The sequence below is a fragment of the Tachysurus fulvidraco genome, chromosome 1 (assembly GCF_022655615.1).
Source record: "Tachysurus fulvidraco isolate hzauxx_2018 chromosome 1, HZAU_PFXX_2.0, whole genome shotgun sequence".
Taxonomy (NCBI): domain Eukaryota; kingdom Metazoa; phylum Chordata; class Actinopteri; order Siluriformes; family Bagridae; genus Tachysurus; species Tachysurus fulvidraco.
The window spans coordinates 5,043,116-5,150,740 of record NC_062518.1 but is presented as its reverse complement, the minus strand read 5'-3'; the positions used below and the strand labels follow the sequence as shown (position 1 = coordinate 5,150,740).

At 36.2% G+C, this 107,625-nt stretch overlaps 3 protein-coding genes across 4 annotated transcripts; all 3 read right to left on the bottom strand.

Annotated features, from left to right (window-relative positions):
• Positions 1-1,427: 1,427 nt before the first annotated feature.
• slc6a2 (solute carrier family 6 member 2) lies at positions 1,428-23,695 on the bottom strand. Its single transcript, XM_027137201.2, has 15 exons — positions 23,556-23,695; positions 22,730-23,172; positions 20,096-20,227; positions 18,396-18,633; positions 11,454-11,592; positions 10,864-10,998; positions 10,504-10,607; positions 8,198-8,322; positions 7,760-7,872; positions 6,553-6,681; positions 5,997-6,096; positions 4,561-4,661; positions 3,155-3,322; positions 2,856-2,927; positions 1,428-2,165 (listed from the first exon to the last, which is right to left on the bottom strand). Exons 2-15 carry the CDS (start codon positions 22,995-22,997, stop codon positions 2,142-2,144), a joined length of 1,848 nt encoding a protein of 615 aa, XP_026993002.1. The 5' UTR covers positions 22,998-23,172; positions 23,556-23,695; the 3' UTR covers positions 1,428-2,141.
• Positions 23,696-32,366: 8,671 nt separating this feature from the next.
• lpcat2 (lysophosphatidylcholine acyltransferase 2) lies at positions 32,367-42,627 on the bottom strand. Of its 2 annotated transcripts, XM_027137177.2 has the most exons (14): positions 42,374-42,626; positions 41,259-41,401; positions 38,705-38,922; positions 37,730-37,842; positions 37,297-37,357; positions 36,938-36,996; positions 36,465-36,499; positions 35,969-36,023; positions 35,732-35,814; positions 35,496-35,621; positions 34,055-34,208; positions 33,714-33,812; positions 33,382-33,523; positions 32,367-32,816 (listed from the first exon to the last, which is right to left on the bottom strand). In XM_027137177.2, the coding sequence occupies exons 1-14, from the start codon at positions 42,506-42,508 to the stop codon at positions 32,632-32,634; spliced, it is 1,608 nt and encodes a 535-aa protein (XP_026992978.1). In that variant the 5' UTR covers positions 42,509-42,626; the 3' UTR covers positions 32,367-32,631. The 2 variants fall into 2 exon arrangements, with proteins under 2 accessions (XP_026992978.1, XP_047656276.1); XM_047800320.1 differs by lacking the exons at positions 35,496-35,621; positions 35,732-35,814; positions 35,969-36,023 and having other exon boundaries at positions 42,374-42,627.
• Positions 42,628-45,691: 3,064 nt separating this feature from the next.
• On the bottom strand, positions 45,692-63,904 carry mmp2 (matrix metallopeptidase 2). The gene is made up of 13 exons (XM_027137093.2): positions 63,485-63,904; positions 62,787-63,013; positions 62,084-62,232; positions 61,534-61,662; positions 61,272-61,445; positions 60,613-60,786; positions 57,907-58,080; positions 57,568-57,723; positions 56,941-57,067; positions 50,142-50,278; positions 49,507-49,666; positions 48,500-48,609; positions 45,692-46,657 (listed from the first exon to the last, which is right to left on the bottom strand). Exons 1-13 carry the CDS (start codon positions 63,638-63,640, stop codon positions 46,557-46,559), a joined length of 1,974 nt encoding a protein of 657 aa, XP_026992894.1. The 5' UTR covers positions 63,641-63,904; the 3' UTR covers positions 45,692-46,556.
• Positions 63,905-107,625: the final 43,721 nt, after the last annotated feature.

Here is a 107,625-nt window from a genome sequence, read left to right as displayed (position 1 = left end):
ACCTCTTTATTATAATAATGTGCGTATTTTAAGTTCATCATAATATATCTATCAGCTATGAACAGGACATGTGGATCTGTAAACATTGCTCAGTAACATCAGTTTTAAATTCTCGTGGAAGAACCACCCCAGTTACATAGAACATATATATATATATATATATATATATATATATATATATATATATATATATATATATATATATATATATATATATATATATTTACAGTATCACCTTTACTTACATTCAACACGTAATATTACAGTAGACATTCTACATTTAAAATACTTTACATTCACGTTTCATTATAAAGAATCTGATAAATACAAGATTAGATATATAACAAAAGAATATATTTATATATAGGAATATATTTATTAATTAATATATCTAGAGACCACAACTGTGGCTTGATCCCAACCAGTTACCATGTTTACAATGTATTGTATATATCTGAATGCATTCCCACTCAAATATAGAAAATACAAGTAGAATTTTGGCACTTCTAACAGTTTTTGTTTCTTCCAAGTAAATATAAGTAAGTAGTGTTTTTTATTTGTTGTTTTTTAAACTTAGGATGCAACACAAAGTTGACCTGAGAGAAATTCTCAAAAAAATAATTATCCCTAACACACACACACACACACACACATACACACACACACACACACACAAACACACACACACACACACACACACACACACCATCATCAGGGAGAGATTATGATATGGACATACATGTGTAACACATGATACAGAACTCTGTATACATTTACTCACATTTATCTCATTTATACGTCTAAGCAGTTAAAGGTTGCTCAAGGGTTGAGCAGTTGTAGCTTGGCAGTGCTGGGATTGACAACCTTCAGTAGTCCAATGTCTTAGCCACTACTACTTCAATGTATTCAATCTTTTCAAGCACAAAACAAAAATAATAATAAAAAAACACCAAAACTGTTTTGCCAAAAAAGTTTTTTTTTTGCCTGTCTTGAAATAATTGCTTATAATTTATTATAATTGCTTATATTTGATGGTCTATACTCTTAAATCTCGCATTCTAATCTCATAGATTTATTTAACAAAACATTTAACAGTCAGCCAAGGTTTTTTTTTAAAGAAAAACTTTAAGATGAACATAAAGAATACCAAAAAAAAAAGATGTATATAATCTACTCCATTTGGTGTATATTTGTAGATGATAAAATATTGAACATTAGCTTTAGAACAATATTGAACATGACATATTCTTTTGGCATAGTGCTAATTTAAGCATAACTATCCTTCATTATATTGTATTCAAGATTTTGTCATAAAACTCAATCTCAGGAGTGATATTAATTTTCTTAGAACTGTTGCTTTTAGGGAATCTCTGTTATCTTGTAAATCCCTCTTGTGTCTGTTAAAGTTCCTTCTAATTTTAATGTTGAGGTTATAGTAAAGACCCATTTTGGTCTTATTAAAACAGATTAAAAATATTAGTAAGTTACCAGTAAATTCTTGATAAGGCACTGACACAGTGGTGTGTGTCTACAAAGCAAAAAATATCCCAGGATACACCATGGCAAAGAAGGGTATTACTGCTACTATGGGATAGAAAAGAATATATTGGATCCTAACATTACAGCTAATAAAGCCTAACATTAGCTGGGAAATGTGCTGGCCCATAATGATTGGACAAATGGAAATAAATATTACAGTGGAAAGAACTGTGTGTCACTATTCATGCCCTCATACACACATGCTCATATATACACACACCACCCTCACAGACAAAGATTAATATAAGCGACTAGCGACTGTGACTATGTGTATTTTTATCTTGGGAAACACTAAAAGTTCTGCAGGTTGAGATGACTTATAAAGAATAATAATAATACAATTAACAAAAAACGGTCATACTTTTAAAATGAGGTTTTGTAGATGTAATGTTTTAAAAAATCATTAAATTTTTCTCCACCAATGAGAAAGAGACCAACGTGACAAAAGCAGAATTGTGCAAACGATAGGGTATATGGTTGAGATACACAGAAGTCATCGCTTCACTTTGTCCACTTCCCTGGAGGTACATTTCTCTCAGGGTTCACACATGGCACATCAGACGCCTGGGATTTTAGAAGGCATTCCAGCATCAGTGGTCACATCAGATGGCAAGCCAATGTTTGAGCTGTAAAAAAGGGGGAAAAGAATACTTAATTGAGATGATGACTAGATCTAAAGTAAACAGCACTCATGCTTCATGTGGTGGAGTTAACAAATTTAGTCTTCAGTTGTAACTATGTGCACATCTACTATCTATCGATCAGGTTACAACTGCCATTATCAGCCTCTTCTCAGACTGACACACACATGTAGCATAGGTTTATCATCAAACATTTTTTTAATTCCTAAACCAAATTTTAGCAGGTGATTCCTATACCGTTGATCTTGATGGATGTGGATGCTAAACCTTATCTCTGAACACCCTAAAACTCATTTCAGATGCACACAGTTAAAAAAATTAATACATGCCAAGGGAATGGCTATTGTATTTCCCTTAACCTTGGCACTGTTATATGCTTTGCTTGCCATTAACTCATAAATGAACACTGCTGTCTGTATTAACTGGATAGTTATATTGATGGGCCATGGTGCTGTGTTATAACAGTCCGTGTAGACTAGCCTGTAGAGAGTGGGCTATATAGAGATGTGTTGCATGGTTTTTCTTTTGTGTTGTGGATTCTTAATGAAAATTGTTTCATTTCTGTTCTTTAGTCTTTAGATGGTATTAGATCTCTCTGTCTGTTTATTGACAAATTTCCTATTTTGTGTTATTGTCAGAGATCAAAAACTTTCACCCAAAAAAAAAAGTTCCTACCTTGAACTGCCTGATGTTTCCCTCTGCCACCAGGTGATGTTCGTGCTCTGGTGTAATACAGTATGCTATCCTCTGTAATGGAAAATATAATTAATAAGCTAGAAACTATGGAAACAAAAGGAAGACTACATACATAACACAAAATAGAATATATACAATCAATAATAGAAAAGATCACAGGTTATTACATGAATTACCAAAATGCTGTTTTGTTTTTTTTAGAACGTATAGTGTAAGAATTTAGGATTTATTGTGTTAAGTATCTGGGAAGCTCGTAATATTAAAGAAGCAATGCTAACCTGCTTGAAGGTGCCTGGTAAACTTAAGAATTTGTAAATGGCATAGAGTGGTACAAACATCATAGAGGAAAGGGCAATGCCCCAGCCCACCACAGTAGCCCAGGGAGGAAAATCATAGCCTTCATATTCCATATTGTTGGAAGTGACGATGCTGGCAATCACCACAACCTAAAGACAAGGTCATGCCATAAGAGAGTATCATCCAATCATTGAGTAGGGTGTGAGTGAGAAGACACATTAATAATATTGTTATTGCTCCTATCACATTTTACTGCATCCTCCTGTGCTTATTTCAAACAAAATAGGATGTGTGTGTTGATGTGAAATATTAAACTACCCTCATTTATGGCTGGTTAGGGCTGTTCCGATTCTTCACCGCTTAACAGGTGTCATATAAGACCAATCTTACTCCTTTGTTCTTTCCTAAAGTTCACATAGTTGTTAGCAACAAAGGAAAGAATCTTGCCTTGGTCCAGGTGGAATAATGATCTACTCAGACACGGTCATATGCTTCTCATAATCCTGTTTATGGTTGCCTTTTAACATGAGCATCTGTGTTTGATAAATAGTTTTTAGCTTCAGTAAGAGACCCTGAACTTAGGGTCTGTTCAGGATTGGATGTAATATATCATCTTTTCCGGATTGTATGTGAAACATTTTTTTTTTTTTACTATGAATGAAATTGCTCAAAAAATGAATGGAGTGCAATCTAATCCCTGTCAATAAATCCATTACAAGGCACCAAGATGCTTCATGTTGATAATGTGAATAGCCTGTGATAATTGCACTAATTCAATTTAGTTTTGCTTCACAAAAGGTCAGAGCCACTTTATACAGTCCCAGGATCATGCTGCATTGAGAAAGCCAATGGAGAGGGCAGAAAATATGCAATTGAAATACGAAAAAAGAAGAAACCTTCAGAGGGAACAAAAACTCAGAAGGGGAGCATCTTTCTTTGGCAAGCACTAGGTATTTCCACAACATGATTTAGTGTGATTAAGCAAGGAAAAAGTCATAGTAGATATAAAAATTCGAATGTGTTTAATCCACATATTTTTTTACTTTCAGCATGGTTTAATATCGTATGTAATACTATGATACAAACAGCAACACAAAGTTTAAAGCAAGTGAAGATTATTTTATACAATGAGTTAGTTAAAAATGTATATAAAAGATAAACTGTAAATCAGTCCCATAGAAAAGTTCAAGTTCACAGATTTAACAAAAAAATATGGCTAACAGTAAATGTTTTGTTTTAAATGCTTTTTATTTAGAAAGCACATGGCATGATTGTAGACTCGAAGCATTTGACTTGGTTTTAGCTACCTCACCTTTACCTTTCCCAAAGTGTGTTCTTATGTTGGCATAAAAATATTAGCTTATTTTGTATCATCATCAATCCTCACCAGCAGAAAAGTAGGACTGACAAACTTCCAACAAAGTCTCCAGTAGATTCCTGGCTTGAAGCCCATCATTTGTTCAATGTCTTCACTGAATCTATCCACCCCTGAGACACACACACACACACACACACACACACACACACACACACACACACACACACACACACACACACACACACACACACACACACACACACACACCACACAGTGAGGGAATACACTGATACACCTTATCAGCTAGCATCTGCACTCTCAGCTTGACCAGAAAGCTGATCTTATAAATTATGCATTGAAACTATAATAATAGGTAAGGAAATGAGACTGTCAAGGCTGAGGAAGCAAAAATGAAAGATGAGTATTGCTGTTAAATGTCAGACAAATATAAATTAATTATCAGTAACCCTCTTACTTTGCAATATTTCTATGTAAAGTGCAAGAAATGTAGCATGACTTATTAGAGTGAAAAAAGTTTCATACAGTAGGTCCTGGCTATGGCTTGGATTCATAAATGCAAACATTGTATGACTCCATATGACATAATCCTGGGGTTTCATATATATTTCAGGAGGGTTTATTCATTACATTATATCGGAATTATAGCATATGTTTTGCATTTGTGCTGTAAAAATATTATTGTCAAGCCATTTTATGCTTAAACCTGCAATAGGAAAAACATGGGGAAATTTTCACAATATGACATAATAACATAACCAAGGACTTGAACATAATCAAGTGTGAAAATATCAGTGCTTAACAATATAAATCAAACATGTAATAACATACCAGTTGGTACTAATTGAAGTATTATCACTTTTTTCACAACTTAAAATCTTTCTTTTTCAAAAGCTTTTTTGAGAATGATTTTTTCATAAAATCATATTAGGCCTCATTTTTAAATCTGGTAAAAACCTGCTTTTCTTCAAATAATTCATGAATTACATTGGATTATGAATTATAATTATATTTTAAAAACTAATTATATGGGAGGATGGATTATTGGATAAAGAACAATTTTATTCATTTTGTGCTCCTAGATGTCTGTCCACTTTACTGTTTATGGAATTTTGTAGGTGATTGCAAAAAAAAAAAAATACATGCTTTTGTATATCTTTGTTGAAAGGTTTGGAGTATGCAAACATTTGCACACAATTTAGCATAAGATAAATGAGGCCAGTCAGCATTTATAGCATTTTTCCTATAATTTGACAAAATAATGAAAAGAATTGTAAGAGTGTATGAAAATAAAAATAAAAAAGGTGTGTGCACTTGAGGTGCTGCTCAGTCAAAAATAGATTTTTTTTGGTTTAGTTCTGGTCAGTAATATCATGCAATTTCATGTGTGTGTGCAGCCATGTATGATAGTATAAGGTATAATGTCCTGTATTGAGTAATTCTTTGTTGTATTGAAATATTTGACCTGGCTGTCCTGAATCACCTACCATAGAACCAGGAGACTCCTATGGCCTCCACAAGAACTCCAAACAGAATGGACGTCCCTGCAGCATAGTGGTCCAGTAAAGTGAAAACATAGATTCCTCCCTATAGACAATGGTATGAGAGAAAAGGAAAAAACACCAGAGATGAACTATGACATACATTTGTGTTTCAATTCATGTAGTGATTCCATTTATCATTAATATTTTTGATAAATGTTTATTCATTAAAGTCAACAATTTCCTGAAATCTCATAATGACCATTGACCACATGCACAAAAAGGCATGTGAGTTAGGATACAATAGCTCTCTGTACCTTACAGCCTTCAGGTCAAATGCTAAGATATCTTTAGAATTATGGGAAACGTCTCCGATATTTATTATCCAGCTTTTTCATAAGGTATGATATAGATAAGCAAGGAATGCATGCCAAGCATGTTTTGGAAATGTAACATTTTTTTGTTTGAGATGTATGGAATATCATACAAACTGCTCATCTACACTGCCTCAAAACATTCCCACTATCTAACTTCCACAGTTATATAATGAGATGATTCATACTTTCGTTATGCACAGTAAAGCAACCAGGAAGGTCCCAAATGCAGTGATGAAAGTGAACAATTTCCTGTTTCTCCTAAGGATCTTGAAGTCATCTGTGAGTCCAGTGATGACAGCTTCCATGCCACCCATCTGAACAAGAAGAACAGAGTACAGGGGTAAGGCGAGGGTTAAATGTTTTTTTTTTGTGTAAGAGGTTAAATGTTTTTTGTGTGAAGTGATTGCTTTGATTATCTGTTGACTGTTTTTGTTTCAGTTTTTCAGGATTTCCATGATGTGTTTCTGTCAACAAGATAATTTCCTCAGAAGTTATGCTGGTGACAAAACTACAAGGTATTTCAATGTTGCCAACATCATGTTTTGGGAATTTGTGTATAATATATTATTACAAAGGGCAAATTGTGTTTGTCCAGAAAATCTGTGGACAAACTGGTAAGTTTTTCTTTTCCATACTTTAGTCGAAATAACAATACCTACAATATTTGTTAGAGTTTAAAACTTCCCTAAAAGTCTGGGCACGTGCATATATGGACTCGAAGACTAATTTTTTAACATTATTTTATCTTTATCTTTTTGTTCTGTTAAGTCTGCCTATGTAATCGGCTCAAATGAGCTCATGTGAGCTCAAAGTGAAGATATAGAACACCAATTTGAGCATAATCTCCTGTCAGTTTAGCTATGAAATTAGCTACATAAAAATGATTAAAATATCCTCTCAGCAATCCTGCCACATTAACAGTAGCAGGATTATGTTACATTAACTATAATGTAATCCTGCTACATTAGCAGGATTATGTTAGCTTTATGCCTAGTCTTAACAATAAAGATATGGAACATATATAAGTCTTACTTCAAGCTAGCTAAGCTTAGCTAACTGGTTAGTGTTAGCATAAAAAACAAGCAATATAATTTGGGCTTATCCTCACAGAAATCATGTCATTATCCTGCTCTTGATAGCTAGATGGCTAATAAAAAAATCAATTAAAAATAAAATGCTAGGACAAACAATCCATAAAGGTTAATGACTTCCTTCTGTTTACTTCCATATATGGACATAAACCCAGACGGCCATTTCCACCATTTCCATTTTCATGTATAGGCTATCATGAAATGTAGTAAAACACTGATATGAGAAAAAAATTAATTGAGAAAAAATAATGTTTATTTATTCGAGATTAAGATTTTATTTATCCCTCAGCAGGCTACTCACAGAGCTGTCAATGCCTAGGGTTAGAAGCATGATGAAGAAGAATATGGCAAAGAAAGTGGAGCCAGGGAGAGTAGAAATGGCCTCCGGGTAAATAATGAACACAAGCCCAGGTCCTGCATTTAAACACACAATAGGTGGAGTAGTATACACTGATATAGCAAGGAATAAAACAAGCACAAAGAGAACTGAAGAAATAATTAATAATAAACAATATATTACAACTCACATAAATACTACTGTAAATAATCCACTGACTGAACTGATTTTCATTACATTTATTGATATTTGAGTATCAGAGTTTCTATTAATCTGCACATGAATATTTATGCAGAATTATAAAATGATGTTATTGAGGATCTGCAAAGTATCATTTTAGAAGATTTTTTAAGCTGATTAAAATATATGTCTAGAGCTGATAAAGAGATGTGACATACACACCATCTGTGGCCACTTCCTTAATGCTGACGCCATGCTCATGAGCCATGTAACCCAGCACAGAGAAGATGGCAAATCCTGAGAAAAAACTGGTGATGCAGTTTATGGTGCTGGTCAGGAGGGCATCCCTGCAAGAGGCAAGAGCACAATACATCACATGTTTACATCAGATAGATTTTGCATTATTGCTGTTTTAGATTGTTCCTTTTATCACATTTATAACATTGGTAAGATTTAAAACTGTATTTCTGTGTTTTTTTGGATAAATAATATTTCTTAAAGTTCGGGATCCAAGCATTGAAGGTAATTTGACACAATGATATCATCCAAAAAAAAAAAAAAAAAAGCACTCTAGTGCCCCAGATATGGCAAGGGAGCGGCAATGGACTTCTGCCTCTTTCAGGGTGTATTCCTACATTGCATCCAGAGTTCCAGTCATAAATTCCAGATCTGTTACAGAAATGATGATACTAAAGTTAAATGTTTGCAATTCTTTAGGTCAATCCAAGTCAGATGGTTATGACTGCAGATAAAGGTATTTCAAATCCATTACACATGTCACAGCTTCATTCAAATGGAAACAATACTTTTTATGTGATCCAACCATTGTGCAATGGCCAGTGGAAAAGGCTGAAGCTATTTGCTAACTTGAAAATTATGTATTTTTAAATGAAAGTAAAACTTGCAACTACTATCTATGATTGCCCAAATGGGTCAATCTGTGTTGTCACAAAAACATGGACTCTTTCACAGTGTGACTGCTAGCTCCTAAACAAAATAATAAATCTCAATTGACATTTTATTGGAACTATCTCTTGGCCCTAAGCAACTATTTTGTAATTTAATCCAAAGACAAAAGAGGCTTGGTTCCCCACTAGCATGGAGCCAAGCTATTGTTCATTGTAATGGGGGAAAATAAGGTTAATGATAAATGGGACCCTGAGATCTCATGTTTAATTACCTCATCGAGCTATCATCGGCTTGTTATCATGAGCTCAGGTTTTTAACCTAGGTCAACAATTGACTTCAGCGTGTTGTTGGAATGTGGACCATTGATTTTTAGTCTTAGTGTCAGAAACATATCCAAAATGTTGCCAGATTGTAGTCTCCATGCATAGAAGTACACTTAAAGTGTATGTGAAAAGCTTAGTATAGTCCAGGCTCAGAAGTTATTTTGATTGTTGTTGTTGTTGATTGATATTTTGATAACTGATCTGCAATTTGGATTAAACAGCTTCTGCAAAGTGACGCAACAGAACAGCATTTGCCCTAATGTGATTTGAAATCACAATGAAATCGCATTCATTCATAGCTCAGAGTCCAAGAGACCAAAATTGGCCATGCTGTCTAAAGTGGGAGAGGTGTCTTTATTCTCTACCCTGACAATCGCAGCAACAGTAACCATTTGTAGACATCTGGGAGCCCCTGTACATGGAAGAGAATAGTTAGTGCTTTCCTCTGAAAAGAAACAAAGTGATGTTACACGAGCAACAGTTTGAAAAGATGCAGTGGATTCATTACATGTCTCAGAAGAAACCATGTGCTAGTCCTAACCCTCTTTACTTGGTAGCTGTCATGAGATAGGGCAGAGCTCGGTAGGAAATGGGAATTGTCAAATGATCAAATTAGGAGAAAATGGGGTAAAATCCCCCTGCCAAAACAGCATTGGCTTTTGCATCAAGTTTAAATGAGCTCTTCTGATACTGTATATGAAACCAGTGGACTTATATATAGTGGCAATATACTTTTAAATTGTTTCTGTTGGAAAAGGTAAATTAATATAATTTTATATAAATGAAGTCAAATGAAAGGATTATATGTTTATCCTTATCCCTAAACCTACAAAAATTTTAACATGTCATGTGATTTGTTACAAACTCTTATTTTGTATTGTATGGTTTGACAAAGTTTTATGCAGGTTTATGTTTTTTTGATAATCGCAATGTTTCTCTTTATTTCAAGAAGACTTTACTAAGACACTCACCTACAGTAGCAACAACACAAAAACTCAGTAAGGCTTATCAGTAAGGCTCAACCTCTTCTATCGGACATGTCCTTCGGACACTGACACAAAGCATAAATCTCATGCTAAGAGCACAAATTTGACACTGGATGCAGCTCTTATTTAATTAAGCAACAGCTCCAAGGAGAAAGATAGAGATAACCATCAATTTCCATGGACCACTGTCTTTTTAATGACACTGAAAGATGGGAATGAAATGCACAGCGCTGCGGTGTACATGTTATAGTGCTGATGATGGAGCTGAGATAACCAATCCCAAAAGATCACATCAATCACTGTGTCCTACCTATAGCAGTTGTTGTCAAATTTATTGTAACTGGCAAAGGCGATAAGCACACCAAAACCAGCCCCCAGAGAGTAGAAAATCTGAGTGGCAGCTTCAATCCAAACCTGCAATGTACAATAGATACAGTAGCAATAGCTTCAGATGCTGAGACATAATATACATAGATAACACTGCAAATGACAATATTGATCATTGAACAGAAGAATGAAGTTAGTCCCAAGGATAGTACATAATATTAAAGAATATGCTTTATTGTTAATATATGTAAATAATATTTCAAATAACAATATAGAAATACAGTATCGATTAGTTGATAGTTAGCTATTAATGTTCAATTTCAACTGAAGATAAGAAACTTACTTGAGGATTTTTGAGTTTATTAAGGTCAATGTGGAGGTACGCACGGATTCCGTTCATAGCACCAGGTAGTGTAATGCCTCGGAAAAGCAGCACCAGAAGTACAATATAGGGCATGGTGGCAGTGATATACACCACCTACACATGATAAATAAAAATGTTCATCAAGAGTGTTCAAAAAGATAGAAAGAGTAATGTAAAATCACATTCAGGATCAAAAATACAATTACACATTATTTTCCCAAAATGTGAGAAATAGTTCCTGCCTACAAACACTTTCGTACCTACTGATCAGAACCCTCTTTAATGCATAAATTAAATATAGGATTATTAGATGCTTTCATTAATCAGAACCATGTGTAAACAGTTGCATATACTGTATGTATAGGTATGAATTTGCATATTTGTTTCACTACACTATAGCACTAATATATCAGTGGTTAAGGCTCAGGCCCTTAACCCTCACTGCTCTAGGGGTGCTGTATCATGGCCGACGTATATGTGAAGAAAGAATTTCAATGTGAAAAGGCTTCTATCCTTCTACATAACACTCTATAACTAGAATTGGGCTTTCATGATTGGCTATTTAGTACCTTCCCAGATGACTTTACGCCTTTCCACAAACTGAAGTAGAGAATAAAGAAGACCACCACAAGGCAAAGCGTCAGCTCCCAGCGAGGTTCTCCCAGGTCACTGATGCCTTGACTCTCATGAATGCGCAGTACCCCTCGTCTAAGTAAAGAACAAAATCCATGTATTTTCATAAATCCGACAAATTTAAGATTGCAATTCATGACAATCCTTAATACATATTATTAAAGCATATTTTTTTTTCAGAGTTAGCGTGAGGTTTGTGATTTAATAATAATAATAATAATAACCTTTATTTTCTATAGCGCCTTTAAAAGAACATCTCAAAGCGCTTTTCAAAAGCAAAATACCGAATTTAAACAGAATTTGATTTACTAAAATTAAAATAGTGTTCACACTGTAACTCATTTTTATCAAAGGTGGCAGAAGTCACAAAGCATAAAGGAATGTCTCATTTGCTATTCAAAGAGCTGACCATCAGAACAACACACATGTCCAGAACACACCACTCACATAAGCAACAGTGGGTTATTCGGAGGACAACAGAACTTTTCCTCCTGGCAAAGTATATTTTATCAAATTAAGTTAAAGCAAACATGCATTTCACTGCTTTCAGGAACTCCTCAAAACTGAGATCTTCTGACAGGCTTTTGGTTCTCATCAAACAAGACTGTGATGTGAGTCATATGGTTTGTGAAGTTATCATGTAAAACTAAACCTTATACTGTGATTATTTAGTTTTTTCAGAAAAAAAATTGTTGCCTGAATGCATAAAAGAAAGAAAGAAAAATAGAAAGAAATAGCAAGAAATGTTAAAATATTTTTTGTTTTGCTTCTGATTTTGTTCATTACATGTGGTAGCCTAATGATTATGCTACTGGACTACTCATTGGAAGATTGTGAGTTCAAATCCCAGGTCCAACAAGTTACCACTACTGGGCATCTGAGCAAGGCCCTTAAACCTCAACTGCTCAGTTGTATTAAATGCGATTAAATGGAAGACTCTCTGGACAAATGCATCTAGAAAATGAAATGAAATTACTTTTATTCTTGTGTTTTTGAATTTGCTTTGTGTTTCCAAATTTCTTGTTGTGTCTAAGAGTTTGCTTTTGTTTCCAAATTTGCTTGTGTTCCTGAATTTACTGTCATGTTTCTAAATTTGAACCTTCTTTCCCCAAAGTTGTGTTTTGGTAAAGTATTTTTTTTTTTTTCAAAATTTTTTGTTATGTTTTTAGTTTTCTGGTTATGTTATGTGTTATGTGTACACCCTTGTGGTGGGTTTCTGTGTCATAATAGTTTGATGTGTTGTGTGGGATAAGTTATATCGGTCAAATATATGGCCTGTTCTTTTAGCTAAACACATGCAGTACACACCCCTGTGGGACATTTCTCTTCCAACAGATCCTGTTCCTGCTCTGTGGGTTTCCAAAGGTTTCATAATTTTATGGTTGCATAAATAAGAAAAGATGAAAAGTACCACCCATATATGGGGCCTCACCTTAAAAGACATAAATATTATTCGTGCTGTACAGTATTTCTCTTTCTAGGTGTCAGAGCAACATATTAGTTCCATACATTCTGAGAAAAAGCAATTATGATCCAGATTCCCAGAAGTTCAAACGGAAAATAATTTAAGGCCATTGTTCTGAAATGCCAAACCAACCCATATAGGAACATACTGTTTTGTGCTTTTCCTTCCGAAATAAAAACTCTCATAAAGTTACTGTTTCCTGTTCATTTCATGCGTCTTCATTTGCATGCGGATAGACTGCAGTGTAAAAAAAAAGGCTAACATTTAAATTTTGCCTTTATTTGAAAGATATTTCCCTCTTCAGAAACGTTTGTAAGAATGTCGCCTTATTTTTGCTCCCATTTAATATTAATGCTGAAATAGTTGTCTATGTGAAACATGGGAAAATATGTCTTTTATATGTGTCTTTAATATGTCTTTCTTTTATGGCCAGTATAGTGGTCTGAGTCCACTGTGAAAATACAAGCATCAAGTAATACTTCTTAAATTATTCTTCCTGGTCAGAAAGTTATAGATGCAAGAAAATCGATGAATTCTAATTCTAGATTACTTACTTATTTGTATGTTTTATTGATTATTTGTTTTGTTTGGATTCTGTTTATGGTATGTTAACTGGTGCTCTTCTTTCTGAATCTTTAACAACGAAATAAAAACAAAAGTGTAGACTTGTCAAACGTAATTCATTTAGTTAAATTCTATGAAATGGGTCAGTTTATCTTGGATATAGATGCTATAAATGCTATACGATGCATATAGATGGTAAAGATACATTTAATGTATCTTTAAATTGATAAAAATTTATGACATTATTTAACATTGTAACAGTGTAAATAAGTCTGGAATATAAATTATTATTATTATTATTATTATTATTATTACTACTACTACTACTACTACTACTACTACTACTACTACTACTACTAATAATAATAATAATAATAATAATAATAATAATATAAAAAAATTATTTAAGAAGAAATTTTATACCTGTCTGGTTCTTATCAGTTTGTAAGAAATAACACTCGGCAGACAGTCTTATACCCGAGTGATTTGCCAACACGTTACTAGTTTTAACTGTTTATAGTTACCATGTAATGGTAAAAAAATTGATTCTATTATTGCTTACATTGGCAAATGGTGTGTATGCCATACAGGCCCCTTTATCCAAAAAAAAAGCAATAGTGATAATGTGAGAATTACTTGCGATATAAAAGAACTAGCAATGCTTATATGCAGTTTGGAAGGAAAATGCAGCTATTTTACCACTTGTACTTTGTTGTTTCATTTAATTTGGATGAAGCACCCTTATGCCCTAGACAAAACAGTTATTGGATTGGATTTACCCTTCATAACATCTGAACAGTTACAAAAAAGAACAAATAAAGAAGCAAACAAACAAACAGAAAACAACCCACATCAAAATTTATCCAATATCTAGCCAGGATACCGAGCCTAATATTATTTCTCCTTTAGAGTCGTTATTTAAAGAAACTCCATGTAACATCTATTCTAAAATCAGAAAATGCCTTTTTCTCATCATCAACTAAATTTAGATTTTCAATGGAGAATCCTTACTGACAAAATAATTATTTCAAAACTAGGTTTAAACTGTGTCTGGACAACTACTATTACTTCCCACCCACAAGAGACAGAGATTGACTGGTAAAACAATGGACTGGAATGAAATGTGGGTGGTAAACTGGCTGATGTAACTTCCTCTTCTTGACATTGTCACACTTTCTTTTCTGTAGAAATCATAATTGATGGCCTACTGTAGAAAGATACAGTGTTGACATGTGACATAAATAAGTCAGTGAACAACTTCCTTAATGTTGGGGTTGCCAGGCCTATCTATTGTTTTCTGTTACTTTAAGTTGTCTAAATTGTGAATTGTCTTGAAATGTGCAAACCAAGTCAGTGAAGACTTGCAAAACATCCAGTCCAAAAACAGAGCTGAAGAATCATTTTAGAATATGTGTGTGTGAATATTGCTTTCTTTCTGTGTAATTGCTGACCAGAAGTTCTCCTATGTGAGTCCATCCACTTCATAACCAGTGAGTAAGATCATGGTTCTCGAGTCCACCAGTGTTCTGTGAAGCATAGCTAGATGATTTGCATTTTAATGTTACAGTTACAAAATCTATTATCATTGCTATATTATAGGTATTCCCTGGTGGGCCAGCAGCAGGACCCGCACTCTCACTGTGGACATGGTTCAATTTCAGGGCAGGGAACCAATCCTTCCACCGAGGTATTACCTCTCAGTGCTGGTCCCAAGCCCAGATAAAATGAGAAGTTTGTGTCATGAAAGACATCTGGCATAAAACCTGTGCCAAAATCAAAATATACAGATCGATATCTGATGGATCTGCTGGAAGCACAACAACAATAACCGAATTTAGTGACTGGTCACTTGAATTGGTGTAATCCAAATTGTATTCACTCACTTTCATTAATTGCACTATCCTGGTCAGGGTCACAGTGGATCTAGAGTATGATAGAATATTAAATTCTACACCAAGTCACCCACTGGCATGTTCTTGGGAGGTAGGAGGAAACTGGAGAACCCAGAGAACACCCACATGGACACAAGAAGTATACTGTATGGATAGAAAATCCAGTAACAAAGCAGACACTACCTGCTGTGCTACTGCACCACCGTCATCCAAAGCTCATTAATTTAACAACAAGAAGTCTTGAAATCTCTTCAACATTGAAAATAATTATGATATGATGATGGTGAAAGGTTTGAAAATCACTAAAAATAATTAAAGTTACAATATATACAGTGTATATGCAAAATATGTAGCTTTATTTAATAAATGAGCATTGAATATTTTAAATCATCGGATTATGCTGATTAAATAAAATCTGTAAAAGTTCATAGAATGTGTATGAAAAGCACTGGTGTAAGACTCCAGCTGGATACTCTAATGAGACTAATCATAGAGTCCTGCGCTTGTTTATTAGACTCAATGTCAGGCTTGTGCAGGCCAATGAAAGCTGCGAAAACCATGCATCATTAAGTAAGAAACCACAAGGAGAAAGGTAGCCATGTAAGACATAAAAAGAGAACGAAAAACATAAGAGAAAAGCCAACTGTAACTAATATAATGATGAAAAGTACAGATACAAGTACAGATCTCTTGTAGCTTTCACTATCTTTTGTGTGTAGTATTAAACAGCTTTATTGTGAGACTTTTGAGTCTTTCACTTTAACAAAGACATCAAACACCATCTTTCTGTGTTTAGATAAAACTATATTTATCAAGGGGAAGACCTCTGCCCAGTGCTTTGAGATTTTCTGCTTACAATACAGTACTTCTCACACTCAGGAATGCAAGTACAAGCAGAAACTGCACATGTTTCCAACTCAGCTCCTCTGCACTTTCTGTATTTATTTCCCTCTGTGTCTGAATGGAATTCGTCTGGGATGTCTGGTTGCCTTCCACCTTACAAAGACACAGCAGTAGGTGGTAGCTATTATAAATTGCCCCAGGTGTGAACGAGTGTGCCATGTGATGGACTGGAATCCTAAACATGGTGTATGCCATGTTCCAGGATAAGCTGGATTCCCAGTGACCCTGACCAACACTTGACATTTGACCTTTTTTTTTTTGCATTCTGATGAACCAAAGATGAGTCATGCTATTCATGATATATCATACAGGGGCAAATAAAAAAAAATGCTTTTAATCCATTCTGATTGGTCAGACTGTTATTTAATTGTCCATAACTGTGACTGGATCAGAAGTACACACTGCAAGTTATATCACAAGTTTATTAATAGTTTTCAGTGAGGAGCATTTTTCAGAAAGAGTCTTCAGTGTCTTCTTTAATATGAAACCCTGTAATAGTTTTTCATTGTTAGCTGAATGATCATGCTCAAAGTCAGTAACCTAGACCCAGCTTAATTTGTGTTGCAGTGCATATGTTAAATACCTTCCCTGAAAAACACACTCATGAAAACACACTCAGTCAGACATCACTATAAATAAATAGCACTAATAACCGTCTAACCCGAATCAACTAAAAATAAAGCTCTTGGTACTAATTTTCCACAGAAAATCACAATTTCTAAAGTCAGCAAAACATAGCTCAGATTCCTATGTGTCCACTGTATGAAGAATTCAAAGTGTCTGGATTATGAGTGAACATCTTTAATATTGTTTACTGTATTCTGCAGTCTATCCTCATTTTATAATCATGAATCACTGGAAATGAAAGACTTCCAGGAACTTTCTTCTAGGGTTTGTCTTATTACAAGTGCACAAGACTCACAAGTATGCAAATCTGTATTGCCTAATAAACATAATATAAAGGTGCAAATTATACTGAGACACACTGGCAAAAAAATTCTAATACTTTACAAAATTATGTGTAGAGCCAAAAATGAAAACTAAACTATTATATGAGCAGGTGCTCAATGTCATTGCAAAACAGCTCCTAGCTCTATCAAATTAATCACAATGATAAAAATTTAGCTGAAAAAGTTAAATTACTGCAAGTGTGTTCATTCAAATTCCGATCCAGCAATCTGGTCCCAAAATGATACACCATCATATTTATAATTAGGAGGTTTATTTTAAAGAGAGCTCCTGAAACATTCTGAATGCCTCGCACATGATTCTTCCTTCTGGACAGAAAATTTTCCATTCCAAGTTTCATTCCATATACAACATGGAAGATTGTTGGAATGCAAACTGCTCTACTTTTAAACAGCCACCCAATGCTTGTACAGTATGCCCCACTGCTTTTGGCTAGACCAAATCAATTATGGCACCTTCCACGCTCTACTACTGTTAACGATTAATGCCTGAAACCATTCAACACGTCCCATCAGCAGTGTGATCCGATTTACTGCAAGGTTCTTTTATTTAATCTTTTAATCTAAGGAATCACATCTTAAGTTGCCAACAGATGCTTTACGGAAATGTTACTAACACAGAAATAGTGTGGCAAAAAGATGGAAAATAAAAAAGAGCTTATCATAGCAGCCATGAAAAGACTATTAATACACAGCCCAAGCTCATGAAAAAAGTGTAATAAATAGCAATAGTGCTACTCTTCACTGTGAACTTAACCATTCATAAATTTTCATAGTGTTGGATGAGAGCTGGCTCATATAAAAATGCAAATTGGTAGTCATGATGTACTGTACCATGCGTGTAGATTGATCTGAAGAACACATCTGAGAAACTGCATAACAATGCTAATGGAGACTTAATGGAGACAAGAGTGAATGCACTTAAACTATCCAGAGTAGAAAAATGAAGTGAAAGATGACGCTGATGTCCTCAAAAAAAACCAAAAAAAAAACATTTGGCTCGGCATCTCACTGATGCAATGCTAGGAAACATGTCCTTAGCACAAATAAAATATAAGATGTGACATTAGGAATGATTAAACTCACTCATAGAACTCAGCAGCAGGCGTTCGCTTGTACTTGGCGTAGGTTCCGTTGCCCAGGAGAAACGAGCCATTGATGAGCTTGGGGTCTTTGCACATGAGGCTGTTCCATGTGTTATTACAGTGCTGCCAGGGCAGCTGACTCGTGAATGAGGAGAACAGGTAGTACAGTGACCAAGCTATAATAACGTTGTAGTAGAAGCCTACATACAAAGCTATGATGATCACGGTATAACCAACACCTGTGGATAGAAGGAACAGATCATTTAATGCATTTAAAAATATAAATAAATAAATAACCCTGTGGGCTGTGGTTGTTGATCGAAAGGTTTGTGTGGCCAGCACTGCCAAACTGCCACTTATTGAGCAAGGCACTTAACCTTTGCTCCAGGGGCGCTGTGTCATAGGTGTCCCCGCACTCTGACCCCAACTTCTATAATGTATAGCTGGTGATAATAAAGAATTCTAATTTACACATGCTTTGAGCATTTTAGATCAAGTTCCTATATCATGTTGGAATTTCAGGGAATTACAACTCACCCAGTGCCCTAACATGTTACATACAGACATTAAAGTATATTTCTTTATTAACGAGAATTAGAAAATCTTTTCATCTTTTTTATAACACCCTTTATACCAAAACACTTATGAAAAAATCTTTTCATCTTTTTTATAACACCCTTTATACCAAAACACAATATGAAGTCAGTCAAGTTTGAGAGAGACGTACGTTTGAAAGGAATCTGAGTCATTTTTAAAAGCTTAATTACATATATTACTCATAATTACATACAGTATATTACTCATAATTACATATATTACTCATAATTACTCATAATTACATAATTACGATGACTCCATCAAACATGAACATGCAAGTATCTTTCTTCAGGGGAACATATTTTTATTTGAAAGCCTCTCTGGATGTTCTAGGATTCTACATAAAATCATAAAGGGTTCCCGTAAAAAGAAATCTCCCAAGCTGATCGCTAATAGTAGCAAATCTAATAGTTGTTAACGAACGTACTTCAGTGCCATCTGTCTTCTACTGTATATACTTCTACCACAACCAGATGTGCATCATTATTAAAGGAACACTATCATAGTAAGGTTTTGGTCCATGGTGAGACATCAGAACAGTGCATAGAATGAATGAAAATCATTTTCCCAACATCATTTTGGAGTTTTGGTTCAGAGAGCTTACACCAGAGTGATACATCTCCCATATGTGTTTAATTGAACTGTGCCAATGACTGTGAAGGCCAGAACAAGTAATATACAGTACATGTTCCGTGAGCTCTTGTGCCCTGTGGATGTTGGTGGAGTCATCTTAGAAAAATGTCTGAAGAACTTTTTTACCCACTTGCAGTGATTCACTCAAAGGAGAAAAGTAAACTCATACCATGACAGCAAAATAAAAACACGCTCCAGGCAGAACACTACAACAGAGACACCAGTTTATTCTTTTAATTTTTCACCTGTGCGTAATACGATTGTGTAATACAATTACTGCTATTTTATAAAAGTGACATGTACCTGAAGACTAAAACTTCTTAACACAATTAGTTAAACATATTAAAACATATATATATATATATATATATATATATATATATATATATATATATATATATATATATATATATATATATATAAATCCTTAGAAGGTAATAAAAGAAAGTGAAAAAGATTTCAAAAACGTACCTTTGAAAACGGGACAGATCTTCCATACAGTGGCTGCCCCTTCTCTGTTATATTGACCCAAAGCCAGCTCCATATAGAACAGCGGCATTCCCGCAATGAACAGGAAAGTGATGTACGGGATCAGAAAGGCCCCTGAATAAGAAGGATTTGCATGAGTGTTATCTTTTAAGAAACATAAAGAAAAAACAAAACAAACACAAAAAAAAAAAAACAGAGAGGTGATCATACTGTATACTGACAGTAACACAATAAAACCCTTTTGTGCATTTGTATTTGATATCTTTTTATATTATACAACTCAGCTAAAAATTTCATTACAGAGCTGGAAACAAGGTTTACAAAGTAAGCACTAGAGCACTAGTTGATACGGGGTGTGGGGTAATCTTTGATTTCAGACTCAGATCTCATGCTCATACAGTATGTCTTTTTATAAGAAGCAGATGTCACATAACAGATGTGACAGTGTTTGATCAGAAAATATCAAAGCTTCATATCGTCCTTATTTTATGGAGGTGTGCAGGAAAACTTCCTCTTTGATACACTAACGTAAATATGATCTGAAAATGTCACTGCAGAAGAGATACTAGGTTTACACTAATACAGACTTATAATTAAACAGCAACCTTTGTACTGCTTCTATAAGGAAATGGCACAGTGCTGGACTGTCAGAATCCTAACATCATGTGTCGCTTTCCCATCAGTTAAAGTGGGAAGAGCTTCTCTAGAGGTTTCTGGGTGGTAAATTTGGGAAGCATGATTTGCAAAATACTGCATAAAATTCAAATTAAACATTTGACATGAAAAAAGGCTTACCTAGGTTGATGATAAAATAAATTAAGTCTGCACACAAACATAAAACTTTAATGCTTAGTGAAAACACAGGAGCAAACTGTCATGATTCACAGTTGCCTTTTCTCTGAAACACTGCCAAGAGTGCCGATATATTTTTTTTAATGAAAATACTATACAAACCATACCAGATAAAACAAATTGGCTCAATAAAGTGAATAAGAAGCTAGTGTGGGATTTATCCCAACTCGAAGACTGAAAGTGGTTACATAAATAAAAACCAAATCTGAATCATTAAATTTCTGTGGACTTTTCAAGAAGGGTGTGTAAGTACCTTTGGCAGACATTGCACTAACCTACATTTGGATTTTATGTTGTTAGAGAAGCAATTCCGGCCAGAGACATTAATCAGGGCATCTGTGTGACTGATAAATCGATGATCTTTTTTTTTTTTTTTTTAGCTCTACTCATACAGTACATCTACGATCAGTTTGCATCAGAGCAACAAGGGTAACCAAATGCTACAAGGGTACTTAACCGCCTCAAATAACTACACTGTGAAGGATTATGGATATTTTTTCTAAGTCAAGCAGCACCACTCCATCAGCACCAAAAAATAAAGTCAAATAAGCACTAAAATTACCTGCTCTGAATAGACTGTGCTTTGTGAGTTCATTCAGTAGATGGATAGAACAATTCCATACTGCATACTACAAAATATAAAAAAATCTTACACATCTCTTGGCACAAACATGAAGCTTGAATCCGAAGACTCTTACTGTGTTTTTTCTATTATAAGAACGCTTTTTTCTTTTGGAGTTTGTTCATTTTTTTCTAGTTTGCAATTGTTACCTACATTTTCATTTATAAACTGTGAATATATGCCACATCTGTATTGTATTGAACAATTACAAGTTAAAAGTGCTTGAACGTAAAGCGCTAATAGCGTAACAAAACTTAAGATATGCTAAAATCTTGTTTATTATGACTTCATTTGGTCACACGATCTAAATAAACACAAGACATTTTTTCTTCTGTCTTGAAGCTGAAATTCTTCATCTATAATACCAGGTGTCTAGTGCTAGTCCAAGTCATTTTATGACTGATTTCTGTGCTATTCAATCCCTACATCCATGTTCATTCTCCAAGGTTCTGGGCTTCTCACTGTCCCTCATGCTCCATGTCCTTTAAGTTCTTAAACCCTAAACACTGTACTTCAACACTTTCATCTGCCTTCCTGCTCTATCTTCTTGTTGTTGTTTTTTTCTTCCTCATCTGTATCCTGTTTTTTTTTAGTGTGAGAATTTTCTTGTCTGTTGTGAAGCAACCATGGGTTTAATAGAGGTGCTATATGAAAGAAACTTATTATTATTTATACTAATAGTTAGTTAGTATAATTTATACCATAGTTAGTAGAACTATCCAATACTCTGACATATCATGCAACCAACACTAATAAACTATTCTACATGCGGTGAATACTGTAGGAGGAAATGTCCCTTATCTTCTATTCTTCGATTGTACTGCTGATAAGTGTGTGACTGCTTGATGGCGATCTAAGAAGCTATTTTTGCTTCTTTCGCTGAAGATAAAATAGGAAACTTCACCACATGTTGGACCTCATCTAGAACCTTCATTTGATCAAATACTTGACTTGTATTATAGTTGTATGAGGTTTGTAGCATGCTAACATTTTTGAACTGGTCTTCATAAATGGTAAAAGTCATCTGTGCAACAATTTTGAAATGTTACACAACTGACAATAGCCCTTCAGTGCACACAGATACTTCAGTGCACACAGATACAGTAATACCGCAGGTATCACGTTTCTTTGCGCGTACTCACCTCCGCCGTTTTTGTAGCACAGATAAGGGAACCTCCACACGTTGGCCAGGTCCACAGCGAAACCGATGACGGAGAGCAGGAAGTCCAGTTTCTTGCCCCATGTCTCGCGCTCTGGCATCTCGGTGCATGTGTGCGTGCGGGAACTCGTGAACTGCAAGCCGTTGCGCTCTTTGACCAGGATGAGCTCCACATCCTTCTTCTCCACGGCGTACGGTTTGAGTGGGGCCACCGACGCCAGCTTGTGCTCGGGCATCACCTGCACATTCATGATGGCTGCTGATGTGCATGCGCTGACTGGAGAAAGGCGGGACGGGTGGCCGGCGCTCGAGTCAGTACTGGCGATGATGATGTTGATGGTGATGATGCTGGGAAGGAGGACTTGAGGAAAAGCAAGGTGATAAGGACGAGTTGGTTTTGGCTTGCCTGCTCCTCCGCTTCATTAGCTATAGAAGAGAGACAGGGGAAAGAATGATGAGAAAAAAGTTACTGAACTGAGAACCCGAAAACCCACGAGGGTGCTTTGTTTTGTTTAATGAGTTCTAAATATATTGACTTATACACTTACAAAGTTTGCGTGTTAAAATAAAAGCTTGTTCATTAAAAAATGGCAAACATTCAAAAAGCATCTACAGATGTTAAAGCAGCTACAGCTGTTAATTATTTCTTGGCGCATTAACAGTAGTAAATTCTCGCGCGTATCCCTGTACAAGAGTTATTAAAACTAATCCTTGCATTATAGATGAACTGTTCTGGTACGACTCGCTCTTACAAAAGTTAACTTCCATCTGTGGAGTAACGCATTTAAAGTAGAGTTTAAAGTCCGTACTTAGGCGTTTGAGGTTGTTGGCCCATGCCCGGCTGTTCGTGCGCTCCGGACACGAATGAGAGGCTGCTGCCCATTCTAACAGGAGCCAGAAGTCTCCCCTCCCTTAGAGTACAGGACTATTTAAATCGCCATCCTCCTATTTTTCCACGTGGTATTTTACATCTCAGCCTGCTTCGTATAGGTTTATTTATTTCATTTATTTGCTCCCATTGATTCCTTTTTAGAGCGCAAAAATGAATAAACCAAATAAAGTATAATAAATAATTAAAAAATAAATGACAATCAGTTTGAAGAAATGGCTAGATATGGCAATGTCTTTGCTTTATATCCAGGGTTACACTGCATGTACTTACTAACGACCTGCTTTAGACATGCATAATATAAATAAAAATAAATCTAAACTTCTTAAATATTAATAAAATCTTACAGTTGTCGCTGATTTATTATACAGGCTTTTCTGGTTGCCGCTCTGTCTTAAAAGGCATTATGGAAAATTCATCAAAATTAATCTTGACACAATATGTTTGTACTTAAGTACACTTTACAATAATTCTAAATCAAACAAACCAGAATAGAGATGCTTTAAATTGCATGCTAGGTGCATTGTGGGTTAACATTTGTTCGCTCGTCCTATATTCTCAGCAAAACTTTTGCAAAAAATATAAACAGATAAAAAACCAAGACCATCTTAAAAAGTTATAATCTTTGGTTTAATTGGATGTTTCTCTTCTCTTCTTCTTCATTGATTCAATTACCGTTTTCTAAGAAGCAGTAAAAGCATCATGTTCCATGTGTAATCAAATCCTACACGGCTTTAGCCAAAGGCTAGGATTTCTATTAGATATAGGTGATCAGTTCATCCCATTAAAGTCAATGAATGTCCATTTAAAGCTTCCCAGTGCTTCTTTTATGAAACCTTTACAGGCCTGTTTTTTGGTGTTGTTTTGTTGATTCTCTGGCAAAGATTAGATAATATAAAGAATCTGGTTACACAGACTGATTTATGCACTCATTAAGTGTATTTTCTCTCTATGAAAACAGGAATTTGTTCATACCACTTCAGTGCCACACAGAAGGGAGATGGTGACCCCAGCAAAGGACAAACAAACAAGATGTTCTCGCACTGCGGCATACCCCAAACACGGATCCTCCTTCATCATCGATCCTCTGAGCACTATCCGTTTCCACAAAATCTGTGCTAATGCAATGATGAAAACTCATGACCATTTTTAGAAGACAACAGCAACAATGTTTGTATGTTTGCTCTTATGTAAACCTGATGTGGAAAATCATGGTATGTAGAAGTGGGTAAAAGTGGCTTTCATGTGACTGCTGATAAGTTTCTTACAAAAATTGGTTAATTTTACATTGAGAATATCCCAAAGAATAAGGTGTTGATTTACCATTGAAAATTCTAATATGATCTCATGCTTGTAAAGGGGTAACAGTATTTTGCATAGAGAATTATGGAGGTTTGGATTTGGGTTAGTTAATAATTTGTATCTGTTCTTATGACTGATCTAAACATCACCCTACTTGATCATAGCGATGGTAAATATCACATTTCAGCAAACACATTTTACGACTTTTTATATAAAGTTTGTAGAGATTACATATTGCCTTTTGCCTATGTTTGATATGAGGGATGTCGCTAGTATATACACTATTGTTCACAAGTTTGGGATCACTTGTAAATTTCCTGGTTTTCAGAAAAAAAAATCCCATCAGCAACCATCAATCCTCTGGTTCCACCTGTTCAGTCTCATGTTATGTTCGCTAATCCAAGTGAAACATTTTATAAGACATGAATTATTAGAAAAGTCACAGCTAAAACTGTTGGACTGAGAAAAATAAAGTGGCCTTCTTTAGGTTACATTATTATCTGGAGCATCATGAGTTGGATTTGTTTACAGATTTAAAACTGAACGAAAGAAAGTACTTTCTTTCTTTTTATGGCAAGGACATCCCTTACCAAGCTGTGGTACTCAACTTTCTTCATAACAGCACAAACTGGTTCTAACCAGAACAGCACATAGTGGGAGGCTCCCACCTGGCCTGGAAAAACTAGAAAACAGGGAAATGTCCAAGTGATTCAAAGCTTTGAGTAGTAGTGTATATGACAGAGACCATCTTGTATATACCTGGCCTGTAATGTACATACAAGTCAATATTTTGGAAAACTGTTAGAAAATGTCAGAACAACATTGTCAAGTTTCTATGTAACATCCATCCAAAGAAAGCATGATTAATGATAAAAGCTAAGCATGACCAAAATAAAAGGACAGGAAAAGCTCTGTTTTTTTTTGTTTTTTTTTCAGAAGATCGACCATAAAATGCTTGACACTGGTTCAGTAAGAGTATACATTGCTGGTGTTGCAGAGCCTTGGGGCACTGGGTGAAAGGTTGATCATTAAGCTAAACAAAGAGCAGACCTGTGTTGTTTTTTTCTTTAAATTACATTACTTCCAGTGGCCTTTTAGATCAAAATTGCAGGTTTGCCGAAGTTATTCACGACAACAGTGTATATTATTATTATTGTACTATGCAAGAACAAACTCAAGTTGTATGAATAGATACAGAGTTTAGGGTTATGGTTAAGCATGGGATTCCCTTCCAGTCATTTTTACTACAATTTCACTGAAATTTAATAAAAATGCAACTTGCAACTCTGCTTGTTTGAGAAATATATTATATTAAAACTTATCTTAAGATAAGGTTGATAAATTGATCAGTACTTCAAATTGATCAGGCTTAAGTCTTCACAGTGAGCATATCAAGCTGTCAATCAAATCGCCTGCAGGTTTTATTTAAACCAATCAGTGTTACCCTTATATGACACACATGTGGTCCAAAGTATGCAGTGCATTCTTAAAGGGATATGTGAAAAACATTATTCTTATCCTGATGGTAAAATAAAATGATCAGTAATTTCAACCAATAAACATTTCTTTTAATGGCATGCACTTCTAAAATAATACAATAAAAATAACAGAGCCTTGAGAACATACTGAACTATTCACCTTTCATATAAACAGTGTCTCATTGTCCAAACCAAGTTTATTTGGATGTTTCAGATTACATAAATGCCCTACAAAATGAGATTATTTTCATTAGTTACTTCATTACAGTTAAATACACATTTTTTTTTTTTAAAATCGAATTAAATGGTAATCTAATAACGATAGCATGTATTACACTGTATGACACAATGACATCAGTGAGAAGGACCTGTACTTACAGTATACTGTATATGTTGGCATTTATCTCTTTTCAATCCCACACAGATGACCATGATACAGGACAGGGAATTGATGTCATTATGTGAATTAAAGAGAACCAAGAGCTGAGAACATTTTTTAGCAGGTTTTATAGGGAATTAGTGTTGTAGGTTACACAAATACTGTCTTTTTCCTTTACTACTAACATAGAAAACTGCAAAAACACTGCTCGATATGTACATCCTTCTTAATTCATCCACGTGTCTCTGCTTGCACAAACATGATCTGCAAAAGAAATAGAAAGTCAGCAGGCTCGGAAAAAGGTCCGCTGTAGGTTCACTAGATTGCTCAGTGTGTATAAATGTGATAAATACATACTGATATAGGAAAATAATGTGAAAATGATTCCACACAGATTTTTTTTCTATAGCAATCCTCCAAACGATTGTATTACTATTGTACAACCTTATCATTCTTTTTATAACAAGATTTTTGCCAAATATTTCAGAATGTATTAATTAAGGAATGACAATGTGTACTTATATAACATCTTTTTCAATATAATTATTCACTAAAACAAGTTAGTTTCCTCAGCAGCCTTTCTTTTTTAAGTGAAGTATCTGTCATACAAGTGACTATGAATTAGCTGTTGCTATAGAAACAACCATGTATGACAATTTTGTATGAGATCTGTGAGAACTTATATGAACCTGAGATCGGACTGGCCATAATAAAAAAAATAATAATTCAAAAAAATAATTCAAGAATTTGCATTAAACAGAAAATTGACTAAATAATGAGCATAAACAGTTAGTGTTAAGTTTAACCCATATTTTATAACCCAGGTTTTATGAGTATTTGTATCACATTAACTTTCTGTTCTGAGGTGAGAATAAGCATTAGATGAGAGAGCTAAAGAAGGAAAGCTGATATCTCCAGACCTCTGAACTGGTCTTATATTTGTACTTTAATAGATATTTTAATTTGAATATTGCTGTAGAGAATCACCTAGATGCATATGTGTGACCTAGCATCACTGAAAGGCAAAGGTTTATATTAGGGTTAACATTTGCATTACATCCCTCATTCATGTGTACAGGAGGCTCAAGCGATTAGCTTTGGAGACAAAAAGGTACAGAGCTTTTACTAAAACATTTTATTACTCCATATTGCGGGTTATTCTCTGTTACTCTGGAATATCATATTCATCCAAGTAATGACTTTGATTAGTACAATTTTATACAACAATGTAGAAATGTAAAATAAGAAATCACAGAAGATACTTGTCTGGATCTTGGTGAAAATATTGAGACTCAAATGCAAATGGAAAACCACAAGCATTAACAATGATGTCTTTTTCAACTCTTTTGCAGCTTAGCTTGCTCTTCTGTGTCTGGGAGTTCCTTTAAATTCAGACACGATTATGTAAATATTTCCTCGCTCTTTCCTCAGAAGAAAAGAGCTGTAAGAATAAGCATGGTGTCGTCCAGAGGTTTTGAGGAAGGGCTGTCCTGTGTTTGTGTTTCACCCTCGGGAGGTGCCGTTATTGTCCCTTTTGCCCAAGGCCAAGACTTTTTCCTAACATCAAAGAAAAGTAATAGTGCTGTAAGTTGTGTTTATTCAAGAAGGCTGGGTTTGGGGAAGCTGTGGGTGGCTGGGGTATGGCAGCCATACAGTACAGTACAGAAAACACCCACCCACTGAGACACACAGAAATGTGACACATTACTATGAGAATCTGTAGTGTTGCATACAGTGATGCTCAATGTACTGATCTAATATGCAGTATGTTAAGCAATTACTTACCACCACATTAACACAAGTTTACACAACACTGTCAAGCATACTGTACTTATTAGTTAAAATAGCAATGTAAACGAATTCAAATAAATTACTCAGATTGAACAAAAAACTCTTAAAAGGTACAAACATTTACAACATCTTTTTAACTTACATTTTATACAATTGATCATTAAGGGCCTTGCTCAGGGGCCCAGCAGTGGCAGCTTGGTGGAACTGGGGTTCAAACTTACAACCTTCCAATCAGTAGTCCAATGCCTTAACCACTAAGCTACCACATCAAACACAAACAGGAGGTGACATTATTTAGGTGACCTCAACCTTCATCCGTATGCTTCTCATACAAATACAATTGTTGAGAACTTTCCAAAACCGGAAACTCTTTAACTCTTTAGTTCAAGAAAACTTACAATGATACTAAGCCATGTTAAAGTGACAGGCAAGATTTGTTTCATTCCACAACATTCAATGTAACAATAATTGGATAAAATGTATGACATGCAAGTGATCTCAAGAATGTAAGTCATTCTTGGACTTAATGAGTAAATATCAGATTGGTCAGTGAGTAAATGGAATAAATGAGAAAGCACTGGAAGCATGAAAAATCTCCTGTATTTGCAGGGTGAATATAATTAACTTGCTACAATTTGTGAACATTTGGCAACTTGTCAATTAACTACCTTCATGTCTGTGTTGACCTTTCTTTAGAAGAGCATCAGATCAGTCTCAACTTCATCTGTGTACACAGACACCAGCTTGTCCAGACCCCTTTATCCAATCCTCATTTGGTTGGTGCAAATCAAACCTAATTAGTGTCATTGATTGTTTACGATTTGACTAGACAGCTTTAACCTGAGGCTGCTCCAAAATGGATCCAACAATATAAAGAGAAAGCGCTGAGAAATAGAGGGGAAGGTGGGAGAAAGAGGCAATGCTATTTAATTGATTCTATGCCATCTCATCAATTGTGGTTAAAATGAAATGGGCTTTTTTTGGTCTGAAAAGGTTACAACAAATTGACGGTGGAAATCGCAGCTGGTGATCACAGTGTACCGAACAGCAGGGATTTAATGAAGTGAGCTGCGTGCCATCATTCATCCAGCATGGCCTAACAAGGGAGAACATCAGTCTTCTGTAGGACGCCGCCATCATCATTATTGACCCCGGAAATTAATATTGTACAATATTAATTCAGAGAAAATCATTTATTATACATATTCTACATGCTCAATTACTATCCTTCTTTTAGCATTTATCTGACAGACAGTATGACAAGGTAACAAATTCACTCAAACTTTCATCATTATCTTCACATACTTGTATTAATTTTGGCTACCCATCTTATCATTGTATTAAGAGTAATATTTTTGCTTGCCTGATGATGCAATATTCAAATTTTATCACACAATTTAATATTTTAGATTTATTCTAACCTGTGATAGGTTTGTGACAGACCTGTAATTGTGACATGGAAGCTTAGTGTACAGACTTTTTGCCTCACAGCTCTGGGGTTGGGGTTTTGATTTCCACCTCTGCCATGCGTGTGTGTATGTGGAGTCTGCATATTTTCCCCATGGCTCAGGGTGTTCCTCACCTGTCCAAAGACCTGCATTCATTGCAACCTGTGAGAGATAAGTGGTACAGAAAATGAATTGGCAGATGGATGCCTTGGAGAATTTGCGCTATGATTAATCAGTGTGCATTGCTAAAATAAATTTGAACTGCTGTTGTCACAGTCAGTTTTGTGTTTGAGTCTCCATCACTGAATATTTGATGGCTTTGGCATAAAGGAATTAATGATAAAGATCACGCTGATGCTAATACTAGTGTCACCCAGATGAGGATGGGTTCCTTTATGAGTCTTGTTGAACTTAAGGTTTCTTCCTCATTACATCTCAGGGAGATTTTCCTTTTCATCCTCACCTCTGGTTTGCTCAAAAGGAACAAATATAAACTTTGCAAGTTTTATTCTGAATTTTTATATTTTTTTTTGCAACAATGTCCATTATTAAAACCGCTATACAAATTAAATTGAAATCTGTTATGAGAATGATTAACTTTTGACTTGTGAAAAAGACCATATATTTTCAACAAATTTTAATATTGAATATATACTATATAATAAATAGAAAGTCATATCCTTTTGTGCTGCATGAGGTAATTGCTTTATGAGTGAACTTTGTAAATAATGCAATAGATTATTTCTCTTTCTCAGCATATGAACCTTTTCCTTAGACTTTTTTATATTATTTTTGAGTTTGTTAAAGAATTACATGAACAAAAATCTAAACATCTAGACCAGACTAAAGAAACAAATAATTAATTTCACATTTCTATCTTTCAAAACATTTCATAATATTCCATAAAACATTCTGTGAGAGAACTCTTAGCCAAGTAACAAGATTGATGATGAAGGATTGATTGCTGATTTCACATACACACTCGACCCAAAGACAACAGATGAATCATGTAAAATAGGTTTCTGGTGTCGCCTGGTGGAGGACTGCAGACTAGACGCATTAAATATTTTAATAGTTTTAACTCTTTATCCAATACAATACTGAATACAATTATATACATTATTATAACTAGTGTAATCAATTATAAAATAAGCAGTGTGATTTAAATAAATAAATAAAAAAACAGTCACAAAAACAAGAGAAACCTGTTACAGGCTTATAAACTGGAACCTTTTCACCACTTGGGATGAAACTTTAAGAGAATAGAGCATGTTAACTCTTTGTAATGTGAATTCAAGTACAAATTTCCACTGTGTGAACTGCACTAGGCTGTACAAATCCAATCACTCACTCAGTTGCTGTTTTGCACGCCACATTTCAACACCTCATCAAACTGCTGCTATTACACAAGTGTATATACAGTATGCACACTCGTCAGCGCTGTTTTGTTTATCTGTCCTAGAGTGGTTTGTATTGTCTGTATGCACTGTCTCACACTGTTTTGCTTTAAGTCCTTAGCTCTGTATTTTGTTTTATGTAACAAGATACTTCTGAAGAAATGTCTCGTATCACTGTGTACTGCGTCATCTATATATGGTTGAAATGACTATAAGAGGTTCTTAACTTGATTTGGCTTAACTTGAAAAAGGACATCAGGTACAACACATGGGTATTTACATACACTCTTGGTCCGGAGGTCAAATACAGCCTTTTCCTAAAAATATATATATATATATATATATATATATATATATATATATATATATATATATATATATATATATATATATATATAAAATAAAAAAATAAAAAATCATTGATAATGTTAATTGTTGCAGCTTACAACTTTTTCCTAGAGACAAGAAATTGAGTTTTATTGTGTCCATGGCTTTAATTTCTTTGTCAATTCAGGTCACACTCCACAATGGTGCTGAAAGTCAGGCATTTAAGAATGTTTCAAAAGTATTTCTGTTTTTTCTATGCTACTAGCTTAAAGGTTCATACAATTGCTCATATATTTAAAGTGGTTTCTGCTCTTTGAAATGCCCCAATTGCTTGTTTATGAGCATCTAAAATGAAAATTTCAATCTCACACTGACACCAACAGTGTCCTGAACAGAAGAGTACAGTACAGGTGAGTAGATTTAGCTCTCACAATTGGAGCTCATTTCTTACTTATTCACATTAATGCATATTAATCAGTAACCATTAATTATTTAGTAATTACAGTGAATCTCGGTGAAAATGTCTATAGTGTACAAGAGTAAAGGATGTAGGGCTGAAATTTCATGAATCTTTTTTTTAGTGCAAAAATAAACTAGGCAAAATAAGAATTAATTAAGACACCAGTTTTTCCAAGTTTTTAATACAAGTTAAGCAGAAAGTAACATAAAAACAAATACACAAATATTTATTAATTCATACCAAATCCAATTGCTTTTGTAATTGCTTTTTGGATGTTTCAAAGGCACATGAAATCACAGAAAAAGTCAACCTGAAATCACAGAAAAAAAAAAAAGCCCAATGATTTCTAGCAGAAATCTGCTTCGCCTCACAGTGTAAAAGATATGGCTTTGCTCTTGAACTGATGTAAGGAGCTTAGTCATCTTTCTTGTCTGCATTACACTCTTCTTGTTGCTCACTGGAAGGAAGTGTTGAGGAGGAAGTGAGGTGTGAGATGAGTCCTCCCATTTCTGTTCCGCACTGGTAGCGTTGGAGCTCAATGTATGTTGTGAAGAGTTTAGCATACTCAGGGTGGGTGTAAGCGAAGGCAAGGAACTCGTCTAACAAAAAGATGACAGGAAAAAAAATCGTTGTTATAGCATGTTAAGCATACTGTATTCTCTAGATACACAACTACTGATCTTCTAGAGTTTCTTAAGTTTTATAACCGGTATTGCAACAGAACATACACAATGATACAAAGAAGAAGTTAAATAAAGGAAACTAAATGTTTCTGGTGCTAGCTCACTCTCAGATCCTCAAAACAGTATTTTATTAGTTTAGGCCTGGAGATAAAAAAAAAGATTTAATGACTGATTTAACTTTGAACTGTAAAACAAACCAAAAAAAGATTAAATTAGATTTACTATCAATTATCAATTTACTACATGTTTAATTATAAACATTTCGCTTGTTTTTGCATTGCACTTTGGCTCTCTTTCTCTGTTTAAGATGAAGACAATCTGACAAACTTTAAAATATAACGAGTCACTTTTAATGAATTGTCCACCATTTTAAGCTGAACAAATTACAAATTACATATTTTAGTAATACAGATCTAAAATGAAAAAAAAAAAAAGAAGCCAATTTGGGTACAAACCTTTGCCCTATAAACTGTATACTCACCGTATGTGATATGTTCTGATTTATCAATGTCAATCTCATTGAAGAGGTTAGTGACGTCAAGATCGCAGACCCCGAGAGTGGAGCGCAGCAGACTTACAAACTCATCACGAGTGATGCTGTTGTCATCGTCTACATCAAAAAGCTGGGGCCAAACATCACAGAGTTACTGTACTTCTTTAACTGTCTGCTAGTCAGTAACTGTCTGCTAGTCAAAAATGCCTTTCCAGTATACAAAGTCTGATGGTTAAGCTCTGGGATAGTAAAATAAAATAAAAAAAAACATAGTGACAACAATCCTAGTAGGATAGGGTATGTTCGGATAGGGTATGTACCTTAAATGCTGTCTGGATGACTTCTTCTGTGTTCGCCGGTCGACATAGTACTGTCATACCAATGACATATTCTCTAAAATCAATGGTGCCATCACCGTCCTGCAGTGTAACATGGTAAATCATACTATGTTTTTTCTGTCCCAAGGAACATATTCAGTTTTGTCAATATTTTTTAGTACATACAGTACCGTTCTGCAAAAAGTATAAGAACATAAAAACAAACACACACACACACACACACACACACACACACACACACACACACACACACACACACACACACACACACACACACACACACTCACACACATACACACACACACACACACACAGAAACACACCCTGTCAAAAAGAGCAAAGAGCTCCTGAAGCACAGGGCTGATGGGCAGCTTGAGAAAAGTAGCAAACTCCTCGATCCTGATTCGACCACCTTTGCACGACTTGGCGATGGCAGCAAAATTCTCCAGTTCCTTATGCATGTTGTCCCATTTCAGACTGATGGAAGTTAAAAAGAATTAAAGAAAATGATTTACTGTTGGATTTAGGAAACCTGTCAAATTTCCCCTCATTAGCTAGCTGGATAGTGTTAGCAGTGACATTATACAGTGTACTGTATAAACAGGGACGTACACAGGCTCGCAGTCTCTACAGAGTTCCTGTCAGATTAACTCCCATTAGCAAGATTGTTTGCATTAGCAGTAGAACGTATATACAGTTACATACACAGACCCTCAATCAACTTAGAAATACAGCCATATTAGCTAATGCTAACTAGTAAGCATTATAAAATCTGTAAATACAGTGTTTACTTTACAATGGGGAATTCATTCTTTTTTCAAACATAAAAGATGCCTTCTGTGTTTTCTCGTTTTCTTGGTATTCATCTTATTTAAGATATTGTTAAAGAGTCCAGCATTCAGGAAGCATTCAGAAAAGAAAGCAAGCAAAAGTTGCACTAGTAGCTGTGTAGGTAAAACTTTTTATTTGTGTGTTGATTAAGAAATTAATATGTGCTCATGGTACTTTACCTAAAGATTGGAGGTTTCTGTTTAGTTATGAACATAAGCTAAGTGTGCGTGTTTGGGGTAATAGTGATGTTCTGATACAGATGAGCATATTCTGTTAGTCATTATAATCACTATAATGCTTTATGATACACTGCCGCTTGAAAGTTTGTGAACCCTTTAGAAATTCCTATATTTTTACATAAATATGATCCAAAACATCATGAAAATTTCACACAAGTCCTACAAGTACTACAAGTAAACAAAGTGAACACAATCAAACAAATGAGCCAAAAATATTTTTATGATTATTGAAAAGAATTACTTGCAAATTCACATGTATGTGAACTATTACTTTTAGTATCTGTTGTGAGCCCTTGTGCAGCAATAACTGCAAGGAAAGTTTCTGGTGACTCTGTTCGTTAAATAAAACAGGACACTCACAGAGACCTAATTGTTATCCCATTGACTGAAATCAGATGGACTCTAATTTAACCTTGAGATTAAGCACTAAACCTAGAGGTTCACATACTTTTGCCTCTCACAGATATATAATATTGGAACATTTTCCTAACATTTTCCTTATACAAGTATAATATATTTGCCTGATATGTTTGATTGGGTTTACTTTCTCTGCTTTTGGGACTTTTATGATTTTATTAAAATTTTATGATGCTTTGGGTCATATTTAGGGTTCAAAAAATTTCAAATTTCAACACTGTACATACAATAATATGTTGTACAGTGAAAGCAGTAAAATCTAGATACTGTGCTATACCTAAGCTTTCTGCTGATCTTGGTGAACTCCACTAGCCCTGCCTCCATGGGTAGAGTCAACTGCCCTGCTGAGATCATCAGACGACAGTCCTCAAAAGTGTGATCTGTTTCAGGTACGCCTAGAGCCCTGTCAAACCAAAGAAGATCATCAATACTGTCTTAATCCTATTGGGATTCCAATAGTACAGCACAGTTCTCTGGATCCAGTGCAATCTTGTACTTTAGTTTGTTCCTTACTTTGCCATTTGACTCCTCACAGACTGTGCAAATTTTATGGGGTTACTTTTCTCTTCTTCATTGGGAATATATGGAGGAAGGAACTAAAAGGAAAAAAAGAGTTTGGATCTTTAGAGAAATCTTCAATTAGTTAACACTCTATAATTTTCAGTTGACTATATGTCTTCTGATAATGTTTGCATATAACTTTAATAGAAAGCTAAATCAGAAAGTAGACTTAAAAATGTACTGTATAACCTCAATTTCCACCGTTGTATAGAACTGACACAATGTGAGGAGAACCAGCGTCCGGCTAAAACAGGAAGCAGTGATGATGTTACTACACTTAAGGAGGAATTAAAACCAACCTAAATATTCAACATTTTAAGCACAGATCCTGACTCAATGGTTTTCAGTTTTAGTTTTCCCAGGAAGTTTGTAGTGAAGTATGGATTACAAGAAGGTATGGGGATAAATTAAAAAAATTCAAAAGAAATTAGCTCAATATAAAAGCATTGGATACATCATTGATATTTATGCGTACTGGAAACAAACAAAATAGGAAAATGCTTGTGTTGCCTGTCCAGTGAGAATTATTCCCTGGACATTAAGACAGGAAAATATGACAAGTCACCGAGCTCATTAGAGGGCCAAAATATATCCCAGTTATGGCAACACTTTGAGAGGATATTTTATACCTAAAGCTGAGCAGTGGGCCAGATTATGTTAGGATAGATCTTAAAGTTAGACTTACAATGCAGGACCTTGCCATGTCCATGTTACTGTGTCCTAAAGAACAGAAATAAACAGACTGCTATAAAACATGACATGTATTTATTTTAATGCAACTGTACTAAGTGAAATTTAGGAAATAACAAAATAAAAATATTCCACTAGCTGAGATCTTGACCAATGAGCTATAGATTTTTTAACCGATCTTGCAAACATGATGTGCTACATTGGAAACTTTTGACTGACTAAATGACAATTGACCGCTCATATACATTATATTAATAACACTTTTGGAACTGGGCAGGATGGAACAGAGTTTTTACATGACTGGTGCTTTAGATAATTAATTTTGGATTTGTCAATCAACAGACTTCTACATATCATAACAAGAACATTGCTTTTTTTTTATTTTCATTGTGGTATGTCGTCTGCATATTTTGACTGGGATATGGCACAGTGGAACATGGACATAAAAAATAACCACATAAAACTTACCAGTTTATTGGGGTACCTGATAAGCACTGGTTGAACCGGGACGCCTGGTAAGAAAGCACCTGAAAGGAAAAAGAATATTAAGACTCTCTGACTGACTTGACTGACTGTCTGACTGCTGAATTAATCTAAAATGGGATTAAATAAAATGTTTATTTTATAATAAATATTATTATTTTTGTATATTTGTCATTTCATGTATTTATTTATTTTATTTATACATACATACATACATACATACATACATACATACATACATACATACAGTACATACATGCATACATACATACATACATACAGAACATACATACATACAGTACATACGCACTAAAGTTTATTAATTAGATGGTGTGTGTTGATACCTTGTTTGAAAGTAATGAGACAAGATCTGTTTGTACATGTTCCTTCTGGGAAGATCAGCAGCTGAAAAACATTGCAGATAACGTCTTTGTGAAATTAGAAAGATGATTCATCTACTAAAACTGTGCTGATTTTTTAATCTGAATCAATTCACTGCATTATGTAGCAAATCCACATTCAATGCATATTTTCATACTAAGTATTTATTTAATTTATTTACAACCATCACTGATGGCCTTTTATGGCACAGAAAAGCCAAGCATTCTTCATTCTTATACAGGAAGGACAGTTCCGAGGTAATTCAAAGTAATTTCCTGCTTTCGTAACACAAAAACTCAACTCTGAGATCCCCATTTAAAGACAGGCTGTAAAACAAGTTACATCATATAGCTCACACATTTACATCTTAAAAAAACAGTATGGATTTATTCTGACCTGTGGCCAGTGGCCTTCAGATCTGGCCCGGTTGGTGATGTGTGTGATTGTGGTTTTGCGTGATTCTGGGTCTTCCCGTGAGACAACGACAGGCTGCAGGCAGCGCATAAATCCTAAAGGACATACACATTCACATACACAAACACATGCACAAACTCCTAACTATGAACATACAAAAATCAAATGTGTTATTTTGCATGAAATATATGTAAATTTTCAAACCCCAACACAACCTTTTTATTGCAGGAACATGCTTGCAGGCTTACTGTTCTCAAAATATAATCAACACTCCTAGTAATGCTATCAGATGCGAAGTGGCACCACTCAGAATTGTATTATTTTCCTATAAATGTATTCCCTAAAGTGTTTTTCCTGTAACATCACAGCAATTTGACAAGGATTTTTTTTTAATGACGTTATAATTTTTACCTGTTTATGGTTACATTTAATGTTGATGTTATAGTTCTGATACTGCAGACTTCAGCCAAAAATGCTAAATAAAAGTCTTGCTACAGAAAACTTTAATGATCAATGATTCAATGATAGTGCATGAGTTTTTGGCTCATCCACCATACACCAGGTAGCACAGTAAGCTATAAGACAGATGACCTATTGATATGCTATGAGCAGTCTTATGAATCTGCTGTTAAAGAAACTTAACACCATTCAACAGTCGGATTGAGCGTTCAATAGTGCTTTTATATTAGAAATAGATTAAAAATATATAACCCATTGACTGATACAATTTGATGTCTAAGCAAATTAGGCAGATCAGTTACTTGGAAAACAGTTATGGCTTATAAAGCATTGATTACATTTCAACTTGATCCCAAACGTGATGGGTAAAGAATTCTGATTCCTGCATTAATGATGTAGGATTTGTTGATATCAGATTTAGGTTTATAAATAGCCTTAATTCAACACAGAGGTCTTTATTCAATATTCAAAATATAGACATGGAAAACAAGCACTTACGTCCAAACATGATAGGAAGTAGATTCTCAGTGCGGGACACCACAGATGGCATGCCTGCTACGATGCAAGTGATAGAGTCAAAGAACGAAGAATGAGGAGCCACAGCCAGAATCGGGGCATCTCTGTTGGTTGCCTGTTTCCCCTTGACTATGACCCGAAAGCCCATCGCAAAGAAACAGAGCCGACCCATAACCACCATCACTTTGTGACACATAAATCTACATAAACACACACATGGTCATGCATAAGCAAAAACAAACATACACAAAAGTGTAGTGTATTATATAACATATTACGTTTATAAAGAATTAATATCCGAGAGTAAGAAACTGTGAGCCATGTGTAAAATGATCTAGTTAAAGATCATTAGGATCCAGGTAAATTAACTGCATTACTAGCACTAATCATTCTGTATTGCAATGTCTTTCATATCCCTGTTTGTATTTGGGTGTGTAAAATTTTGATCTCGGATTAATTTGTTATGATGTTTAGTTGCTTATGATTTCTGTCATTTTACTGAACGACATTTATATTTGATTATACCTTTCACTCTACCTGCAGCTCATCAGCTGATTTGTCTGTTAGGAGGAAATCTTTTCAAACTCCCAGGCATCATTTGATTAATCATATCATATCAGAAAAGGAAATGCATGACTTCCTGTGCTTCTACAATGAACTGCATTCATAGGAGCAGCAGTCAGTTTAACAGTAGATCTGGAGTTTGATATATTGATTAGAGAAAATGCCCTCAAACTAACGCTTATTTTTTTTATTGTGTCCGTAATATTGTGAGCTCCTTGCATTTTGCAAAAAAAAAAAAAAGGTCCTGATTTAGATTTTTTGATTTATGTCATAAGATTACGATGCTTTAATAAAACACAAAGACATTATATTTTCTACATAATCAAAAGTTTTAATTAAAATCTAAGCAAAAATGCTCTGACTTTGCCATATCTCACACCATCCCATGGACTATTTTGGAAATAATATGACAAGAATTTGGGATTTCCAAAGAGCAGAATATAGATATTTTCAATGAATTACAACCCGACGAATAACCCTTTCAAAGACACGTCACAGTTTTAGATGCGTGTTTGTTAATTTAGTTAGACTTTGTTTCCCCACCTTTCTTCATTCATATTTACAGTTTATTTTCCAGTTTAGTTCTCACTTATTTTTTTCTTGTTTTATGTTTCTCTCCATGCAGTTGTATCCTCTGAACATTCCTGAGTCATTTCATCCTTTGAGTCAATACTGTACATATACGGTATCTCACAGAAGTGAGTACACCCCTCACATTTTTGTACTGTACATATTTTATATCTTTTTATTTGACAACACTGAATAAATGACACTGTGCTACAATGTAAAGTAGTGAGTGTACAGCTTGTATAACAGTGTAAATTTGCTGTCCCTCAAAATAAAACACACAGCCATTAATATCTAAACTGCTGGCTACAAAAGTGAGTACAACCCTGTGAAAATGTCCAAATTGGGCCCAAAGTGCATACAAATGCTCAATAGGGGTTAGGTCTGAAGACATGCTTGGCCAGTCCATCACTTTTACCCTCAGCTTCTTTAGCAGGGCAATGGTCAATGAAGTGTAGCTCCCCAGTGCCGGTAGCACTCATGCAGCCCCAGACCATGACAGTCCCACCATCATGCTTGACTGTGGGCAAGGCACACTTTGTACTCCTCACCTGGTTGCCACCACACATGCTTGACACCATCTGAACCAAATAAATTTATTTTGGTCTCATCAGACCACAGGACATGGTTCCAGTAATCCATGTCCTTAGTCTGCTTGTCTTCAGCAAACTTGTGCATCATCTATTGAAGAGGCTTCCTTCTGGGAACAGCCATGCAGACCAATTTAAAGCCATGTGCGGCATAAGGTCTTAGCACTGCCAGGCTGACCTCCCACCCCTTTAACCTCTGCAGCAATGCTTGCAGCATTCATATGTCTGTTTCCCAAACACAACCACTGGATATGACGCTGACCACGTGCACATGACTTCTTTGGTTTACCACGGCAAGGGCTGTTCTGAGTGGAACCTGTCCTGTTGAACTGATGTATGGTCTTGGCCACCGTGCTGCAGCTCAGTTTCAGGGTCTTGACAATCTTCTTATAGCCTACACCATCTTTATGTAGAGCAACAATTTTTTTTTTAGATCCTCAGAGAGTTCTTTGCCATGAGGGGCCATTTTGAACTTCCAGTGGCCAGTATGAAAAAAGTGAGAGCGATGACCCCAAATTTAACACACCTGCTCCCCATTGACACCTGAGACCTCATAACTCTAACGAGTCACATGACACCGGGGAGAAAAAATGGTTAATTGGGGCCAATTTGGACATTTTCATAGGGGTGTACTCACTTTTGTGAAATACTGTTTATATTACACATTTTCTACACAGCAGAACAAGTGGACTACCTTATAAATCAATATAAAAAAAACTGTAGGCTTTTATTTACTATATTTAAACACTTCCACATTATCCATATTAATAACCTTACTGCTGTCATATGATCAATGCTTGTACTATGAAGCTTACCTCCTCCATCCTGTAAAAGGTTCCACCTCTCCTTTGAGAGGACGCTTGAACGTAATTAGGGAAGAAATGAGCCATGCTACCATAAGAACCAGGAAGAGGAGGACACAGCGCAGCGGCACGAGGATGATTCCCAGAAAAAAACACTGAGCATATGAACACACAAAACACACAGAGAAAGAAATATGACAGCCTGTTTATTATCACAATAGATGAAGACATATTGCTGGAATATACAGATTTTGGACTGAAGTGAAGTGAAGCATATGGTTCTTAAAAGGACAGAAGAGGAAATGTAGAAGCAGTGTCACTGGATTATCTTAAACAAAAGAATGACTTAAATCTCAAGTGTGTGTCATGTGCTCCGAGATGTTTTTCTGCTCACCTTGGGTGTAAATAGACATTTTTTTTTTCCTTTTGTTTATTTTTTGCATTATTCTGTGTAAATCCTATGTATTATTATGTACGAAAATTGCAGTTGATCACCAGTTTATGAAATACTCAAACCGACTGAACATGAATTGAAGATTTGACGGGTATCTTGATGATTTTGTGCATTTTACTGCTGACATTAGATTGGCTTGATTAGATAACTGCATGAATAATTGAACAGGTGCGCGTGCGTTCTTATTAAGTCAGCAAGTGTATGCAGTTAGTGTGAACAATAAACATGTAAGGACTGCAATTGTGCCTTAAAAAATTGCATGCGAAAATGAATGAATCATGCAATCTAAGAAATGAATAGTGAACTTTTTTACCTTTTAGAATATTTGTATCTTTTCGTATACTTTACATGTAACTTTTCTGTAGCATAATGATAACTCTTCTGTTGGGTTAAATCCCAAATCACTCTTACACAGCTGGAATGTGAGAAGGCTCGTGCGCACCAACATTTATAACACCTGCAATCTGTTCCTTCTGTACCTTAAAAAAAACGCATATATCTGAACAGCCAGACGATTTATAGTAATAACACCTACATGCGTGTGTGCATAGTCAGCGATATAAAACATTTCATAACATTAACGCCGTCTGGGCGTTTCCGTGTTTCTGTTTCTTGGCAGCAGGCAGATGTTGCATAAGTAAGCGTAAAGAGAAGAAACAAATCCTGCACTCACTTTTATTTTGTCGCTATTAGTCAGTTTAAAGTCCAAGCAGAATGGATTGACGACTGCGGGGAGCAGGAGCGACTCCTGCCTGGGAAACACTCTTTTAGGAGGCATCTTCAGATGATGAGAATGTTCCAGCGCCATGCATCTGCGTGGAACAGCAACAAACGCCCTGTTACGTACTGCACTTCCTTATCGATGCCAAGAGTTTCGCACAAAAAGCTACTGTATGCAATCTTTTTGTCCGAGTGCTTCCTCCTTTTTAATGTCTTACCGCTGCGTGTCAAGCTCTCATTGACCCGCCTATAGCTTTAAGCCTCTAATCCTCCTTCGAGCTGCACAGACATGTCTTTATTAATTTCCTTAAAGGAGAACAGGCATTATTAGGCATTTACTATTGAACTATTTACTATTCACTATCTTTAATATTTTCATATTTAAGGTTATTATTTATACTAAAGAAAATCTGCCAAAAGGTGGCAGTTGTCCTTAAGTCTCAGATGACAGATTTGACAGAAAATTAATCAGGCTTTTACAAATAATAAAGTCTAAATAGAAGAAAAATAATTTACAGCCTGCTACAATTCCCAGCATAACAAGGCCAAGTATTAGACCCATCAGAACCAAATGCTTTTAGAATTAAAAAATCTTGTTCTAACATGGCAACAATATAATACATCCGACAGCTAACTTTTTTTTAATTCAATATTTATTTTGGTATCTATATTTTACCTACTTTAAAAAAAAGAAAAGAAAAGAAATAAAAGTTTCATTAAACAAATATCTAAAAAATATCTAAAAACTTAAATTATAACTTTTAAATTATAAGAGTCAGTTTTGTGAGCACCAAAAAAAAGAGCAATAATTTATGTTCTCTCACCATTTTTAGCAAATATTAATATATTACTTATATATATATATATATATATATATATATATATATATATATATATATATATATATATATATATATATAATACTTCTAAAGGGTTATCTTAGTAGTTAATTTGGCTGTTTTGCAAGTAGAGGGAACTGTACAGGGCAGTGGGTCATTTGGACCAGTGATAAGAACACTTTTCACTTGTGACATCCTTTTGTTGTGACTTCAACTGGATAGAAGAACCTGCAAAATTTGTCTGTTCCACTGAGCTTCTTAAAAGAAATATGCCCAACAATTACTATTAAACATTTTGTAATTAGGATCAAAAGGTTTACAAATGTCCAGGGAATCTGCTCAACAATTCTAGCTTAGATCATCAGCTTTTTGAGCTGGTTTAGCTGCTGTACTGTTCTGGTTTACTTTGTCAGTACTAGTTGAGTTTTTACTTCAGGGTGTCAAATTGGTAAACGAGATTGGTGTAGATAGTAAATGATTAGTTAAATTTGTAGATCAGTTTGGTGAAACGTGTTATAATGTTTAAATTGGAGGGGCTGATTAGTGAAGCGTTCCAGATAAGGACAACTGGGGATTCTAATTTAAACCTGCTCAAAACCCTGAACTGGTTAGGAAGGTACTGTATACTCCCCTGGTTCATCTGGCTAAAACTATTTGAACTTATACTAAGAATTTTCCAGAGTTTATGAAAATTGTCTTTCACTCTGCAGCCGATACTCTGGACTTGTAATAGACAGATTCAGCTGAGCAAAGTACTAAGGATGGGCTACACTGCTTTGAGAGAACAGTAAGATGCACTGTGTAAATCATATGTAGTAGAGTATATATAATTATAAAAATTAAATATATAATTTATCAAAGCAGAAACCAATTTGCAGAGCCTAGGTCTCATCTCACACATAACAATATAATGAACAAATTATTATAATAGTATAATCTGTGGTCAGTTAAATTATATTCATCATTATCATTATTATCATTATCATTATTACTATTTACCAATGTCTGCATTCCTTGTATGTGGTGTGAGGGCAATGTCTGGTGTAACATTAATGTAATCACAATGTAGTTTTTTCCAGCTGTATTATCGAATTATAGGAGCTTTGGCGCCAAACATTTTGTGGTACTGATGGCAGAATGCATGCAGGCATTTTCCTGATGAAGATCAATGATGGCTTTCATTTTTTGGAAAATATTTTTTTTTTCTTTTATGGTTTACAATGGTAGCATCAATCCTTACCCTTTTATGGTTTATTAATATGCTGCAAAGTTTTTTAACAGTATGTAAGCACAAGTAATGATGTTTGTGTATTCTTTCAATACTGGCCTCATTAACACCTTAAGATCACTATATGAAATTAGAATCCATATTGAAATTTACTGAAAATCTGAAAAAAAGAAAAGAAAAGAAAATCCAGTTTATGTTAGTCCACTAGGGGCAATTTAGAGCAATTGGAGCGAAACAAAAAGTATGTAAGAATGTATTTCTTCATTATAATATAATTTTCATTATAATATTTAAAGCTGTGACATTATAATATTTAAAGCTTGTTTCCAGAATAAATAATGTACGGATTTCACAGCAATGAAGGTGAATATTTGTGCAATCAAAGCTATCCGTATAGCGTGAACCTGCACCAGCAATGATATCTGTTATTTGTTGTAGATTCATAAAAAAGTTTTTGCCAGTAAGTTATAAGAACAAAACGGTATCAAATGAATTAGTATATAATTCTGATTCAATTAAAGTTCCAAGTTGTAACATTATAAAATGTGCATAATTGGAACAGATTGCAGTTTTGTGGGTGATATACTGTATATTTAATCCTTTTGTGAATTCAGAATGTAACTTAATTTATCTGCATTTGTCTATTAACTAATTTAAAATTAATTGATGGTGTACTATTGGCCTGCAATTGTTTGTTTATTTATTTATTTTTCCTTTCTGCTTCTACTGGATAAATTAAAAAAATTGTCATTACGTATGTATGAGTTTATACATTAACTCTATTATTAAATACATACAAGCAGAAGAGGTACAAATGGGAAATTGATTAATATTATATATGTATGAAGTAATATATACCATTTAATCGTACTGTGTAGTACAGCTCTATTATTTTAATCCACGTTTTTTGTTAATTATATTCAGAAGGACTGACACCTGCTTGGGATATGGTTTTGTTCATGCACCTGAAGCATGACACAAAAGGTGCGATATAGTAAATTCCAAGTACAAGACTCATAAGCTTAAAGGCGCTTGCGTTTCCTTCAATCGGCCACAAGATGTCGCTTTTTACTCAAGTGTTAATTATTTATTCTGGGGACTCTAAAAATGAAGAGTATATTAATTAATAATAATAATAATAATAATAATAATAATAATAATAATAATAATAATAATAATAATAATAATAATAATAATAATAAACTACTGGACAATCTGTCTTTATTTTCAGAATTACATGTAATGACAAAGTGCACAAAGCAAACAATAATAAAAACATATAATGCCAACTCATAAGGACAAAATAAAAGTACATATGATTAACAGTATTTTCCATGATACGGTCAACAATCCATCACACAACAACCCCATATACAGTCTCAGGCAACCCGTGCCCTCAATTGCCTAGTGCCAGGAAAAAAGAGAACAACAAAAAACAAAAAATGATGTGCTACTGTTATGTTTGGTCTCTGTGTTGCTGCAGAACACAATTTGTATTAATGTACAAAAAAGTGCTTCACACTATAAAATGATATAAAAAAAACTGCACCAGATAAAAAATGCCAATAATCAAATACTAAAAGTCAGGAGAGCAAATAATTTTCAAAATATTACTTTTTTATGCTTATAATCATAGTTTTACAGTTCTACATGACTGAATCCGGTTTATGTAGGATAAAAAACACATGAAATACAATATTGCATGAATATTCAGTGGGGACATACCTGATGTCGGCAAATCTAGTGAAACAAATTAATTTCCTTTATGGAGGCCATGAATAAAAAAAGACAACTGGACAAACAAAGCAATTATCACATGGTTTAACAATGCAGATGGTTGGTAAGATCTGGTTTTAACTATGTTCCATTACGGAAAATTACCAGAGCTTTGTGACTATGATAATGCCTCACAGGGTGAATAATACCAGATTGATCTCACCTGGAAGAGATCAGTGGGAGAGAAGACATTCTGACAAATGGGAGTGTTGCCAATATAACATTACACCATAGTGGCACAGAATAAGAAGCTCCAAGTTTAAAAGGTCATGGCTGGAGAATCGTGCTGCTGCTCAGCAGTGCAGCCAGTCTGTTTTCACCTCTCCAACTTTGACGATCCTAAGGTTCTCATCCATTTTGTGATAGTGGGAGCCTTTGAAAAAGTAGCTATAGCCTGTAGGGCACAAAAACATGAAATTAAGTTGTATCACTAATGCTGGGAGAATACACAATAAAGAAACAAATTCTTTTTTTTATTTTACATGTTATGAAAAAGTGTGTGTTAATTCGGAGGTAGAATAAAAAAAATGCTTGGCAAGTACAAGCTCCAGTGTGCGGCCCAGGCCTGTGTTTAGGTTGTGATTCCTTTGAAATTTAATCACCTAGCTAGTTTACTATACATCATTATGGTTTAGATAGATTAAGGAAAACAAACAAACAAACAGATGATCAACCCACTCAAGTTTCCTCAGTAAAAGGTGAGCAAGTCATAGGTGAACATTTCGTCTATAGGGTATAGTGGTGTGTCCTCACGTTGCATTTCTGTCAAATGTATTATGAGAGTGAGAGAGTATTTTATCTTCCCCTAATTTATGAAAGCATCGACATAACTGCATGTTCATTTGTAAACTTAATCTGTACAGATATCTCTCTGTATCTGTAAATAATGTGAAGATTATGCACTTTAAATTCCAAATTTCCATTTGGGATTAATAACGTATTCTCCTATGTTATACTAAATGGCAGCTTTGTTAAGTAAGTGATTCTGAAGTAGTTTGTCATTTGTTCATGCTAATTTTTATAACTAGTATAACAGCAGATCGCTCCTGAGTTGATGTGTGTAGTGCAGAAGGTGGTGAGATCTGGAAAGAGAAATTAATACTATTGTTTTGCTAGAATCAGTAGCTTTCCTGTTTTTGTTTGGTAAGATGATTATCCTTTGCTAATGATTTGTCCTCTACTGTCATTACTCATTTTGGATTTTTGTACAGATCACAAAATTAGCACTAAATATTTTTTCTGTAAATCAATTTATGAAGCAAAATTTGTTTTTTTTTACTGCAAAATAAAAGTTTAATTCAAATGATTATTCATTTAAGTTCTGCTTTTTTGTGTCCTGGCTAAAAGACTTGAAAAGGCTGATTTATCAAACCAAATCAAATCAAATTTTACTTGCCACATACACATACAGTACATACAGAGCACGACATGCAGTGAAATGCTTTTTACATCTGTCCGGTATTCAAGCATAAAAAGGAATATAATTAAGAATAAAAATAAAACCAAAAGGAGGTAGATAAATAAAAAGTATAAACAATATAAAATATATGTGAAAATGTATGTATATACATAAATGTGTATGGTAGATATTGGCAGTACAAATTAAAATGATTAATTTTTATAGTATAAAGGGACTACTTTATACTTTATGTTTTATTTTAAATACAAATGTATATATATTGGTAAAGGAAATAGGGTACTTGGTAAAAACAGAGGCAGAAATGGCTCATCAAAAGGCATTCACTCTGAAGTTACTAGTAAAAAAAGAGGTGCTGTTGTTTACAGGAAAAGGGGAAAAAATAAACTGGATGTAGAGCTGGTTAGCTACAAACATAGAGGATCGTTTCAGGCACTACACATACTTGCTTATGCAACACTTTTTAGAGAGAGAGAGAGAGAGAGAGAGAGAGAGAGAGAGAGAGAGAGAGAGAGAGAGAGAGAGTGTGTGTGTGTGTGTGTGTGTGTGTGTGTGTGTGTGTGTGTGTGTGTGTGTGTGTGTGTGTGTGTGTGCATGTGTGTGGTGGTTTACTGTAGGTGATGACTGACTGCAGTAAAAGTGTGCTTGTGTGTGTTCACTGTATAAAATGTAACAGATGGAGCAGTGATATAACCGCAAAAAGTCCATGTTGACTTTCTACAAACATGAAAGTGTAACACTTCAGGAATATAACATTTACATATTACACAGTATCTTTATTTATTAATGACATTATATAATAACCACCGGGTTTCTTACCCTGTCCGCTTGTACTGAAGGCAGCATCCAAATCATCAGGAACTCCGTTCCAGGAATCAGCAATAAGTTTGGGAAAGCCAGGATCCATTTTATTCTTGGCCTCGTTGTATCTGTATGGGTATAAAGAAACAAACCAGGAGCTCTTAACATGCTAACAGACAACATAAAAGTGCTGCTAATTATTGTAAGAAACAAATAACAATTGCTTAATCAAGATTTTTACTTAAAATGCTACTGTATGTCATTTACCAGGAATTACTAGACATATAATTTTATCCATCAAGGCCAGATAATAATTTATTCCCTTTTAATGTCTTTAGTAAGGTATAAAACACATTACAGGAAACCAATCAACAGAAGAAAGAGTTACCACTCCAAAATGTGTTCTCTTTCAATAAGAAAACATTCTAAAATGCTTTACTCTTATACCACAGCAATTTAGCAAGTATTATAATTTGAAAGAAAAAAAGGAGTGTTTCATTCTTAATTTGTTTGTATTAATGTTTAATTTTGTTGAACATCTGCTAAACAAGATAGTTCCTGTTATTTCTTAGGTTATAGCATTAAGAGTTGTTTCCTTACTAGTCTATTTTTGTAGATTGATAATTATTAATAACCCTTGATTACTATTATTAATAACCCTTGAAGGTTATTAAAACAACACAATGTCTGCTGGTGTTTTATAAACCACAAAAGCACAAATTATGATCTTCATCAGAAAGCCTACAGATTTACCTCTGACTGCTCTGACCTCCAAAATCACTAAATACTATTAAAAAATAGTGATTGTAATCTATTTAGGTGTAGGTCAACACATAAATGATATATGTGCGTTAACATGACCCTGCTGCTGTGGAAATCTAAACACCTTCTAACCAGTCAGAATGGACAAACGCATACAGCTTTTTTGAGCTTCTTTATTTTGTCCTAAGTGTATGAAAACCTTTGATCTCATCATGTTTCATATATCACTGGTATGATAGTGTGTGTGTTGGTTGAGACGGTACCTCCAGAATTTGTCTCCAGCGAACAGGTAGGTCTTCTTGCTCTTGTGGAAGGCATAGGCTGCATCTATGTGCTGAAGGTCTGATGGAAGGCCCAAGGAGGAGATCTTTTTAGGATAGCCTCTCTCCAAAGTGCTCGCTGAATACACCCACATTTCATCACCTAGGACACACACGCACACACAACTTAGATATGAATGCATACCTAGAGACTGAAAGTGGGTGTCTTTAAGATAAGAGACCAAGATAACCTAAGTTTGTTATTTTGTATTCTTTTTTTTTTCAACAAAATAAATCATCGTCCTTTGCATGTTATGGAAAATCCACTGATGCATGTAAATGTCACCATATTTATAACTATTGTGTTATACTTTTGAAGAGAAACAATTTCATAATTACACAGAAATGTACGGTTAAATGTTACTTTTTAATAAATTTGTCAATTTTAGGTACTGTACCTTTGCATGTACCTTATCGTTTATTGTGGAAATGTAGTGAATACCAAATGGTTATTGAAATATAAATTTCTTCTGTTTGTTTCTACTTAAGTTTCTCTTAATTTTGTATGTATTATAAGAAGAATTTCGCATTTTTAATGACATTTATTTCATTTAATGATGTCCTCTGTGCAACTTTACCTGAAAAGAACACAGACTTCTCCTCTAGTGGGTTCTCATAGGCTGCATCGATCTTCTCAGGAAGCTCACTCCAGAAAGTAGCCACCAACAATGGACCTGATGGTTTTTTTTCTGCATTAGTAGTTCTAAACAGGAACCTAAGAGAGAACATGAGGATTAACCCACGTTAAAATTTTTTGAGTTGTTTAGTCACGTGGGTCTACATATAAATCAAATTGGACTCAGGAAAGGCTGATGCTGGTGGGTAATAGACCACCATCACATATAAAATGGAGAGAAGAGGCAGCCAAAGGCTAGAGAGAAAAGGGGAAAGAGTAGGACTGTGTAAATGTGAGAGAGAGAGAGAGAGAGAGAGAGAGAGAGAGAGAGAGAGAGAGAGAGAGAGAGAGAGAGAGAGAGAGAGAGATAGTGTTGGGGAGGCTGTGTTAGTAGATCTGCTTCCTGGCAACAATGGGGTGATTCATTGGAGCATCTGTTTCTCGTTATGGCAGAGAGTGGAGCCAGCGGGACAGGCCCAAACTGTGCTTTTCCAACATTCAGCCCAGCAACAATACCCACTTCCCCCAGCTCCTTTTCCGCTGACCTATTTTTCAAAGGCCAAATTATTTCAGACCTTGAATAGTAAGATCCGGCCTCTGCATTTCAATAAACAGCAAATCGGTTAAAAGGAATGTTTTAACCATTTAAATACACACTTGCAACCACCCATGCATTGAGGCATTCATTGGAAAGTCTTGTAAACTCCTGATTCCGTTCAATGAGTTTACTAAACCTTACTTAATGTTTGTATCCTTTTGGATTTTCCACTTGATTTTACCATACAGATCAGTGACAATAAGTGACCTCAGGTCAACAACAAACTGCTAGAAAAGAACCATATTGAAGAACAACCACATACTAATGTGGTGAGTATAAACCATGCCGTTGCTGCCAAAATGTTTCACATTACATAAGTACTCTCCACTTAGTGGTCATCAGCACCAGATCAGTCAGGGCGGCATGAAAGTCATCACCTCTCAAGCCCTGTCTCAATACCAGCAGTAGGTCCTTCTTATAGCTCCAATGTCTTACAACTTGTTTTGATGTGCCATATCATTATCATTGCATATACAACATTTGAAAATGTTTCAGTATTTTCCAGACATTCAGGACAAAGTCTCCGCCCTACCTGTCCACAGACCAATGTACATCTGACCTGGTTCCTGACCTCAGCCAACCAAGATCACATATATTTATCCCCCACTGACACATTACAACCTTCCACTTGAGCACTTAGGTAACCATCTTTATTTGAAAAGGAGACATTACATTTACATCAAACCTGATTTATAAAGTTCTAGTATTCAGGAAGCAATCACATTAAAAAATGTCACTTAGTAGTTGCAGCATATGGATTGGTGAATATCCCTGCTATTTTCCAGGTCCAGAAAAGCTGGCCTCGAATATACTGGACAGAATTCTTTCATTACATGCATTAAGAACATACATCAATATTTTTATATCAATGTCTAATTAGTCTTGTGCACTCTAGGAAACTAGAGTCTATTCATGAGCCCCATGTGTCTTGTGAACCTTTTGATTACTATGCTAGAAGTTACACAACAATTTAGAGAGAACTGAAAGATTTTACCAATTAATTTTTTTTTTAATCTGAATTTTATTCTGAATTTTACTTCCACAGCTGTTCCTATAATTTTTTAAAAAAAGAAATATGTTTATACCATACGAAATACCACCCAGGCAGACCACCCACACATTCAACACTGCTTTTTCCTCCCAAACACCTTGCTTTTCATTGTGGATGCCTCAGATATCATTAGATATTATCGATGCTGAGGATCTCTATCCAAAAAAAATCTCACTGAATTTTTTCAAAGGAAATATGTTTCAATGAATAAAACTATGACTTTGTTATCCAGGAACTGGTGGCCATTAAACTGGGATGGGGAAGTGATATCACTAGTTATAGTTATCTAGTGTAGACCATACACATCAGCTAAATGAGGCACATTTTGCCAAGAAATATGGTATTCTATCAAAAGTATGAAGATCATGAAAAAGCTAGAAGTCTTAATCAGTCTCAGGTCTGAAGGTGTGTCAAGAGACTAAATATACCCATAATATCTACTGTGATATAACTCTGCTGTAATATGCTACCATATAAAAGCAAACATGCAGGGGAGGAGACTCAGAGTTGCACAGAAGTAACAAGAATTCTGACAGACAGCAGCGTCCAAACCAGGGGAGTTTCTGTCTAGGAGAGCTACAGTGAATCATAATCTGGATGGGAGAACAATGCTGGTTCCCAGGTTAAGACGTCTTGGTCCCAGTACTTAATGAAGTAAACTATTAGAACATTTCATGCTTGATGCACAGATCACCAAGCTCCTTACCCAACAATGCCGTGTCAGCTCCCAGAAAAAGCTCTTTGGTGGAGAGGTGAAGTTTGAACTCCTACACACACACACACACACCTATTTACTCTTATATAGACACATGTTGAAACTGAATACACCTCTATTAAATGGTCTTAAACACAAATAGGTTTTTTCAGAGGAAATTCTCAACAAACCTCAGCAAACTACAAATTTATATATACATCACTTAGATGTGTTTCTATCACGTCACAGACTGCTTATACCTCTAAACACATTTGGAAGAGGAGCTGAGGTAATGGAATGGCTAGACACCACTCCCTTTAAGCAGTGAGTTAACAGCTGCTTTTGAAAACATACCTGTCAGCATTCCCTTCTTATAGTCCAGCAGGCTCCAACAGGAAAGCAAAAGAGGATTAGAGGAAAACTGCCTAAAGGTCCACTGACTCACAAAAAAAAAAAAAAAAAAAAAACACCTCAGCTAATATAAAAAAATATCAAAATATAAAAGATGAACTATACATTTCCATTGCAGCTGAACAAAAATAATAGAGAACATTAGCCTTGGATAAGCGTTTCACCATATCTGCCTCTGTCTGTATGCCAAATAGCTTAAACAGCTGTAGAAATTGACGCAGTTGTGTGAATATCTCAGGGCTAATGTCATCTTTCCTTAAGAAATATGAGCCTCTTTATTCGTTGCTGACTCTTAGTTTAGTACGTTATAAAATGTATATTTTATCACACTGATAATTCCAATACCTTATTGTGATTTGTGTAACCAGCTACAATCAGGCATTTACATGAATAATTTCCTTTCCAACAGGACCATGAAGTCTATATTTCATTTAAGAACTACATTCACATTTTTGACAAATTAAAATCATATCTGTTGCAAACTTCTACTGAAATGAAGCCCATGTGAGGCACAAATGACTCTCTGAAGTACAGCTGGTGTTTATACTACCGAGTCCAAAAAATAACAGCCGTATGCTGTAACTAATCCTGAACTGATCCTAATCTAATCAAAACACACAGAAAATCTACCAACAACAAACACGAGATTATCACTAAAGTAAATCAAGAGAAAACAAACACTGACAGGAACAGTAGAGCAAAAACATCTAGCTCCATTATGAATTTTTTATAGTTATATACTTCTTTGCCTCTCTGTAAAATATAAATACCGGCTGCGTACATATGTAAAATTCAATCATTCAATCACAGACAGGAGGCTTCATAGCTGGTCATGATAAGTGTCCAACATGACTGAGTCAACCTACACACACTGTATTTATAACCAGCATATTAGCTGATCTGTTTAAGTTAAAAGACAACATGTCACAAGCTATGTGGGGCAAGATCATTGACACCAGATCATCACACTCATATGTGGGGCCTTCCCCTAACAGCATATAGTTATAAGGACACAATTCTTTCATGTGTGTTTGTATGCTGTAGCATTAAGATTGAATTTCACCGGAACTAAAGTGACTGTTCCAATGCCTCTGTGCACAACACAACATCCATGAAGATTTGGTTTAAAGTTAAAATAGAAAACCCAAGTGACCAGAGCACTGACCTAAACCCCTCTGAGCACCTCTGAGACAAACTGGAACAATGACAGCACTCCAGGCTTCCTCACTTGACATCACTGCCTGACCTCAATGATAATCTTGTGACTGAATAAGCAAAAAATTCCACAGCCACAGTCCAAACCCGAGCAGAAAGCCTTCCTCAGAAGAGAGTTTTGAAATGGTGATATGATGGCATCAGTGGTATGGATGTGATGGTCAGTGATAACATACTTACATACTGTTGGCCATGTGGCGTATTTTAGCTCAACGTTGTTATGTGTAATTATAATTATAAACAATATTTTATGTTTGTTAATGCTAACATAATCTTAATAGTCAGATGCAAGCTCAAACAATTTTCTCTTTATTTCAAACATTGTAGTTGCAACAATCTTTGGAACTGTGATGCTGATACTGAGTTGCAGCAGAAATTCTGATAATTCATGGAATAAGTTATTTTATTCCAATTTGAATATTTATTTTTGACCTTCACCGTCAGATACTTTCTCAGAATTTAAAGGTAAAATTTAGCCGTGACCAGAATTATCAGACAGCTGGACTGATTTTCAAACTCATTTAACTAATGCATGAAGAAAGACGTCTGTTTAAGTAAAAATCAGCCCCCGTGAACAGATGTCTGATCAATGCTTTAACTCCACGGATAATTCTCAGGATTCAATACTGGTCTATGCACTATTTCTTCATTCGTTCCTCACTACTAGTGCTTACAAGAAATCTGAATACAGCCTTCTGTGTGTGTGTGGTCCCTTGATTATCACTGCTTACCACAGAGCAGTAAGGATTTAATTTGTATTAAAGATATGTCTGTGTTCCGAGCTCCAACAGCTCCCTCTCCAGAGGTCCAAATCTGAAACCACTTTATTTACATGAGTGGTGTGTGTGTGTGTGTGTGTGTGTGTGTGTACAAACCAACAACTTCAATGAGTTTTTTTTTTTTCCTTAAGACTGTATTATTTGGGTTAGATGATCCCATTAGATCCAGTCCCCAACAGAGGACATCTGGAGTTTACGGATGTGTGTGTGTGTGTGTGTGTGTGTGTGTGTGTGTGTGTGTGTGTGTATGTGTGTGACACTGAGTAAACCCCATGGTGACACACACACACACACACACACACACACACACACACACACACACACACACACACACACACACACACACACACACTAATTTCTGGTTTTCATGAATGATTTAGTTTAATGATTAGAGTTTAGTTCATCTACTAGAGTGTCTACTGCAAAAAGCAATAGACGGACATGCATATACATGAGCAAACATGACTGAAACTCTGCGATGGAATGCTTTATCTGAGGTTTATTTAACGTGACTATAACAAAACAGTATAGTCAGCAGAACTACCTGAAGTTCGTTGAAGCATGCGTTTGTTTGTAGTGTTAAAAGATTTTGCTTTGGCATTCGTAGATATTTTGTGGTTACTGCTCACAATCTAGCCACACACTTACTCACTCACAGAAATGTAAAGACACACACTAACAGAAATATACAGATGCACACTCTCAGCTGAGACACATACAAGCTTATACACAAGCACTTACTGCACTAACCTAAGAATTTCTAGTCTAGTAATATAATTAAATATTTACACTGCAGCTATAGATGCAGCATGAATTCTGTATAGCTCTTTCAGTAAAATGAACAGAATTTGTTGAGATTGTAGTAACGTAATTCTAATATTTCTTTAAACATTTTTTTACGGAACATACACTACATTTGAATATTCAGCCATTTTACACAATTTCTGTGTATTGTTTTTTAAACCACATAAAGATTACCTGACCAAGCCATCATATTAAAACAATGTCTACAAACTATAGACATTGTGTAGTGTAATATTTTTACTCTAACCCTAAAGACAGCATATCTTAGAACATGGCTTCTTAATCTTTAACTGCACAATACACTTAAGAATCCCCTGAATAGAATTAATTCATTTCAAGATTATTTAAATGCCATCAATAACAATGAGATTTTACCGATTTATGATTCACAGAGCTTTGTGTTCTCTAGCTTTCTACCAACAACATGGAAAATCTGATAAACATAGGCCACTTAGATTTATTGGGGTTTGAATTAAAAGGACCAGACAAATCTGCAAACCCATCATTTTAACTTAATAAATAAAAGGAATAACTTTGATTTTGCTAGGTTGTGATTTCCCCTCCAAAATCACAAACCCGCTGTGGTTTTCTTTATATATCACATTTTGAGACCCACATTCTAAAATAGGCCATCCAGAAGAAACCTTTATTATTGCCACACATTACATTACTTCACATTTATCCAAGCTTTTTTTTGGAGGTTGCGGTCAGAGAACAGGGTCAGCCAAGGGACAGCACCCTAGGAGCATAGAGGGTTAGGGGTCTTCCTCAGGGGCCCAGCAGTGGCAGCTTGGTGGTGCTGGGTCTTAAAGCCATGATGGTCTGTTCACAAACCCAGAGCCTTAACCCCTTGAGATACCTGTGCCGCACTTTTTGCATAACCCAACTTGTTAGAAAGATCTAGAGCACAGAGTCAGCCATGTTATGGCAGCCCTAGAGCAGAGAGGGTTAAGAACCTTGCTCAGGGGCCCAACAGCAGCAGTTCTGGTGCTTCCAATTCCGTAGAACTATACTTAACAATCATCCAGTAGGAAATGCAGGCATGGTCACTTTTAATTTACTTTCATATTATACTTGGTTGAAAGGTTTCCTTGTAGTCAGAGATGACATAATAATACTTCAAACTGCAACTGTTAATTTGCAAATAAGATAATCCTGATCCTTAATCAAACACTGTGCCACAGAAAAAACAGACAACATCACAGTTACCTGTCTGTGAAGAAGAAAGTCTCCCCTCTGAACTGTGCTATAGCATCGAATATGATGTTCTCACTGCAGATATCCATAGGAGTGACTGGACCCTGAGTGGGAGGAAGTGGCTTTCCTGTTGGTGCACCTGTGTGTGAGAGAAATAGTGCTTCATCATTCTGATCCTTATACATCGGTTTAAAACATAGCAGGATATGATGTTACAGGAAAATATTCAGTGATGGATGGTGTGATGTGGTGTTATTTACTCATTAAATAAGGACATGCCATAGATTTTACATGGCTTATTTATAGAAGTATCTAATGTTGTAGAACACCAGCCTTTAAACTTAAAATAAAAATTTATATAAACACTTTCTTAGAGAAATAACATTTGAATAATTACATGTTGTAATTAAATCTATGTACAAGTTTCAGTGTGACTGGTTACTACATAAATTAGAAAGAGCTCATTACCATGAACCTACTTGTATGATTTAAAATAAATTCAACACTATAGTCAGAACTGCTAACGTAGACTTTGTGACCAATCATGCTGTATATGAGGATTCAAGAACACTGTCGAACATGTTGTCAGAATTCTAGCATCATTATTAAATGTATTTTAGCTGACTCTTTTATTATTACCATAGAGCTCCTGAATTCCTCTGATGTCATCATTAGAGAGCCTGAAGTGTTTAGTGTAGGTGTAGATGGGAGCCATGAGTGCTCCAGGGTCCTGAGAGTGCTCCAGGCCCAGGGCATGGCCAAACTCATGAGCTGCCACCAGGAACAGACTGTAGCCTGGTGGATAATGAACAAAGACTTGGTCAACACACATGAGTGTCGTCTAATACTGAAAATCCTAAACTAGTGTTCAATAGCAACATGCCATATCGTTAGTCAAGGAATGGTAGAATTGTGCATATACAATATGGTCAATTTTTTACGTTTACAGTATATTGAACAGATCCAATGATTGATCACCTTGGTCTGGACAAAAGCCCCATTTGCGGTCTTCATCAAAACTCTTGGTGGAACTACACCACATCTTTCCATCATTACGTCCAGAGGTGGTACATGCGTCATATGATTTGCCCAGGAAAATAAAGGGAAACACACAGGGAGCTCCCTCAGAATTCCCACCAATTGTAGACAGGGCTGCATGGACAAGGAGAGCACAAATCATTTTCAAGAAAGGATATAAAACAGAACTCTCTCTCAAGCTATGCTTTTATCTTTTGCAAGAGATTCTGGTACATTTTGTCAATGAACCAATAGCTACTGAAAGATGACCAAACATGGCTCAGCTCACCACCAACTGCTTCTTAAATACATTTTAAAAATGGGATACAAAAGCATCCTCCAGTTCAATGGCTGATTTATTGCTGAAAAAAAAAAACTCACTGGTCCATAGTTTGTTTTGCCCATGAAAACTGGTGCATTGACATATAAACTGCATGTTTAGAGATATGGATAGCTAATCAGTGTACAACCTTTGAGATCCCAAACAGGTGACCAGGGAAGTGTAATACCTGTCTATATGTCTGTGGCGTGAATAAGGCTAGAGAAGCAGAAACAACTGTGAATAGTTACTGCAGGAACTAATAACAACAGAGAAAATGATCTGGAGTTAAATAAAAAAAAAATGCAAATCTGTTTAAACATTCCTCTTAGAAGTAAACAAAATTAATGCAATATGTACTTACTCCCTGAACCACCTGGTACTTTTTAATCCAGTTGAAACCAAGTCCAGAATAATTTCACTTTCATTACAAAAGATATCCAGATCTTTTTTTTTATTTTTTTTTATAATTTTGTTAAATCAAATGTGTTTAAACTTTCCAGAAGTTCTTTAATGATACTATTCTCTGTAAGAGTAACTAAATGTTTATTAAATAAAAAAAAAGAAAAGTGATGTAGCTCTTACATTTTTCAAACCGCATTCTCAACTTATTGAAAAATTAATACCTTTAAATCCCATATTTTTTTCAAAACCTTGTTTAAAGTTAAACCATCCTCTTGTCTGTAAAATGCAGACATCAAAACACATTTCTAATGCTAATTTTTATTATGTATTCTGCTTATATATTTAGTATATTACTTACTTTCTCCCTGCTCTATATTAATGGTAGTTAAAATGGCTACAGGTTTGGTGATAACAATGAACACTAGCTTCTTTAAAATATAGACAATACTTTTTGCACAAAATATATGTTCATAATGCTATAAGAGTGCAAAGCAACATGCAAATGAGACTCACATTCCACACTATGGAGGCTATTTCACAGTACAGCTGGCAATAAATAATTTTTATAGCAGTGTTTTAGCATCCAGTGGGAGATTCATGGTGTCATTTTAAAGACTAAGATATCTCAGTGGTAGTTAAAGGGAAAAAAAAATCTTAGGTCAAAAAAAAAAAAAAAACAGGTTGTAAATATAAAAGAATCTGACAGAGGTGTTTTTAACATCAGCAAAATACCAAATGCTTTGAACGTTAGTACAGCAGTGTTATTAGAGAAGTGAAATTCCAAAACCCGGTGACTGGAGAGGCTTTTATTTTTCCCTCTAATGCTTAGATTTTATTTTAAATGATTGGCTTTATGCAGCCCAAGGCTTCTTTTGCTATTTTAGCCAGAGGTTATACAGTATGAACACACACCAACCCTGGCACAGAAACACACAGGGATACATTCCCAAAGAATTAGATCCAGATGAAGAAGGCTGCTCTAGTGGCTTTAGCCAGTTCTTTGACACAATGGAAAAAAAAAAAAACACTGCCAGCCCACAGCAATTAAAAAAAAAAAAAATTCCAAAAAAACAAAACAAAAAAACAGATGAATGACTTGAATGGCTTTTATTGCCTTCTAGGAGATTAACAGGAATAATGGAAACTACAACTGGTTCTATCTTACTTAGAAGATGGTTAAGGAGTATAGAAAAATAAATATGGTGAAATAGGTAATAGATACCCATGTATTGTTCATAAGGATAAGAAATATAAACAAAATAGTTTGCTAAACAATTCGTATTGTGCTCATGTGAAAAAGCCTTAGCCAAAATGACTGCTTATTCAGCTAAAATTGAAGATTGCATAATAATATAAAACTGATTTGTTTACTGTGTTAGGAAAATTAAATTATACCAATAACTATGAACCACATTGAACTTTTCTGCACATACAGAACTTTAACTGAAGTGGCTCAGAGACACCAAATTGCTTTGTTGTTTTTGGCTGGAATATGACCTCAGTGGACACATTTTTCCTATTCAGTGTAAAGCACTTTTTTCAGTACTGTCTGTTCATGTAGCTAAATTAGCCTGACTCTCTGAGCATGACTCTCCAAATGACTCTGTGCCAACTGTGTGAATATGCAACCACAGCAAATATAAAAATCTTTGTAATATCCTCAGAAAATTAAGCTTTAATCTGTCATATTTTTTTCACTTTTATAAGACTATATTTTAAATTCTAGTCTTTTAACATCTCAAAATACTGCTACACTGTACATTATATTTGCAATAATTGTCTATAAATCCGAATATGGTCTCGTTCCAAAAGGTATACTCTATTCATGAGGTTTATAATTTGATTTTTCCAGTGTTTTGTGACTCATAAACATATTGCAGAAATCCAGTTACTAATAAAATCTGTGATATGTTGGCAAAGAAAAATAAAAAATAATGATCTACCAGTTTCGGGGCAGAATCCATAGGTCTTGTCCTGGTCATAGTTCTCAGTAGTGGCACACCAACGGTATCCATCGTCTCTACCTGAGGTGGTGCAGCTGTCATACTTCTCTCCTTGGAACGTGAATGGGAATTTACATGGTGCTCCATCTCCATTTCCCCCCAGTGTGAGAAGCACTGTGAAATGTGAAGGACACTCTCAGCAAAACGGTCCTTTACGATATAAAGTAATGAGACATTTTAAGATATTTAGTCAGATTTGGTCTATCAGATTTTCATCATGGATTTCCCAATAGGTTGTAACATTTGTTGGATGGTGTAAAATACATTACAATAGCATCTGCAACAATGTATTATTACAAATGTATTTATTATATACTTGTGTAGTGAATTTCATTGCTTCACGTATCAACTTGTCAGCAAGTTTGTGTCAATCATAATACAGCTGTCTAAAGCAAATGAGAGAAATGGTCTTGTATAAGGACCCACCCATGACAGCTTGGTGATGCAGGGATTCAAACTCTCAACTGACTGACTGAGATAGGGGCTTAGGGGATAGGGTTTCATGGTCTCACTTATTCTATGTAAATAATACAAAATGACAATAGAATTTTTGGAAAATCTGAAAGTAGCATGAACACGATCAACTAAGTAGTACTCACATTCGTGTGGACAGAATCCGTACTTTCCATCTTTGTCAAAGTCATAGGTTGTCGAACACCAGAGGAAGCCATCATCACGTCCTTGATTTGTGCAGCTATTGTATAGTTTACCCATGAAGAGGAATGGAAACTTACAGAACTCCCCCTCTGCATTGCCAAATTTCACCTTTACAACTAGAAAGACAGTAAGAGAAAATGTAGTTTTGTTTGTGTATTCGTTTGTGAGAAAGACCTTTGTTTTTTTTAAATGATTTGAAAATACCTTGCCCATCTCCCAAAGTCCAATGCTCATCATCATCAAAGTGGGAATCTCCACCAATTCCAGGACCAGGAGCAAATGCATGGGCCAGGAGACCATCCTTACCATCAAATGGATAACCATCACCATGCTCTAAAAATCAAACCAATGTTGAGTCAGCACATATGTCTACAACATATGTGAAAAATCTGTAACAACATGCTGGGATTCATTAACATGGTTGTCTGTGGGATTTGGTTGCTATGTCCTGTTTTCTGTGGGTTCATTTGCAGGATACACATACAGCCACCGGATACGAAAAAATCTCAGCTGGTCAAAAATAAGTGGGGTTTTAGACAGGAGTAATTTTGTTGAACAATTCATATGTCAGCATAAGCTACAATTTCCAGTAAACTGAGCTGTGCTTTTAATTATACAGTGAAAACCCAAAGGCAAAGTTGAACCAAACCACAGCTTGTGCAGAGAGTTACTGCAGTTACAGTATACAGTATCTACTCATATAAAAAAACTGTTGCTGTCATTTTCAAAGACACCAGACTGGTTTTAGATATACCATTGCGCCCAAAGTTGATCATGATATCAGCATCTCCACTCATGATGCGTGTGAATTTAAGAGGCGTAACATCACTCCAGACTTTAAAAGCACGGAAGAATGCATCATCAATTGTCTCCTCATCCATATCAGGGCTGTGACCCAAGATCCTAAAAAGAAGAGATGTGGTTAAACCTCCATACTCAAGAGAAAAGTCTCTTTTACACTAGCACTAATGTAGACATACTTGTGGTTATGACTCATTTATTGCTCAACTATAAGAGTATCCTCTAGTTATTTTATCAAAACACTCTCTTTTCTGTCTTTGATTTATTCTGCTAATGATGCAAACACCATTGATCCGGTCAGCTATAACCCCAAAAGGCTGTGTTAGGACATTGTTGAAACATCGCTAATGCTGTTGTTTCTTTCCAGCTGGTTCTTTGTGGCTTGTAGGGACACCAAATATGGCTTTTGTTAAATATATATTTTTCAGTTAGAATTCAGTGGACTGAACATCATTTACCAGAACAAAATGTTTCAGTAGTCTGACTTTGCTATCTCAAAAAACAAACAGCAGGAGGTTAAGCAATGCCTTGGCTTGGCAGACTCTCTCTCAATCTCTCTCTCTCTCTCTCTCTCTCTCTCTCTCTCTCTCTCTCTCTCTCTCTCTCTCTCTCTCTCTCTCTCTCTCTCTCTCCCCCTCACACACACACAAACAGACCTGTATGTAATTTCATTATTTTGCCACTTAGGCTTTGACGGGAAGAAGTTGTAATTGGCCACATCTGGGACACCACAGCGCGGTTTCTTCATAATCTCAACTGTATTCTGGTCAATCTCTCCTGTCTCTGGAAGAGCAAAGAACTTCTGCATCTTTTTCAGTGTGTCCTTCAGAACCATCAAGTTACAGCGGTCTTGTGGACATCCATAGAACTTATTCAAATAATGCTTTAAATATACAGATAAATAAGGAAAGAGGGAGAAGGGGGGTGGGGAGGAGAAAAAAAAAGAACAGATATGAGTTTACAGAAGTTAACCTCTGTTACTACATTCCAAAAGATCTCCAGCCACATAAAAAAGAAACAGAAAAAAGACAAACAAATTCATTATGAGTTAAGAAAACTTTAAAAAACAAAACATAAGTGTATACATGCTTTATAAACAACAGATTTAATGTGTTACAATAACTAATACAATTATTCTTTCTAAAACAATAACTTTTGGATTTTGGGGATTTTTTTTTTTTTTTTTTTTGGGGTGTGCCAAGAAAAAAAAGAATGCCATTTAAAACATGCCTGAAAAAAACCCCCCAAAAAACATCAAGAACATTAACTCCATATTTACTCCATGCTACAAATTAATATCATGATGTGTTTACCTGTAAAACCTGTGACACATGGATTGTCATGACATACTTACCAGCGCTACTTCTTTGTCTGTCCGAGATACAGTATCATCGTTTGGGAACTTAATGATAGGCGAAGGCGCTGCAAAAGTTCCTAAAGAAGCCAAAACCTGAACCAGGAGAGCTCGAAGGACTAAATGCCTCCGACTGAAAAGTGTAAAGAAACTCATTTTAGAGAAGGAGCTCGGTCACGGACGGCAGTAACAGTTTGGTACCGTGCGCTCTTGAGGCACCAGTGTGTGTGTGTGTGTGTGTGTGTGTGTGTGTGTGTGTGTGTGTGTGTGTGTGTGTGTGTGTGTGTGTGTGTGTGTGTGTGTTTTCCGATCGTTTCCAGCACAAATGCGGACCCGTGGACGACGCTGCCTCGAACGTGCGCACACTGTTCCAGCGCCGCTTGATTCCCGGTGGCGCTAGAAGGGTGAAATTGGAGCCATTGAAGCGCGCGTGCGTGCGTGTGCAAACCAGATGTGCAAGAGCAGAAAACACCAAGGATATAGTCTTGATGCGACTCCTGATCCAGACAGTCACGTGATCCACGAATTTTACACTTACACTTAAAACATAAAATAAAGTATAATATATAATATATTAATAATATATAATATACAATAATATTTATTTATTCATTCATTTATTATAGTCAATTACCTCCTGTGACTAAATTGATTTTTGATAATAAGGCACATGGACATAGACTAATAGGACTAAGTGATTTTTAAATGACTTCTAATATACCTACATGTACATAAGACGAATGTACCACTTGAGTTAAAGATATTTAAGTTAAATACTTTAATATTCCAAGAAGTGTGAGAAACAGCTACTATTTAATGTACACTGTGTTTATTTATATTAAATTTAATATTGGCCATAATATATAATATAATATAATATAATATAATATAATATAATATAATATAATATAATATAATATAATATAATATATAAAATAGGTATCTCACGTTAGTTATTGCCTGTCTAGACCCAGGACAATATTCATGTATTCCCAGTAATACAGTGCGGCTGACTCTTATTTATTTATTTATTTATTTATTTATTTATTTATTTATTTACTAAAACAAACAAACAAAAAGGAAACCTACACTGATTTCTTTTTTTCTTTGCCTCTATATGATTTTTAAGGGAAAGACTTCCCTCTGGTGGTGAATGACGGTAATTACTACCCCAAAAGTTCGACCTGGATGCATTTCAGTATCGTTTACTGTCTCCGGATTACCGTAGAGGCAAAATAGTAGCTCTTCTAATTCTATATCAATAATATATTTACATGTACACAAGCTGTCGATTATTACCTAAATGATGTCTAAAAACAAACTGAAATAAAGTCTGTCTTTTCAATGAATTGCTGGTGAATACACTATATATAAATCACAGTGACAGTGCCCTCTGGTGCTAGTGCTAAATATTACAACAATAATATATATATATATGTGTGTGTGTGTGTGTGTGTGTGTGTGTGTGTGTGTGTGTGTGTGTGTGTGTGTGTGTGTGTGTGTGTGTGTGCAAAAGTATTCATACCCACTGAACCTTTTCACATTTTGACATGTTACAACCACAAACAAAAATGTATTTTATTAGGATTTTATGTGATAGACCAACACAAAGTGGCACATAATTGTGAACTGGAAGGAAATGATAAATGGTGTCCAAGTTTTTTTTTTTTTTTTTACAAATAAATAGCTGAAATGTGTGGCATGCCTTTGTATTCAAACCCCACTGATTCAATACTTTGTAGAACCACCTTCGCTGCAATTACAGCTGCAAGTCTTTTGGGGTATGTCTCTACCAGCTTTGCACATCTAGGAGCTACATGAGATGTTCAAGACTTGGGATATTAATTTATAACCTAACCCTGCTTTAAACTTCTCCACAACTTTATCCCTGACCTGTTGGGTGTGTTCTTTGGTCTTCATGTTGCTGTTTGTTCACTAATGTTCTCTAACACACTTCTGAGGGCTTCACTGAACAGGTATCAGAGTAAAGGGGGCTGAATACAAATGCACACCACACTTTTCAGATATTTATTTGTAAAAAAAAATTGCATACCATTTATAATTTTCATTCCACTTCACAATTATGTGCCACTTTCGTTCAGTCTATTTCATAAAATCCCAAATAATATACATTTTTCTTTGTGGTTGTAACATGTCAAAGTTCAGTGGGTATGAATACTTTTGCAAGGCACTGTACATAACATTATCTGATTCCATAGATTATCTGCTAATTTCATAGATTAAATATTTTGTATTATTATTATTATTATTATTATTATTATTATTATTATTATTATTATTATTATTATTATTATTAATACAATACAATTCTATCTAAAATAACGTAACGTAATGACAATTAAGGTAATAATACAAAACTATTTATTTATATATTGGTATAGTTTATTTTTACTCTGAGTATAATCCCAGAAAGAAGTTGCAGTGCCCTCTAGCGGCATTACGGAGCACTGCACACTTTAATGATTCCTCACTAGGGCTTGTTGAGTTTGACTATGTCTGCGTATCCACACTGCGTATCCAAGTCAGGGTGACCTCTGGTGGCACTAGGGAGCACTGCAAACTTTAATGATTTCTCACTAGGGCTTGTTGAGCTTGACTAGGCCTGCGTATCCACCCCTGGATTTCTTTTAACTCCTCTTGACATCTCTCTTTTCTCATGTGGAGGATTAGACCCGACAGTATATTGACACAGACCCTTTATGAAGGAAGCCGAGGGACTTAGTGGCAAAACCTTACAGTGAGAGCACTCTCAAACAGGATTATTTCTGCCTATCTCGTCCTGCAAATCTCTCTGCGTTGGGGAGGGTGTGATCATTTTTATCTGAAAAAAGTCTGACTGCAGATGAGGAGCGGCCTGGTGGTACGGTCCGTCTGGCTGCGATGGGCGAAAGCTTGTGCCTAGGCAGTCTACCTTCATTTCATGCTCTGTCACATACAGCTGTCTCATGCTGCTGACAGGAGGATACAGTCTCTCGTCTCTTTCCGCCTGTTTCTGTCTCAGTCTCTCTCCTCGCACTCCTTCTGTCTCGTTCCGTCTCCCCAAGTGTGTGTAAAGGCTCTCTTGCTTACACGAATGCCTTCGAGCATGTGAATGCAAATGCATCAAAGGACAGCGTGAATAGAGATAGACTTGATAAACTTTGATTTGCATGTAAATTGTTTTTTTTTCTTCTTCAATTATTTATTTTTTTTTGCTGCCAGATTTCTTTTAAGTTGAAGCAATTTGGTGTCTCTGTCTCTTTCTTTCCTTATTTCCAAGTCAATACAAATTCCCAACTGGATTATATTGAATTTGGATGCACCACTGAGTCACAATCACTTGCACATACTTTAAAATAAAACACATACCTTTGGCTATATGCTATTGTATAGAATAATGTAGTCCTCATCTAAATAAAAGAGAAAAAAAAAACTGTTTTCTGTCTAGACAGTATTACAGCAAGAAAATCCAGATTAGTTTTTCTCTTACAGTCTGTGTATTTATTATCTCTCTTATATATATATATATATATATATATATATATATATATATATATATCTATATATATATATATATATATATATATATAGATATATATATATATATATATATATATGTATATATATATATATATATAGATAGATAGATAGATAGATAGATAGATAGATAGATAGATAGATAGATAGATAGATAGATAGATTCATGTATTTTGTGTTGTATGCCATATTACTTTTTATTTTAATGATTATTATTATTCTGTTTTTAATCTCCTTTATATATTTCTTCATTTTATTTGCAAAGCATCTTCAATTTCCTTGCAAACAAAAGGCTGCATCAATAAACATTCCACGCACTACTTTTCCTCAGTAAAGATGTCACAATTTTCATATGTTATATATAAAAAAATAACATGTGAAATTGAGACTCTAGCCTCTTTGCTTAGATTAAATATATTAATAATTTTAATATATAATTACAGCTCAAGCTGTTAAGGCTCTAGGTCGTTGAGCAGATGATCGGCATTCAAGCTGCCACTGTGGGGCCCTTGAGCAAGGCCCTTAATCCTCTTGGCTACAATGGCGCTGTGTCATGGCTGACTCTGTGCTCTGACCCCAACCTCCAAAGAAGGGATATGAGAAAAAAGAGTTTCACTGTGCAGCAAAGTATACAGTATCTGACAAAATAAAGGCTTCTATTCTAAGATATAAACTGTATATAATATAATTTTAATATACATGTGTGATTTAATGTAAAAGAAATAAATATTACATACAGTATACCATATTTTTCTTTCACAACTACTTCTTGATAGATCTTTCTGGTATATTTCTCTCATGCTATGAGGCGCTCTTTTTTTTTTCCTTTCCACTTTTGCCCCTACATGTCTCTCATATAAGGGGAATACTAAAACAACCCTATGACACAGTCTGTGTACTTGGACCGTAACACTGTGTTTTGGCTCCTGGTCTCATGCTCTGGACTCAGACTGGCAGTCTTGTGCCCATCATCAGGCCAAAAGGGTCTTTTGGCTTTTCAGAGAGTGCTGGCCCATTCATCTGGGTCATGTTAGAAGCCGTGTCAACCCCTCAGAAGCTCATCTGTTAGGGACATGCTCCATATGTGTTCATGTGCGGCACCGCAACGGGACACCTCCTCTGCTTTCATGCACAACTCTCAGCCCTTATGCTCTTTTTTTCCAGTTTGAATGCGGATGTGGACGAATGTGCACTACAAAGTGAATCACAGTTCAGATGTTGTACAAGCATGCACTACAAAGTGAATGCTGGCCATGTTGCTTTTTGAAAGATGTTGGAAAGCTTGTGGACTGAGAATTGGACTGTTGCAAGACATGTATACCTTATTTGTGTGAGTTGACTGGGGTCAGTTGTAACGTTTGTTTATTGATTTATTTATTTATTTTGTGAATCTTGTGGAATAGAAGTCCAGTTTCTGACACCTTAGGCACATATTATGTTATGTTATGTTATATATACTGTTATTCCATTGCAGGCAGGCAGAGGATCGTACTGAGCATGTGCAGAGTTGGGGCAACTGATATTACAGCTAACGCCCATCTAACACTGAAGCTTCTCTAATGATAGACCTTTTCATTTTTGCCATCGCTCTATGTATAGCTGTCCTGTAAGTTCAACATCATTCCATGACATCCTACTAGTGTCTTCTGTTGCAATGGCACTAAATCTTAACCAAAGACTCCTTTCATGATGAGTTGAATGAGAGTAGTTATGGAATCTTAATCAATCTGTTTGAAACAGAAGTTAATTTTGCTAAGTACTTCATAACAGTGCCGTTTTACACCTTGCTGTGATTGCGTGATGGAAATATTATGATTAATTATTGAACATGAATCCATCATCTTTTATTTATGCATGAATTAAGTAGCGCTGGGACTCCCATGCTTCTGCGTAATTGTTGTTCCATTGTGTCACTGCTCTAGTTCCTGATGTGACTAGTGAAGCGAAAGTCACACATGATAGATCTAGGCCTCTGATTGATGCTTCGTGTGTGGATTTGAACCAGAACGGCCACAAGAATTACTGTCATTTAACGCTTTTTTGCTCTTCGCTGTGCCTCTTTTAGCAGCGACTTGTAAACATTGATGGAAGAGCGCTTTCCATTACGACTGCCGTGGGAAGCAGGATTGTCTCCCTCGGCTTCTTTCCGTCTCAATAATAGGTCCACAGCTGTAGTTAAAAAATTAATCACATTTCTTGGCAAGTCAGAAAGGTTAGACTCCTTGCCCCGGAGATGTGATCATCTCAGCGGAGATGAGAGGAGATGCCTTTGATGAGAGAAGCATGTAAATGGTTTGTGTGTCATAAGGGGACACCAAAACACTGTGCCTGCTTAAACAGAGCTCCTTGATTGTGCATGAAACAGCACACACATACACATACACAGACAGATGGAGAAATAGAATAGGAAAAGAAGCGGATAGAATGAGCGCGGTCTCAATCATAGAACAATCAGACTGGCACTGACATTTAAATTAGCTCTGAACAGATTTTAATCTAAACACAGATGCACTGATATAAATGGAGAGGGTGAGTGGCTTGATGTCTGTTCAAAATAGATTTAGTGAAAAATAGATAAGCTCAGAGAGAGAGAGAGAGAGAGAGAGAGAGAGAGAGAGAGAGAGAGAGAGAGAGAGAGAGAGAGAATCAGCCTGTGCAGCCTGTGGGCTCCTTTGAATCTGTGTTTACTTTTTCTTACCAAATTCAAATATTGATGCCTTTCTGAGCTGTGGACAGATTACTCCCAAGGCATCAAAAATTATGAGCTACTGCATGTGTGTGTGTGTGTGTGTGTGTGTGTGTGTGTGTGTGTGTGTGTGTGTGTGTGTGTGTGTGTGTGTGTGTGTGTGTGTGTGTGTGTGTGTGTGTGAGTGTGTTTTTGTGTGTGTGTGTGTGAGTGAGTGTGTGTGAGAGTGTGTGGATGCAGATGAAATATGCATGGCTATTCCGAATTGCTTTTAGTTACTGTAAAATATTCACCCAGGTGTGCACTGGGTGCAGCTGACAAGCTGCCCGAGGAGATGAATTTTTCACTGCTGTAATCATCCTTGTTCAAAAGGAAAGGGCAAACTGTGTGATCGTTTATGACAAGGAATCCAAAATAATCATACTACAGTCTTAATGAGTTTAATGTAATGTATAGATGAAGAAAAATCAATCTACACAGGTTGTAGGTGCAGGGATACATGTTGCAAGATGTTAAGTGCGTGCATGGTTCTCTCTCTCTCTCTCTCTCTCTCTCTCTCTCTCTCTCTCTCTCTCTCTCTCTCTCTCAACTCAGCATTCAGCCCTCGTGAGCTTTCAAATCCTTTTCCCATGCTGACACAGTGTGGATAGGTTCCCTCTCTCCGGGGGGTCCTGTTCCCAAATGCTGCATATCTGGCATTAATATATGTATGTGTGTGTGTGTGTGTGTGTGTGTGTGTGTGTGTGTGTGTGTGTGTGTGTGTGTGTGTGTGTGTGTGTGTGTGTGTGTGTGTCCCTCTTAAAAGTGTAAGCATGTGTGTTTAGGTGTGTGTATGAGTGAGACCTCATCAGCTTTATGTGGACAAGAGTTGTCCTTGTCTGCTGAGCTTATTGTAAACTCAGTGTTCTATGAGCTGCAAAAGAACCACATAATATAGCCATAATCAATTTTAAAAGTGAATTTGAACTTGTATCAAATTCTAACAGTATCCAGAGCAAAACTGAAGTGTATACCATTTAGTTCAGCGCAAGGTAACGTATAACATCAGGTAAAGTACTGTATTAGCAGTGTGAAACAAGATCACATGGGATTGTGTGGACCTGGAGTTTACAGTGACCCAAAAGGAATCATTTCACATGTAAAAAAAACTTCAGTTTTTTGTTTTAGCCTTTATTAAGCAAGTAACTTGTAACTAATGTAATGTAAAATAGGAACAGACAATCATTTTGTCACAAAATCCATGCAAGTATAATAAAACATAGTGTCCTCCCTAGTAACCAATTAGACTTTCCATCCCCAACTAATTATTCCTTTTTTTTTTCCTGAAAAATGAAGACACATTTGCACAGACACAGACAATAATACACCAGCAGGTCTTAAATGTAGCTCCAGAAGATCTCTGTATCACCTTTTAATATGAATATACATCACTCTGACGATCCGTAATACGGATCGTATCTTTTGCTATTATATATATATATATATATATATATATATATATATATATATATATATATATATATATATATATATACTCCAAACACACAATCCTATATATAATTTAACTGAATCACCTTATGTTTCAATCACATCCTGTCACCGTCAATGAACCTGTAGGTGTCAATAGAGTGCTGTTACAGTTCTCGCTCCTGTCCCAACTTCCACACCAAAGTGAATTTCCTCCTCTGTTGATAATGATCTGAGGTTCACTCCTCAGATCCGAAGACTGCGTGATCCAATAAAGCTCGGATTTTATCACTTTATTCTTTCCTCTCCCTGCACTTCCTTACTACAATAGAGTTATATTACTTCCAGTGTTTGCAACATTGCACATAGGCCTATACATTTTCAGGAGAAATGGTACAGTACTTAACTGTATTGTACAGGACACAAATGCATGGCACAGGGCCTGTACACTCAAGAGCACATCTTTCTACAATTAATGTGCTTTTATTTTGGGAATGTGAACGTACTTTCATTATTTACAGAGAAATCACACACATTTCACAGAGTTATACAGTCTGTGAGCATGTGAAAGCATGAGGAGGGGAATTTCACCCAATTGAGTCTAGCAGAAATGTGAACAATATTATAATGATGTATAATGATGAAGGTCTAAAAACAAATATGTGAAATTAAAACAGTCCACAACTGTATGCCATTTTTTTTGATAATTCTGCGTTATTTCTTTGATTATATGCCTGAATTCACTATTTTTGGTGCTGTTCCATCTGCCACAAAGACAATATCATATTTTTGAATATCATGCAGTGCTTAAGGATGACAAAAGAACTTGTTCATATATTGCACATTTCTCTAAAATGATTTTTCTTTCTTTCTTTCTTTCTTTCTTTCTTTCTTTCTTTCTTTCTTTCTTTCTTTCTTTCTTTCTTTCTTTCTTTCTTTCTTTCTTTTAACAAGAATATTTTCATGAGAAAAAATACAAGCATCTTCACTCTCCTCCTTAGATACAGAATAAAAAGTAAGTAAATAAATAAAAATCCAGTAAGAAAATAATATTTCTAACTATTGGATTATTATAAAGCAAATATAAGATGATTCAGTTTGCTCTTATATGATTATCCTTGATTTTCTGACTCTGTTAGCAGATCAATTTGCTTCCCAATTTGCTTAATTTTTTTGTTTAAAAAAAATCTAGTAATATTCATATATTTAGTTTATAGTAATCTTATAATAGGAAAAAAACTAATATATTGTTGAAAGTTGAAGTTTTTCTAAAAATGTTATACACTGCAAAACCTTTTTTTTTTCGAAAAACTTTGCAATGGCTTGAATTTGAACTGCTTGACGCAAATAAGATTTTCTTTTTGCTCAGAGTTTTTTATTATGAAAACATATGTGTGTGTGTGTGTGTGTGTGTGTGTGTGTGTGTGTGTGTGTGTGTGTGTGTGTGTGTGTGTGTGTGTGTTTGTGTGTGTGTTTGTGTGTATGTGCCTGTACAAGCCATACATGCAAGGATGTTGACGTGTCCGGTATGGCGTCTTCGCCTCCCCTGATTCCGGCAGGGTTTGATTTAAATCTGGCCTAAGTGGCCTCTCCTCTCAATCTTAACCACGACCTGGCACGCCACCTCACTCTTTCCCTGTCATTCTCCTCTGTGTCTCAGTGCCTCCCCTTCTCCCCTCCCTCCGCTGCTCCCTCCATTCAGGATATTGAGAAAGACCTTTGACAGGAAGGGGAGGCCCGTGGGGTGTTAAGCAAGGATATGGAGCCCACTGTGATAGATTACTGTATCACCTTTCAGCTGTCAGGTACCAAAAGTCTGTCTCCTAGATGAAGTAATGTCAAAAACAACTCCATCAACATTTCTAATACAGGTTATTATTATTATTAATATTATTATTATTATTATTATTATTATTATTATTATTATTATTATTATTATTATTATTATTGTTAAGATATTCAGAATGACATGGAAAGTCTTTGATTGTTTACGTTTATTGAACTTGGGTAGCACTTAAACTTATGTCTTACAGCAGCATCATTAAAAATTAAGCTTAAACACATCACAGTGTATTTTGATTTTAAAAATTTCATTAAAAATGGATTAATAGAGAAAGACATTCCTCAAAAGTTTCTGAACATACAGAAGATACACAAATGCATTTTGTAAAGAGGACACAAGATTGGCTCACAAATGTAACATTGGCCTTCTGATGGGTGGTGGATTTTTTTATTGTTAGGACTCGAGTAGAATAAACTGTTAGCAACAAGAAACTGTTACAGTAGCAAAGAGAAATGAATTATATCAGAAGATTTCATCGAAGACATAATAAAATGGTCAAGGGGCAAACTATTTAACACACTTATAAACAAAGCAGAATCCACAGCTACATTTGAGATTTTATAATATTTGAAAACATTTTTTTACGTCTCCAGTTGCTGTTTTTGTGGACAAATGGTTTTGACAGTGGCCCTATTGTGCAATTGACTGGACAGTGTGTGTATCTATGGGTCTCCAAGTTTTCTCTACAAAGAAGGGTGATAAAATTAAGTAAATAAATGAAAATAAAACTTTGTCTGCTTGCCGGTTTTATTATACCCACATCGCATTAACAGCTGATGGTGTTACAGATATTCCTCAAAAATATGAGTCCAAATGGACAACAAATCGATGCAGTGTTTCAATGTTCCTACATGAATCTACTGAAAATACTAGAAGGAAATCAGCCACAGCATCACTTCTCCATAACATTTTGTGCATTTCTCTCATGGATCATTCATGATTTCCAAACATTCCAAATGCATTTGTGAAATGCCAATCATCAGATATGTAACATAATAATAACAAAAATTAGACTATGTACCGGTTGGCACTCTGTCCAGGGTGTATCCTGCCTTGATGCCCGATGACGCCTGAGATAGGCACGGGCTCCCCGTGACCCGAGAAGTTCGGATAAGTGGTAGAAAATGAGAGTGGGTGAGTGAGTAGACTATGTACCGATTGCATTTTTATTTTTTAAACATATGGAGGTTTAGCAAGTGGAAGTGGTAGTGGGTGGGGAAGTGTTAGCTCAGTGTTTAAAGTGTTGGATTAATGATCAGAAGGTTGTGTGTTCATATCCCAAGGCCATAAGAGCAAGGCCCTTAACCCTCAATTGCTTAGTGAGATAAATGCAAGTTGCTCTGTCTAAGCGCATCTGCCAAATGCTGGTAAATAAATAAATGAAGCACTGTTGCCACAGTTTTAGAAAACAAACAAACAAACAAACAAACAAACAAATAAAATAAAATGAATTGCATCCATCTTTTAAATTGCATCAACTATGTCCAACTAGCATACACTAGCCAACTAGCTAGCACACAGGATGACTGTACAGTAGACATAGAACAAAGATTGTAATTTCCATTTATTCAAAATATTTTTGTCAGGTTGTGACAATGCTACAACTTGATTATAATGTGTTAAATAAAAAACAAGCTCCAGATCAGCAGATCAATAACATCCTAACAGGAAGACAATAACGTATAGGGCCTTGTGGCCTAATCCCTGGATCTGTAATATGTCTTCAACATTAAAGGTATTGGATATATGGCATGTCGTTATCTATCAGCGTCTTGTTTCAAGGTGCATTGTGTCATCTGTAGGGATCTGACTGTGTATGAATTATAAAAGAAAAAAAAGAAAAATACAGCACCCGTGCAGCATCCATTAATATGCAAGCAGATGAGATAGCTTCAGTTTAATTTATATAATATTCCCCAAAGAATCATTATTATTCCAGGGATCTTGCAAGCAACATTTGGCCTTTAAAGAAATTAACGTTGTCTCCTTGCTAAGTACACCAATACATCAAGGCATAATCTCTCCAGTAGATGAATCGTATTTCAAATCATACAAGACGAATGTATTCATATTTCATATTTTTCTAATTTTTCCTGTCTGACCATCTGTATGTATTAAGACATACTAAGATTAATCTCTTGATCCTATTGGAGCAGGAGCCAGGTGTTTTTCCTAATACAAGCATGAGTAAATAAGGCTGAGTATCAAGACCTAATCCCCGGTATTATTTTTTATATTTCAGTAATATATTTGGGACAGTGATTTCCCCGTCTTATACCAATGTCAGACTCGCTTTTGTGATTCCTGTGTGTGTGTGTGTGTGTGTGTGTGTGTGTGTGTGTGTGTGTGTGTGTGTGTGTGTGTGTGTGTGTGTGTGTGTCTGAAATCCCATATGTGCAGCATTATGAATATCAGTGGCGTATGAAATTGCTCTGCATGTCTCCAGATCGCAGTGCTAAATCATTTAAGAGCTCCATTCCCTTTGAATGGGGGATAAGGCTTGCTCTGGGTAAGGGTATGTGTTGTAAAGTAAGATTGGGATGTTTGGGGCTCAAGAGGGAACGAAAAGGTTAAGATTATCATGGCCTATATCTATAACTTTGGCTACAAGCCCACCCTGATTACTTTTTTCCCTGAAACAAAAAAGTAGCTACTGATTTTTAGTCAAAACACCAGCAAGGAGTCAAGGAGATTCTAAAGGGCTGTAAAGGGCTGAGTGCCCTAGGATTTAATATATAATATAATATAATATAATATAATATAATATAATATAATATAATATAATATAATATAATATAATATAATATAATTGTCATGATGCGGGGTAAGGAAGTGGACCCAAACGCAGGATAGCCAAATCAACAGGGTTTAATAACAAAAGGACATGAAACAACACACGGACTAGAGACAGGACAAAGACAACAGTAGATTCCACGCTGCACAAGGCAACGCGGCACAGTTAAATACACAGGGTAATCACAATAGGAAACAGGTGTGTAGACAGGGAGGAGCAGACGAAGGTGGGGCAGACACATGACGAGGAACGTAAACAGATGCACATAGCCAAAGTCCGGGCTGTGTCCTGACAATAATATAATATAATATAATATAATATAATATAATATAATATAATATAATATAATATAATATAATATAATATAATATAATATAATATAATACCTAGTAGCAGATTTATTTTGTGATATCATATCTTTTGACAAGAAAGAAAGACACACTTATTATATTTGTCCCTGGAGTCTTTTTTTCTGACTCCTCTGTCCGAGGTTTACTCAAAATTGTATCAAAAATGTGTTGGATTTAAATTTATTTAATTGAAAAGCAATTAAAAAGAATTGCACTGAAATGAACTGAAAAAGTAATGAGACACAAATCATATGAAAAAGTTTAGGGCAGCGCTAGCATCGATATCTGAATATGTACAAATATACAAAGGTTAGTTATGAATAAAAGTCCCTGATTTTAAACACTCATGTTTTTAAAAGTAATTTGAATGAATCCATATATATATAAAACATGCTTTGCCTCTTGTCTTAGTTCCCCTGTACACACTCAGCACACTGCTCTCAGCCATGTGAATCTCCTGTGTGAAACAATAAAGTGTGATGATTAAGGCGGCCATTTGCAATATGAAAATGAATTCCTCAGCCCTCACGAGGCTGCACCTGGGTCAGTGCTCACACGGTTCATGCGCATGCTGTAATTCATCCTCCGCATTATCTCAATAATGATATATGCCCAGGATTATGAATGGAGATGTTTCCCCTGATGGCGATTTAAATGGTATTCGAGAAGGCTTTCAGATCACTTTTGCCCTCCATAATCCTGAAGGTGGCAATCAGGTTCCACCACGCCAAAGGAATCACGCTGAAATCATAAAGATCGGCTGGCTGGTGGAAAAACCTAGGTTTGATTTGCATGTGAGAGTCAGAGGTAAAGTAAAACATACAGAATGAGTTTTAAAAAATTAGACATTAACTATTGATGTTGGTAGATATTTGACATTAGTGTGATTTATTGTGTTGTTTGACTGCTTGGATTTTTGCTAAATATTCTTTTGCATAAGCTAAACAGGTGAGATTTTGGAATTGAAAATGTCCCAAAATAATTTTTGTTGTATTTGAGAACAACATAATGACTAAAATAACACAGGATAGATAACCTGGAAATGTGTGGTAACTCTTTTTCCTAGGAAACAATAACTGTTGTTGTGTCCATGTTTAGCATTGAATTCCTTTAACCAAGAAAAATCCATTTCAAACCTATTTCTGCACTCTAAAATGCCCCAAACCATTAAAATCCTGTGTAAATTTATCCAACAGAAGGAAAAACACACGTCTCAAACTGAAAGCCAACAGAGTCTTAACTCATTTAATATCAGACTGACGGCCAGAAAATGATTAATTTTTTTTTTATACTGATTAAAATGTCCAATAAGTCGAATGGAAGAGGGTTGAAAACATTACGGTTTTGATTTTGGTAACCATAGTTTCCATATAATGGCAAAGTAAAAAACATTTAAGAACACTGACATTCTTTGATACAGTGACTTTAATTCTCATGCAACGGTGCACAAAGAACAAACCCTTTCCTGACCAGTTCTGTGATATGCATGTGCCTCTTTGTCAGAGTTAAGCTCTGAAGTCTACTTGTGTATACTTGTGTACACGTGTGCGTGTTTCCATGTATTTTAAATAAGATGTTGGCCGTCAGACTGGTGATGGTTGGCTGTGTGTCGGATTCCTTTTGAGCTATGAGTGCTCGCCGGACCAGCGGGTTAGCCGAGCTCCGCATGGGGCAGCCGAGTCACTCATTCCCTCCCTCCTTCCTTCCGTAGTTCCTTTCTCTCATCAGGATCCGGGCCTCTAAGCAGCAAATACAAAGCTGTTGCTGAGCAGCTTGAAACACCTTCTGTGTTGCTGTCACGATAAAACTCACGATCACGTTCACAATTTGAAGATAATATAACTGTTTCTTTTTCCAAGCCAGCAGCATGATTTCTGGTTGTGACACACACATCCAAGCCTGTTATAATCGCTCTGTCCATGTTCTTGGTCTGAATGGGCTTGATTAAAGTGTGTGATTGGGAGCACATGGTGGCTGAGTGGAATGTGTGTGTGAAAGTGTGTGTGTGTGTGTGTGTGTGTGTGTGTGTGTGTGTGTGTGTGTGTGTGTGTGTGTTATGTGTTTCACTCACACGGAAGGTGCACAAGGGGAAATTGCAGAGTTTTGCCAGGCTGTAAGCTGACTCCTGGGGCCGATTTCCTGTGCTTGCTTTGCACGCGTGGCCTACTGGCTGCACCGTGCTGGGAAAGAAAACGCAACACACAACGCACACACACATACACACATACACACAAATCAAGCATGGCAGCTCAGTGGAGCCACTAATCTCTGTGTATACACTATGTGCATTGAAGTAAGAACTGAGAAAACACTACTGTTAAAACGACAGCACTAGTCCTGTCTCTTTATTGAGTTTTCAAAGTGATATAAACAGAACATTATCAAACACAGCTCTTAAAAACACCGTCATGGACACCACTTAAAGGCTGATGTTGATATTTCTGAAGTGATGATTAATGGGTGGGTTTCTCAGGAAATCAACATTTTATATATTTATAAAAAGAGATATGACAGTAGAGTAGAGATGAATATGGTGTTGGGAATAAAACTAAAAAAAAATATATTGTCTCTGTATTTTATCAGTCTCTGATTTTATATATGTGTGTGTCTGTGAGGCTTGAACATCTAAAGCACTATGCACACTCCTGACTGCTCATAGCCTGGGTGAAAGATGAAAAAGTTTTCCGGACTTGTATCCGTTCTTTCCCTGCCGGTAATCTCCCAGGAGCCCTGTAATCCCGCACCGCATGCAGATTCTGCCAGCATGAATATTACTGTTCATATTCTTAAATTCCCTTCTCTTACTTCTGACGAGATGTCCCACGCACCGTGTTCTACCGGGAATTAAGTGTACTACACAGGATTCATCAAAGACATAGACTTTTTCACTCTCTGAAGGTTTAGACTCAGCTCAGAGGTCGAAGCTGTTGTTTAAAGAATGTGGTGTAACCCACGCTAGCTCCTGAACGCTGTGGTTTTCATAAACACATGACACGAAAGCTCAGATGTGTGGGAGACGCCGAAAGCCACAGCTCAGGTGCTGGGTTAGTGGCAGATGAAACTTGAGGAGGAGTAAAGCAGATTTAAGTTGTCCTTGGAGGTGATACCTGTGCCAGTGCTGTGTGGCAGCACCGCAGGAGGAACCTAGAGATCAATGTAATGCTCATAAAGCTTATTAAAATACTGTTGACATGGAAGAACATATGAGAGATTAAAGTGGAAGTGTTGACACCATGCGTGTCAGTAAAGTGAGTGAAAATTACACAAAGCGTCATCGGAGTTTAAAGAAATTTAGAATAAAATGTCATTACATATTTTGTTTAGTTCTACATGATGGTAATTCTTTTCCCGTACTTTATTTTAATGTATGCGTGTTTTTTTTTTTTTTTTTTGTGCAAAAAACTACTAAGCTGATTAATCTGGACAGCACTGTAAAGAGATACCTGTGTGTGAATATGGAGGAATCTAGCAGGCTAATCTTATGTTTAATGGGTTCTATAACTAGAAGCACAAATTTGGGGATATTTATGAAAATAATTTCTCACTAGAATCCTTTTAAGAAGCTAAGACACTTTATCCAAATCAAAAGAAGCCACTGTTCAAATCTGGAAATAAATCCTATATATAAATACATTTGTATCACAATGAATTGAATGCTTTATTCTGATTGGCCGTGAGGTCTTTCTATAACACTCTTTCTAATAGGTTACTGTTTTCATAGTAACAAGTTTTTGCATGCAAATCATGTAAATGATTGTTTTTTGTTTGTTTATGTGTATATAATTATTGATTAGTTACGTTTCCTGTTTATAACCTACAATTTTCCATCTTCTAAGAATCTGTTTGCAGTTTCAAAGCCACATGAAATTCCATTATTTTGTTTTGTTTTGTTTTTATTAACTTTGCAAACAAGAAAAAAAGCAAGTATGGAAATGACTGCTCTGTTGTAAGCGATAACAGTGGCTGACATTAAATGTAACTATAAATGGATAAAAAGTAGGAGATCTGGTGCTTTAAGCATATTAGCAATTGCCTATCTATTGTTAAAGCTGGAGCATTGCTGTGGAACATGCTGTTATTAGGCAAAAAATTTAACTTTCGAGTGATAACTGTAACTTCATGCGCAGTTTTGTTTCATTCCTTATTCCAAACTTCACACAGACACAGAGTCACAATTCTTCAGCATGGGAAAGAGGCAGCTTTTCACCACAAAATGGCTGATTTAATCTTTATTTGTTTTCCTTCTGTTTACTTCCACCTGTTTTTGATAGATGCTCTAGGTTGGGTTTTTTTAGCGTGTGTATGCATGTGTGAGAGCGAGCGAGAGAAGGAAAGTGATTTGACTGTCAGCAGGTGAGGCCAGCAGAGTAGCAGTGGAGTGTGAAATATGCTGGCCAGATTGACAGCTGAATGACGGATACCTCTGAAACATATTCTCTCCTCCGAGACCTGAGTTTTTTTTTTGTTTTTTTTTTTAAGCGATATAAACAAAACATTATCAGAGCCACACTCAGGATTTGTCTTATTCTCTCGATCACTTCCCTCCCCAGGCCTAAGGAAAGCAGTCAAGTTAAAACGTTGTGATGTGGCAATCCTGTTGATTTTTATTTATTTATTTATTTGGATTTGTGGGAACACTTTCTCAATTATGAATGTATGGAGAGATGGCTGGTGTGCTTCCGGAGCGTAACTTGGGATGATGAGCTGTGATGGAAACCCATTCTTTTGTGACAGCACTCTATGCATTTGCATGGTATGTGTGTGAGTTTGTGTGTGTGTGTGTGTGTGCGTGCATATGAACTCAATCTCAGCTGCGTTTGAAATAAGTATATGTGTATGATCCCCATTTTCAGTATATCTTTGATCAAGGATGACTGCCGTTGCATGCGAGCAGGAATCTGGATTTCTTCCTTTGTCTTCATGCCATCATTCTTGCCTTTTCTGTTCCACTTTTCTGTCCGTTTATAAATAATTAGTCCTTATCTGCCTGGATCTCGTTAGGTCACCTTGTCATGAAGAGACAGAGTACCACACACACACACAAACACACACACACACACACACACACACACACACACACACACACACACACACACACACACACACACACACACACACTTCTTAAGACGAATGACTGCATCGTACCCTTGACCAGGACAGTCTGTTCCACAACAGTTCTTGAAGATTTTTAACGTGGGATCCTTTGGGGACCGTTCCTTTGCCATTTCTTTCTCATTGCACTATCAGCTGAGTAACAGACCACCTTCTGTGCTGCTCTGCTAATTATTCCATTTGCAAGATAAATCTTCCTGGCTGTGTCAGATCAATCATGGCTGTCATTTTCATACACGCCGACCATGGCGCTACATGGAAGCCTTTTTGCCCCACACGCATTTCCTTTATAGCCATCAATTCTCCAAAGTCAATTCTTTGTGGAGCTGGACAGGAGTTTGAGACATAATGAATGAGCAGGTGCTTTAAATTCCAGGGTGGAAGATTTAACCGAAAACTCCAAAACTTGTGTTCAAACGGACACAAAAAGTGCCATTTACTCTTTACATTTTTTTAAATAAATATTTATGGCTGTCATCGCAATGTAACATGGAGTTGTGTTTATTTGTCTGTTTCTTTATTAATGTGATTTAATTTGACTGTTTATACAATTTTTGAGAATATTTATACAGTGTCATGAGACGTTATTGACAGCTATGTATACTGTCTTTGTCAGTCAAAGGTAATTTATATTATTTAGATAATATATACTGTAGTGACACTTACACCACAATGATACAATTATATTTTTAAAGATTGTATTAGAACATCATAAAAACTGACTGGGATTTGGGTAAATATGTGAATTTGCCCCTGAATAATGAAAAAAAACAGTGACACACAATGGAATATAAACATGTAATAATACTTATGTAGGTTTAATATCAGGGCTTATTAACAATATCTTTTTACATTCTATGTCTCTTTGGTATTTACAGAATATCCTACATGTACACAGGGTCTGTTAACAGGCATTAGACATATATTATGGAGTAGATATTTGTGTTAAGGCACAAGTCCTGGGAAGAACCCTGAGGGTTTACAGCATGTCTACAGCATGTGTACACTGTACAAGTGACGCAAAACAATCTTTCGGTCCTCGCTCTGTGCCACTGAATCCTGTTTGCCGAGTTGTTCTACACTAATAAACAGGGCTTGTCCACTAAAATATGACAAGAGGAAAGAAAGATTTAAGCTGGATAATATTTTCATTCCTTGTGTGCATGTTATTTGGTTTTGATGGTGAGGATTAAGGATGTTCATCTGGACACAAAGCTGCACGACGCTGATCACTTGGGCTGCGAGATGAAGAGTATTTATTTTTTTTTGGTCGGGCTTTACATGAGATACACACTAAGTCTAATGTGGTTTCTTGTTCTTAAACACCGAACATAACATTTGTTTGGTTTCACAACTGGTTCTTGTTATTGTTCAAGGTGGTGAATAGGCGTATTAATAGCGTTAAATGAATCGCATTACTTTAGATCGAATTAGTGTGAATATAACCCCTTTCTGTCTCCCTTCCTCTGGATATTTCTCAGAAGTGCTGTAAATGAGAAATTAGGTTCTTTCAATGCTGCGGCTACCTGTGATTTGATATCAGCAGCCTGCAACAATTCATCTTAATGTGTTCCTGAAAGGATTTCTTGGCTTTTAATGTGCTGATATTAGTTTAGAATATGGCTCCCTTGCAGTGGGGAATAGCAGATCGCCCAGGATGATGGCTGAGGGATGATGGCAGCGGCTGAAATGTCCCGATATGAGCTGTATTACATGCACGAGTGATTCTGATGCTTTTACTGTAATTGATTCTTTTCAAAGGTGTCTTCTCACCTGACACATTCATTCTCTTTTTTACATCTCTCTCTCTCTCTCTCTCTCTCTCTCTCTCTCTCTCTCTCTCTCTCTCTCTCTCTCTCTCTCTCTCTCTCTGCATGTTTTAAGACGCATCCAAGCATATCTTCCATATTAAAATTCTGTAGATATGCCCTGACTCGGCCTTTTCAGATCTCTTGGGGTCATTAAGGCACTTGAATAGATTGTGCTAAACTAGTACAGACTGTCGAGCATTACCTGTTTTCATTTAATCCCTCAACAGGCTCACAACCTTCAACTAATATCTGCGGCTCATTCAGACGACATTTTTAAAGCTGTCTACAATTCAGCCACAGTGTTACATATTAGCTGGTAGCTGAGTGGCATGCTGGGATCGACGGCATGCACATGTAGGCTGCTTTAAGCACTTAAATAGACTCCGCTGTACTACTGAAGCTTTTCTGTACCATTCATTCAGAGACATTTTTTCTTTTCTTTTCTTTTATAATTTTTTTTTTTGCATGGGAAACGTAACAATGGTGCAAACTTATGTTCTGCCCTCGTAAACAAGATGCAAGTTATTTTGGAAATGGACTAATTAAGCAGTACGATCGCAGTCCCTGTGTAAAGCAACGCACACTGACGGCAATTGCGTGCCTTTGAATACGTCTAGGCGTCTGTTGGGATTCTGCACAGATGAGATTCTCGACGCCGATGCTGTCTTTGTTTTAAACACCCTAAACAAACAAAGGAAAGTGCCCTGCTACTGGGGGGTTTATTTTTTAACGTCTCTTTTGAGAGTCTGTACCAGTCTAGCACTGGAGACGATGGTAACCAGGAAGGGTTGGAGAGGAAAAAGATTTTTACACAGTGTGTCTGCATGCATGTGTCTGAATTTTGATGTGTACCAAATGTCCCCACAAGAGTATTTGTCACCTTGTGTGGACACACTGGTACCTATCAGACAACCTGCAGCTTGTATAAACAAACAAACAAACAAACAAACAAACAAACAAACAAATAAAATGTTTATATATATATATTAGTTGCATCGTTAAGGTTAGGGTAAGGGATATTAATAAAATGTCAATAAAAATGAAAATTTCAGAAATTTCTGAAATAAAAATGTCAAAGGAAATGTGTGTGTGTGTGTGTGTGTGTGTGTGTGTGTGTGTGTGTGTGTGAGAGAGAGAGAGAGAGAGAGAGAGAGAGAGAGAGAGAGAGAGAGAGAGAGAGAGAGAGAGAGAGAGAGAGAGAGAGAGAGAGAGAGAGAGAGAGAAAGGAGAATTGTGTTTCAATTTTAGTGTGGATCTTTTCTTTGGCTCATAATTAAAAAGGCAATCGATCAGCAAGGCAGAGCCCCTATTCATCTCGCTGATTGGACATATGACAAATGAAGCAGACAATAAGTGAGGCGTCAACGCAGAGAACAAGAGATGGATGGTTCATCTATGAGAGGAGAAGAGAGATGCAGTGAACCCTGCCTCTGGGCCTAACCTTGTGTCCTGCAACCACACCTACCACACCATGGACTGGAGTTTTCACTCAGCGTTTACATTATGAAATTAACACCCTGACAGGAACACACACACACACACACACACACACAAACACACACACACACACACACGATCTCATCTTACCTCCAAACTTCCTTCATTCATTCACTGAAAGGATGAAAGTCAGCCAGATGATGGATGAAGCACCGTGACTCAATTGTACTCCATGACATTAACTCGTCATCCATAATTTTGTGACTTGTTTCTTGACATCGTTTCATGAATGCACGTAACTGAATCTTTAGCACCTAAAGACACTGATGCAGGTTTCTTTTTTTCTATACAAAACAGGTTAATAGATATAGACAGTAGGTGGCATCATAATTCAAGTATGTAAATTTCCTTTAATAGTTGTGACCCTAATAAATAAATGTGTGTGCAAGGAAAACAGTATAAAACAGTTAATCAGTTACGGATGTATAACAAATAAGTGAAAAAGATCCATCAGTTCAGTATCTATTAAATATGACTCAAATATTAATTAAGCAAAAAAACTTTTTTTTTTCTTTCACAATTTTCATGTAGAATCAGATTAAGGATTGTTGGCATACTGTAATAGAATATTGTAAATATAGAAAGATGTAAAACAGCACCTTGAAAAAATGCTTTATTTTTGTTTACCAAAAGATATTCACATTTTGACATTTCTAAAAAATATTTTAGAATAAATATAAAACCTTTAAATTCTTGTCGCTGTTTATTTTACCTCCATGATCCTATAAAAAAAGATATTTGCTCCATGATTAGCTTAAAAACACCAATCATAAGGAGTAGGGTTCTGAAGATTCTTTATTTTTAACCAGTTATTAACTTAAAAAGGCCTTTTGAACTTTTTACAGTACAAAAGATTAAAAACCTTCATACTCTATACTACCTACAAATTGCTTGTTTAGCTTCAATGCATTTAATAAGGAATTGAAATAAATCGAGGTAAAAAAATGTGCAGTAATAAAACATCTGTGGATCATATAGCCCTCATCATTCCTCGCACTGCACCCCGTAAACTCCGATCTACCAGCACTGCTCGACTGGTTCCACCATCTCTCAGGGTAAGAGGCAAGTATACTACAAGACTCTTCTCTGTACTGGCACCAAGGTGGTGGAATGAACTTCCCATAGAGGTCCGGACAGCCGAGTCACTGGCTATTTTCAAGCGGCGGTTGAAGACCTACTTATTCAGGAAGCACTTCAACTAGCACTTCTTTCCTTATCCTTTGCATTAAAAAAAAAACAAAACAAAAAACAAAAAAAAAACCTTTGACACTTTTTCATTGTAACTTTGAACAAATGTTTTAAACTCATGGTATCTTAAGTATGTAACCTAGTGCACTTATGTACGTCGCTCTGGATAAGGGCGTCTGCCAAATGCTGTAAATGTAAATGTAAATGTATTACAGTAATTAAGGATGTACAAACTGATGGCTAAGGTGATGTGATTATGAGAGCATGTAGGGTGGTGCAGTAACTCCTTGTAGATTAGGGATTGTTGTAGAATAAAAGTACATAGGACTCCAGAGTCAATCGTGTCACAGTTGTGCAGATTGGACTTTTTCAGCAGGCAGGTATCACTGATGTGATGTTAACTAGCTGAGTACGACTCGATATTGACATGCAACTTGAGATTTCTATTTCACTTATCATTTCAGAGGATGTGGTATCTTAGTGGGCACCCTTGAGCAAGGCTCTTAACCCTCAAATGCTCAGTGTGCATAAAATGAAATACAAAATATAAGTCATGCTGAGTAAGGGCATCTACCAAATGCAGGAGATGTAAATGTAAGAGAGAATACAATTATAAAAATCTACACTTCATGTTGCTTTAAAACAAAATAAAATGTAAAAATGATTCCTCTATTTTGTTTCTCAGCTGCTCCCTGTTCAGACAGCAGATCACTTGGTGTTCATATTAGATTTGGCACAGGTTTTACGCAGGTTTTACAGGTTTTGTCACAACCCTTGCAATTTATCCGGGCTTGGGACCGGCACTGAGGATGAACTCTTCAGTGGCTGGGTTAGCTCCCTGCCACGAATCGAACCCAGGCCACAGCAACGAGAGCATGGGATCCTGCTGCTGGACCACCGAGAGGCTGAAAATGATTCCTCTATTTATTCTGCAATATTTTCAGACTAAGAAAAGTATATTTAGCATCTGTCTGGATGTTTTTGTTCCCATCAGTCAACATCACCACAGCAGCAGTGTTGTGAGATGAGGGCATAAATGTGCAATGGATACGCTGGAGAATAAATAAAATAAAGAACACAGACTAAAAAGTTGTGCACATTAACTAGCCAGGGCAACAGAACAGTACTGGATGGAAGAAGAACAATTTAAGAAAGACACATATTTAAGAAGAGTGCCAATAATTTCAAGATTTTACTGTACTTGTTTGGCTGTGCACTTAGTACACAGACTGCGCCCCCCAGTGGAACTCCCACATTAGAGCAAACATGTTGTTGCATATTGTTGTTAATATTAAATGAAAATGTTAAAACAATACGGAATTGTTCATCAGTCTATTCGTCATTCTTGCATTTTTATTCCAACTGTTTAATGCCTGCTGGTAGTCTGAGACCTGGGACTTGTTTAAGGAGTGAGTGAGTGTGCACCAAAACTCACCCATGCTCATGGTCTCCATATTAGAGACTTGTTAATGATGCTCCAGAGAAGTTCTCCAACCTAATGGATTCAGTCACCGAGTAAAGACAAAGCTCAAGCAACAAGAGTTTGAGAGTTCAGGGTGAATCAGAAAGTCCTACTTCCATTGCCAACTCTGTCTCTCTCTCTGTTGCTCTCTCTCTCTCTCTCTCTCTCTCTCTCTCTCTCTCTCTCTCTCTCTCTCTCTCTCTCTCTCTCTCTCTCTCTCTCTCTCTCCTGTTTTCCCGCTCTGCCTGACTTTATTAGCCTACTAACTGCAATCATATTATGCAAAGGAGAATCGTTCATCGGGAGGGGAAAAAATGAGGATGAAAAAATAATAACCTTATAAAGATTAATGCTCCCTTCCACTTCATCTATCTATCCATCCATCCATCCACCCACTTTTTTTCCTTAGCACCGCAGCTCTGGTGCTCATAAGAAATCTGAATTGGTTTTTCAATTACTGGGGGTGCGGCAGCTCGCTGGCTAAACAAAGGCTTTCTGGGAGGCTCCAACCAGGCGGTTTGAGATTATGCATTACCGCAATATCCAATTTAATAACTCGGATTTCCTATATTGTTTTCTCTCTCTCTCTCACTCTCACTTACTCTCTCTCCCTCTTTCATTGTATTTCCCCTCCACAGTGCGGCAGGCCTCGTCTCGCACGCCGAGTTTCGGCAGCCAGAGTTAACAAAGACATTCACAATGATGAAGTCTGTATACATGGAGCAATACAGAGGCTTCTCAATAAGGAGACATGAAATTGGATTCATAGTTCATGTCCCAGAAAGAAGCTGAAAATATGATTAAATTAATTATAGTGTGGAGCGAATATTAGTTGGCGGCTAAAGAGGCTTTTAATGTGCTTGGTAATGGCTTTCAGTTTGTCTTTGAATAAGCATAAATCTGGTTTTATTGGAAATCGAGAGCTTTTCGTGCCTTTGCCTTCTGAGCCCAAGTGTGCGCAGTTCAGTTAATCAAAGGCGTGAATGCTACTCAGTTCATTTAGTTCGCACGCACATACACACACACACACTGTATAAATACTTGCCTTTGAATAGCCTACTTATTCCTTCAGGCACTGAATGTCATTCTTTTCATTTGCCACATTTCCGTACTTTTTGATTTGACACTTCTTGACGCGAGATCAGGTGACTGTATTTCGAATTTCGAATAGACTGACACCATTCAGACGCATTGAAATAAAGTATTTTTGTAACATAATGTCATGGTAGATTTAAAGAGAAGGTCATAAATTACTAACTTTTGCACCAGCCTAGAAAAATAAACTTCAGTTTAGAAAAAATATGTTTGTTGGCCAGTGATGTCATCTCAATTTGTTTGCACCGATATGATGGATGTGTATTAGAATCTATGCACGTAATTGATGTGACAATCACATTCAGGGAAAGAGGTGTGAAAAGAAAGGGGATTTTAGGTGAAACAAAATCCATTCTGTGGGATTTATTTGAACACTGAAAGAATAATAACATTTGCTGGATTTAGCAGTGTGGTCTGATAGATGCTAGTCCTTTTCTTCTGAATGTTTGTGTGTGTTTATGTGTCTTGCTTTGAGCTGGACTGTTGAGTAGTTTCCATTATGGCACCTATAAGTATCATTTGGGCAATGTGTTGTAAAGCTTGCCTCTACTCATTGCAGAGAAAGGAAAAGAAATGGAATAAAACAGACATTTTGTTTGGTTTGGCCCAGGCAAGTTATGATCTATGGCGTCACACCCAACCAAAGTGGGAAACCCTCGAAGACATTTTGTTGGAACAAAACAGAAGGGAGGACGGAAATTATTGACTAATTGGCAGTTAAAATGGAGAAAATGCTCTTCTTTATATTCCAGCAAAGGATTGTCAAAGTGAAAAATAAACGCACACTCACGTACACATAAAATGCAGCTTTAGTCTGGCCAAGATTAAAGCTTAAACAAGGTGGAAATGGGTCATTTGATATAAGTCTGCTGTTTGAATATTCTCTGTGGTGCTCTTTAATATCAAAATTTAATTTTATTTGTCTAGCGCTTTCAACGGTGGATAATTTCTTAAAGCAGCTTTACGAAAAAAAAAAAAGAAAATATGTTGTATATACGTTGTAAGGATATACGTTGAAAAAATGTATTCCCAATGAGTAAGCCGGGGTGATAGTGGTGAGGGAAAACTACCTAAGATAATATAAGAAAGAAACTTTAAGAGAAACCAGACTCAAAAGTGGTAGATGAGTGGTTAAGCTTGAACCCCAGGACCTTCAAGCTGCCACTTCTGGGCCCCTGAGCAAGGCCCTTAACCCCCAATTGCTCAGCTGTATAACTGAGATAAATATGTCTGGGTGACACCATCGAGTCTGATTATAAATTTCTCTTCTATAAATATGTCTTATAACTAATGTAGACCAAAGCCACCTTCATGGTTTTTAAGTGGTACATGTACCATCCACAGTGATCTCATGTATCTTTAAGCTGTCCATGGGGACCATCCTCAGAAGCAGGTCTATTTTTGCTTTAGCTAGCATTACCCACAATGCCATATAACTATCCCATTGGAAATTCATACGCCTAAAGAGAACCAGATGCAACAGCAATATTAGGATTCTTGTAAGTTTATTTAATCAAGGAATAAGGGTTAAGTAAGGCTTAAGCAAGAAATGAACAAAATAGAAGAGAAATCAAAAGAGTGTTCAAACAGACATAGCAAATTAGCCAAGGCAAAGAAATAGCAATCTCAACTCCAATGAATGGTAAGACTTTACAACAGGTAACTGAACTGTGTTTGATTTCATAGAGAATAAACCTAAAAAAACTGACCAGACTTCTGGAGACACTGACCTCTTTTGGCAGGGAGGCATATTTTACTTTTTTGACAAGCAGTGATGCGAAATTGCTTTACATTTAATTATTCAGTTCTTTAATTTCTCCAACTTTCTCACCTACTGATTTCTGCACTCTGCTTAAACAGATCAGGTTTCCAAAGCATCAAAATCTATGCTAATGCCATTGTACTCACAGATCATAGATTGCTTATAAGGAAAGACAAAAAATCAGCAAGACTTTGTCATATAGCTGCGTCGTATTCTGGGACTTTGAGTCCAAAGTTTTCAGATCGCATTACTTCAACATCGGATTGCTCGTTAATAAAGTGGTAAACATTGCTAGCAAATGGTGAATGAGAAAAGAAACTGTTTTTTTTGTTTTGTTTTTTGGAACAAATCATGAAGTCATACTGTTTGTTACAGCATTATGTTTAGTACTTAGGGTTGATTCAAGGATATTGGATCTCAGGCTGATGGATCATCTCAACTGGGATGTGCCTCTATTGTATTGTAAATCCAAAAAACAAATCTAAACATTCAGTGGTTTTAAATATCTGTCATTCTCTTTTTTGAAGTTGCAGCCACTGAGACTTTGTGGGTGAAACAAAGAGAACATTGTGTGTCATACGGTGCCAACATTGCAACATTTTTGTTAATCCACTCTCTGATGAACCGTGCTCTACCTGCCAAGCACTTGTGTAAACAGTGTTAATTATGAAAGCTTCAATGTTTGGAGAGGCAGTTCTTTTGTTCTACATTTTCATTTCCTCTCTCTTGTGAAATATCTTTTTATGCTGAACAAAAACATTGAGTGATTGAGTGATGGGTGAAAACAAGGCCTTGTGTGGGTGTCAAACCCTAATAGTGCTTTATCCGTAACGTAACGTTTTGCTTTTTTCTACCTTTACATGACTGTTTGCCCTCAGCATTAATAGTGCAATAGAATAGTTACATGCAAACACTGCTAACACTGCAGAGATTTACTGTACCTCCTGTCTAGAAAATGAACAGAAATATACTGGCAGGATTTACTAATTAAATTATAAAAATGATGCATTGCACATGCACACCTACAATAAGATATATGTTATCTTTTGAAAAGAGTGAGAGAAAAAAGGGAATATATTCCATGCTAGCTGTTGTCCCGAGCTCTCAGAGTTAACATCCAGCTAAGGCTTCAAAGTGTAGGTTTGATGTGCTAGAGATCTGTGTTCCGCTGAGTGGAGGAATGAGGCGCTGGAGATTTCTCTATCTTGCTCTTCTCTCACAGGTAATCCAGGCTCTCAAGGGCATTATTGAATTTTCCTGTTTTTCTTCTTTGTCAAAGCAGAGAGAGAGGGGAGTGTGTGTGTGTGTGTGTGTGTGTGTGTGTGTGTGTGTGTGTGTGTGTGTGTGTGTGTGTGTGTGTGTGTGTGTGTGTGTGTGTGTGTGTGTGTGTGCACGTGTGTGTGTGTGTGTGTGCGCGCAAGAGGGGTGGGCTAATAGCACAAGCCCGACTTCTGAAGGCGTCTCACCTCGGCTGCTTGATTCTCATTCACCTCTGCAGATCCACGTCAAAACCCAGACTGACCTTTTCAGGCATCAGACAGCTTTGAAGTCAGTCTCTCTCTCTCTCTCTCTCTCTCTCTCTCTCTCTCTCTCTCTCTCACTAAAAATTAGCAGCTACATAATGCCTATTGGCCTCTTTGATGTGTGTTGGTCTTTTCTCTCCTGGCCTTTGCATAGCTAGCCTAATGCAGAATAAAACAATAAGATACTGAACACAATCATGCAGACAGCTCGGATCACACAATTCAGTAATTTAAAATCTGATGCACTGATGTGAGTGCTAGTTCCCTGTTGTTAATGTGCCTGGAATCCTGTGTGCTCAACCTCGTGGCCTGGGTTTGATTCCTGGACAGAGAACCAACTCAACAACTGAGTTGCACAAGCCAATGCTCTTGTAGTGCCAGTCCCAGGCTTGGATAAAATTTAAGGGTTGCTTCAGGAAGGGCATCCAACATAAAACTTGTGCCAGATCAAATACGTGGACCAATGATATGCTGTAGCAGAAAGAATAAGAACAACATCTGATTATCAATGCTAGAGTCCTTGTGTAAATAGGGTTTGGAAATGTAAGAGAGAAGCAAGCCTGACGAGACACACAGAGAGAACGAATATAAAACCTAAGCTTGTCTACAAAAACATTTTCTGGCTTTCAAATGTGCAGAAAATTGGCACTCACTAACTCATATGAAAAGATTAGATAAGATTTGGGCAAGTGGTGGATTTATGTGAATCCAAACATAATTCCTCTTGTTTATTACAAGTCCTAAAATCTGGCATGAAATTGGGTTTAGCTAGTTTTTAATTACTAGTGTAGTATCCTTACAATACAAGCCAGACCCTGAGTTGCACTGTGTCCTGAATATGTTTAATTAAAATAGAAGCAGGGCATTAGCATTAATTTATCCTAACCATGGCCTCAAATAACCACTTTCCTCCCCAACACACACAAACTCACACACACATACACACACAAACATTGTGTCATCTGTACTAAGTCAGCAAGGCCTAGCATTTACAGGATTTACCCCTTTTCACTTATTTTTTTTTTCTCATTACTTTTCCATACTTAGAAATTTATGTTTTAAAACAACTGTTATTAAAGCATGCAATAAATACTGGAGTGTTTAATTATACTTGTAGATAATTTCTGGTATGCTTTTAAGTTTAAAATGTTTTAAAGAACAATCATAACAATGGCGAATATTTCTGAACGCTCCCATAGATAGAAAATAACAAATAGAAAAATGTTTTTCTCAGTAGTTCAGCAACAATGTCATAAAACTTAGTGGGTTCGTTTGTTCGTTATTTTTGATATTGAGTCCTTTCTCCACCACCAGTCCATCAGCAAGTGACTTTTCTCATGGAGTTCAGCAGTTAGTGCTTCTTTGTTCATGACTGCCTGGAGGAGGGAACTGTCTGCTATCACCAACAGTATCACTGTACACACACACACTAAGTGTTCAATCAGACCAAATGATAGGGAGGGCAAGCAGGTTGTGATAGGTGACAGCAGTGTGAGTGTGGTTTGGTTTTCATCTCCTCTTCAGGCTTTAACTGTTCTCTTTTAACAAAAAGAAAGAAAAGATGAGTGAGAGAGAGTGAGACGGAGGAGTGAATAGTGATACTGGTGGTGCCGGCATGCAGTGCGCCGCCAGTCTTAAACGTCTGATCTTATCAGGACATGCGAGACAGGGTGAGAAAGAAAGTTTGGTTCAGCTCAGATGGCAAAAGCAAAAGAGAAACGAGTGATGATTAATGATTTTTCTAGGAAAGAAGAAAAGGACTTGTGCTTCTACTGCCAAATCTGAGCAGCTGGGATGGCTGGGCTTTCATTCTAGTTTTCACTTGGGGCAAAACCATTCTTCCCACCCTGTTTTTCTTTATTAAATGGACAAGTAGAGAGAGATATATCATTCCAACAACTTCTGCTGTACTTCTGTACAAGAGGAAATGGTCAAAAAACTGTATTTGTAATATTTTGCATTAGTAATTGCTCTATTTCCAGTATTCTACAGTAAATTGTTTCTACTTCCCGTGCATAATGATGATCAAAAGCCACAACTTCTGTGCAAGTGAAGCTGCTGGATTGCAACCCACAAATGTCTCAAGCAAACACATCATAAGTCAAGTGCATGCCTTTCTCTGAACCCAACATCTTATTTTATAATAAACTTGCAGAACTTTCAACTTCTCTCTAATGTGTATCATCGGTTAGTAAACCACATGTCACTACAATAAAAAAAGTAACCAAATAAAGCAATTAATTAATAAAATTAGAAAAATTAGGTATATGAGGTATAAACAAACAAACAAACAAACAAAAAGTGAACACTACTTTTTCTAACACTTTACTGTAGCTGTTGTACATGAAAAAATATAAAGTGTATAAAACGTGTAAAAAAAAATTGAGATCTTGCACTGGTAAAAAATTTCTTATTACACTTAAATACACTATTGCATAATAAACTAATTTATGACAATATAATTTCTTCACTTTTATTTATTCATTAATTCAGCTATATGCCTCAATAGTGCACAATGTTCAGGGTAAACCTTGTTGCACTTACAACACTTTCATGAAGTAAACTGCAATAAAGTCAAGGCAAGACCTTAAGGCAAGACCTTAAATTTTCGTGATCGACTTTGAATTTATTTTACTGCTGGACCTAAATATTCTACACTACTGTAATGTATACTGATTGGTAAATAAACATTAAAATAATAATAAGTTGTCATATTTCAATACATATAATAATAATATTTTATATATATATATATATATATATATATATATATATATATATATATATATATATATATAATCAGATATATACAATTCCCATCAGGGATTTTTCATAATCCAGTGCCCTAAAAGAAAGTGAAACTCATCATAGCTCATGTGTCATCTGCCGTTTGGTGGAGCAGCTGGCCAGGGATTAATAGTTTAACTCAAGAGGGCACACGGTCTGCCACATGCTAGTCTTAAAACTGCCGTGTATAATCTTTTCGGATTGTCTTGTAATTAATCCTAATCACTGCAGAAATGGTCAACGCGTGGCTGAGAAAAATCAAGGCCAAGACCGTCTTAAGACATCCTTTCTTTTTTGAGGGTTGTTATTGGTTTACGTTGTTTCGACTCCAGACTTTTTACAGCTTAAATCAATATTTGAATGCAATAATATATATATATATATATATATATATATATATATATATATATATATATATATATATATATATATAGTTTAGAACTGGGATCCACTTGCATCAATTGATTTGCAAAAGAGATATATATATATATAAGAGATATAAAAGAGATATATATATATATATATATATATATATATATATATATATATATATATATATATATATATATATATATATAGTTTAGAACTGGGATCCACTTGCATCAATTGATTTGCTTTCAATAGTAGAGACAATTTGATGCTACACCATTAGTAATTATGTCTATAAACAAGATAATTTTATGTGATTATGTTATGTTTTTTTTTTTTATTGGTGCTTCACATTACTACTTTTGATTACAGCAAGAAAATTCAACACACAGAGTTTAAATATCTTTAAACATCCTGCTTTTGTCCTCAAATTTTCTTTAAACAAGCCAATGTTTTGGTTCTTAAAATTAGGTCAAATACGCTAAATACAAAGGAAATATCTGTTAGGTTTTCTTTTTTTTGTGTGTGTGTGAACGATCTTCTTTCTGAGTTCTCTGAAATGTGATGAGATGTCTTCAGCTAAATGAGCTAAAAAGAGATACTAAACTATAGGCAATTTTTATTTTATTGACTTTACTTATAATTTTCTAGGTATGCATATACAGTAGACAGCAGTTTACAGGCTGTTAATAAAATAGCATTTCTTTTCACTGTGTTCTATACAACATATCTTTAAACCTAAAGCACCAGTTTTGTGTAAATATAACCAAGGAAAATATACAACATCATAAGTTCCCAGAAAACCCTGATTCATGTGTTTGTGGAGCAAACAAACTACCAAACAAAGTAATGAAGTAATGGACCACAACACTGGAGGTTATATAGCATGTGCCAACATCCTGCTCTTGGGTATTGTGGCAAAAAAAAGGCCATATTTTCATTTCTTTCCTCATAAATGAAGTGTGGAAGTGGATCTCTTGAGGATATGGTCACTGTTGATGACTGAGCTGCCAGGCATGAAGGTCTCACAGGGAATGTGTGTGAATGACTGCACATCCCAGTGGCAAATGGTTGGTGTAATTTTACATACACTTAAGCAACATAATTTATGCACACATGTACAGTCGGTAGAGTGCATTCATATGCATGAGTCTATGCACAGTCGCAAACACATCTGTACACACTGGCACAATTATAACGATGGTACATTTGGACTCACATACGCTGAATTGAATATTCATGCATATGCCACCAACATACTTATTGCTAGCAGTCCAGTGAATCACAACATGTCGCTGCATGTTGTTAGTATTTTGCATTCAAAATCCACACACACACACACACACACACACACACACACACACACACACACACACACACACACACACACACACACACACACACACACACACACACACACAAACAACCTTTCTTTCTGCTCCCACCTTTCCATTTCTTTCAGTCTTCTCTTTTACTCCCCTCCCTCAACCTTTGTCTCCTTAGCTATGAGAATTGTCGCTGTAAATATGTTGACAAATGGCCCTTTGAAAGAAGACATTTCTTCAGTAACAAAGTGGATATTCGAGAGGGCTTGCAGGGCTTGCTTTACAGCCACTTCAGTGATCAGTTGTCCTCTCGCCAAGCACCTCAGGCCCACCCATGATGGCCCCGCCATGAAGGAACTTATTTATAATTGCGGCAAAGGCAGGGTTTCCTAAAAGCTTTCCTAACACCCATTCTCTCTGACATGAAGTTTAGCTGGCACTGGATGTTCCTGGGACAGCCAAAAGGTTTAATGTTCTTCACTAACAATTTAATATGATTTGTTTTGGCATCTGGCAATAAAAAAAAGCAACAACAAAAAAAGAAATTGGCATGCTCGAGCAGTCAGGAGCGAAGCTCTGTGGAGCACTCCAATGCCAAATTCGCTGTCAACGGCTGCACTTAGCAGAGGAAGGGCTTTGGAAGAAAAGATGTAATTAACGTTATTGTGTTTCCACCCACAGCAGGCCAGCTTTGAACAGGAGCTGGTAATTCCCATTCATGTCTCTGAATGGCCTTTGTTGGAGTGGCCCTTGTTGAAAAATTGGATTATCCTACACACCTTGGTAAGAGGAGATAATCTCTGACCTGGGCTATTATGGGGACAATCCTCCATTGAGTTAACCTGAGCCCGTTTAGCAATAATGATTAGTCTGCATAGATTTTTCCCCGCAATATTTCAAACTGCAAGAGAACTGAAAGAATTTTATACTTGAATGTGACATGATTTCAATTTATTTGTGTAGCCTTTTTGTTGTCAGCATGTTAATCAGGATAAATACCTACATCTAATTGAAAAAAGCTTAGAAAAGTTATACAGATAATGGGCAAGACCCTGGGTGACCTCAAGCAAAATCAGTCTACCAGAGTGGTTAAATTTATACAAACTGAATAGCCATAACCATAAAACCACCTGCCTTATAAAGTGTACCATCAAAACAGTTCTTAGCCCTTGAGGCATGGACTCCTTAGGGCCTCTGAAAGTGTGCTGTGGTATCTGGCACCAAAATATTAGCAGCAGATCCTTTAAGGCATGTAAGTTGCAAAGTGGGGCCTCCATGGATCAGACTTGTTTGCCTAGCACATCCCTCTAATGCTCAATCAGAATGAGATTTGTGGAATTTAGAGGCCATGAACTCTATGACAAATTTCTCCAAACAATTTGCTGTGTGTCAGAAACCATTATTTGGCAGAAAAAGCCCTCTGCCATTAGGGAATTCTGTTGCCATGAAGGAGGGTGCTTGGTCTCTAACAATGTTTAGGTTGGTCCTACATGTTCAAATGACATCCACATGAGGGCCAGAACTCAAGGTTTCCCAATAGAACATTTCCCAAAGTATCACACTGCCTCGGCTGGCTTGCCTTCCTCCCATAGTGCATCCTGGTGCCATCTCTTCCCCAGATAAGTCACACACATGCACCTGTTGGTCCACATGGTAAAATGAAACAAAACTCTTCTGGCCAATCCACAATTTTCCATTTATTTTCAGCAATTTGTACTAGACAGGCTAGCCATGGCTTCCAGTGTGCATCACTGAGCCTTTTTTGTGTACAGTATATTGCAAATTACCTTAAATTAAATGATATTATTTTGATTTCTTTCACTTTTGCAAACAAAACCATCAATTATAATAATATACTGTTTAATAATCAAGGGGAGAAATTTATCTTCGCATTGTACAATGTACAAACTTTTGCACTTAGTATTACACCCTGCTTATTCGTGTGTGTGTGTGTGTGTGTATGTGTGTGTGTGTGTGTGTGTGTGTGTGTGTGTGTGTGTGTGTGTGTGTGTGTGTGTGTGTGTGTGAATGCTTGACTGATGTGTGTGATATGTGTGAAGGCCCTGGTTAGTAGAGCGTTGCCTATGTGAGAGGTCCAGGTCGTAGCGGACGACTAGTTCGACACAGATCAGTCTTTCATTTGCTCAATGAGTAGAGCTCCAACCTGCAATAAAGGAACATTTTATCTCCTTAAATTTGTCTTGCAGCTTGCCTTTGATTCCTTTATCTACTCTTTCTCTGCATTTTTTCAGAATGGGTGGGGTGTTGGGTGGTTGGGGTGTGTATCAAAAGGACACAAGGATAGATATTCATGCGTGAACCGAGACATAAATAGAGAAGTGAAGGGAAGAGAAAAAATGAGGAAAGCAATTAAGTGTTTATAATGACTTACATATGCTTCATGTATGTGTGTTTTTGAGGTATGAGGTGCTGTGCTGGTTAACTGTGTGACGCATCACAAAGGCATATTAATTACTAAAAGTAAGAATAATGGTGAAAAATATTTGAAATATGAAAGTAATTTATGTAAGATCAAATAGTGTAAATAAATAAATAAATAAATAAATAAATAAATAAATAATTAATAAATAAATAGAAAAACATAAAAAAAATTATGCCTGGCTAAATTTTTGCTCACAGCATAATTTTTACAGAAAATATAAACAACTCATTCATGTGCTGATTAAACCAATCAGTGTTAGCCGTTTATGTGGATGGAAATTTATCATGCTGATTTCCCATTCTGTTCTTCAGAGAACAGGTTGCTGCTTTTAATCTGCTTAGGAGATGAGGAACTGGCCTCATGCTACTGGTTTCAGCCCGAGCCACGGGCACTGGGAATTTAATATGGCACTGGTGTTGTGTGTGTGCTAGTTCTGTGCCCGTCAGAGGTGTAGGTCCTTGCTGTGCCACCTGTTCAGACCTTGCAGTCCCCTTTGACAGGAGGGCAGGATATTGGCAGAAAGTGGACGGGGGTCTTGGTGGAACCATCTCACAGGTGTGCTCATTAGCTGTGTGTTTGGGAGTGTGAGTGTGAATGTGAATGTCTGTTTCTGCAATTCAGACATACCACCTGCTCTTTGGAGCACTTTGAGTGTTTCAGACACTTGGCCCAGACCTGTCTGTTCCACCACATGACCTTAATGCATGGAGAATTAAAAAAAATCTCAGGCAGGATTTTTTCTAAAACCAGTCGCTCCACATCTGTATATTGAATGTGTCTAGACAATCACAGAATGACAGAAAGCTTTTTAATATTAGAAAGGTGCATGGTCTTGTGAGACCTGGGAGTTGTATCAAATGTTATGAAGGTTAAACTAAACAAAATTACCAAGCTTTACATATGACAAGATAAGACACAAAACCTGCAAGCTAGCTAGCTAGCATAGTTACTCCAAGTTGATCTTTTTAAGGTCATAATTTATCTTCAGTCTATAATATAATAACATGCATGCATGCATGTTCAATGCGAATTTGATATATTCATCTAGTCACATGTTCAACAGGATGTTCAACAGTTGGACTCCTAGGGCCTGTATTCATAAAGATTCTCATAATGATTTCAGTAAGCTCCTAACTTCGCTTAAAAATGTCTTACTAGGAATCTTAGCTTAAGAGTGATTCAGTACCAATCGCAGAGCAATTCTGAGCAAAGAAAATAAATACAACAATTTTTATCTTAGAAAGAAGGTGGGGCTTGCCACATTCTGTTTTGGCTGTCCAATAAAGAAGGGGTGCTTTTAGAATATGGTCTATTACAAGCCTTTATTTTGTCTCTATGTTAAGATATTTGAGACTATATAGTGCAGGGATTACTTCCGTGATTGATCATATTAGAGATGTGCTATCATCTGTATGTTATAAATGTAATAAATGTAATGTAAATGTCAACGTAAACATCTCAGACACAGCGCAGAAATGTCATAGTGCCAAATTATATCATTTCTGTCACTATGGCCTTTCTGCACTGTGGTGGAGATGTTAGTGTATTTTGCATTGTAGCATCTTATTAACCTACCATCATTATTAAATATAGTTTACAACACTTTTCTTCTCCCTCTTCACCTTTTGGTCATTTTCTCCTCTGCTAAAGAAACTCTTAACCTCTGAAAAGTCCTCCTCGCTACTCCTAGCACTTTTTTGGTCTTAAGAGCTGTTTTAATGGTTAAGGTGCTTTATAAATAACGTTTATCTTTACTAGGATCTTCTATTTCTATTTAAAGAGAAACATGAGAAATTTCTAAGAAATGTATTATAATTTCGTCACTAGGAGCAACTCTTTTCATGAATATAAGCTCAGGTCTATTGCTGTACTAAAACTACAATACCATATTCTATGATTAGTTTTGTATTATTCATAATCAGTCAATAGCAAAATCATCTAGCGCTTCTTTAACATCTTTATACTGTATAATTTATACATATTTTGTTGCTCCATACCATTATATTTTAGGAATCTCTTTAATTAAGAGCTAAAGTACAATTGTCATTTCTTTGCTAATAAACCTGTAATTATCACTTATAAATTTATGCTCCTCCAAATGCAGATATTAAGCAATTTCCTATTCAAATCTGATTCTAAGCACTGGTGGATATGTGAGGCAGCCATATGTTCCTTGTGTGTGTTAAGTTTTAAAAAGACCAGCCGTGGTGTGAGGTTTTTACCACAGACCTTGTTAAACAATCTTATTCGTTCTGAAAATAATGGAAAACATTGTCAAAGGAAGAATTAGTAAGTCAAGGTTGAGGATATGTGATACGGTGTGTGTTTAAGATGGATTCCAGATCTGACATGAAAAACGAGAGAGGTTTATGTAAGGAGGTGAAGGAAGGGTGTGAAAGTTTTGGACACACTTAATGCCATGTGTGAAAAATGAGACGGTATGAGTTAGTCGATGCCCAAGCAGTCAAACCAAGAGAATGATTCGCTTTTGATGTATTAAACTGATTTGTAACAACATAAGTGGCAGTGAAATGGAAACCATTAAGCCTGGACGTACTACAAGGAGCATGTGCAGCACTCACAGGACTTAAATCTGCTTCAAGTTCCCAAGAAATGGCTTGAGAGTTGTGATCTCTTTCTGTATGTTGATTCCATTTTGCTTTAAAAAAAAAAAATTAAAAATACTTCATCAAAAGGAAAATCTTTTATATTTTAGTGCAAATCACCAATTTGTCAAAACATTTTGTATTTTTTTCCTAAATTCCAAATTCTAAATAGCAAATTGTATACATATATTTTTTTAAATTCCTAAATTTTCAAATTTTGAGTTGCAAGTTTCAAATTTCAGAGTTCCAGATACCAAATTTTAAATGACAAATTTTTAATTTGAAAATTCCAAGTTCCACATTTTGTGTTCAGAATTACAAAGAAATTACAGATTCTGAGCTCCAAGTTTTGAATTCCACATTCTATAGTCCAAGTGCCAATAAGCCAATAAAGACAATGTTAGCTAGTATTTGGTGTGTTAAGCATCTTCCAAGTAAATCGTTTTTCGTTCTGGCATCATTGTCTGCTATTTGATGACTCCCATTTTTGAACCTATGCCATAAAAGATTGAGCCATTGTCAACCATCGGTGGCACTGATTATGACAGAAAGATGCAGGGTTTGCACTGGGAGGCATGTCACACATCTTTTTTTATATTGCAAAGCTTATAGTATATTGTAATATGCTTTATATGGAAAAATATTTACAAATAATACTGAGTATTAATTACATGCCTGTCAGCATGCAAAATCTAGAGAGTATTTTATCAGAAAAACTCAAAGTGCAGGACGAGTCATCAAAAAATGTTAATTCTTTTCAAAGAAGCAATACAGCGTTGTCTATACTAAGGGAAAACAATTTAAACATTTTAAAACATAAATTTATATTTTACGGCCACTTTATTTTCCATCAACAAACTTTGGTTTTTGTACAATATAAGGGAAATAGATCTTGATATCAAGGATTGAGATGCTCAATCAGGATCATTACGGCTTCACACCAATTTGAAATATAATTTTTTTTTTTTTGGATGAAAAAACATTTGGAAGAACGTGACCAAACTTTTGAAATGAAAGCTGACATAAGATTCCTTTGTTCACTTATCATTAGGAGTGCCTTGCCAGTTGATCCAATTAATTTTCCCTTTCAAAAAAACTCCCTCTCATGGGACACGTGTGTGTGTGTGTGTGTGTGTGTGTGTGTGTGTGTGTGTGTGTGTGTGTGTGTGTGTGTGTGTGTGTGTGTGTGTGTGTGTGTGTGTGTGTGTGGAGAAAGACACTCTTGAACCCGTGGCCGCCTGTGTTTGTATCTCCATAATTAGTCCAGGGAATTCAGTGAGATCTTGTTTTGAGGGCGACTAAAGGTACCAGATGGACTTGGGTGGGGGGTGTGGTGGGCACAGCAAGACAGGCAAACAAGAAAACAGGCGGAAAAGAAAAGAGACGAGCGATGGTTACAACAAAGGGAGAAGGAAAAAAACAACAAGCGCATCACTGCCAAGATGGACAGACTCCCTCATCCCTCCTCCTTCTTCTCTCCGCTAATCCTCTCATCACTCCATCATGCTCGCTCCATCCATCTCAGGGAATGCCTCGCAGCCTGGTAAAGGCAGCTAGTGATCTTTTCAGAGAGAAAGACATAATCTGCCATAAAACCCACCCAGGCCCCACTTGACCCATAAATATCCTGTTTGTGTTGGTGACATCTCCCTCTCCCACTCCCTGTCTACTAAATACACAGTGAAAGGAGCTTAAGAAACAATACAGAAATGCATTTGCATCTTACGTGCATGTTTAATGTTGGTGCAACTTGCTGCTTGAATTAATTCAGTGTTTTTCTTCCCAGTTAATCTCAATTGATTGAACATTTCCCAGATAAGTAAGATGGTCCAAGACCTTGTTGTAGCACCAGTAGCAAAAGAAATGACATTCTTAATTAAATTGTAAATAAACAATAACAAGTTATGGGTTTTAAATACATAAAAACATTGACATGACAAAATAAATTGGAAACCATTAATTCAATTCAATTTAGAATGCAATTAAGATGCAATTTAGACTTAAAATGAATTGGAAACCATTACTATTAAGTCAGGTGTTGTAAGTGCCTATAGATCATAATTTAATTTTATTAACATCTATATCTAGTAAACAAATCATCCTGGCCCTGTGGGAACCACCTTCCCCTCACAGATCCTCGGGTTCAAGTTTGTGTGGAGTTTCTACTCAGGGGTTTCCTCTGTGTTTGCCAGTTTCCCTCTACCTCGAGAACAAGCCAGACATTTGCTAGTGTTAGATTTAACTAAGAGTTAATAAGTGATCCTGTGTTCTTGGTTCGTTCCTAGATTTCTCAGGATATTCTAAAAACATGCACTTTATATACTTTTCTTTTTCTTAGGCAGTATGTTCTTTTGGCAGGAAATTACATGCTGAAGTGAATTTCTGCAAGATAAAAGTCTTGAGAAAAGCTAAGATGAAGAAAGTAAGAAAGTAAGCCAAGTTCATTATCTGACCTTCATCCTGGTCAGAAAAATACAGCAGAATGATTTTTCTCAGCATTATTCTTGGTCAAGTGAGCGTTTTATGGTTTATGGCACTTTGTGGAATAATTATACTGAATTCATTTTATGTACCGATGGAATATATTTGCATGGCACTTTGTAGAGAATAAATGTTTAAAGTTTGCATGTAATATATGGCCTCATATTCAAAAAAGATAAAGTAATAGGAGACTAAAATATTAGGAAGACTTGTCAAGGAAGAAAGGAGTCCAAAGTATCTGCAAAACCCCACTCTCCCACTGGAGATAGACACACTGAGGTGTAACGAAGAACTAAACGAGGGCAGATTACATCGGCAGCATCTCAGAGACGTGACAGAGCCATTGACTTGGAGAGAAGAGAGAGAGTAGACATGTAGGAAGATGAAGAAAGGGAGGGGAGAGCTTCCACCCGGCCCAGGTTGACAAGCGCCTGGCTCTCAGGCCATACGGCCCTGTCTTTTGCGCCAGCTGCACCCACCGCCTGACACTTTGACACGGGCACAGCGGTGACAAATAGCCGGGGCCTTCACCCGCTGCCACGCTGTCTGCCCACCGCTAAATCAGGCCAGCGCTAGTGTAACGCGGCCCTGCTGACAGGTCTTCTGTCACAGCATGGCGCTCATCAGGGGCTCCACGGGTGGCTTAACCCTACAGAAGGGGCTTGGACAGCACTCGTTTCTCTCTCGCTCCATCGTTTCTCTCTCAGTGTTTTTTTTTTCTTTGAAAGACATACTGAGACTGAGAGCTCAAGAAACCCCAGCTGAGCAGGTTGTCAGTTCTTTCTGTGTGTATATGCTTAAGTCTTGGATATAAGAGTATGTATGTAACAGTGTGAAACACAGAGTCTTCCATGGCCACATATCATAATAAATTGTATTTTAAAACTGTATGAGACAGTAGTTTGGTATCATAGTTTATATTTTACTATCATACAGTTAGATGCAGCTCGGTTGCATTAATTTAGAAAAAGACAAATCCACCGATTATTCACTAATTATCCACTGAAGCAAGCATGGATTCTTTAAGAAGACAGAGATCCAGGTTTCCCCTGTGAAACCTGTGCTCTCTGTCTATCCTTGTTTTATCAGTGTATATGGTTTTTCTACCACTAATCTACTCCATATATGCTCAGATTAAAGTCACCCTTTGTTGGCATGTTGGTGTAGTGTGTAGCTTTAACACCTCTACTATTCCAGCTTCCACCCTGAGCTTGGGTTACACTCTGTATCCATGCTCTCATTGTGGGTTCCTGTGGGTTCCTGTGGGTTCTCCAGTTTCTGGGATACACTCTGGTCCCCGGCAAACCTAACCAGGATAAACAGCTGCTGAAAGTGAGTGAGTGAGTGAGTGAGTGAGTGAGTGAGTGAGTGAGTGAGTGAGTGAGTGAGTGAGTGAGTGAGTGAGTGAGTGAGTGAGTGAGTGAGTGAGTGATAGTTTGTCCTGCTGCTTTGTGCATTTTTTTCTTTGATGATTTGTATATGCATTGATGCTCATCCAATTTCTTTGCCGATGACGGACTGTAAATGTTTTTTTGTTCTACTGGTTCAGTGTGGGTCACCCATAGATTATATTATTTTGACATTTGAATATTGCAAACATTTGTGGCATCTTCCTGTGTGACTGATTCCAAATCCCTGATCCCATATTGTGTTTTTCATTGCCATTTGGCTCATACAGACACACATTACTACATGGATCCACTGTATTTAGTAACTTGTACTGCTAGAATAACAAAAGTACCAAATGAGGGCCTATGATTGGCGTTATGAATAATTCAGGGTCAAATGGTACATTGTACTCAGCTTCTGATGCTGTTGATGGTCCCACAAATAAATCATTTCCAATGCTCCAATCAGGAAGACTGTTCTGTTCTTAACCCAGTACTCAAATTCTGTAATGATTTAGAATTTAGGCTTTTGTCAAGATTATTTCATGTCATTTCTGGGTGTTTTTTTTCTCACCTCACCACTGTCACCTCTGGCTTGCTCATTAGTTATCTAAATCCACATCTAGATTTCTGTAAAGCTGCTTTCTGGCAATATTTTTTTCTTAAAAGTGCTATACAAATAAAACTGAACTGAATTTTCTGAATCCACCGAGACTCCAGCTGGAGGGCAAAATGGGATATTCGCTGTATACATTTGAGTAAAAAAAAACAGTGTTTGTGTCACTGTGTCATTCTCATGCCTGCAAAATTCTCCCTCGAGAGCTTTCTAAAGTCAGTGTCTCTGGATCCGTCAGTGGAGGTGTGTCGCAAAATTCACTTGTTTTCCTCATAGACTTGACTCAAGTGCTACAGTATAGAGTACACTGATATTGGATAGAGGGTGTGTGGGATGTATTCTACATCATTGTGAGCAACGTCTTCTTTAACAGTGCGTCACTGATTAATCTCGTCCTGCTTGACCTCCGCCTCACTTCGAGGAGCCCCCATGCGCATTACTCCAGCGCACAGTAAACTCCACCTGATTAATGCAGACAGAGAGAGAGGAGGCCATGTGTCAAATAGATCTGTTTCTTAGCAAACCTTATAGATTATCTATCATTCTGTCCCTTGAACTTATGAGACATCTAGCACTCTCTCTCTCTTTTTATGGTCTTCCCTATCCTCCCACTTCTAAGCCTGGAGAGACCAGATGCATTTAACAATACATTTAATAGATAAGTTGCAGTGTGCTTGACTTTTCTTTCACCACCCCTTCCTTTATTTATCTTTTTTCTCTTTTCCCCTTCCCATCTCTCTCTCTCTCTCTCTCTCTCTCTCTCTCTCTCTCTCTCTCTCTCTCTCTCTCTCTCTCTCTCTCTCTCTCTCTCTCTCTCTCTCTACCCCTCCTTCATATCTGTAGCAGCTGAAATGGAATTGGATCAAAGACGGGAGGGAGGAAGGGAGAGCAAGAGAGAGAGCGAGTGAGAAAGAGAGAGGGAGAAAGAGAGAGGGAGGAAGAGAAATCGTTCTCGCCGGGTTTTGTTGAAATATTTATAGGTCAGGGTTGACTGGCTAAATTGAATATCTATGCCGATCTGGCTCGGCTGTTTAACTTGTGCTTAGGCAAATATGTTTCCTAGGTGATAACCTTTTATGTACCAGTCTGACTTCATTGAAATGCATGAAGATAGAAACGTGTCACACTTCACGGGGTGCTCCGAGGCCGTCCGCCGCCGTCTCGATTATTCAAATGATAATTGACCCCCACCTGTAGCCGCCTGTTTTTTTTTTTTCTCTCCACTCGATCACTTCATTGGCTGTTAAGATATGGAGGAGAAATACAGTCCTGTCATTTACATTACAAACCTCTGCTGAATGTCAAATACCTCCAGCTCGACGTGTTTATAGAGAGAAGAATGAGCAGAGGAATATATAGGCAATTATTATTTCCTCCCTCTTTAATAATTTAGACACCGGTTTGCTGTTTAAGTCTCCGCTAGCATTGCTTCTGGAGACTTTCTTGTAACAAACGAGCTGATATACTCAAAATCATCAATATGTCTCTTTGTTTGTGGATATAATTCTGATGTTCGAATGTAATGGCAGGCTGTCAGATGGTGATGGGTTCTCAAATAGTGAGATGTGGAAATTGACACTATAAACGGACACAGGTGTAATATATTATAGTGAGACCAAAGACCACAATGGCAATTATTGAGCACTGGCACTAAATAACACATACATGCATATGTCTCTAAAGAGGGCTTTGTTTGTTCTGTAATTTAAACCTTGATCAGGAAAAAAATAATGGCAACTTTAATTTATGATGAATAATTACAGTAGATGCTTGCTTTTTTTTGTCAGATTTTGAATAATTCGAAATTACTCATTAAGTGTGTAATACCTCCCCATTATTAAATGTGATTGACCATGTGCTTTGATAACCCTCGCCAGATCCTGTACAAACAAATGCCCCCAGTTTAGCTCCTAATGAGCAGGGAAATGCTGAATGTCCTCCCATTTCATTACCGCCCACATTAAGTGGGAGCTCTAATGAAAGACGTTGAAGTGCTCTC

What these genes read in the sequence shown, in the direction of transcription:
- slc6a2 (XM_027137201.2), bottom strand. Translation starts at nt 22,997, where the DNA reads ATGAATGTGCAGGTGATGCCCGAGCACAAGCTGGCGTCGGTGGCCCCA. An exon ending in GCGTAAAGTCATCTGGGAAG is followed by an intron (nt 10,999 to 11,453) that starts GTACTAAATAGC and finishes TATCATGTGTAG; the next exon opens with GTGGTGTATATCACTGCCAC. An exon ending in TAAGGAAGTGGCCACAGATG is followed by an intron (nt 7,873 to 8,197) that starts GTGTGTATGTCA and finishes GTTTAAATGCAG; the next exon opens with GACCTGGGCTTGTGTTCATT.
- lpcat2 (XM_027137177.2), bottom strand. Translation starts at nt 42,508, where the DNA reads ATGGCGCTGGAACATTCTCATCATCTGAAGATGCCTCCTAAAAGAGTG. An exon ending in CTAATAGCGACAAAATAAAA is followed by an intron (nt 41,402 to 42,373) that starts GTGAGTGCAGGA and finishes TCATATGCTCAG; the next exon opens with TGTTTTTTTCTGGGAATCAT. An exon ending in TCAGGTACCCCAATAAACTG is followed by an intron (nt 36,500 to 36,937) that starts GTAAGTTTTATG and finishes TCTGTTCTTTAG; the next exon opens with GACACAGTAACATGGACATG.
- mmp2 (XM_027137093.2), bottom strand. Translation starts at nt 63,640, where the DNA reads ATGAGTTTCTTTACACTTTTCAGTCGGAGGCATTTAGTCCTTCGAGCT. An exon ending in GATCAACTTTGGGCGCAATG is followed by an intron (nt 61,663 to 62,083) that starts GTATATCTAAAA and finishes TTTGATTTTTAG; the next exon opens with AGCATGGTGATGGTTATCCA. An exon ending in CGGATTCTGTCCACACGAAT is followed by an intron (nt 60,787 to 61,271) that starts GTGAGTACTACT and finishes CACATTTCACAG; the next exon opens with TGCTTCTCACACTGGGGGGA.